The sequence below is a fragment of the Schistosoma haematobium genome, chromosome 2, assembly GCF_000699445.3.
Source record: "Schistosoma haematobium chromosome 2, whole genome shotgun sequence".
NCBI classification, from domain to species: domain Eukaryota; kingdom Metazoa; phylum Platyhelminthes; class Trematoda; order Strigeidida; family Schistosomatidae; genus Schistosoma; species Schistosoma haematobium.
Genome location: NC_067197.1, coordinates 17,539,244 through 17,668,502, shown reverse-complemented (window position 1 = coordinate 17,668,502; position 129,259 = coordinate 17,539,244). Strand labels below are relative to the sequence as shown.

Below are 129,259 nucleotides of genomic sequence, written 5' to 3'. Positions count from 1 at the left end.
TTACTCATGCGACTGTGGATATTGCCAAGTTAAACAATTTTCCACTGTTAGTGAACAGCGATCACGCTGTTTTGTCATTCACGTTTAGAGCTGGTGACATGATATACGATCAGGTTACACCCCGCCCAAATGTATGGAAAGCTAACATATTAGCCATTCAGGAGTGCGCTGCTCAGACAAATTGTTCAGTAGATACGACCTCATCAGTTGAAGAATCATGGTCTACATTTAAAGACAAGTTTAGTTCGGTTACGTCCTCGTTCACACCGTACCTGGTACCACGTAGACGTGCGGTGAAATTGGACCATAACCACACAATCCTCAAAGCTGAACACGAGACTACTCGGGTAATAATTATTCAATATTTAACGCGGAGAAATACCTAACTATGGATAGGGCGGGAAGAATGAATCGAATTATTTCGAGTTGATCGGATGGTATGGCTCGGTCATGCAGGCGTGGTCCCTGCTGAATGTTATCTTATATCTTTTATCTATATTAAATATATTGTTCTATCTCTAGCCTAAGTTTGTTATCCAACATGTATTGGTAATTGTTATAATATAGTGAGTTGATGTAGACGATGATGTGACATCCACGTAAGATTTTGTATATTAGGCAGTTATATCATGGCAAATCTACAATTATAAGATTAGATCTATTATTAGATCAGTACTAATATCAAAGTAGACCATAATTCTACATATTCTCCGAGCTTCGCCAAACCATGCGCGTATGTAATTTTGAGATCAGGATCGTTTTACCTCAAAAAATTACTCACAGTAATATTCGATAAGATCATATTCTTCTCAGTCACACTAGGGTCGAGTTTTTTTCTTAATATCAGACTTCGGTAGTGTATTATGTGACTCTTAATGTGATGTGTGCTACTTATACTGACACAAGTAGTATATGATGTCAGTCGTGAACAGAAGGTCTGGCAGCACAGAGACAAGAGGATCGAATGGTAATGAATGGAAACAGGATGCAATTTGTTTAAAAATTTAAGAACAATGAGGTCTGGGTCATTTTGAGACAGTTGATGGACATGTTGCAAATCGAGCATTTACTTTATGATTGTCAGATTCTATCAACAAGTCCTGTAATTTTGTGTTAATTACATTCGATTGTTCACCACTGGTGTTCGTGTTCACTACACTAATGGGAGTTCACCAATGATTTGCCAGTGAAGTGCATATTACCTACAGCTTTTTTAGTTTTATTTATTGTTCTGCATAATGCAGTCCATTTTTCATCACTCAGGACAGCTACACAGGGACCATTTGGAACGGTGACGGTTTTATCTGGGCTTTCAGTTTCCACTAGTGATGCATGATTACCAATGCCAATATCAAGTGGCACTTCACTCCTCGTTAGTTTTGACAGAGATTTCCCTTTCTTGTCAATCACAGCCGGGTGTCTGTCGCATTCCGTAACAGCACGTACTACACTGACACATTCTTCACTGTCAGTACTCGCGTTACTACAGCAACCACCATCGTTCTTCTTACGGGTAAAAGCTGATAAGCTCATAGCCTCCTGAATTGGTAACGTCTTATTTGCACAACAAAATATTCAAAGCCAGTGCGAGTTAGGCTCCGAGCACCTTTTGTATGAGGTGAGAATTTAACGGGTGAACATTTTATGGTACCACATTTTACACTCATTGCACTACATTCCTTCCTCCACAGTGAACAAACAGTTTGGTTGTCCACATTTGTGAGTACTACCAATCTTTTTATTCAGATTAAGGTGTAAAACACACTATGATCACAGTATGAACACAAGTGTCAGTCGATGAGTAAAAGGGTAACACAAGGCAAACTTAAGCATGATCTCAAACCTTAACTAAAATACATAAGTTAACGCAGACCGAGTACAAGTACAAAATGGTAAAATCAAGATGAAGATATATTCAGCCATAGTCACGAAATTATCTTAACTCGACCACCACTGAAAATCAGAAGGCACTGGATAAGAATTTCTTCCTAGTATGGGACTTCTTAAATTATTTATGATTTATCGATAATCATAATTTGCCGAATAAGAGGACCAACCTGTGCCAACTAAAAGCTTTCTAATTTTCAACTGCGTGTTATCGAACAAGAAATAGAAGTTAAGAGTCACAGCCTGGTAAAAATATTCTTTTGGCACGATCGTGAATAGCTGGAGTGACAGCTGTTATTTTGTATTTTAATAGCACAAGATTATTTGCGCTTTCATATATTTTCATGGTTATTCAGTATATATTCGTTTAAACGCGCTGTATATTCTCAAAAAACATTCTTCCCGATGGAGCACTTTTTCACTTCTATATTATATTTAGTATCGAAATAAAACCTTGTCGTTATGCTTAACTGTTACATGTCCATACCTGGTAATACTAGTACATCAAATAGTTTGAGTACGGCCATTGTCAACTTGAACTTTCTTCTTCAACAGCGGCTGCTTTTTCCATGCTTGTAAAGTTGGGAGAATCTGAAAATATCCTTAACAAATATCAGCATGTAAGTGATCAATAAATATCTCAGGGGCACACTACGTATAATAATTACATTCATTTACGTGGAAGTAGGAATAAAATTAGGAGTTGGAAATAATTATTGGTCACCTTTAAATGCACATTTGAATTTAAGGAGAGGGCCACAAGGAGTCGGTCGTTCTATGAAACCGTTAAAATAATTCCTAATGTATGAACAGGTAGGTCCTAGTACTTTGGTTGTCAATCGGTGATTTTAATTTCTTTACGGAACAGATTACTAGATTAGATATCACAAGATGATTCTTAATATGTGAGTTCTACAAGCTCCATGTTAAGAAGTGCATTAGGCAGAAGATTCTTCTCAATGAAATGAGGACTTATCTCCTGCACGCCAGAAGACATTCATGTAGGATAATGTGGTGGAATGTATAAAGAATTTGTTTCACAAAATATCATCATAAATGGCGTGAGCGATCTGAAATCTAGGCATACTAAAAGTAAGTATGTAATGAGATACAATTCAGATTAGTGCTCTCTCAATGAAGCATTTACTTTGCTAGGTCGCAATGAGTTGTCGGGTTTTATCTAGGAGACAGAATTTTAGCCCTATTTTTTCCGCCAACTAGCAAACTAAACTAGGTTGAAATTGTTCAAAACACAGAATGAATAAGGAAGTGTGAATGATTACCTCCTAGTTATTTTTTAAATATCCGTCTTTCCCATCGGTTACTAGCTCTGGTTAATAACCGACGAGGTGAAGACTATTTGAGAGGGACTGAGAATACCTTGTCGCCGAAAGTATAAAGAGAGTAAACAACTGTTTGACAGGAATCCTCAATAGATCGGTAGGGATGTCCTAGCCCGATTCCTTGTTTGTACATGATCAGTAGCAATTGGTAAGTGTTAAATATCAGCATAGAATAACACCTAAAGTCCCATAACTCAGACTAGTAGTTTCGACTTCGAGAAAGACATCTTTTTGCAAGTTAGTCCTGCTAATAACACAAATTTACTGGCCGTCAAATATCGTTGTAATTGTATTCAGACGGACCGTCGATTTTTGAATGAGGTCACGAGCCGACCAGCGTTATCCAACCACTGAAAATGTGGGAGCACTGATGTTATGCCCCGATAAGAATAATGTGTGGTAATTTTAGGGTTCCATCTGTGGACCAATACTACACTTATACTTTTACCGTATAATTGTCAATTAACTAAACTATTCTTATCGCTTAAATGTTCAAATATTTCAATGGCAGTCGACTGACTAATTTATCGATTATATGCTTAAAAAACTTCAATGACAATATCGATTACATATATATATACGTTTTGAATTGCGTTTGTTGTGACCGCTCGTTCTGGCTGTTTCGCATAATATACTTCTCATTCCAAGCTTGAACTTCTCCCTCTAGTAAGCGGGTCTGAGACGCATCAAATAGCTAGCTTGCTAGTGTTTGGTCACCGAGTCTTGTTTCTCGTTCGTACATTAAGGGAACTTGTGATAGCTTCAAACCTAGCAACTGAACGGCCGTATCATAATAATATAAGAATCCTCAGCAGTGTGAGTTCATGATTCTGCACGCAGTATTCGGACTCGGCGCCCTCGGTCTCGCTTGCCAACCATCAACCTCCAGAACACCGGACCGGCATTCAGTTGTGTAAGTGTTTAACCTCAACCAATTCATAATGTCGTGCGATCATCCTACATTGTCTTCGGTAAATGCTTCACACCTGATATATTATTGTGGACTGATTCGGGTCATGCATTGACACGGTTAGATGTCGGCTGAGTGGTCTAGAGGTTAAGCGTTCGCAAGCAAGCACGGAGGTCCTGGGTTTGAGTGATGTGATCAGGATTATTATTGCGGACTGTTGAGAAATTCCAGTGCCTTGAGGAACGTAAATGTTCGAATCCATAAACGACGTCCAACTTAACTGTATGTGACCATGCTCTCGACTGTTTTTACGTTCCGTAATAAAAATATGCAAAATAAGCTGGTCATTATGTATTAACTGTTTATTACCTTCGTATTTGCAGCAAAGCATAGAAGCAGATCAGTGGTGTCTGTAGAGTTTCTATAGCCAATGACAGTCTCAAATTTGGAAAAAAAAGAAGTTTGAGCATGGAGTCAGCAACCCGATTCCATAGAAGATAACTCTGCCAAAAATGCTGAGAGGAATAAATGAATTAAATCACTTACACTCTGCCCTCCGAGTTGAAGGATCATCATTCAGAAGAATTAAAACACCTCATAGTGAAAGCTGAGATGCTTCGAAAGTCACAAAGGTTGATGTCTCTTCTAACAACCAGAGCAACAGCTAAGATCGGTACATGAAATGTCTGGACAATATGGGAGACCGATAGGATCAATCAAATAGCTACGGAAATCAGGAGATACAACTTGGAGGTGCTCGGAATCAGTGAAACCCATTCGATCCAAGCTCGACAGAAAGAATTAGATTTGGGAGAGATGCTGTTGCGCTCTGGTTATGAAGAAGAAAACGCTCCACACACTCAGGGAGTTGCTTAGATGCTGTCCAATGAAGCACGGAAAACACTTATAGGATGAGAATCTCACGGATCCAGAGTCAGTCAGCTACAACGTAGGACCAGGCACATATATGCATCGATCCAAGTTGCCATACCTCATTAACACAACAAGGTGGACATTGGATTCATAGAAGTAGTTAATTCAGAGGTGGTAATATATAAAAGAAAGATTGCAGTAAGGATATAGTACAGGAAGAAAGAATTAGTTCGTATAAAGAAAGATATGAAGCAATTTTAATCTCTTAGTTTAAGGGAAGATAAAGAGTGTTATACACCGACGCCATTGTGATCGATTCTGAGCCATGTCACCGAGAGTCTCCAACCATTGGTTACGATAGTCACGCGGACCCCGACCAATTAGTCTGCAGCTCCCAACATGACTTAGACCAGAAGTTAGTGACTTCAAGCACTGATGCCACGTTTTGGTTTGGCCGCCCCTAACCATGGATCCAGAATCATCAAAGCATCCTTCAAAACAAAGGAGATCACAAAGAATCCTATCCAATGTCATGCACTCACCAATCATAGCAATGAAGACGATAAAGGCCAGCTTTACGAGAGGACGCAATCGGTCGTAGTGAAGTGTCCAGGAAAAGACTTGGTCATCCTGACGGGAGACCTAAACTCCAAGGTTGGAATGGACAACGCCGGGTGAGAAGATATCATCGGGCGACATGGACTGGGAGAAAAGAATGACAATCGCGAGAGATCTGCAGATTTACATGCATTCAACAAAATGGTTATGGGTGGTACTGTATTCCTCTTCCCCCCACAAACGCAAACACGAAGCTACATGGGTCTCACTGGATCACATTACAGAGAACGAGATCGACCAAATTTGCAATGCTAAAAACATTCAGAAGCTCAATGGAGGATGTGAGGACCAAGAGAGGAGCTGACATAGCAACTTCAGATCACGACCTGGTGTTTGTCAAGATGAAACTGAAGCTAGATAAGCACTAGACATGTGAATCAACAACCTCAAAAAGGCTGAATGCTGATTAATTCAATCGGTATAAGGAAAAGCCTTCAATAATGTGTTGTTGAACCGGATGAAAAATTCAGTAGATATCCAGCTTCGAAATCAACGAGCCGAATTCCGTAAGAATCGGTCGTTCACAGACCAAATCGCGATACTACGAACCATGGTTGAGCAATCAATTGAATTGAATTCGTCATTATACATCAACTTCTTTAACTATGAGAAAGCGTTTGAAAGAGTGGATAGGAGAACTTTACGGAATTTTCTTCGACACGATGATGCACCTGAAGAAGATCGTCAACATCATACGGAATTCATACGATGGATTACAGTGCAAAGTGGTGTATGTAGGATAGCTGACAGACGCATTCCAAGTAAGGACCGGAGTCAGACAAGAACGATTACTCTCTCCCTTTCTCTTTCTTCTGGTGGTTAATTGGATTATTAAGATGTCCACATCTCAAGGAAATCATGGAATACAATGGACAGGTTGGATGCAACTAGACGATTTGGACTTCGCAGATGACCTAGCTCTTCAATCCCATACACACCAAAAAAAGCATGTGGAGAAAGTCAGTGTAGCAGCAACCTACTACGACCATCATAAAAGAAGTTCAAGTATGTAGGATAGCTGACAGACGCATTCCAATTAAGAACCGGAGTCAGATAACGCAAGCATAACCTAGCTCATATATGACTCCATGACAGCAAGCGAACATCTTAATCGATTTGACAAAATTTCGTTTAAGTTCAAGCTTACTACTCCGAAAGACCTAAAACACTAAGAAATGACATTTACTTGTTTATTCACAAGTAGTTTATGATGTTGATCACCTATTTTCGAATGAAAAGCACAACAGACGTGCTTTACTTACTGTATCGTCACCCTAGATTGTCCAGTGACAATCATTCAGTAAAGTGATAATAGTTTGAGGTAACTCCAATAAAGTGGCTGAAAATTAGATTTAATGGTCTATCCGAATGAATTTCATACTGAAACACTTACTACAAGCACCGATATAATTTAATAATTTTGCCATCCAATGTTGATGAAAGTTTAGCTTCTAAGCTTGGCGTCAGTTCGAGGTTTGTAGACCAATATTACATACAACGACAGTACAACTTTATTCATCTTAAACTTCATGTCATCTGTTAATCTCAGTATTATCTTGAGATCAGCATACAAGACTGTTTTAGTGAGTATATTTCTGAAGGTGATGCAGTTAAACCTTAATCTATCAGGTGACTCTCAAAATAGAATTTTACACACAAGCACTTGATTTCAGTTTGCACTTATCAAGGAATCATCACTGGTAATTTTGTCATTTTACTATTTCGTACAGTTAATCGCCATAGAAGGAGCAGTAATAAACATTTGTTGCAAAATCCTGCTTTTTAATGTGTACATTGACTTCACTGTTCATTTCCAGCGGTCTCAATGAACACCATGATAACACAGGAATTCATGCAAGCGCCTGTAGGTGGCTTTCAAGGCATACCTAAGAAGCGGACTTTGCATTCTAAGGAACCGATATATATTTATAAGTGAGCGCTTATGTAGTCAATTCGATTTGCTTTGATAAACTTTCTTTGCCACTCCTAGTTGTTTCATTCAGTAGCTGGTCAAGACTCTTATGTGAGACATTTGTACGTTACTACCAGACTATAACACAGCATGTTATATGAATTTATAATACTCTGTTAGCAGTTCTGGGTTACTAATAATCGCAGTTTAATGTGTCTACTCAGCCTACGTTGTAGTCAAACTATTTAACCTCGCCCCCACGGGGCATTTACGGATGAAAGGTCGACTATCATGCTGCTTCAAAATTCTTTATGAACATAAGCAATCTTTTCTGCAAGATAGTACACTGGTGATAAATGTAAAAACTGCATATGGCATATGGTCCATATTGCAGGTATGTGTAAGATTTGTTCTATGTTTTCTGTGAATGTGTGCAAAAATCCTTTTATGTCATGTTTTGTGCGACTGTAATGCCGTCCTTTTGGTGCTGCTGGTCACCCATAGTTTTACATGTTGAAGAATACAGGCCAGTAGTTATAGTAGGTTTTTATTCAGATTGTGGAACAGACCAAATGTAATGCGAGATTATACTTCCAAGCACAAAACACTTGACATCCAATGTAGGATAACAGGAAATGTAATGACTAGGCAAAATAATGAAGTAGATGAACACTTGAGCAACAGTGTTTCGACATTAGCAGGATTTCTCCGGCCACCTCTCAACCATCCAACCCAAGGTGTTGCATATTCACTTGGATGTTCAGGTAGCTGATTTTCTGCCTCTATTTGTGAGTTGCTGATTTTGTTTTGCATGATCTTATAATCTTTTGGACTGTCCACAACCTTAGTCTTTGACTTTTCCCTCGCTATTAGATAGTATGTCGATGACCATTCTGATTTTGTTTCACTCAATTACTTTACCTCACTGGAAGACGATTATACTCGTGATTGTCATCGCTCGGTCCACTGAACTGATTATCGCTAATCAATTGATGCCAGGTTCCCTGTTTGTTAGAAACGCATATTTCTGTTGTAAACATACGCGATTTTATTTTCATCAGTAGCACTTGGGTAGTGAATTGTTGTGTTCCTAGCTGTCTGACTCAATGTATGTTCACTGTTACAGTAATATCAATCCAGATCTCTAAGAGTCCTGGACTTTGTAATACTACTACTAATAATAATATATTTCTGCATGAGCAGGTACACGCCATTTTTACAGGCATGATCTACAAATTACAACATTTGTCGGCTCACAGCATGCTTCTCAATTTATCAAGTTTATAGTTGTTATAAAGTAGACTCGTAGAGCGCTTGCTGTAAACTATGACATTGAGGAGACGCGTACGTTAAGTTTGTTCCACACGTCAGAAGTTCCATAGCTGTGCCCTCAGAGCAAGATTCCGAAGAAAGAAAAAATAGAAACAGAAGAGCAGCAAGGCACTTGGATATGAACGCCAAACGTTGTTTAACATTGTGTAGTAGAAGAGACAGAGGCATAATAAATTAGGTTAAATTCATATTATCTCTTGTTAGAGTGAAAAAAGTCAGCGGCTTCATATGAGAGAATGTAGTAATAAAGAACAATGAGTTGTGATGTGTAACAAGTTGGAGTAAGCTCACACGAAGGAAGAAAAGTCAAGGTTGGTACAAGGAAAGCGGTTTCCTAGAAGGGGTGTGCATATAGAGGGTGAAGTTTTAAGAATACTAATAACTATATCTTTCACTGTCTAATTTTTTTCTATCTTTTCTTTTTTGTCCATCCGATGCCAGCCACACAATTGTAGTGTAAAAGTCCGAGTTAGCATGTTATGGGTTGTCTTAGTAGAATAGCTAATCCAGCATAAAATTGGAAACATGAGTCTGAGTGGTGGGCGGAGGAAGACAATCTATATCACAGATTGACTGACTTATTCTCAATCATAAAGAGCCTGATACATACAAAATGTTCAGACCCTCAAACACTAGTGGATTGAAGTTATCGCCCTCACCATCAATGCTTGCTGGCCAGTAACTCCACCCCCCCTCCTATTGTGATGTTAGGTTCATTTAAGCTTATTTTGGATATATGTCATACCTCACACAATCCTCTGTGTTTCACATCATGCTGGAAAACAGTATAAGTACCATTTTACAAGCTTATCAGGCAGTTACAAGTTATGGACTGTGGGTAAGGCATCGTTACGGTGCTTTAATTGACTATAGTATTTAGTTTGCCAATGAGAGTATAAGCATTAAGAAGGGTATACTGTAGGATAGTTGTTTATTAAAGCAGGCGGAAAAGTATTGAGGTATATGAGTTGTAGATAAGGTAACGAGTGGGGAAATATTGGCGAGACTCTAATTTATGGACGAACCATGAACCAATCTTAAATGACCTTGACAAGTATTAGCCAATCAGAAGACAGTATAAAATAAAAATATATTATAAGAAGCTGATGGACTACAGTGGATATTCTTCTTTTACGTGATTTAAAAGCTTGGTAAGGTTTGATAAAGGTTCAGATGTTCTGAAATCATAATGCATACGATGTAGGAACTCGTCCATATGGCTCCATAATAGTCGTTCTCTAGAGCCGTGGTACGGTCTTAAAAATTCCTTCAATCTCGATCACATGGCTTCAATGTTGTTAGTATGAACGCCAGTGGTAGGGTCGACAAAATGGCGTTTATGTGCTATGACATAATGGACATACCCAAGTCTATTAAGGCATCTATGAGCTCCCCAATCATCCCTATATACCGTAGTGCCCGGCTGCACGTTTCCCTGTATAATTGGTATTATTGTGCTTGCTTGCCGGTTTCTAACCCTCTGAAAATGCCCCTTTTGCGTTTATCGATCATAAATTCCAAGTACCTGTCAAATATATTTACGGAAGTGCTACTTACCCAATCTTCTTTCATACTACGTCTCCTGTTGTATTTTCGCCTTCTCACTACTTTTCATCTATTTCCACAATACTTTCTACTCCTCCGAATGATTGTAGACGTGTCATTTTCAGTGCACATATATCACGACAATACTCATACCACTGGACGGCTGACGTTTCAGTAACATCTGCGAATGCCGCAGCTAGTGTTACTTGTGCCTTTATTATCCAATTCGTAATTATTATCATGATTTGCCTCAGTTTCAGTCGTGATCGAGCGAACAAAGTCCTCGTTCGAGCAGACTTTTTCCTCCAACATAAAAAACGACGAAACACAATCTCATCACGATAGTCTGCACGTTTTACTGCAGTCATTTGATAACCGCAGTCACAGGTACAGGAACTTCTTAGTAGTCTCATCTCTTTTAGCCGCTCAATAATCACCTCTTCTCTAAAATCCGCTGTAAACCGATCGTATGTGAGCATCAGGTGTTGAACTTGGCTCTGTGATCTTGAGATTCCTCAGACGCTCCTGACTGGCTCGTCCATAAGTTAGAGTCTCACCGTGTTTCATTATGATTCCGTACTAGGAACTCATTTTTTCTTAATTCACTTAAACAATCTTCTACAACAGGTCTCGTCAGACGTATTACTGATGGAGAAGTATGCAACAAAGAGGATAATCTAGCACTTAGGAGGGCCTGACTCGACCTCAAAGTTGAACAGAAAACAACGGACGTGCCTTTTAACACTTCGAAGTGTAATTTAGTTCACCTGAAACATGTTGCAGACTACGAATACATCATAGGTAACTACTCATTAGAGGTATCTCATGCTGAAAAAGATTTAGGAGTATTTGTACCCTGTGATCTTAAGTTTGACGCTAACTGAAACAAAGATACCATTCGAGCGCACTTTGGACTGTCTAAGTTGAAAAGCAGCTAGACTGTAGAATTTTCCATCTAACTTTCAGCAGTTTTATTCGACCCTTTTTAGAGTATCGAAATATAGTGTTTTCTCCTTCACTTCAAAAGAACAAAGACACACTGGAAAGTATCCAACGGAGAGCCACGAAATCAATTTGGGACTTCAAACTCGAGTCTTACCAAGAACGCCTCCAATCACTGGAGCTTTATTAATTAGACAACAGACGTCTTAGGAGTGACATTCCAATGACTTACAACATCCTCAACACTCATATGCATCCCACTAAACACTTACTTAAGCTTAGTTCCAACACAAACTCCAGTGGGAATACCCAGAAACTTTAGAAACTGAAAAGCAGGACGGACTACAGGCACAAGTACTCTATAAGAGTAGTCAGATGCTGGAGTTCGCTGCCGTCTGAGCTAGTACAAATGACATCTCACGAGTCCTTTTAGAAAAAACTTGACATATTCTCAAGAACTAAGAACAGTATCCTGCTATAATTTGTTAATTTCCCCTTACATTTATCGTTAAACCTACCAGGGTTATTACCTGTGTGCACCGGTGATCGATTGCCACTAGAAACGGAAGCCCGTTATGCGAAAGCTTCTATTCCATCCAGAACCAAATGAGGCTATCTATTCACTTACACGTGAGCATTCGGTTATATCACCTTTCTTTTAAACGCAGCCACACTAACTGCACATTGGCTGTACAAATCCTTGTCATTTAATTTAAGGATTTTAACCCCAAATAAATGGCCCATATCGGAGGGGTACGAGCATTTGTATCACTACTCATTAATTTTATTAGTATTATCTAAATTGTATGACTGGACTTAATTATTACTTGGCAGATCAGAGTAAACTTTGTCTTCAAAATTAGCACGAGACATAAGTCTGAGGACTATCGGCTCGTTAGCTTAACCGCGGTAATTTTTTCGAGATTCTAAAGAAGATTTTTTGCAAGCACTTGTCTAAGTATCTGAAAAAACGCTACACCAACAGGAAGAACTATGGATTCAGAAAAGGATACTCATGCATCACAAACTTATTACTAGATCAAGGAGTTGGTTTGCACTAAAAGCCAAAGGCTACACATAGATGGGTCATAGATAGATTTTAGTAAGATTTTCGACAAAGTTCCACGTCAACACGCAGGTATTTAAGTTTAAGAATGTTACAACTTGGGGCGACTTATTTATAAAGACAAAGGATCTTCTTGTCAAACATCGAAGAAGAATACGGGTGAACACCAAATAGTCTAGTTAAGAAACTGTACTTGGTGAAGTTCTCCATATTATAGTCTTCAGGTGTGTTATTCCTCCTGTTTGTAAATGATCTTCGTGTTCTTCCATCATTGTTTTTGTTATATAAGGATACGTGGAACTACAGAAGACAAGTGTGGCAGTTTACATTTCAAATTATATGAATATTTTAAAATTTTTCAGTTGCCGATACATTTTTACAAGCGCATTGTGCTGCATATTTGTCACCAAGGTACAGATTTATACATGGTGAATAACCTTGAAGTACCTACTGTCTAGACATATACTGATCGAAGAGTCATCGTAAGCCAAGGCTTGAAAGATACAGTACACCGCTGTTTAACAATTGTTAAAAATTTGAGAGCTCGTTTCAAAAAGGGCAGTGATTTTTGTACTTGTTGTGATTATACTTGCTTTGGGTAATTATTGCACCAAAAAGCATTCTTGATCTACTTTAACTAAAAGTACTTTGGTTAAAGTTTGATATTTTTTGCTAAATTTTGTCCTGAGTACCTTTTTTTACTCCTGACTAACACTTGTGTTCACATTGTGATCATTTTGTGTTTTTAAACCTTTTAAATCGAATTACAATGGTTGGTAAGACGCACAAATGTGGGCAACCAAATTGTTTGTTCCCCGTGGAGGAGGGAATGCAATGTGCTACACAAATACTTGCAGCCTTCTAAATAAAATGGCGGAGCTGAAGTCAGTGGTGGATAAAGAAAAACCGGACGTTATCGCTGTCTCGGAAACTTGGTTAACGTCAGGAGTATTAGATCGTGAAACCCAGTTTCATAACCAGTAGGGCTGATAGATTAAACCGTAGGGGAGGCGGGGTTATTCTGTATACGAAAAGTACCCTAACCATAAGATTAGCTGAGACAGTAGCACATGTTTCAGGGACATGTGAACTGGTGAGATGTAAGTTGAAATGCCGACGGCAAGATATTGAATTAGTTGTAGTATATCGCAGTCCAGAATGTGTAGCAGATCATTTTATCCCAAGTAAACTCAAGTCCTGGTGTAACAACGGTAAAAGTCTTGTAGTAGGCGACTTTAATGCACCACATATGAACTGGGTTAACTTAGAAGTAGGGTCATCCATATCGTCGTTCGACTCCAAACTGTTAGAAACCTCGATTGGACTAGCATTATTCCAACACATTGGAGATTCCACAAGATACGACTTAAGAAACTCTTCCTTTCTTTTAGATTTAGTCTTCACACACGGTGATGACGTTGGTAAAATGGTCTTTCTCCCACCACTTGGGAGAAGTGACCATGCAGTCATCTTATTCAAATTCATGGCTGAGATTGCCTGTCAAACAGTTGCACCGGCCCGTCCCAACATATGGACGACAGATATGCAGGCAATTAACTCCGCAGCATCGGCTGAAAACTGGGAAATTGACTCAAATGCATCAGTACAAGAGGCATGGACTCTATTCAGGCAGTTATACAATCGGGTAACTCAACCACACATACCCTGGACTGTCCCAAAGAAAAAGAAGCATGGCCATCCCTGGATAGGCCTGGATATTCGACGTTTACTAAGACAAAAGAAGAAATGCTGGGATGTTGCCATCCGCCTTGGCACAGCAGGTACGATGGAACGCTACAGATCTATAAGAAACGAGTGTATAACGGAAATTCGGGAAGCTGAAAGAAAATATGAAATGCAGTTGGCACAATCTGCACTCAAGCAGCCCAAGAGAATATTCTCGTACATAAACTATAGAACAAGGATGTATCACTGGATTCCCAACCTAATTAAAGTAGGAAGTGGATCTGAAATGATAGAGGAAGATCAAGAAAAAGCAGAGGCTGTGGCTGACTATTTTGGGGCAGTTTTCACTCAGGAACCTCCTCTAGAGACAGAACCAGACCCAAATATAGAGTCAACAAACCAGTTGCTCACCGTGGACTTCGACCAAAACGATGTACTTAAGGCTCTTAGCACTCTAAACATGGAGAAGTCAACAGGACCAGGTGAACTACACCCCAAAATCTTGAGACATATTGCCCAATATATCGCAGCCCCACTGACTGTGATATTCAATATGTCACTTGACCAATTTGTGTTACCTATGGACTGGAAGGACGCAATCGTCACTCCCATACATAAAACAGGTCTACGACAAGTTCCATCGAATTACAGACCCGTAAGCCTCACCAGTGTGGTAATTAAAATACTGGAAAGAATAATCAAACGGACCATAACGGCATTTATGGAAACCAATAACTTGCTGAACATGGCACAACATGGTTTTAGAAAAGGTCTATCTTGTACAACGAACCTCCTTATAGCTAGGGAGTTCTGGATTAATGCGCTAGACAACAGAAACTCAGTGGATGTTTACTAAATAGATTTCAGTAAGTCTTTTGACAAGGTGCCAACTAATAGACTGCTATTGAAGTTGGCAAACCTTGGTATTGACGGACCTCTTTTAAAATGGATTAAGGATTTCCTAGTAGGTCGTAGGCAAAAAGTAAGAATAAATTCCAAGTGCTCCATCTGGAGACCAGTACTTAGCGGGGTACCTCAAGGTTCCGTCCTAGGTCCTTTACTTTTTATAATGTATGCTACTGATCTTCCAAGTATAGTGCGATCTCCAATGTTATTATGCGCTGACGATGTAAAAATTTGGCGAGTAATAACTGGAGACAAAGACGCATTTACTCTTCAGGCAGACTTAAATAATATGATAAACTGGTCTAAAGAGTGGCTGATGCCTATCAGCGCGGAAAAGTGTGTCTACATGCACTTGGGGGATTCAAAGGTTAATAAGTACAACATAGGGGATGTGCCATTACCCGTAGTCCGATCTCATAAGGATCTAGGGGTGACAGTGAGTAATGGTCTTAAGACGACGGCTCATTGCCGGGAGGTCGCAGCTAAGGGGTTTCGAACCCTCTGGGCTTTAAAACGGACATTCACTAAGTTAGATACTACCAAGTTCACCACAGTATACACATCATTAGTGAGAACTAAGCTAGAGAAATGCGTTCAGGCTGTAAGCCCCTGTTTAAAAGGTGACTCGGACATACTAGAAAAAGTACAGAGGGCAGCTATCCGAGCAATTTCAGAACTCCGGGGTTTATCATACAAAGAGCGGCTTGAAAATCTGGACCTCTTTACTCTGTCCTATCGCAGAGTGAGGGGAGATCTAATATTGATGTACGGAATACTGAGAAATGATTTCGGACCTAACTTATTCTCTCTCTTTCTTCTCACTAGATTGGGACACCTTAGAGGACGTAGCAGGCGAGTAGAAAAGCCAAGAACGAACAAAATACCCGTGGCATACAGGTTTTCACACCGAGTCATCAATACTTGGAACCTGCTGCCTGAAGCAGTGGTGTCCGTACCTTCAATTGACTCTTTCAAAAGAAGACTGGACACTCACAGAAGCATACTAGAAAAGGAATGACATAGGCCGTAGGCCTTCTGTCCTTACTACATAAACCTGAATCTGAATCTTTCCGACCAATCAGGAGAGGCCTCGACCACCTAGATGCTTAAACCACTTTGACTCGATGTACAGTGTTTATTTGTCATAAGTCTGTGTGTTATGCACACGCAACTCACCGTCGCCAAAAATAATGCAGTAATTTGTTACAAAGGGTCCAAAGAATCCCCACCCGGCCGGTTTCTGGAATCTCATATCTGACGCATGACTAGAGACTGTCTAAAATAAACCTCTTTCCCCTGTCATACAAAAAGACCAGATGTAATACATTCACTTTTAAGATTAGTTTTGAATCGCAAATGACCTAGTATTTGACTTTATCTAAAGTTGAACGTTTATATGGGCATTCCTGAAACACCCACAAGTTTAGCAAAAGCTACATTCTAACTAACTGCTGACTTCCCCATCAAATCATTAACGAAATGAATATGTATATATATTTGAGTTTTATAATGCGATATTAATCCTTGGCAGACCATACTTGTTACCACTTTAAGTAACAGGGTTTTGTTTGTTTGTATTTGATTAGAGTTGTAAATGCACGCGGACATCTTTTAAATACATCACGGGATATATGTTGGTCATTATTTTCCTGCAAGACTCTAAATAATCTAGTTTTAGGTAATCAATCAGTTCCGCTTGATTAACTGCTTCTTCATACATTTTCGAGTCAGTTTAAAAATAAAAACGAAGGGATTCGTCAAACGACGTTAATAACGACTTCACACACCCATACACGGGTTAGGGTTACCCATATGCACCCATGGGTGCATATAAGGTTTGTCATTAAAGTGTACTTATACGTACTACAAAGACAACATGTCTTTGGGGGTTTTGATTTCAATTTGGTAAGAACAGGAGCCCGAATGGATTGTGTTGTCCCTGTCGTTGGAGTCTCGGTTGACTTCTTTTGGATGGGTCAACTGATGGAGCTTCAGTTGCTTGTTGAGGAAGAGTCTCATGGTTTAGATTTTTTGATAGTAAAGGCAGTAGTCAACTGACTAGTAATTAGTGCTGGATTTGTGGACGTTTATGGGACGTCTCCCTCAATTTTCTGTTCCAGAGGACTAAAATTGTGGCGTTTCACGTGTCAAGTCAGTATTAAGCAGTTTGATGACAATGAGTTAGTAATCTCGTCCTTGTATATAACAAATTAATAGGTTTAGTTTAACCGGTTTCACTGTACGTAAGCATAGAGGTTCCAGTAATTGACTTAGTTGCAGTTCCTTGATCCTTTCTTAACAATTTAGTCATCTCACATTACTAGTATGTAAGACACGAGTAACTTGTCATGTAATTGTGGTGCTTTTTAGGAAGTCATATTTTCATCTAGGTACTCCACCTTACTAATAATCTTTTTATGGCCATGAAAGTACATTGGCTATAGGTACGGGACGATATTTCTAAAATTTATGCCTTGTACCTGTCTGTAAGACAGGACTTACTATGGGACCACTCCAGTCATTCGGTAATCTACTCTGGATTGAAGATAGATTAAAACATACTTAAAGGACTTGTGTTGAAGTGTGCCAGTTGCTTAGTACCTTTCAATACATTTCATCCGATTCCATGAATCTTCTTACTAGTTTAATTGGTGTACAAATGAGGTCGAATTCTTCGCTATTCACAACCTTCAGAGCGTGTGTGGCAGGATATATTTATTTTATTTATTTGAACATAAATATTAGTACAAAGGGGCACCGGATACATATGCGCCACACAATAATAATGAAAATGGGAAGAGAAAAAAGGTGAGGAGCGTGGAGAAAGAACAATAACGGACAGATCAGTGTAAGGTAGTGTAAGAGTAATAAAAATAATAATAATAGAATTAATGGGGAAAACGGAAAAGCACAATCAGAAGAAATCTTCCAGTTAAGGAAGAAACAACCATTTTTTATGAAGAAAGTAAGAGGTTACAGCAGGATCGCCACTGGCTTCTATTCTGAGCCATATCTGATAACGTCTCTAGCCACTGTTGCACCATCTCTCGGACCCCAGCCAGGGAATCGTGAAAGACCGATAGGAGCCAGCCCGTTGCAGCTTTCTTTCATACCCCGACACAATGTCATACACTGACCACCTCTCCGCTTTTCCCAACCAGTCCCAGTGTTGGAAAATAATGAACGACGAGGAATTCTCTGGGACGACATTCGGATAACATGTCCAAGCCACCGAAGTCGGTGTTTCAAGATGGTGGCACCAATTGAGTTATCATCTCTGTGCCCGAACACACGATGCTAAACCTCTGCATTACTGACATGGTGTTGCCACTGGATGTCAGCAATCCTTCGGAGACAGCGATGATCGAACACAGACAGTCGTCTAACGTCCTCAACTCGGAGAGACCAGGTTTCACAAGCATAAAGCAAGACTGCTCTCACCGACGCGTTGTAGATCCGACCTTTTACAGCCAGACTAACATCACGAAGGCGCCAAAGGTGGCCCAGATTGGCATAAGCCGCTCTGGCTTTCACTATTCGTGCATTGATCTCATCACTCACACCCCCACCAGCACTTATGCAGCTACCCAGATACACGAACTTTTCGACTACTTCCATCTGCTCACCATCCAGGGTGAGTACAGGATTGGAATCCTGCCAGTCTTGTAGAAGTACTTTGCACTTCGAAGGTGCAAGCACATACCATACCTACGGACACTGATTGCCAACTGATTAAGTGCGGATTGCATGGCTTGGGCATTGTCGCACAGTAAGACAATATCATCCGCATACTTAAGGTCGAGAAGTCTTTCTCCAGGCAACAGAACAGTTAACTAGTGGTAAAATTCATATCGAGAGGTGTTTCTATTTTATGTTCGTTGCTAAAATTGTCCGATAGTACGTGAAATTTCCTATAGTTGCCTTTAGCTAGTTCTGTTATAGTTTCACCTCTATAAACTGCTATTATACGACCCCGTTCATCTGGCTTATGGAAGAAGTTAAGCGTTTTAGGTATTTTCTGGAGTTCCTAACAATATTTTGTTTGTAATCCTAAACGTGCGTAGGTCTAAGGCACGAATATTTCTAGCTTTCTGATATTCAGACCTAGTCTCGTCAGAACCCAGTAATCTTCCATATCCTTTCATTTCTACTGAAAATGCTATGAGCTTCTTTGTGAAACCATGATGGGGAGTTTCTTGGTTGCATTAACATTTAAGTACGATTTCCCAAAGATCTGAGACATTTTTTACAAGGAATCGAGGTTTAGTACCTCAACCTACTGAGAACTCTCCATGATTCCCTGTATATTTCATTGGTGAAAATGTTTTGGTCCTAATAGTTCGTACGCATTAAAGGCCCTAATATACAGCGTTAAATACAGATGCGAAAAGTCATGCTGTTTTCTGGATTTTTTGCTAGCGATTTTAGTTTCATAACAAAGTTTTCAATGAAAGATAGGCTTCGTCGATCAGTAAAATTTGGGGGACCTTATAATAAATTATTTGATAGTAGGCCTCTCAGCGATAACGAGGAAAATGGCTGATGAAAACTGAGCTATTGAGGTGTTTTACATACTTGACGTTCGTATTGAAGACTGTGACTTTGATGTTTGTTGACAGACAGTTGTTTTGAGTTCCATATGTTCATCAACTGTAGGAATGCTGTCCTAGCTTTGTCAATTTTTGCCTTTACGTCTGCATCAGATCCTCCTTGTTTATTGATGTTGCACAGGTATGGCTTTTAGTACACTGCTACTAATTAAATAGGAGGCAGTTATATTTCATACTGATTTGTTTCTCTGCTAACAGTAATGACTCAGGCGAATCTAATTATTTACTATTCACTTAGTTGTTTTGAAAAGTAATGAAAACCACAAAATAGTTTCTTTTGCTCCTGTGTTGTATCACTGTAATTTAGTTGTTAGGAGTTCAGTCTTTCCTCACCAGAAAATGCTTGTCCCTTTCTGTTTTAGTTCCATTATGACTCTCTCTTTACGCTGCTCTGTTGTGATTGAAGAGTTAGCTTCTGACAAGTGTACCGTAAAACGTCGCACAGCACTTCGTGAATCGCAAATTTCAGCAGTTAGAGATGAATTACAGCAAATTCTCATACGTATCACTCCTATGAACAATTCAGGCTGCAAAAAGATGGTGAAGAAAAGCATGGGTTATCCAGTCATTGAATTAGATCTTTACAAAAACTTTTTATCACAAGGCAAAGCCACTATATGTTTACCGGTTCATTCTGTAAGAATAATGATTAGTAACTGTCCACCAGATAAACTTCGTTTTTTCCTCGCGACTCTTCGTACCAAATTAAAGACACAAAAGACTCACGTTTTGAAAAGACCAGTACCACCGGATGCTCCTCCTACATCTATTTCACTTCTAGAAGAATTAAGTCCACTACCCCTTCCAAAGAAAATCAACTCTCACCCAAAAGTCATAGAACCATTTTCTTGTGACATGTCTGTCATAAACTTTCAAGATGGTAGGTATAATGATTTTATACTAATGTTAACTGATTTATAGTGAAGATCAGAACGAATTCCAGTTTTCCTGAGACCGTTCAAAATATCTAAATAATAATATCTTTTTTAAACGAATGCCTGCATCTTCTCTGTAGTTGATTTATATGTCCAACATTCGTCACCAAATATTTTATGGTCATTCATGACTTTTGTTAGTTAAACTCTGGAATTTCATCCTTCTGTGTTTTAAGAGGACTACTCCATCAATAAAATTCATATCCTGTTGGGGTGTGCAATCTCAATTTACAATTTATAGGGATAAAAGCAGTTTCAATTAGGTTTAAATACTATTACAGTAAATTATTCTGTGTAAACACTATTTGTAAGATTTCAATACATCTTTACTCAACAAATATTGTTATATCCGAACGAAGAATAAGTGAATGGTAATTGCTAGAAATTATTTATGGACTATTATTACATATGTCCTTATTGGATAATTATTAAGTAACGAGATTTTATATATATTCGTATTCCTTTTATCATAAGCTTTCATTTAACTTGTTAACTGTTATTATATGATTTACTATTCTTAAGTTATTCTCAGTCTATTTGTTACATCTTACACTCACAGCCACTTTTGGTTTGATGGAGTCTGATTTGCTTATTTATAAACAACGTATGTCTGGAATTTATGGTTCATACAGTGAAAGCTGAGGTTGTGTTCTGGACTCAATGAACCGTGCTAGGCGAGAATAACTAGTAAGGACTCAGAGTTGACTCTAGCCTGCTCGTTCTGTTTTGATGTGACATTGGTTTGTGTTCTGATTAGCAATGTAGTCACGTAATAATTAACAAGGCAAGAGGACGTAACAATATAGGAACAAATCCTGGTAAAATGAAAGTAGACACCAACCATATTAACTATTGTAGAACAATACAAAACCGGTAAATGAGTTGACGCGATTGCCTACTGTATGCAGAAGGGGAAATAAAGTTAATATGGACAGCCAATTATTATCACCAGTCGCCATAATAAGAATCTAACTCGGCGCTCAATACGTGGATGTTTACTGAGTTACATTGGTTGCGTAATTAATTACATCGAAACGGCTTAGGTCGTCTAAATGTGCTTATAGTATTTTGACTCTTTGTATATTCAGAAGACAAAAGATAGCTAAACCATTTTTTAACGTCATAGCAGCAGCAATGACGTGTATCAATTGTTTACTGTAAATTCGATAAATCCTGATTTCAAACTTCTAGGCACAATGCTTCAATTTATCACTCTATCATACACTTTTTTATAGAAGTTTCAAATACCTGTTCACCAAGATGTGGATCCTTACACCCGACTCCTCTTGTTTCCACTCCCGTACGAAAGGTCGCAGCAAAAAGTCGTGGAGACACTAATCGGTCATTTGGTCATATCTTTGACTCACGGGAATCTGATATTTCAAGTCAAAAAGGTCACGACGAACAAATGACAGTCATAAATTTCGTAAAGCAAGGGTGCAATGTTTTCTGTACTGGTGGCGCTGGGACAGGAAAATCTCATCTTATTCGTCGTGTAGTTGGTAAGTAACCTATATATATATATATAGTTTAAAAATTACAATATCTTATCAAGATGATTATATATAAAAAACATCCGAATACATGTGTCTTTTGATGATTCTTTGTGGAAGATTTCTTAAAATATGTATCGGTTACTCTTCATAGCATCTGTCACATTGCTTAATAGCTTTTGATCAGTTATTTGAAGCCACTTTTGCTTTACACTTCAACCATTTATTTTATTCGTCAGTGTACCCAAAGTGTTATGAAGGTCAAGACTTCTTTGTATATTGTCATTAGTTGCATCTATGTTTGACGGCTGTTGCAATTGTGTGAGAAACTGCTTATAGTCAGCGTGTTAGATTGTATGTGTTCCCATGGGTGGCAATTTTCTTCATGGGTCTTGGTATATTTGTTCTGCATAATCCTGTTGTAAGATGGGTTAAACTTTTTCTGATTGAATTTATGGGACCATAATCAATCCCAAGTAATGTATACGACGGAATGTTTTCCGGATGTAAAAATAAAGTATCAATTTAAAATATGTGCTCTTAGTTTGTACGTGGTAACGGTAAAGCTTTCTGGTGATATTCAAAGTTAATATATTTATAAATGACCGTTTTACTACTCATTATAAATAGTAGTATAACATTGTAAGGATAATTATCATCTACTGAAGTGATTTTCACGAATTAAAGACAATCAATACTTAAAAAAACATTGTCATCATATATATATATATATATATATATATATATATATAGTTGTGAAGTTTTTTACGTGAGACTACCGTAGCAGATTTCTGTTCCAACTGTTTATCAAGAAGTTGTGTTTCTTAAATATGCAGGTCTACTTCCACCGGAGCATACTGCTGTAACAGCTAGTACAGGGTCAGCTGCTAATATTATTGGTGGATTGACAGTACACGCGTTTTCTGGATTAGGAGGTTTACTTGAGTCAGATCTAAAAATGGATAAAGATAACATTTTGGTTTGGATGGAGATTTTGCGTACTCGTTTAAAATTCCGTCCAGATATAGTAACTCGCTGGCAAAAACTGCAATATCTTGTCATTGATGAAATTAGCATGTTAAGTAGCAGACTGTTTACACGTTTAGAACTTATAGCCACTGAGTGTCGCCGTTCAATGAACAAAATTTCTGAACAAAAAGCTTTCGGTGGCATCCAGTTGGTTATCTTCGGCGACTTTTTTCAACTTCCACCTGTTGTTCATCCATCTGAGGTAGGTTATAATAAACCCAAAATTTACAAATGTATACGGTTTACTTTTATTTTGCATTCATACAGTGTGACAGGCTGAACAGTGTGTTTCTTTTTTATTTTTAATGGCAAGTATGGAAACTTGTGTTAACGTATGTTTACGCTAGATCGATGCTTTCGATAATGGACTGAGGTTTTAATCGTCAAATTTCTCCAACTATTACATTAAAGACGTATTACAACCGTAACTCAAAACGTTTTCCATTTAGCCGTTTTTATGGTCTTATTTACTTGGGCCGGTTAGCCATCATGGAGGAACGCAGGCCACCCACCGGCATCCTCAGTTGAACTCTATCGTGAGGAGTCCTTTCCAGTTGCTATTCGTTGACTTGATATCTGCTTCCGAATCCCGACACAATGTGTTCCTTGGTCTTCCTCTTCTCACTTCCAGTTACGGATTCCAGGCTAGCTCCCGCCTCGTGGTTCAGTTTACTGTCGATACCAGGAAAAGTTTTCAACAAAGTGTTGTTGAACCGGATGAAAAATTCAGTAGATATCCAGCTTCGAAATCAACGAGCCGAATTCCGTAAGAATCGGTCGTTCACAGACCAAATCGCGATACTACGAACCATGGTTGAGCAATCAATTGAATTGAATTCGTCATTATACATCAACTTCTTTAACTATGAGAAAGCGTTTGAAAGAGTGGATAGGAGAACTTTACGGAATTTTCTTCGACACGATGATGCACCTGAAGAAGATCGTCAACATCATACGGAATTCATACGATGGATTACAGTGCAAAGTGGTGTATGTAGGATAGCTGACAGACGCATTCCAAGTAAGGACCGGAGTCAGACAAGAACGATTACTCTCTCCCTTTCTCTTTCTTCTGGTGGTTAATTGGATTATTAAGATGTCCACATCTCAAGGAAATCATGGAATACAATGGACAGGTTGGATGCAACTAGACGATTTGGACTTCGCAGATGACCTAGCTCTTCAATCCCATACACACCAAAAAAAGCATGTGGAGAAAGTCAGTGTAGCAGCAACCTACTACGACCATCATAAAAAAAGTTCAAGTATTTATAACAATTGTCTACACAAGATACCCAATATCTGTTGGCCGGATACCATCAGCGACATCTTACTGTGAGAGAAAACAAACAAGCTTCCAGGTAGAGGTAGTTAGAAAAAGACGCCAGAGGTGGATCGGACATATTAAGGAAATCACAAAACTGCATCACGACTTACTTAATAACCTAATTACCTACTCCTGTTCCTTCTCGTGGAGGAGCATTGGCCTCCCACCTGGATTCTCAATCGAAATTTGTCCTGTGCAATCCTTTCCTGTTGTTCTTCCTTTATTTACTTTTGTGCAGAGCTTCGATGTGGATCCATTCTTTATTGTGATGTTGCTTGCGGCCCAACACCCCTGACACGTTGAAGTTAGTACTTCCCTGATCATCTTTCACTTGTCCTCCATAGCAGTTTCTTCTTCATCCAGATCTTGTAAGGCTTGGAACCTGTTGTTGAGAGCTATATTGAATTTGTTTAGTTTGCCGCTATCTCGAAGGAAGGCTTTGTTGGACCTTTGTAATACAGTTTCTCCAGCTGTCTAGTGCTTGTCTAGCTTCAGTTTCATCTTGACAAACACCAGGTCGTGATCTGAAGTTGCTATGTCAGCTCCTCTCTTGGTCCTCACATCCTTCATTGAGCTTCTGAATGTTTTTAGCGATGCAAATATGGTCGATCTCGTTCTCTGTAATGTGATCCAGTGAGACCCATGTAGCTTCGTGTTCGCGTTTGTGGGGGGAAGAGGAATACAGTACCACCCATAACCATTTTGTTGAATGCATGTAAATCTGCAGATCTCTCGCGATTGTCATTCTTTTCTCCCAGTCCATGTCGCCCGATGATATCTTCTCACCCGGCGTTGTCCATTCCAACCTTGGAGTTTAGGTCTCCCGTCAGGATGACCAAGTCTTTTCCTGGACACTTCACTACGACCGATTGCGTCCTCTCGTAAAGCTGGCCTTTATCGTCTTCATTGCTATGATTGGTGAGTGCATGACATTGGATAGGATTCTTTGTGATCTCCTTTGTTTTGAAGGATGCTTTGATGATTCTGGATCCATGGTTAGGGGCGGCCAAACCAAAACGTGGCATCAGTGCTTGAAGTCACTAACTTCTGGTCTAAGTCATGTTGGGAGCTGCAGACTAATTGGTCGGGGTCCGCGTGACTATCGTAACCAATGGTTGGAGACTCTCGGTGACATGGCTCAGAATCGATCACAATGGCGTCGGTGTATAACACTCTTTATCTTCCCTTAAACTAAGAGATTAAAATTGCTTCATATCTTTCTTTATACGAACTAATTCTTTCTTCCTGTACTATATCCTTACTGCAATCTTTCTTTTATATATTACCACCTCTGAATTAACTACTTCTATGAATCCAATGTCCACCTTGTTGTGTTAATGAGGTATGGCAACTTGGATCGATGCATATATGTGCCTGGTCCTACGTTGTAGCTGACTGACTCTGGATCCGTGAGATTCTCATCCTATAAGTGTTTTCCGTGCTTCATTGGACAGCATCTAAGCAACTCCCTGAGTGTGTGGAGCGTTTTCTTCTTCATAACCAGAGCGCAACAGCATCTCTCCCAAATCTAATTCTTTCTGTCGAGCTTGGATCGAATGGGTTTCACTGATTCCGAGCACCTCCAAGTTGTATCTCCTGATTTCCGTAGCTATTTGATTGATCCTATCGGTCTCCCATATTGTCCAGACATTTCATGTACCGATCTTAGCTGTTGCTCTGGTTGTTAGAAGAGACATCAACCTTTGTGACTTTCGAAGCATCTCAGCTTTCACTATGAGGTGTTTTAATTCTTCTGAATGATGATCCTTCAACTCGGCGGGTAGAGTTCAAGTGGTATAATTTATTATTTATATTTCACTAACCAGCTATTGTGTAATAATAATTTGAAAGCGTGCTCGTCAAATTAATTTCATTGAAGCAACTTTAAAACGAAATCTGAAGAATATTATATAAGTATCAAATACTTCTATCATCTGGAGGTTTTCGTCATGTAACTTCTTGTGTTATGTAGGCATTGTGAAACCGTTCTAGACGCCTTAAATTTCATTGATAAAAATATGTAGTTATCTTGATGATATCAACCGTTTTATGTTTTCTCAATCGGAGATTATTCCATACACTTTTGAAGTCACTTATCATCTTTGACTATGGGACTTTGTTACATGATGAACTTTGTTCTGGATGACCAACAGGGTTATATCGAAAAAAAAATATCTAGTTCGACTTCAAAATTTCTGTCTGGAAAGTGCCAACTCCACATAAAATACTCTTGGATTGATGTGCACTTAAGATAAGAACGCTGATTTTATGTAATGTTAACAATCAGTGTTCGGGAATCGGCTTAACCTATTGTAAATATTATTGAGTTAGTGTTAAATACTGGTTTTATTTGTTCACTGGTTTCGGTAACTGTAGATTGTACATCGGCATTTTTAACTGTTCCAGGAATTTAATTATTTTAAGAACTTCGTAGATAGGACTGAGTCATTTGTTAATATCCTACGGCGTACTTTTCAAATACTCCATAGATTTTTAGTTGTTAGGTGTTTATGTGTTAATCAACTGTTATCACGTTGTGACGTGAAATAACTAGTCATTACGTACAACTTACAAAAAATCCCCTATTAAGAAACTATGTTAACAGCGTTCTTTTCAGTACTTGTTGGATTGTAAATTTCTCTGCGAAGTTAAGTAGTTTTAAGTTGTCTATTATTAGTTCATCTAGTATACGTCAGTTGTATTTCTTATTGTAGTATCCTTTTAAATTCCTTATCACAATACACACAACACTTGAACAATCATTAGAAAAATGTTAATTTATTTTAAGAGCTTTTGATAAATAGTCAACTTGACGTTAACTGGTATTCGTCAGGAATTTCAGCCTTATCGTAATTTAATTTAATGATTGACATATACTATAGAGGGAATGTATACATCGTCTATCCTATTGTACTACGCTGTCTGCCATAGTAGGTTGGAAAAACGTTAGTGGTGATTAGACTGATACTTAATAATAGTCCGTTAGGTTATTGACTGCTAGTTTCAGCTGCCTGGAAATTTCCGTGCCTTTTATCATGCTGATTTCCACTTCTATCTCATCAACGTGAAGTGTAACAACATAGATGTGTTAACATTCATGCCAGGTTTTATGTTTATGACGAACTAACTGATAGACTAGATAATATAAATGAAATGGTTTCCAGATATCCGGTGTATTTATTATTATGTCCTCTAATATCAGTCGAATTATATGCTTGTCACCAACTTTTATCAGTAAGATGTTCAATGTTTTAAAACTGAGAATGTATAACCACTAGCAATTTGTATCCCTTAATATTAACTCTGTTAAGAAAAGACAAATTGAATTAACCATTGTTTTTAAATTGATCCTGATTGATTTCACTTCGAATCCGGCAAATTATGACTTAGTGTTACACCATATTGACTTTCCTATTTAACGGAATCCAACGAGCACTAAGGCTATATTCATTATATTTCCTCAAATTTTACTCCATGTAATTGGTTGTTTTATTATCTTTTTTAATACTGTAGTCTCATAATAAATTTGCATTCCAATCATCTTCTTGGGCTAAATGTCGTTTTCGAGTTATTGAACTTACTCACTCTTGGCGACAGTCCAATGATCCGAAGTTGGCTCATTTACTATCAGTAATTCGTGAAGGTCAGTGTCCACAGTGGGCTGTGGAAAGATTGCGATCTCGTTTGGTTTCTGAACTGGTTAACGATCAAAATAAACCCAAAATTATAGCAACACGTTTATGTACTCATCGCGCAGACGCTGATGCCTGGAATCAACGCAAGTTAAGTGAACTGCCAGGTCGGTTAAATAATTTTCATTGGATCGTATAATTTCAGAATTTTATATAGTTGTTATTACTTTGTAGCTAGTACGCAAGCCAAAACGCATGCAACACAAAAGAATAATATCATTACTCTTTGGTGAACCCTGTTTTTTGATGGAATGTAGTGTAAATATTGTTATTGGACTACTCCCACTGACACTGGAATTTATCTTTTGATTCAGTTTGTAGTAAGTAATCGTGCAAGAAAAACGTTAGCAGATTTTCCAGCTTTGACATAAATTATGTGTCTGTCTATTTTACTTATTAGTTATTTAAACAATATCTAAAGAAATTTAACCATTCATACATAGATTGGCTCCTAGGTCAATCCATAAGCGCTATGCAAATTCAACCATTCACTCCTCCCTGCTCATAGTCTGGTCAGTTGACTAGTGTGTCTGAGATATAATATTCCCAACCACTACGTATTTCGGATTTTTTGCTTCCATACTGTTAATAATTCTTGGTGGTGTTTTAATCATCGATTTACTCGAAATAAGTACACAACCTCCAACAAAATGAGGCTAATAAAACGTATTTTCGCATCCACTACGAACACCCCTCTACCCACTTTGTTTCAAGACTGACATTAAAACGAATGTGGTTTCTTTTTATCCGCAACTTTTAGTTTTTTTCGGTATGACTATAAATATTAAAAAAGTGATTGGTTGAAGTGTTATTAAATTATAAGCTCGATATGCCAGTGGTCGACTCCATGAGTCGATCTAAGCTAAACTACCAATGAAAACCTGGGAGCACTGGACAGCTGTTTCGTCCTAGTATAGTACTCCTCAGGTGAAGACGGCTATCCACTCCAGACAATGAATGAGTGGTTGCTCATTTATTCATGGATCAATTGAAGTTAGACGTTAACACCGTTGGATGCCGGCTCAATGGTCTGGAAGTTAAGTGTTCGCACGCGAAACCGTAGGCCCTGGGCTGGAGTCTCACGTGCGGGATCGTGGATGCGCGCTGCTGAGGAGTTCCGTAATAGCACAAAACGGCTGTTCAGTGCCTTTGGGTTTTCAGTGGTTGTCTAGCTTAGATCGACTGAACTGTTAAAATTACTACAATCTCCACAAACCCCTATCCTGGTAATATGCTCAATATTTCAAGGTGCACACTTTTTTAGCCTAAATATACAAAGATAGCATGCTGGGAAAAAAATCTCTGGGCGCAATCACATTCGACCGTGAATCTAGACTATTGATACAGTGATTATTGTAATCACTGCACAAATTATTGACTTGTATATCTGTCTTAAACTAATAATGGATGATACTTTTTTTGATTATTAATATTACTGAACGACAGGTTTAAGGATTGCAAAGGAGAAAGATGTGCAAAAATGTATATTAGTGGGGCTCGATGTGAATGATACGTTTAAACCCTAGTTGTTTTAATGTTATTCCTGTTTTGAACAGCTTGCTAGCATTAAATGCTCAAAGCCTAATCTACACTAACCTTTTATTAAGTTACAGCAGTTCGAACTAATTAGGGCTTTGAGACTCGTTTTCAGTTTTAATTTAAAACTTTGGAAGATATATCGACTAAGAGTTTTTGCGTTGAACGTAAGGTGTTATTGCTAACAAAACAAAATATATGGAAATAGGAATTAACATTAAATTCTATTCATCAGTTTTACGAATTAGTTAAATTTGAATAAACTGAACATAAAATATGTTAAATAGAAAAACAACAAAAACAGACAGTTATTGGATAAATTCAGAAGTAGATCTTGTTCGATAGAAAAACAATGTGGTAAAATTCAAAGAATTGTTAGAGAACACCTTTTAATGTTGACATTATGCATTTGAGAATCCGGACTCCAGAAATTCCAATATATGCACATTAAATGTATTCTAAACCAAAAGTACTTTCTAATACACTCCAGAGGTTTTACCTAGCTGATGTAAATGAATATATTTTTATATGTTATATCAAATCAGTTAGTGTTAGTATAACGTTAATCGTCACAGTTTTCATGAAATCTATTTACGAATTTTCTTATTTTCCTGTTCACTCATTCAAATAGGTTCATTTAAAGTTTATCGATCTCAAGACAGGGGAGTTGGGAAAGGTATTTCAACCACAATAGATTCATCTTGCCCAGCTCCTTCTGTACTGAATTTAAAAGTTGGTGCTCAAGTAAGAACATGTTTATTTATCGCAGTTTATTTCATTCTGTATTATGTTGTGCATACCATTTAGAAAGTTTTGAATCAGTGATATATGCGCACACGTAAAAATATGCGTCAGGGTTGAATACAAATTTTCATTCTTATGAACATTATGTCGTTAAGTGAATTCTACAAACGCTCAAAGTTTGACACTTTTAAACTTGCTTTACATCCCTCACACTTTTAACAACCAAAAAGCAGTAAAAGTACAATTCAGAATTAGATCTAAATTTATACTTGTTATATTGTTGAAAATTGCATGAATCGGTTTATTCTTTTAACAGCATGTTGTAAATATAAAACTTTAGGTAATGCTACTAAGAAACTTGGATACCAGCCGTGGACTTGTCAACGGAGCACGAGGCGTAATAGAGAAGATAAACAACGATAATGGTCTTCCTGAAGTTAGATTTTATTCTGCAAAAGCGAATGGAACTAATGGTATCTTACATGTCGTACAAATGGAAAAGTGGACTATTCGTGGGGTTGATGCAGAAGAAATCGCGAGTCGACGTCAATTACCACTAACTCTGGCTTGGGCGATATCCATCCATAAAAGTCAGGGGATAACATTGGAATATGCGGAATTAGCTCTGTCAAAGGTTCGTATTTTGCAATAGTGTGACGGACTAAAAAGTTTTATTTTCATAATAAATAATTTAGTTCAAAGTAGTTGGGGTCCATGTTTGCAGAATACGTACGTTCTCAACCGATTAACTCACAATCGTTTGTTTCCAGCATTGTCGTTACCTTAAAACTCTCAACAGAGTATCTTCTGTTACTAGTGATAATGAAATTAACACTTTGCAATTAAAAAGTAATGAACAAAAAACAAATGATTTGATAAGTCATAGTAGTTATACCAGGATAGCGAATAAAAAAATCATTATTCACTAATCAATTTCAGACACAAGGTAGCTCAAACCAATATTAACCATTAACGCGAGCAACGTTTCAATTCCTAAACAATTTTGTTAACGGTTCAATGTTCAGATTCAATAAATAATAAAAAAAAGTGATGCTGAACCAATAATTAAAAATAATAGTAATAATGATGCGAAGGTTTGTAAAATGAAACAACAAAGACAATAATATTTCGTTAAGTTATATGTAAATTAATCAAATCAGGTTATTCTAAAAATTGAGATAACTATTGATTTATTAACCTTGAAGTTGGCTGAGGCAAAAGGAGTTGAACATATTTCTTTTGCACACATAGTTCTTTTTTTGTCGGTAAGAATACTTTTGTAATTAAAATTGTTGTTCTTATACTAATAATTGCTAATGTGGCTATGCAACTGTAGAACCTAAAGAGAATTTATTAAAAAGAATATTCTTTGTTTAATATATCAGCGTTTCCTTTAATCAAATAATTTCACATTTAAATATTTTTTGGTTGAATGGTAGTAGAATACTCATGACCATAACTTAATGAAGTATAATTAGGTACATAGGTCTCATCGGATCACATTACAGAAAACCAGATCGATCATTTCTGTATCACTAGAAAATTCAGAAACTCAATGAAGGATGTGAGGACCAAGAGAGGAGCTGACATAGCAACTTCAGATCACGACCTGGTGTTTGTCAAGATGAAACTGAAGCTAGACAAGCACTAGACAGCTGGAGAAACTGTATTACAAAGGTCCAACAAAGCCTTCCTTCGAGATAGCGGCAAACTAAACAAATTCAATATAGCTCTCAACAACAGGTTCCAAGCCTTACAAGATCTGGATGAAGAAGAAACTGCTATGGAGGACAAGTGAAAGATGATCAGGGAAGTACTAACTTCAACGTGTCAGGGGTGTTGGGCCGCAAGCAGCACCACCATAAGGAAGTTTAGAGGGGCGCTGGAAACGCTGGTAAACATTTCATCCAATCAGTGTTAAAAAAGAAGCTTTACAGAAACATTCGAAAAGTGAGGGGTCACGTGTCACATTCCTAATTGATTAATTACCAATGATGCTAATATATTTGCTATAGTTTCGAGAACTTCTAGAACCCCTTGATTTTTTGTACATTAACCAACTTTTGAGTAAAACGCTCTCTTCACACTTCGAGCTTTTTTCTCTTGTGTTCAAGTTACCATGTAAATTTAGCCTAAGATAATTAGAAGCGTCTAGGAAACGGATACAAGCATCCAGTTAGAAAGATTATCTTATTCGTTATGTTATTGTCAATTATGAACAATCAGTTGTGGTATGTCGACTTATTTCACCGTTGTAGTTATTGATTTTGTTGTTGTTGTTGTTATTCTGTCTGTAAAAATTTCAACTATCATTTCCGCTCCAAATATGTTAGTATGTTGAATACCTTCTTATTTTTGAATTCTATGGATTCTTATGTCGCTTTGTTTATTCCAGGTATTTGAATGTGGACAAGCCTATGTAGCTCTTAGTCGGTGTCGTAATTTAAATGGCCTATACTTACTCGATTGGCGCCCTGAAGTGATTCGTGCAGATCCTAATGTGATAAAATTTTATGCCAAAATTAGAGAGACCAATAATGAGATTAAAAACAAGATTATATGATAATATTTTTACAATTTTCTTTATACATTTTTTCAAAAAGAAACTATCCTCATAAATCGACGCATTTTAATTATTTTTATGTGAATGAAATGAATATTTACAAATGAATAAATTTTAGATAAAGTTATTCGAATCTTATCTAATTTCGATAACTAAACTGATTACAGTATATAATAATGAGCGTCGACTTATTCATCACTGGACACAAAAAATATTTACTGGGAAATATTTACATGGGAAATATGATAACGAATATGACTAATATATTCAGAATGATGACTCTTGAATGATCTGAGAATCACTACTTTAAGATCAATTGGTCGATATTTCTTAACTTTCATCAGTAAACGAGCGGTTTCTCTTTCAAATATTTTACTAATTATGTTTTTACTTACGCCTGTTACATAGAGAAGCATAGGCTACCGACTACCTTTCTCTATCCAACTCTATCTTGGGCAGTCCATTCCAGTTGCTATTGATCTTTTCACGTCTGCTTCCAGTTCTCGACGCAGTGTGTTCTTTGGTTCGTAGTGTCGCGATTTGTTCTGTGAACGACCGATCCTTACGGAATCCGGCTCGTTGATCTCGAAGCTCGATATCTACTGAATTTTTCATCCCGTTCAACAACACTTTGTTGAAAACTTTTCCTGGTACCGATAGTAGTGTAATGCCCCTGTAGCTATCACACTTGCTCAAATCTCCTTTATTTGATATCTTGATAAGATGCCCCTAAATGCCCTGGTATGGTCGAGAGTGGGGTGGGCCCCTACCTCCCTCTCGAAATGCTCTCACACGGCCACGCGTATACAGCCTCTGCCAGGGAAGTCCTACTCACTGCCTTCTCGCACTACAGGTGTTGTTTACGAAAATGAGAGGACGAAAAGCGAATGTCCGGCGCTTTAACCGGATCCCAAACTAATGGTGCACATGGGTCCCAGTATCCTGCGGGAAGAGATGGCGTATGAACCAATTGTTGGTCACCTGCCACCATGGGACTGCGTCTCCTTACGATGCTCCACTGCCTTGTGGATCAGACCTTCAGGTCGAAGGCTCCGGGTGTGGTCCCCTAAGAAAACCGCCTGCTTCGGTTTCGGCACCCAGGGAGTCTCACAGCCCACGCACAAATATGAGGAAATATCGATATTTATGGAAAATACTTGTCTTGCTTCGATTAACAATCAAGCGATTCACTATTATTATTATTTACGTCATTTATCCACTCTTTTATCCCCAATCTGTGTATCCTTATTTTTCGACTTATACAGCAACTCGCCTATGGTGGAAACTCGGTTCTATTTAAACGCTCTCGAGTCACTGTCCGGTTGAAAATTGTTTGCTACCACCAAATACGAATACTGAAGCAGTTTTTCTGAAACCACGTGCACCATTCAAACTGGCTGCCTTCAACGTTCGCACAATTATGCAGGTCGGACAACGAATAGGGCTGTATATGTCTTTGGAAATTCTTAATATCGATGTCTGCTGTCTATCCGAGATCCGTATTCAAGACTCTGGTGAAGTACTACAAATTCGCTCTCCATCTGTCGCTTCGAAAAGCTTGTTTTACGTGCGCTTATCCGGGGACCCTGTGGCATCTTCGTCTGGTCTCGCTGGCGTTGGTGTTGCACTAAGCGCTAGAGCTGAGGCAGCACTAGTCGGTTGGATCCACATTAACAGTCGGTTATGTGCTGTTAGATTAGAAAGTTCCATCAAAGCGAGAAGAAATCGGCGTGAGAAACGATGTCTTTTCGTCATCTCCGCCTATGCCCCGACAGATTGCAGCCCGGATGCAATCAAGAATGAATTCTACCACCAGTTATCTGTTCTTCTCCAGAAAGTGCGTTCGACAGATATTGTAGTGCTAGCCGGAGACTCGAATGCTCAGGTCGGGCGTCTAGGCACAGAAGAGAGTCGTTTAGGTGGCCGATGGGGACTCGTTGGTCGCAGGTCAGATAACGGGGACCGTCTACTGCAACTATGCACAGACCACAACCTGTTTCTGGCTAGCACTAACTTCCGGCACAGTCATCGCCGATGTGCCACCTGGCGTCCTCCCTCTGCATCTCAAGCCTGGACTCAGATTGGTCACATCGCGATCAGCTACTGCTGGCGTGGTTGTGTACAAGACTGCCGCTCCTTTTGGAGTACCTATCTGGACTTTGACCATGCCCTGGTCTGCGCCAATCTTACCTTACTTCTCAGTGGCCAACGAAGTGACCGCCAACAACGGATTGATGTTAGCAAGCTGGTTGCAACTCCTGTTGCTAGTAAGTATCGAACCGAGCTAGTTTCTAGGCTAGCTACCATTCCACCGAAAAGTATAAATGAGCATTGGTTGCAATTGTATGACGCGATGAAAATGGCGGGTACAGTCAGTTGTGGGCTTGCGAAACGTCCCGCTTATAAGCACTGGGTTTCTTCTGGTTCCTTACAACTCATTGAAGCCCGTCGGTCTACTCCGGGCGGCCGTGACTTTGACCACAAACGAAGGATGTTACGTGGTGAAATTGGGCACAGCTTGCGTAAGAACCGAGAAGTTTGATGGTCGATGAGTGCTAATGAGCTGGAAGCAGCAGCTGCATCTGGTAACTACCGGAAGCTCTTCCAACTCATCCGAGCCACTGGCAGCAAGAAGTCTGGTGTGAGTGAAACAATCCTAAAGGCCCTATATACAAACACCTCAAGCAGAGTGAGGGCATACAACCAGTGGGGTCAGACAGATTTGCCCAATCTCACCATTCCTCTTTGATTTTGCCATCAGTGACATTCTGGAAACAGCTCTGATGGATGTAAGTAATGGTGGTGTGGATCCGTCGCCTGGAGAAAGACTTCTCGACCTTGAGTATGCGGATGATATTGTCTTACTGTGCGATAGTGCCCAAGGCATGCAATCCGCACTTAATCAGTTGGCAATCAGTGTCCGTAGGTATGGTATGTGCTTGCACCTTCGAAGTGCAAAGTACTTCTACAAGACTGGCAGGATTCCAATCCTGTACTCACCCTGGATGGTGAGCAGATGGAAGTAGTCGAAAAGTTCGTGTATCTGGGTAGCTGCATAAGTGCTGGTGGGGGTGTGAGTGATGAGATCAATGCACGAATAGTGAAAGCCAGAGCGGCTTATGCCAATCTGGGCCACCTTTGGCGCCTTCGTGATGTTAGTCTGGCTGTAAAAGGTCGGATCTACAACGCGTCGGTGAGAGCAGTCTTGCTCTATGCTTGTGAAACCTGGCCTCTCCGAGTTGAGGACGTTAGACGACTGTCTGTGTTCGATCATCGCTGTCTCCGAAGGATTGCTGACATTCAGTGGCAACACCATGTCAGTAATGCAGAGGTTTAGCATCGTGTGTTCGGGCACAGAGATGATAATTCAATTGGTGCCACCATCTTGAAACACCGACTTCGGTGGCTTGGACATGTTACCCGAATGTCGTCCCAGAGAATTCCTCGTCGTTCATTATTTTCCAACACTGGGACTGGTTGGGAAAAGCGGAGAGGTGGTCAGTGTATGACATTGTGTCGGGGTGTGAAAGAAAGCTGCAACGGGCTGGCTCCTATCGGTTTTTCACGATTCCCTGGCTGGGGTCCGAGAGATGGTGCAACAGTGGCTAGAGACGTTATCAGATATGGCTCAGAATAGAAGCCAGTGGCGATCCTGCTGTGACCTCTTACTTTCTTCATAAAAAAAATGGTTGTTTCTTCCTTAACTGGAAGATTTCTTCTGATTGTGCCTTTCCGTTTCCCCCATTATTACTTTTATTACTATTACACTACCTTATACTGATCTGTCCGTTATTGTTCTTTTTTCTCTTCGAATTCTCATTATTTTGTTTGGCGCATATATATCTGGTGCCCTCTTGTACCAACATTTATGTGTTATAATAAATAAACTTGGTGAGATATATTTATTTCCAGTTTGTCTGTGACACTTGTTCTTCTTCTTGTTTTGTTGTGACTGACTGACTTGTTCTTCCTCCCAAATCTTCCTGAATAGAACGTGTAGCATGTTTACTGTTACTTCTTTGTGTGACTTTAGTGCTTCGGCTGGTATATTGTCAGGTCCTGTTGCTTTCCAACTCTTGATTTATCTGATGTCCATGCTGATTTCTTCGATCGTTGGTGGAGTGACATCTGTAGGAATGTCTAAGTGTCTTGCTTCGATGTCCGGGCGGGTCTATTCAAAAGTTAAAATTATGTGTTGGACCTTTGTAATACAGTTTCTCCAGCTGTCCACTGATGATCTGAAATTGCTATATACGGTCGCTCCCATCAATAATTGTATATGTCAGGATTTAATGAATATAATTATTTCTACCATTATTTTAAGTTGTTAAAATGTTGATGCTTTCTACAAAATCATATAACGAGGTCTAAGAGACTGGGAATTAAACTCCAATTTAATTCATCCATTTGAATTGAAACAACAGTAAGATTGATTAGATCGAGTGTCCACTGAAAACATTGCATCATACCTGTAGACAGTAATGAGATGCTCCTTGAAATCATAATTTCTCTGTATAATTGTTAGTGGTGGGGATTGATTATTGAGCACAAGTCAATGAGTTTTTCTGTTTGTTGACCCAACTGGCATTCATTCATGTGTTACTGTAAGATGACTGGACACAGAAACCAACAAACAAGTTTTACTGTATATAAAAGATATATCAGAAATTACAACCGGATTGTTGGAGCCTTTGGGAATAGGTGTAGTACACAAACCAACAAAATAATACTCCTGGAGTTCTAGAGAGAAGCCGTAACCCGTGGAGTTCAACCAGGTCTGTTGTGAGATATCAACTCACTGAAGACAATGGTGTACGGTGGCGCAACTTCGTGGATTGGTTGGAGTTAGACATTAACACCGTTGTATACCGGCTTAGTGGTCTAGTGGTTAACTGATCGCGCGCGGAACCAGTAGGTCCTGGGTTCGAATCCCGCAGGGGGCGAGGTCGTGGGTGCGCACTGCTGAGGGGTCCCATAATAGAACGGAACGGCCGCCCCGTGCTCCCAGGTTTTCCACGGTGGTCTAGCTTCAATTGACTCATGATTTTAACCAGTGAAATTTCTAAAATCTCCACAAAACCCCTCTAAAAATAACCTCAATCAATCCTATGCAAACCAGAGGACGAAATGACAAAAGAAAAATTGAACATCATCTACAAAATAAATTGTTGCAAATGCGAAAAACACTACATCGAACCAAGTGGACGTCCCCTTTACCTTCATCTGCAAGAACAACGATTAGCAGTCAAACGCCATGACTCATATGAGCAAATGTGGACACATTCGACTGAAAAAAATGTTGAGATCTTGGATAAAGGCAATCCTAAAAACAACGGAATTTTTGAAACTTAGGTCAACCAGCAGTCAATAAACACAGTGAAATCGACCCAATTCACCAACCAATCAGAAAAATCATGGACAAATGTAGGACTAAGAATCAAATCAACTGGAGATACAATCAAAATAAGGAAGTAAACGATGACAGGTTCAAAATCAACAATAGCCAATCAAGGTTGAGATCTACACATGACAAGCTGTGAGCCATGTGTGGAGAACTTCAAACATTTCTTTTCTATCTGAAGTTTTTGTTGATGTCGTTCAGAACTACGATGAAAGCGCCACGACTAAACCATCCATTTCAGACAACAAATCTCCACCAAAAAGTAGTTATTTAGTATCAATGAACTAGTTCAAACATAATTATTGGAAGGTGCAATTGATGGTCATCACAGTTCATTATCTACGGTTAAACTACAAAATACATTATGGTTAGGACTTCATAAATGGATAATAAGGTCGAAAAATGTGATGTTGCTTGCTGTTCATTCTGTAAGAATGAACGTTTGTTTCATGCATATATGGCATATATCAAACTCTTTTTACATTACTGTTGATCATTGCAAAGGTATCTCACGAGTCCTTCCTGACCTCAAACATGTTTTGGCAGAAAATTGTCTTGCCAGTTTGGTTGTATCAAGTCAATAATTAAAATGACTCAGGGAAGTATTATATTCATCTAATAATCCAGAACCTTAGAGAGTGAAATGTCATGAGCAACTCGACAAGTAATCATACATGGTGATTGCCTTGAAACACATCATAACACGATTGGTGTAATTCCACAAACGGAACAGACTAAATCTATCTAGGCAAGCATACTTTGGACTGTCAAACGATAAGAATAGGTTAGAAGAGCAGAGATATTTGAATAATCAATACTATCCTACTCTACATACATAAGAAATCAGTAATAGACACCAAATCGTTATTATTTCCAGACTAAACAAGACAGTGTTTGACATAGTACGACATGTATACTATACATAATAAGGCAAAATGTTATATAGAAGAGGTGAAATGTCGCCTACAAATTTGATTAGAAAAAAACACTGGATTAAACTAACAATGAAAACAGATTATCTCAATTACTGTATAATCATAGAAGTCAACTGACAAAAATAATAAAGACAGTTTATCAGTGTGTCGTAGTATATTCACTAGTGGAAGTTTTAAAATTGGATAAAATGAAATTCCTTCTTATATCATCTAAAATAATTTCGAATGAAAAAAGTAGGTAGTACAATGGAAACTATCAAATAAATGTTTGTCTTATGTGTTTGTGTGTGTATGTGATACAGCTTGCAAGTGTAAATGGTGTATAAGAAATCTGCTAAGAGAGAAACCTAATTTACTGCATAAATAGTGTGAAAAAAAACCCATAAGGATAAAGAAATGATAATGATTTCTCTCGAAAAATTAAGGCATCAGTGTATCATATAACAAAAGGTGATTGTATATATCCATATGTACAAATAGGGAGACTGGAGGATGGTGTAATACTGCCGATCATCATATTTTAAAGATACAGATAAGAAACAAAATAATACTAATTGGAAATTGTTTATAGAAGTGAATAGTGAAAATGATATGGTTGATTGTTTAAAAAAAGTATACCCATGAGCATACGTTCGCTATGTATAAAAAAATTAACATGGTAATAATAATAAGGCATAAACAAGGGAAAAACGAATTCATCAAGTTTCTTTATTTCATCATAAGTCAGTATCTCGTGAAACTCCACTTAAACGAACATAAGGAGAAGTACCTCTGAAATTTCTGTTCATCATCAACATACCAGAATAATTACTTTTATTACTGTGGACACTATTCACTGGACTTCTCGCAGATGTTTGTGTTGTATTCACAGATTTTTTCAACGTCGGTGTAGTAGAAGTACCTGTTCTAGTGGTAGTCGATGATGAATCCGAATCTTGCAGTTGTACATATTCTGATTTCGGCAATAAAACTGGTTGAAAATAAAGATTTTTTTGAACATATGCTGTAGGAACATAACCAATTTCATGTATCCGCTGTTTACGACATACATGAAGCCAATCAGTAGTATCTTCCGTTGGATCAGTTGCCAAAATATAAAATTGCTCATCAGCCTCAAATGCTAAGTAACACGATTCAAAACCATCGCCTAGTAATCAATTTATTCGAAAAAAAGTAAATATGAAACAGATTAGTTTATTATTAACACATTTATATAATATGTTTATTTGAATACAATGTCGCAGTGAATGGCGCGTTCGGCCATCAGTGGTATTTATTTTATTTATTTGAACACAAATATTGGTACAAAGGGGCACCAAATACATATGCACCACACAAAAATATCATTTAATTTGTGTGAGGGATGTGATACTGCTCGGGTGTCCAGACCGACGCAAGTGGTTTTCTTAAGGGACCACACCCAAAGGCCTTTGATCTAAAGGTCTAGTCCACAAGGCAGTGGATCAATGTCAGGAGAAGCAGTTTCATGGTAGCCGGTGATCGACGATTGGTTCATACGTCATTTGTCTCTTCAGGATCCTGGAGCCCATGTGCACTATTGGTTTGGAATCAGGGTTTTCCAACTACCCTAGGTGAACTCTCAATATCAACCAACCAGGTTAAAGCACCGGATATTTCGCTTTTCTTCCTCTCAATTTCGTAAACAACAACCCCGTCTCGAGTAAGCAGTGAGAAGGACTTTCCTGGCAGTGGTTGTATACACGTGGTCATGTGAGAGCATTTCGAGAGGAAGAGCTAACTCTCACCACCCTCGGCTGTACCAGGGTATTGGGAGAAGTGAATGGAGCTGGCTGGTGGGAGTGAACCTGTCTACATCAATCCAGAGAGGGCCGCAAACCACTTCAATCAAAACCATCCACAATATGCACGGCATCAAGATTATCAGTAGCGACTCCCTCCTTACTCATTTATGCCCCCCAAACGCCCTGGTACGACGGAGGATGGGAGAGTCCGCTCTCCCTCTCAAAATGTTCTCCTATGGTCACGTGTGTACAGCGACCGCCAGGGAAGTCTTGCTCACTGCTTACTCGAGGCGGGGGTGTTGTTTACGAAATTGAAAGGAAGAAAAGCGAATGTCCAGCGATTTAATCAGGTTGATGGATACGGAGAGTTGGAAAACTCTGGTTCCAAACCAATAGTGCACACGGGCTCCAGGATTTTAAGAGAACAAACGAGGTATGGATTCATTCTTGGAGACCGACCATCATGGGTCTACATCTCCTAACATCGCTCAACTGCCTTTTGGTTCATACATCGAGGTCAAAGGCTCAAGGAGTGGCCCCCTAAAGAAACCACCTGATTTGGTCTTGGCACCAAGGCAATAACCAAGTCCTCACACAAACTTTGTGTTTCGTATATCTATTTTGATGCTCTTTTGTACCAATGTTCATGTGTTTGAGTAAATAAAATATTGGATACAGTACTTCAATATTGTCACATTAAAAATTATATTGCAACACACCTACACTTTTTTAAATACCATTATGCGAAGAAAATTCATTGGAAATTGATGAACAGTAACATCATGATTATCTTTCAAGCAAATACTAGTGTAAGTATATGGATAATTTTAAGATTCCTTAATATTGAGGGTTATATAAAATACTGTAAGACATCAAAGTGTCAGTTATAGAGTGATCAATTGAGAACTTTTTCTGTATACTGATCTATAGATCAACTGATATAATTAGTATCGTGAGTGATACAGCTTATTGAAGTAGTCTTGGTTATTTCACCAGCAAGAATCTTATTGAGCTGAGATATAGATTTTCGAAGCCTATGAATTACATGCGATTAAACATCTAAAATTCCACTACTATACCATAAGCCTTTATCCGACCAAAAACTTGGAGGAAAACAGGATATACGGCTCAGGACCTTCTTCAAGTTTAGTTCAACTAACAGTAGGCGTGACTTTCAATATATCCTGGTGCGAGGCCTGTTTATCTACGCGAGGGGTAACAGGTTTAAGTGACGTTCAATAATCTTTAAAAAAACAAACAAAGTGATGATTCATAAGACGGACCAATCAAACGACAAATGAACATAAATAATGTTGAGTTTAAAAATGTAGCAAAAGCGCTGATCAATCAGACAAATTTCGTGCATTTCACGGCTTCTGTGGGATACGGAGCGAAAATAAATCAATATTTTTCTGACCGATAGATCTCATCGATTCAGATTGAGACAAACAAGTTTCGAAGAAAAAGCAGTGTGACAGAACAAGGTGATGTACACATGCCTTTATTCACAAAAAAGATGGTGACTAATTAACACTTGTTAATAGTTAGCTATCAAGCCTTTAGTTTATGATTTCATAAATATGGGAATTTTAATGTATAAATCCTTGATTCTCAATAAACTTTAATGAGTATACTGTATAGTATATGCTCATTGTTACTGATACACGTTGAACTAACCGTTTAATTGTACTAACAACAACAGTAGCATAATAGTTTAAACTTCATACACAAAACGCGTTACACAACATAAGGTTGTCTATCTACCAAGAACAGCAGAAATTCACAAATATACATTTTAACAACAAACGGACAATTTCCGAGATTATAACAAAATGTATCGTAAAATATCAAGGCCAATTAAGCATAAATGGTTTGTAATTGGGACGGTTTATATTTCAATACATCAAGTGCAAAAATAAGCGTTTTATTTGTACCAAGACAAATAAACAGAAAACTGAAATTTTTCAAATAAAATGGTAATTTTCTATATAGCCATAAAGTTTTTTTCATGTATGAAGAATGCAGGCGCTCGAGTGGCATACATACAATGTTTATAACAAGGAAACATTGTAAAGTAAGGGCGAAAATGCTTATAGTCAAATCGTGGCGGTGGAATTACAAAGAAAGCACGTTTATCACGTATATAATCAATACTATTATTATTATTACTCAGTATATTTAATAAAAATCAGGTCGAAATTTATTCGTCGTTTCAATCGAATTTTAACATGATTTCTAATTGTTCAACAGTAAGTATTAAAAATAAGTTTAATTACTTATTGTCACTCATCGAACTTATGTAACCTGAACGAGAAAATTAAGGTTTTAAACAATAGTATTATCAGTCAAATTCTGAGTTTAGTATAACCGTTTCTTCATATTAAGTTGTTTATTTAAAATTAAATTAAAAACAAACTTATTGGCCTGCTTGAACATCTGAGCTACCTGTCCCTGTCATCTACATATTTCAACAATTTATCTAATTTTCTTTGTTTTAATACATCATTATGGCTATTAATCGCATAACCTATTCAAGTGCGTTTCTGAAAAGTGTAAATCATTTCGTTGTACAAGTTACAAAAGGCTCAATCAGAGATATCGTTGTTACTGGCACTATGCAGAGAAAAGAATGTACATTATTTAGATGTCGATTGATTCGACTTTTTATTTTATTTATTTTAACACATAGATACTGGTACAAGAAGGCACCAAATACATATGCACCACACAAATCTCATTTGATATATGAGAGGGCTGTGATAATGCCCGGTGTCTTTGGAAAGTCTTCATATCGATGTCTGCTGTCTATCCGAGATCCGTATTCAAGACTCTGGTGAAGTACTACAAATTCGCTCTCCATCTGTCGCTTCGAAAAGCTTGTTTTACGTGCGCTTATCCGGGGACCCTGTGGCATCTTCGTCTGGTGTTGCTGGCGTTGGTGTTGCACTAAGCGCTAGAGCTGAGGCAGCTTTAGTCGATTGGATCCCCATTAACAGTCGGTTATGTGCTGTTAGATTAGAAAGTTCCATCAAAGCGAGAAGAAACCGGCGTGAGAAACGATGTCTTTTCGTCATCTCCGCCTATGCCCCGACAGATTGCAGCCCGGATGCAATCAAGAATGAATTCTACCACCAGTTATCTGTTCTTCTCCAGAAAGTGCGTTCGACAGATATTGTAGTACTAGCCGGAGACTCGAATGCTCAGGTCGGGCGTCTAGGCACAGAAGAGAGTCGTTTAGGTGGCCGATGGGGACTCGTTGGTCGCAGGTCAGATAACGGGGACCGTCTACTGCAACTATGCACAGACCACAACCTGTTTCTGGCTAGCACTAACTTCCGGCACAGTCATCGCCGATGTGCCACCTGGCGTCCTCCCTCTGCATCTCAAGCCTGGACTCAGATTGGTCACATCGCGATCAGCTACTGCTGGCGTGGTTGTGTACAAGACTGCCGCTCCTTTTGGAGTACCTATCTGGACTTTGACCATGCCCTGGTCTGCGCCAATCTTACCTTACTTCTCAGTGGCCAACGAAGTGACCGCCAACAACGGATTGATGTTAGCAAGCTGGTTGCAACTTCTGTTGCTAGTAAGTATCGAACCGAGCTAGTTTCTAGGCTAGCTACCATCCCACCGAAAAGTATAAATGAGCATTGGTTGCAATTGTATGACGCGATGAAAATGGCGGGTACAGTCAGTTGTGGGCTTGCGAAACGTCCCGCTTATAAGCACTGGGTTTCTTCTGGTTCCTTACAACTCATTGAAGCCCGTCGGTCTACTCCGGGTGACCGTGAGTTTGACCGCAAACGAAGGTTGTTACGTAGTGAAATTGGGCACAGCTTGCGTAAGGACCGAGAAGCCCGGTGGTCGAAGCGTGCTAATGAGCTGGAAGCAGCAGCTGCATCCGGTAACTACCGGAAGCTCTTCCAACTCATCCGAGCCACTGGCAGCAAGAAGTCTGGTGTGAGTGAAACAATCTGCGAGGATGATGGGATGCCAATCATTAACATCCATCGACGTCTTGGACGATGGGCAGAATTTTTCGAAGGGCAGTTCAACTGGCCTGCTGCTCTGGTAACATCGGTCGAACTGTCCTGCCTTCCATGGCCGGTGACGACTGATCCACCAAATGAGGCGGAAATCCGCAAGGAACTTCCAACCCTTTTTAAAGATGGTGGTGACTTTCTGGCTAAGAAACTGACGACGTTTACAAAAACCTGGGAGCTAAAGAGTGTACCAGCATCATGGAATCAGTCGATAGTTGTCCCTATCTTTTAAAAGGGTTCACATCGTCTCTGTAACAACTATCGGGGGATAAGTCTACTTCCGATTGCGTCCAAACTACCGGCTTCCGTCAAACTTCGTAGATTGCTCAAAACCCCAGAAAGATTGACTCGTGAGGAGCAGGCTGGGTTTCGTTCTGGTCGAGGATGTATTGATCATATCTTCACCCTCCGCCAAATGTTAGAACACCGTCATACTTATCAAAGGCCAACAATCGTAGTGTTTCTTGACATCAGGGCTGCCTTCGATTCGTTGGACAGGACTGTTCTCTGGGATTGTCTATTGAAGAAGGGTGTGCCTAAGAAGTTTATTAACATCCTAAAAGCCCTATATACAAACACAGGTAGAGTGAGGGCATACAACCACCTTTCTCCACTGTTCTATTCGAGCAGTGGGGTTAGACAGATTTGCCCAATCTCACCATTCCTCTTTGATTTTGCCATCAGTGACATTCTGGAAACAGCTCTGATGGATGTAAGTAATGGTGGTGTGGATCCGTCGCCTGGAGAAAGACTTCTCGACCTTGAGTATGCGGATGATATTGTCTTACTGTGCGATAGTGCCCAAGGCATGCAATCCGCACTTAATCAGTTGGCAATCAGTGTCCGTAGGTATGGTATGTGTTTGCACCTTCGAAGTGCAAAGTACTTCTACAAGACTGGCAGGATTCCAATCCTGTACTCACCCTGGATGGTGAGCAGATGGAAGTAGTCGAAAAGTTCGTGTATCTAGGTAGCTGCATATGTGCTGGTGGGGGTGTGAGTGATGAGATCAATGCACGAATAGTGAAAGCCAGAGCGGCTTATGCCAATCTGGGCCACCTTTGGCGCCTTCGTGATGTTAGTCTGGCTGTAAAAGGTCGGATCTACAACGCGTCGGTGAGAGCAGTCTTGCTCTATGCTTGTGAAACCTGGCCTCTCCGAGTTGAGGACGTTAGACGACTGTCTGTGTTCGATCATCGCTGTCTCCGAAGGATTGCTGACATTCAGTGGCAACACCATGTCAGTAATGCAGAGGTTTAGCATCGTGTGTTCGGGCACAGAGATGATAATTCAATTGGTGCCACCATCTTGAAACACCGACTTCGGTGGCTTGGACATGTTATCCGAATGTCGTCCCAGAGAATTCCTCGTCGTTCATTATTTGCCGACTCTGGGACTGGTTGGGAAAAGCGGAGAGGTGGTCAGTGCATGACATGGTGTCGTGGCATGAAAGAAAGCTGCAAAGGACTGGCTTGTGTTGGTCCTTCACGACTCCCTGGTTGGGGTCTGAGAGATAGTGCTACACAGTGGCTAGAGACGTTATCAGATATGGCTCAGAATAGAAGCCAGTGGCGATCCTGCTGTAACCTTCTTTTACTTTCTTCATAAAAAGTGGTTATGTCTCCCTTACCTGAAAGATTTCTTCTGAATTTACCTTTCCGTTCCCTCATTTCTACCATACTACTTTACACCAATCTCCTCGTTATTGTTCTCTTTTTTTTGCGCTCCTTAGTTTTTTTTCTATTTCTTTTCGAATTCTCATTGCTTTGTGTGGCGCATATATATTGGGGCTCTCTTGTACCAATATTCATGTGTTCAAATAATAATAATAATACATGACCACGTGTATACAACCACTGCCAGGAAAGTCCTACTCACTGCTTACTCGAGACGGGGTTGTTGTTTACGAAATTGAGAGGAAGAAAAGCGAAATATCCGGTGCTTTAACCTGGTTGGTTGATATTGAGAGTTCACCTAGGGTAGTTGGAAAACCCTGATTCCAAACCAATAGTGCACATGGGCTCTAGGATCATAAGGAAACAAATGTTGATCACCGGCTACCATGAGACTGCATCTCCTGACGTCGATCCACTGCCTTGTAGATTAGACCTCTAGGTAAAAGGCTCAGGGAGTAGCCCCCTACGGAGTCGACCTGGTGCGACGTTGGGGTCCGGGCAGTCTTCCAGCCCTTAGAAGAATCGGATGGTTTGTGCTGCGCATATATATTTGGAGCCTCTCTGTACCAATGTTTATGTGTTTAAATAAATAAATGGATATTTGTTAAAGGACATATATAGCTACACTATGGCAACTGTTATTAGCAAATAAAAACATTTTCTTCTACAGTCACCCCTATATTTACGATCAGTAACAAGAGTCCAACAATGGTGAACCTTTTACTAATAAGCCAATTAATATGTTTGAATTTATCTCCAATTACTTTTCAACATTAAAACACACTATTCAACTATTCTTCATCAACACATACCTTGATAAATTCTATTTGATCAAACGTACGCTTAGTTTTATAACAAAATAATTAATATATTTCCAGTCATAGTTAAAGGCTCCATTTGTTCACTAAATCTTTAGTAACGATATTATACAAATATACATGCAAAAGGTACATATCACACTTGAACTCATTTCACGTCAAACAAAAAATTAGATTTGCATAAAAATAAACAAGTGTTTAGTGTAAACTAATTTTAGGCTTTATATACCTACAATACAAACCATTCAGTCAGTTAACGTAGGACTTAACACATACGTGAATCGGTCAACGCTGCCATATTAGAAAAGCCAGGTGAAATTAACAAGATTAATTGCAAGTGAATCGCAATAAAAGAAGGATTGAACACTGAAAATAATGACTACGATTATAACGCAAACTCTAACCAGATAGTATTCACCTTTTGAAATGATGTCACCTATTGGTTTGACCCCTAGCTAACTTCCAATCCACTTCTACATCGTACGTCAAGGTAGGTTATGGTTTGATATAAGTGGCATATGTCCCAGACACGTTATTCGATGAAAACTCACTGCCTAACTAACCGATATGAAAAATTGATCGAAACAATGCTAACGAAAAAGTACATTTCTATTGGATAGTGTAATAAGAAAACAAAGATTATCGGACAAATGGAAAGTAAGAGGAAACAAAGAAAGTAAGAAAAATAATGTTCAAGACAATTTGAAATTTACTACGCTGGATAATAAATTAATATTACCAGGGTAGGTTTACGGTGAGAACAAACTGTTTTTGAGTTAACAAAGGGAGTTTGAACTTTTGTATGGCCGAGGCTTCAATAAACTCTTGTATACGCCCTTTAACACTTTTGTACACCACCACAAAAGCCATGTTAGGATTAATCTTATGACCTGTTTCAATTATATGTTTGAGAATGGAGGACCATGGATGTTTATCATCTACTGTTATCGGGTTATTTAACTGTATTTACTTTTTCAATCATATAGGTGCATGTTCAAACACCCTAATTTGCAAATCACGATTACTCTCTCTCTCCACATGTGTGGCCACACACATACATGTAAACTGATGAGTATAGTAGGATGTGATATAACTGTTCAGTGTAAAATCTAGACGGCATGAAACTGATCAATTTCAGTCCTAAACATCAATAGGAAGATTCAAGCAACCAATAACAAATGAATTAAAGAGACCAATTGTTTCGCATTTTCTATTGGATTGAATGTAATATAAACCATGACTAAAATATGTTTCTATTCAATCAATTACAAAATTCTAATATTATAAATACAAAATTCATTCTAATTTCAATTACATGTTATTCACTTGTAATTGAAGTACTTTATGCATCAAAATACATTTGTCACTCTTCTTCTTTGGTTAGTACTATACATAAAATTGAATCACTATGTACAAATAGTGAATTCATCAAACCACTTGAAGATAAATAGTAATGATACAGTAATTAATCCATTACAAAAGCATTTTATTTAATCAACCAATTTAATGATGCTGCTCTAAACATATTCACACAAATAATATACATTGTAAGGTGATGTTATACATATTATTTAATGAAAATCCTTTTCTTATATTCTACGAAAAAATCAATAATGACAGGTATTATTGATCTGTTGGAATTATGAGTGAAGTTTTAAGAACAAGTTTTCCGCATTCTTTCATATATTGTATAATTGAATTAAGGATAATAGAATGATTATTTGAGTTTTACTTATGACGATTCAATGAATGAGTCATTGAGTCCTAATGTAAACAAATAATAGTAGTACAATCTGGCATTTTATGGATTGAAGTTGATCTAGTTACATTTTGATCCATCTAGATCTACATATGCCCAACTGTGAAAAATAATTTTTTACAAGTGAAATCTCTTCACTCTTTCAAACTCATGTTGACTTTCTGAGTGCATTTTTTTAAATGAACTATTCATAAAATAGGTATCATTACCAAGGTTTGATTTGATAATTTCGAATAAATTGAGCATTGGGTTGATTGTTATAAGTAAAAAATAATATATTTGTAATATCCCAATGAGTAGAAAATTAGATTTTCTGACGTTTCGTGACTTAGTTTAAGTCACTTCTTCAGAGAATAATATAAACTTGTTCAGACCTGTTTTTGATTGATCAAATATTATTCTTGCATTGTTCCGTTGTACTATTTAAACTTGGATTAATTTTAATTTGGTTTTTTATTCTCTGAAGAGGTGGCTTACACTAAGTCACGAAATGTCAGAAAATCTAATTTTCTACTCATTGGGATATTACAAATATATTATTTTTTATTTATTCATAAAATATTTTATATTGTCAATATATTATTCACAAGCGAAAAACTGGAAATGAGATGCAAAGTTGAGAAGTCGGATGATAATTAATCCTGAATTTTACGTCCTAGAGATGTGACGATTCTAGAATCTAACAATGTCAACTTTACAAAGGAATCAGGCTTTCCGATGTTAAAATTTCAGTGGATTAGAATAGGTTTTATGAATCTTAGTCGTCTATAACGGACATCAATGAATGATTTGTGTAGCTTAAGAAGAGAATAATATTCTTCCATAAATTAACTGGGCTTCAAGGCTGCTAAACGCAGGTCTACTCCGACCGACTATGAAACAACTGGCTGTGGGTTTGAACAGTATCGAGGTTCATACTCAGACTATCAGATGATAAGCAAGAACTATAAAATCTGATACAGGAAAATCAATGGAAAAATATGAGAGACATGTCATACTAATGTAGTGTAAGTGAATATCTACAAATTCATCAGTCGACTAATATCCTACATTACTGACTAGATGATTACATCATGGCTCAAAGGAGTATAAAAATGACTACTAACACAATTTTGAAAATATAAATGAAAATTTGAAAAACGATATAAAGTAGAATCTCCATCTCGTTACCTGTAAATGGATACAAGGCATTGCAATCACCAATAGCAACGATCTGTGATTCTTTTGACTGTCTATTACTATTATTATTATCATCTTGTTTGTGATAAGAACTAGAGGATATTGAACAAGTGGAATCAATATTATCGACTATGTCTTCAGTTACTTGTTGTTCGTGTTTGAAGTGATGACGTAATGACTGGTCCTGTTGTTGACACTTTTGTAGTTGTGAGTACCAAAGTCCTTGCTGTTCATGTTTTTTTAAGAGATTTTTATTATGATTATATAAAACTTGATCAGAATTTTTTAATTCGAAATGATTATAAGATGAATTCATTTGAGAATAGATTGTGTTATTATTGTGATTAGACTTTAAATTAATATGGTGAGAATCTCCATTTATTGTTGAACATTTACTATTATCATCATTATTATTAATTGTAGATCTATTAGTGAATGAATTTTGTTTTAAAGTAAGCATTTGACCATTCAATGGTTCAGGTAGTTGACTGCGTGATGAGGTTAACGTTGACTGTGAAGATGATTCAACTGGAGTTACAATAGAACCAGTTTCTGGTTCAGCTAAAGGAGCAGTAAATAATTTATCCTGTTTTAATAATTGTTTAGAGGAACCACCATTTTCCATTGACTTTCCTGATGTAGTAAGATAATAAAGAGGGATGGAAGACCTTTCATGACCAGACGATAAGCCTTTCGCTTGAGAGTCAGAACGAGAATGAAGAGATGGTGAAGGAGTATGAGTTGTTGTTGTTGTTATCGTTGTAACAGGAAGAACAGCAGCAACCGCACCACAGCTGGGAGCATCAGGAGATTGACATGACGATGCCACAGACTGAGGTACTCCATTTAGGACAGATGTTGATGCATAGGCTACATTATCACTGTCAGTGGTTGAATGAATTCTAAATTGTCGTATATAAGTGTTATTATTGATAGTTATTTTGTCATTTCCATGACCATTATTTCCTAATTCAGAATTCGAGTCAGAGAAATCACTAGGATCTGTAATAGCATTGTCCCTTAACCTATTAATACTACCAGTAATTCTAGAATTATGAGTTGCTCTCCTTTTCGAGTCAAACAGACTAGATAGAAAAAGTAAATTAAAAAAAAACAGAACTACAGAAATTTTGAAAGCTGATGTTAGCTGAACTCATCAAATCAAATAGAAACCAATCACATAAACCATAAATCTTAACAGATTCTATGAGTAACTTTTAATATTAAAGATTTGATATGAACTTAAGCCTCCTTGAAACGCTAACACTAAATGAATTATTATCACTGTGCCTGAATACACATTTCCGAATCTCAACACTATTATTGTAGAGTTGGCAACAAATAACAGCAGTCCTTCAGAGATAACGATGACCAGAGACGGATAGTTGTTGAATAGCCTCAACTTGGAGAAAGGGGTTTCATAAGCCATGAACTGAATGGCTCTCACCGACATCTAATACACCCAACCTTTTACAGTCAAACAAACATCACGAATGTTCTAAATATAGCCCAAATTAGCATAAACCGCTCTGGCTTTAAATATGTGGAAGTTGATTTGATTTATCATGTAACCACCAGCACTAACACTGTGGTGCGTGCTACTTATATTGATGTAAGTAGTATATCACGCGAGTTAAAACGTAATATCCGGCAGCAGAAGATGAGGTGAAGATCAAGAAAGCAAGAGCGAGAACACAATGGAATTTGTAAGAAAACGCATATACAATGGAATGGGAGACAATGGATTAGTGTTTGCAACGGAAACAGTCCAGTTTGATATGATGCATTGATATTTTGCAAATTGACGATTGACTTTATGGTATTCAGATTTTATTGAAATAGTCTGTAATTTTCGTGCTAAATACAATTAGTTACCTTCACCTGTGTTCACCTTCACAACACTACTACTGGAATACTCAAACTTTCTGACTTCTTCAAAAGGCTCACTAGCAAGAGAAACTGGAGATAAAGGATTATGTCAATCTTGTAGAAGTACATTGCATTTAGAAGGTACAAATTACATGCTATACTAACGGATACTACTAATTGTTAATTGATCAATTGCAAATTCTAATGTATGAATCACCGCACATTAAGACAATGATATCCGTATACCCAATATCTAAAAGTCTTTTTCCAGGTAGCCGACTATAATAGTCAGGTGATGATGATCCGGATTCTGTTTCGGATGTTAAATAGTGAGTTTAGAAATCAAGATAATCAACTAGTCTTTTTGAAGTAATTAACAGACACGTTATAATGAACTTTATAAATCATTATCATTCTCTGTGAAACAGAACGAGGTATACTTTGCAATTGTTCAATATGTATTCAGTTTTAGAAACTGAATAAAAGTATATAGCTGTGTCTATCATGCTGTTGGGGATGTTAGATTCCCAGAACTCACTTGGTAAATGCCTTAATTTTGTAGTTTTATTTTGGAAATTTAAATTACCTTGTTTTCGCGCCAAAAGCGCTTTTTTCACCTTCATGTCGTATTTCCCACTCGGAAGAATCTTTAACGCTATTGGTCCGTTGTGTATTTTTAGTATGCTATTTTTGCAACGCTTCCCAAAGACAGTTTTATGCTGTATAAATACGTTTGTGTCTGTTATTATTCACTCGTGCTTTTGGCTTACGGAATATACTTTCCCGTTCCAAGCTTGGACTTCTTCCTCTAGTTAGCGGGGCTGGGACGCATCAAATAGCTAGCTTATTGGTCTACGGTCACAAGTCTTTGCTCCGGACGCATACTAAGTGAACCAGTAACAGCTTCAAACCTAGCACATGCAGTAGGCATGACATGGTTAAAAGCACTTTTCAACAATTATTATACTTTTATCTCAGGAATTGATTTCAATTAGATAACCAATGAAAACGGGAAAGCATCAGATAGCTGTTTAGTCCTAGTATGAGACACCTATGTAGTCCGCATCCACAACTTACCAGAGAACGAACCCAGGACCTACGGTTTCGTGTCGCGCGCTTAACCACGAGATCACTGAGGTGCTATCCAATGGTGTACATGTCTAATTTTAATTAGCAATATAATGCAACCATTAATAATTATTAACCAATTTACAAATTGATTTAGACCATTTAGCCAAACTACATTTTTAAGACAAACAAAATCGTGCGGATCATCATGATAATTGGACCGTTTTGTTCAGTTAAATACTGAAAAATCGGTTTCTAACCTACACTACCAACCATGTTTGTTAAAATACACAGCGCAATTTGAAATAAACCCTAATTTAATAGCAAAACATCGTAAAACTCTTTCTCATATTTCAATAATGTCATAGAGTATAACACTGATACGCAAGTGCATACGTATTAATTATAAACACATGGTGGGGGAGATTTCACTTTTCGAAAAGCCATATTATCGATCTCAACTAGGCGATGAAATATGACACTTTGTTTAGACAAAAAACTCATTTTGTCATTCAATCAGTGAGTTTCGCGTAGTCAGTGACATAACTGTTCTGATGATTACCAATTGTAAGTGTAAATACTAAAAGGGCTGAATAATTTAACTTAACCGACGCAAGAGTTGTTTTAACATCAGTACTTGAATGTATATTTACAACTAGGTAATAATATATAGATTTATGTAATCGGCTGATAGACAATTTTCCGTGTACGTTCAAGGACCTATAGTGCATTAAAGCTACCTCCACCACACAAGATGAAGCATGGCTGAAACAAGTTATTTAAAACCAGTTAGATTGAGCATCAGGAATTAATGATATGAGCAAATTAACAATTTGTTTACTTCAGCCATTTGAGCAGTTTTATCGGTCAATCACGCATTTGTAACAACGCTAATCTATTTTGATATCAGATGGTTAGAGCTAAACCATATTACTGCTTAGACGTAGGATTTCGTACTAGTTGGCATTTGTTAGTCAAATCTGTTCAAGTCTATACTTGTTCAGTAAACACAACGGAGAACTTCGCATCTTCGGATTGAGATTTCGCCACTTATTTTATTCGGAAATACATATATCATTCTTTATTCTACACTATATTAATAACTAATCAATCGTGCTTTCATTTGTTCTTTTTCTATTGTGGATTTGAAGAAATAAAAATTAACTGTAGTAATTAATAATGTTGTTTCTTTAGTCCAATGAGAAATATAAGTGAATACAATTTGTTTAAGAAAAACTAACTCATTATATTTTAGAGATTTATCGAAAGTGCACTAATGTGAAGAGAAAAACAGAAAATGACCATTCCTACAAAATCGTTAACAGATTTATTCTCTCAGTAAATTATTGTTGGTAATAATAGTATTAACTTTGTGCGCCTTCCTGTGTATGTGTGTGTGTGTCCATTTAAGGTGTACCAGCTGCAATAGTAAGATTTATCTGCTTACAGAGAATATTGAAATAACTAATCTATCAGTGTGTTCTGCCAACTCCGTACTTTCGATTTACTGGAACTCTTTACTTCATCCGACAATTGTAGCAACTTCTAAGTCACGTTTCACAACACACTACTTACAAATAATCTTGTGAGTAGCGTCCACTACAACCAAACCAGGTCTGACAACGAAATGTCGAAATGATTGATTAGGCTCCATTGGTTCTTAGATTCGGTGATTCAATTTATTACTTTACTTTTTAAAGATCATGTAATAATCTGGTCAATATATATATATATATATATATATATATCATATTATCTTCAACAAATTAGTACAATGAAAAAAGGATAACTAAACTGTACACTTATCACTTGTCCAACACACAAAATATATAATTCGAAGTAAATGATTAACATTCAAATAGAAACGAGAGTACTCAAAGAAAAACTTTTTGAACACAAACAAAAAAATATTATTTACCACGTGACTTGATTATTTGCTTTCTGATGTTTGGTTCGAGCTGGTTCGCATAAATCCGCTACTGTTTTTAAATTCACAACGCTCTAAGACATAAAAGCGGAAGCAAGAAATAAGAACACGAGTTAAAATTTATGCTAAAATATAATTAGCTGTTGAATATACAGTAGATAATTTACATCATAAACTGATGTCAACTGGAGAAATGCTAGAACTGAAGGAAGTAAATGATAGCCACTTCATTCAAATTGAGCACTTTCCAGAAAGACATATTTACAACTTTATACAAGATTGAACTTACATTATCTTAAGTACCATGACAAGCAAATCATGATAGTTAAATACTATAAATAGCAGTAACCTTGTGTGCACTCATTATATTTGTCTACCAAATAGTAGACGTGTATGTTTAATATATGAAAAAATAACCAGGACACATAAACCATGAGAAGAATTATCAACAATCATGATTGTAATCAAACTACATTTGCTTGTGTATCTGTGCTTAATAATGATGGAAACAAACAAACAAGCAAAATTTAGACAGATAACAAACTACGCACAAAACACTAAGCCATAAACACGGATATGAAGATTATTAAAGAGTAAAAAATCAAAGATGTATAATGCGTATGTGATAGAAGGCATGGAAATGTGAAACATTCAGTGGTCGGAAAATGAGGTGAAATAAAAAAAGAGATGAAACCCGCCAAACAATGAACACAGAAACACATCTAATATGAACAATACCAGATCTCCGGTACTCTGTGAAGTTCTAATATCCAATGGACTCTTGATACAGATTCTCTCATCATTATAATTATCATTGTTGTTGTAATCAGTTGTTCGCTGATGACGAGAGGAAAATTTCTTACGAAAACTATGAATCCGACGTGTTTTATGTTGATACTGACGTGAACTTCTACGCCATGGAACAACAGGTTCAAAAAATGGATTCGACCAACCTGATACAACACCATCTCCATCAGAATTAGCTTCACAATTTACATTCAATGAATTGTGCTGATGATATAGATTAATTTTATGATTTATACAGTTTTGATGTAGCAAAGACAACCCAAAACGAGTGTATAATAAAAATAAAATAGAGGAAAAATATAAAAGAAATTAGATTAATTGTTCACGTATTGGCTTGTAAATATTAGTTATAATTTGATTATGTCATTATTGGTTAGTTACATAGACTGATAACCAAAGGGAGGGAGCAGATCTTCACATAGGATATAATCAATGATAACTCCAACAAATGTGAACAGCAATAAGCGAAAACATCTAACTAACCGATATCCTAACGTTCAAATGAACGGCTAATTGTCAAATTACAACATAGAGTAAGCAGTGTAAAAGATAGATACATGATGATCACAAGTTCTAATAAAATAACGTCAAAACATTTCGACGAGTGGAACGTTGAAGCAACTACATAATTTTCGAGTCGGAAACCCAGTATGACATAGCACTCTAATACCATATTTCTTCCTATGAGTATCGATTGATTTGACAGCAAAATAACTGTCACAACAGAAGAAAATGGTATTCTTGTGTAGATAGATGATCGATTCTCATGAGCTGATGTGAATCATGACAAAGCAGAGATTGCATCCTTTGACATAAAGCTCTCACATGATGTAAAGATATCAGAAGATAGAACGCATTTATACACAAAACATCGAATAAAAAATACACGTAATGTTAAAGTTACTTAAAATACAATTGACTACATGGTGTTAGTTTCCTAAATCCAATACCGCCTAGGAAATTGAAATCTAACTATCAGACTTAATTCTCGCTTATCATATCAATAATCAACTCAAGCTTTAACAAAACTTTCCCATAATCCCATATTTAAACACTATCTTGTTCACAAAAACCATTCAACCACAGATCATTAGATAACTCTAATCAATTTATGAAAACATTGACGGATGATTTGAGACATATATTATGTTCCAAGCTTCCTTGTCAGGATTTTTGAGAGAGTAGTAATGTATGATTGGAGATCATAGGTAACATAGTTCGAAATTAACGTTACGGTAGCATCTTACAATGTATTCCTTTTTATTTAAATTTTACACTTTGTCATACACATTTTAGTTAGAAACTAATGTATTATTTCAAATAACTTTAAATTCATAATGGTGTGGACCTGTTAAATTTTACTAAACTCCCATTGAATTTTTATACGCGGTTTTCTTCCTTATTAATTGATGTATGATTAGTCTCATTATTTTATTTTAATATTTTCTTGCTGTGCTGACTTGATTAAAGCAATCAAAAGTCGGTATGTACTACGTTGTCGGTTGTATTTATACTATTTTGTTGCAGGTTGGAACTCTTCTCTTCCTACTCTGACATAAGCAGTAAGTTGCTACCACAGATACCTTTAAAAAAACGTGTTAATTCGAAATATGTACACGAACATCGACTTTCAAATGTTCTAACAGATAATGTGAGATTTTTATATATTTTCTATGTCTGCCACCTACCAATTAGGTCATATTATACTACTAATAATATTACTAACAGTAATAATGACAACGGATAAAAAACAGTGAATTAAACAAGAAACGATATTAACGAATAAATAAAAATTAATGGCAATAACAGTAAGAAGACAGTAAGCAAAAAACGTAACTAGTTTTTTACATGAACTTTAACCACACCTAATCATGAGAAAAGATGTAATTAATGGGATTAAGAATAATTTATAGTAAGGGTGACACTAGCAGGTGCAAACAAGACATTCTTTATCTATAAATAAAAAGCATGGATCGGCTGTTTATTGTATCAAGCGATTATTTATATGAAAATTTATAAGGAATTATCCGACTGTAACTTCTACTCTAATATGGTAATCAGCCATGCCTAAGTGTGAGTAATTGGTAAGTGACAAATCGACCCACATCTTTAGAATCACTTGATATTATCTTGTCCACGTTTAAATCTTTCCTCTCTTCCTAATATTCCATCTATCCTTACTAGCAATCCTTTTCTGATGGTTTCATCTTCATCCGCATGAAGTGTTGTTTGTAATCTCCGGAAAATGAGCACCAAACCTTATCACAAATCTAACAATATACTTTACTAATTAGGGCTCCAGAATCCCGTTCTATTGAAATATGTTGCATCTCTAAAACTGTCTTTTATTCATTCGTCTAATCCCACTTAGTCAGTAACAGAAATCGGCAAGATTTACCCTTCGCAAATCTGGGGATTTGACTTCTACTTCTCAAAGCGTCGTTGTCGTAGGTAAAGTATTAATTTCCAAAGTACAACAGGCTCCCTTGGATTAGATCCCGATAAACAGCTGCTTATGTGCTGTCCCAACAAATGGTATGGTAGGAACCTAACAAAATAGAGACTTAGTTTCTCTTTACGCTCTCATTGACTGGAGTTCCGATAGAAAAGTGTTTTACAGAAGGCTTTTAACCCCACTGTTCAAAAAGCTAAACCTTCAGACATAGTAAGTGTAATCCTGAAGTACAAAGATCTTTGCATGACGACTGTTGGTAGAAACCAAAGATTTTAATGTGATGTATATGGAAATCTCTTCACATAAAAAGGCGATTCGGTTAGAAGCTATTAGTAGAAAGCGGCAATTTCAGTGCAATAAGTTTAGAAAATACTTCACTCGAAAATAGCGGTTCAAATATAAAGTCTAAAGTAATCGTTTATAAATAATTAACGGTAATTTAAAAACGAAAAAAAATAAGGCAACAGTAAGTAAGAAGCCAAGGATAAAACAATATCAAAATACCGTACATCAAATATTTGGTAGATATACATTGAAAATATATATGCTAATTCACCGAACAATAGCTTTCAAAGTTTCTCACTACTCTTTATTCAACCAACTATAGCAACAAGTGACCAGGTTTTTTAAATACTCTTGTGGACATGCAAACCAAAAGAAGTGATGCGCAAATATTTGGGACATAGATATAGGAAGTCGTTTTTATTAAAATAATCCCAATGCAAAAAGATTCCAAATGGGCATCATAAAAATAAAAACAAATACGTTAACTAGTTAACAACCCTCAATTATTACTCTACCGGTTAATGAAGTCAGTTGAAAAAAATGGATTCTGAAATGTACTAGAGATTATAACACGAGCCAATAAATAGAGAAAACGACATTACATGTAGCATATTGGGTTCTGGATACTCCTTTGCCTAATATATCAACATTTATGAACGTGATACAAGCAACTGATATAAAATGGTATCATTATTATAAGATGTAAATATGACAAATGAAAGAGTGCAAACAAGAAAAGGTAAGCAATTTATATTCTAAGTAAAGAGGGTTTTCGGAAAACAAGATACGAATCCGAGCAAATGTCACATTCATAAAGTCGAGAACATGAAAGCGTCGACACATCCTAACAGTCAGAAGAATATTGGATGGGTTGTATGTGACTAGCAGCGGAATTCAGTGTGCTTTGTCCTATTTGAGACTCGTCAGTTGGATGTACCTGCATCCCGGAGTTTATATTCACTACGAGACTCGAAACCGGTGCTGTATGCTTCAAGCTCCATCGCGTTATCCACTTAGCTACTAAGTCCAGATGGACACTCGTACAACGGGTATGAGATTTAATTCAACTTGACGAGTCCCAAATAGGAAAACATGCGCGCATTCTGTCTATTCTATATCAAATTGTGTCATAATGGCTCTATCGAAGCGGTACAGGATGTCCATATATCCCAACTAAGATATCAGATTTTAGTCAAAAATACCAACGGAATAATCTAAACCATTTCAAATTAAATCAGATTTTAAAATGGTTTATGGGTGATCTATAGATATAAGGATGTGTCTATATATATCCCAATTAGGATGGTTAGGTGGCAGAAAGAAAAGTTACTTTTCGTTCCATAGGAAAAAGACGTTTTAAGAAATACATCTACCACTCAATAAACTAGTAATGAGCATATGATTATTATTTAGTTTTAAGGTTTGTGGAGATTTTTTTTAATTTCAAAGGTGGTTTTTTTAAACCGCTGAGAAGTGCCCAAGTTTTTTACTTTTTTTAAATAAATGAGTTCTGATTTGCAAAAAAAGCCTTTAGAAAATTTTATCTAAGTCATATTACCCCACTGACCTGTGCTATTATCGAACTGATTGTTTTTGCTTCTAGTTTGCTATTTTCGTTGTATCCTAAAGGGATAATTGCTGGTATATAGGCAGAGATGTTCTACTGTAATTTCGACTTTGAATATCAATCTAATCTTGAGTTTCTGACCTATGTCTTTAATCGAGTAGTGGATTATTGTTGGAGTGTTACGTATTATGCATCCAGTCTATCTAGTTTGCGCAGACGATGTTCCGTACTAGAAGACTATTCCAACCTATCGTAATTCAGAATAACCGTAAGGTATCTCAAAACAGGACGGTAACAGACTAATATCAGCAGAAGAATAACTAAAAAATGTCCTCAAACTGAATCATCACTAGCAAACTATGTAACTAAATAACTGATTACTACTGATTAGCATCACATTTTCAAAGCAAATTTATTGATATAAATCTTACGAACATGTAATTTCCCCTTATTCATGGGAAAATAAGTCGTTAAGCATCGTGAAAAAAACCCAGGCTAGGCTAAAAAAAAATGCAACACATACACGCACATTTTTAAATCGTTGAAGATCACAGTCTCTTTCAAAAAAAGGAATTAGATCAATCAATCAATGGAAAGTAGGGGTGAAAAGAATCAGAGACATGCACATCTTACTGGACACAAATATAAGTATAAGTAGATTAGAAAGCCGATTATTAAGCAAAACATTTAACGGTTGCACCAGAAGGCGTTACGATTAGAAAATAATAAATATATTCTCATGTATGTAGAATAAGAATATGCAAGCTGCAAACAATACAAATGGATATTTTATTGCACCTCTCTATTTCGGTCAGTTGGTAAATTATAGATAATAATAATAAGAAGAAAAACACGTTAGATGAGTTATTTAAATTAACGTGTTTAAACAAGCCAATTTATTACTAAAAATAAACCGACCGATCATCTGTGGTACGCACGATTTATCAGTCTGTTGAAATTGTCACTATAATGAATGTTTAATGTTAAAAATATTTACTTCTTTGTTTTTTCAAGCAAATTGACTGAGAGAATTAGGGCATATTATAAAATCAAGTTTTATTCCACACTGTATTAAGGTCAAATTGTGTGAATAACAAAATATTGACCATCTAAAACAATACAGATAAAATCACTCACATCTCTACTGTAAACAGTGCAGTTAGTCTTGAAACAAGTTAAGTAACTTAGAAAAAGAATTGCAAGGTACTGCATTCTATGTAGGTTGTTAGTTATATAATAACATAATGGATATTCACAAAAATATTCAGCCTAAGGAAACAAAAAAAGATATGTTGCCAAAGGGTGTAAAGCAAAACCAATTTTAGCATGTTTGCTGAATCATAAGCTAACTTATGTAGATATAACAAATTGACTATTTAAGATGCGATTATACGTCATAGACCACTGGGGAAAGAAACCGGATTTCATATGTTATTCGCAATCTAATCACCTTAGTCATTATTTACCACCATATCATAGTTTCACTAAACATAATCATTATTTAATAAATTTCAAAGATGAACACAGTTATGGTGACTGCGAGATGTGACCTGAAATTCCAAATGAGAACAAATAACATCATAAAAATCTGTGTATCAATCCGACCACATTGATCTAAGCAACAGAATATACGGTACACTTGTAACCAGTATAAAAAGAACCATGCAAACAATCTGATTCGGACTCTTGATAATAAAACTGCAAATACCATATATTTATTGTGTGGTATAAAAACAGCAATACATTTCATTTTTAAAATCTAAGTGCGTTTGTGAAGAAGTGAACATAAAAGCTTTAGTGATGTAACTGAATGATTATTACTTCTGTGGTATACAGACGTTTACAAACAAACTTGAATATAGGTAGCTAAAGTGCTGTAAAGCATTTCATTTAAACATTTGCAGCACGTAAACTTATAAAAAGACTTGAAGACAATGTTCAGATAAGGAATAATTAGGAATGATATGGATGAACTCGTGAGATGAATAATACCGTGAAATAATAGACTATTTAGATGCCTGAAAATCGGATATAATGTAATCCTAACATTGAAGAAGCAATTATGAATGCTGAAATCGTAAAAACCAAGCACATGTTTTACCTCAATAAACAAGTCTTACGTTAGATTGTGTATGCTTATTGGTTAATCAGTATCATGGTAATCTTAAGGTCACAAAACCTAACTATATGATATAGGCCTGACCATGATGTATGTTATAATTAAAGAGAATGAAACGAAATGTAATAGTTATGTTGATATTCTACAAACCTAATAAGCCTTATTTCGTTAAGAGAGGTGTAGGCAAGATATCGATAAAACTATTGGCTAAGATCACCGCTTCTCTTAAGTTGTTTCCTAATACAGAGATATTCAAATATAAAGACAGTTCAGTGGATAATAGGCCCAGATCGTCACAAATGTTCTTACACTATTCCTGTTGAAAGCAACAAGTTCCTGAAATCGATAAAGGGGTAACACGTAAAGAAAAATAAAACAAAATTACATGTATGAGCTTTTTTTACAAATGAAAATCTCAACATCAAACAGTGAATAGGTAAAGATGTTAATTGCATATCTTCGCTATGTTTATATGAACACATTAAATAGTGATGAATTTTGCCAAGTTTACAGAAGACCAATTCCATCCTTAACCTTTAGTAAAACAAAAATCGATATCTTCATTCATATGATTAACGCGTCATAAACGGAATTATGTAATTCATATAAAATTAAACTTAGAGTGTATACTTATGGCGAATACAGACATAACAGCCATTTCAATATTTGAAAACCGAATGAGTTGGTTGAACTAAGATTGAAAAATAGATATAACAAACGAAAATGTTGATCAATGAGTGTGTGAAATATTAAATATCACAAGTACTTCATACAGCAGTGAGATAGACACGGAGTTAATACTGTTTAGAATAACAGCGAGAGATTAACAAACAAATCATCTACCTCGCTAAGAGAACATAATATTATCACTATCACCAAAGGAATTACAATAGAGATTTACAAATTCCACATGGCTGTTGAATAGTTGGACGCAACCAATAGGTAAGTATATTAGTCAGCTCGTCGAGCATAATCACCAAAACAGATTCATCAGACCACATTTAAAAAAAACGTTATCTTAAAAATACGAACTTACTTTAGTGAACTGGAATAATTTATGATTATATGATTGAGGCTGTTTCATTGTCATCGTCGTGATTCAAGTAAGCACATGTTCAGGGCAAAAACTCTTATTCAATGATATGCATGAAATACACACACAAGACTATTTCATCAGATGAAGAATCTTACAAAAAATCATCCTCGATAAATTAAACACATCACCATAATTGTCGTATGCAAACTACTAAGACTAGATAACTAGTTTTCTAAGTCTATTTCAACTATATTGAGAACGTAATGAGTCAAATCTATCTACCGATTACGTTAGTGATCTAGGTATTTGGATTAATTGTGAATTTGGTGATGACATCATTAGAATTAATATATCTAATTTATCTGTGCTATGGGTGTTTCGCTCTTAAGTACGATTTAAATAATAGTACGGCAATAAAGTATTAACATTTTATATTTCATTTATCGCAATTATTGATCATAATTATTATTAAACTACATTAGTTTAATTCTCATAAGTAGAAACACATTAAATAATAACAACGTAATGAAAAGCAAATTAACCCAAGGTTTCAATCCATTGTTTTCTCACTGTACACTTAAGTTATTCTTCCCTATTTTGATCAGATAAAAATCGATAAGCAAACGAAACGACATGAATATTCAATCATAGATACAGTAAATTAAAAAAGTGACAAAAATACCTGTACCATATGAGTCTTAATGACTCAAAATAAATTGCCACCACCCAACATTTGCCAGTAAGTAGTAGTACAACCGCCTACAAGAACAAGTCAACTTGATAAAAGTAAATCTTAATTGAAATTTACGTTTACTATTATTTTACAAATAACTATGCATTCCTCTTCGCTTAATTTGTCATCATTCAGTATTGACTAACTTTCAGTAATTTAGTGCTAGCTGATGATGTGTTAATCGATTTAATTCATTGTGCAACACCTTAACTAAGAATTACAGGTTTACATACTCGGCTTTCAGCTACACTATGTGAATGCCGATGGCACTATTACTACTACTATCACTACCCAGCTACCCAAACCGAGTTAGGTATGGAGGGGTTTGAACCTGGAATGTACTAGTACAATGCTGAATATTTTGACCACTAAGTAACCGGCGTCACAGAACTAGACAGCACTGAGTATCTGTTTCTTCCTGGCATGTGACTACTCCTAAGCAGTAATGTGTGCACACAAACGAATCAGAGATCGAACCCAGGGCCTTCAGTTTTCACAGAGAGAAGTTCAACCGTCAAACTAGTGAGTTGTTTAATTCACAACTTTGAATGTGTACATATAAATGCATTCATTTATAACAAAAAAACTAGAAGAAAAACAATACCAATAGCATTAATGATATAATTACAACAATAATATCGATATTATCAAACGGGATAACAACTATGAAGATGTAGAAGACTTTCATCGTGTTTATTTTTCTTCTTTCCTTTCTCTATTTGCATATTTTCAAATTTACTTTCAGGGTTAAAATTAACAGATCATAAATAAATAAAAAAAATCCTTTACAAGACATAAATACCAAGTAAATTAAATCGAAGTTTATTTATAGGATCATTGAACATTTAAAACAGAAAAAACGCTATTAAATACTGAGAGAGAGGGAAGTGGGAGGACAAGAAAAACAACAACAAGAGTTAACCACAGGATGAATTATGAGACAAGTTTGTCAATACCACTAAGTGAAATAGTAAATTAATTCATTATTTAATGACAATCAATAAACGACAGACAGTTTAGACAAAGAAAAATCACACAAAAAGGAAGTACAAATAATTATATATGTATTATTATATTATGTAGTAAATTATAAAAGTATTTATGTACTTTTCCAAGGACTTGGAAAACCAATCTTTCAATACAACTAAGAGGAATTATCAGTAAAATATTATTGTGTGAAAAATTGCTATGTGATCATATCATTTACTATGTATGAGTCTATGTATTCGACGTTGAGCTACTGTTTGTGTGACAGCCATTGATACTACGTAGTTGCCCAAATCGAAGGCAGTCGAACAGGGTTTTAATTCAAAGCCCAACGGCTGAAACCCGAATATCTTAGATGCTTTGGAGCATATAATGATTTTAATGAAGTGCAACTATATCTTGATGACCGTAAAGTTTGGTCGGCAATGGGTTAGGAACCCATCATATCTATTACAGTTTGGATCACATGATAGAATCGTCAAAAAGGTTTTGTACTTAGCTGGTAATTTCCATTAACAATCTTACCATTAAAAAAGAATGAATTACTTAGAACAGGGTGAAATCGAATAACTTAATGCTTGGTATGTACTTTATCGGAATTATTTCCCTTTAAGGAGGTAGTTTGTATTAGGTTGATATCATATGGAAAAACAATGAAAATTAAGCAGTATTGGACATTGGTTCGTTCTAATTTAGAATTTTTCAGAATATTTCCTCATCATGAGAGCTGAAGACGTAGATGTTTTAGCTTTTTTAATAAAATTGAGGTATGCATTGCTGAAAAAGCTAATAACTAAAATGAAACTATTATTCATAGCGTCCTATTTTTGACTTGTCCACCAGTCAACAAAAACAAAAACAAACTATTTTTTGATTCAAAACAATCTTTTTACAGAATAGGAGCTCTGAATATTTTTCCGTTCATTTAAAGGATGAGTGTTGCATACAAGAGAATAATTTAGATTGAAAATTTCATTTGAATCCTCAACTTTCATTTTATTTACTTTTTTCATCCGTTAATTTGGGATGCGCTACAGTGGTGTGTTCATAAAAGATAAATGTGAATAGTTTCAAATAACAGAAAATGAAATCTCCAGTGGAAATTATACTCTTGTATGGCACTAAAAAAAAACGGGAAGATGTTCAAAAAAGCTAGACATTACGCTTTCATTGAACATTGAAGTAGGATGATTATACCTACACCTTACAAAATAATTAAGTTCAATTACTATACATATATGCAGGATGCAGTTTTGTAGTCCGTTAATCTGACTCATCGATCGATGAACGTATATGCTATAAACATAAATCTCCCATTTAACTCCGTATATTACCTAGACTAACCCCCTTCGTGTGATGTGGTAATAAGAAGTTAAATACGGATAGCGTTGGATAAATTTACTACAAACACTCGTTTATCCAGACAGACATTTAGAACGATAAGCTGGAGAACGAAGCGATGTGCAGATGGCATGTGTGCTAACTCGATCTGACCAAAAGTGATTAGATATTTTAGTCAGACAAAAATAAGCTACAGACATGTAATGGGTAGGATAAGCAATGCACAAACATGTCTTCATATAAAAATTCAAGGTTAACAAGCGAATGATTAACAAGACCAAAATGTGGATCAAGAAAATGAATATATCGACCTGTCCGGAAACTAGAATGACGCATGTGGGCTTGACATGAAATAGACACTACGGCAGAAAAAAACGAAGATGACATATCCCATCTTTCATCGGATGCCGTACCGACATGAACATACACAATTTAAACCGTCACCTATATAAAGACTGATTTATGATATGCATTCAATGTCAAATGAACAAGCGATGTACTTAATTATGGTGATTAACAAATGTTTGAAATAATTTCCATGTATGGCAAACACCATGTACAGTACTAATGAAATTAAAGTGCTTTTTGTTCTAATTTTCATCCACCCTATCCCTTCAAATGAGGTAAAACCTAGATCCATAGCATATTGCATTAAATATGAGAGTTCAGCTGTTCAGTTGGAATTTGTAAGAATTGAATAAATAACTTCTGAAAAGCTGAAACAGACAATTGTCATTCAACCACAGACACATGGCAAATCTAACAAAAATAAATTCAAAGATATAAAAATAAGCATAGTTCAACGATGGAATTTTTTGCCATAGACGTAAGTGACTATTTTATTGTGAGAGTTGATTGGTTTCATCAGTGCTAAAAAAACAGAGATGAATGATGTCATCATTACAGGTGATTTATTATTAGGATAATAAATAAGTTATTCTTAATTTAGACGAAAAGGTAAAAGAAAGTCAAATGAAGACAATGAGTTAGAATAAGAAATAGAAAGAAAACTGCTAAACCTCCTAGACTTGAGAGGGAGTTCAAGCACTGCAGTTTTAACTATGAAATCTCAATACATCGAGGTATAATGATACAAATGTGTCACTTATCAGCTAGATGATTAAAAGAGAAGAGGCTTTGTGAAACTATATTTCACCAGTGTAACTACGCCTGGGAAACAGAATATTTCACTTTGAAAAATAATACTCTACGTCAAGTGGATTTTTAGGAAAAGGATTTATATACTGAAGAATATTTAATTACTACAAGTGAACTGAATAATGTAGGCGTTAGTCAAGAAAAATAAAGCACAGGTTGACATCAAATTCACGAAGGAATATGAACGTGATAATCAACACTTAAATTACAATAGTTTTCTCCTGTTAGTTACAAATATTCAGTCAAAACCCTATTTAATAGGGCTCGAATGTCATGTTCAACAAACAATACACAGGAAGAATTGGCATAGTACATGTGCCTTAAACATGTATGTTCAAAGAAATTTATTATGAAGTACGGAAAAACGATAACGTAAATTCCAAAACAAACATCTACTAACGGAAAACCTTCCTTCATTCGTCTTGGATTCAAAGGTGAGGAGGTTTCAGGCATGATTGATAACAGGGTCAAGACAGCGCAAAAGATAAGCTTCCTGAAGCCCAACTAATTATGGTGTATTGCATCAAATTTTCCTTAAATCAATCAAAAGTGAATCAATACCATTCTGAAGTCAACTCTAAATGTTTTCGGAACATATTTTCAGTATGTTGTGTCTAAAAGGAAGTGAACTCTTCACAAGTGCGACTAATAAACATCTAATGCATGGTAAACACAACGTGGATGTCTAAAAAGGGATTCAAAAGAATTAACAGACAACGTACATCAATTTTACTCCGTCTCACAGAGGTCACTGTCATCAATTGCTTTCGACATGACCTTTGCATACAGAAAAATGTGGTAGACCTACCATTGCCGAGATAGTTAAATTATTTTAAAGATTGTCAGATTCACTATTTCTTCATTATGGTTTATAACATGAAGCAAAAAATATCTCACTAATATTCACACAAGACGTTAACATTTATGTTATGCTACATAGGTGTCTTGATTATTGGTCATTCGGCAGCAATCTGTTCATATTCATTGTCACTTTATTACCATTTATAACTTCATTATGCCTTTTTATGATTTCATTTTCAACATATAGATCCAAATGGATCGTGACTATTATGTTAAATATGTTGTTTCTTCTTGTTTCTCAAGTTGTTTAGAACCAAACTTAATTGATTATGGTATGTAATAAAACATATTTATGATACCACTAATGTAAATATAAGCCGTTCGTAGGTGATGAGCAGCCTTAAAACGAATTCATTTTATTCTGTAAATATTATACTTCTCGCTTGACTTTAGAATAAATCAGTTTACGTTTAGGAAAAAAACACAAAACATAGTTGTAAGTCTAAATATGAGTGTTGCTAGATCTCACTAATCGAGTATAGATCCATGCACTTGAACTTTGAAATACAAATGTTACACAACGGGATTACATACAAGATTAGGTTGTTAATGTTTCAAAAATCTTATACGCATTATTTCCCGATTAAGTGATCCACTTAGTTGTAGGATTAAGTGGCAAAATCTCAAGGTAAAGAATAACATTGAAAACAATAATCAACCCATTTATAATCCTAGTATCAAATGGCTTTACGAAAATACTAGAATACAACCCTTATTTCACTTACATCTATACAAAAAATAATTCGGATTGATGTAATACTTATCTATCACATTAAATTAAATAATAAATATGAATCTGAAACATTTACTGGATGGATCAATATTATTTTCAATGAACGAATAAGATAAATCAAAGTACGTTAATTATTCGAATCACAGACGTACAGAATTTGTTTCCGAACTGCAAGACAATTGTATGATTCGAGAGATATTGTATGTATCTATCAATAATAATCTTAAAATATCCGTTATCAATTACTGAAGAAAGGTTCTTGCAGAAGAAGTGAATAGAAAATACACATTGAGACAAAAACAACTAATATTATATATATAATCGGTAATCTTACCCTACTACGTCGTGAAAAAATTCTCCGCAAAAACCCTGCACCATTTATAGGCATAGAAGGATTGCGTAGATTTGACGCACTATAATTATCACTAACACTTGGACGACGGCTACAGTTACTACCAACGCCTACTCCACCATTGTGTAAACCATTAGTTGATGTTGTTGAAGCATAAGATGCAGAGTATATGGAAGCGGATTCACCATAGATTGAGTCTCCAATGGAAGTGGAAGATGATGGTACATAATTATTATTATCATTATTATTGTTACCACCACATTGTTTACTCGATTCCAATGCTGCGTTATCTGCTGCCCATACGGAACAGTGAAAATTCGATGGAAGAACAACACTACCCGATGAATAAATTGGTTCACTTGAATTAGTTCTTTGTGGTTTTGCATATGTTGACTGTTTAACGGTTGATGGTATAGTACTATTATTCACTGCAGATGAATATAGATCCACAAAAGCAATATCCCCAGGCGGTGGATTATTACTTTGTAAATATTCTATAATTTCTTTAGAATCCTAGTTTGCATTAAAAATAAAATTAAGTACATGACCAAACTTTAAGATACAAATATTAATATTATTACTATCACTAATACTGTTATTATTGTTGTGAACGTAGTGAGCGTTCATCAATTCGACTTTGTGTTAGACAACTACAAAAAACAAAGAACAGAAAAATAACTAAATTAACCAGACAAAAGAGAATCCGATCATAAGTGATCTGAATGTCAGAAGATTCAAATCTCCTAGTGTTCTTCCGCTAGACAACTGCAATTTATGCTTAAAGACCTTATGTGATATTGGTCTAAAATCGATTGCAGAGGTGTAAATACATTTATTTTCTAGCTTCCCGCAAATCTTGAACTTAGTATTACACCATATATAATTGATTCTGTCTAGTCATGGGACTTCCTAAGCTTGTAATTTAAGTTGTGTGTGTGAGCAGCCAAAAAGAATGTGTGGATTGCCCAAACAATCAAAAGTCAAATGCCCATTAATTTTTTAACTGGTTTTGTAAATGCATATGATCCATAAGTGCTACTTTTATCAGTCAACTTTACTTTTTTGCTATCCTGTAAGGGAATCATAGTACCCGAATGCAGAGTGAAACTGATATTAATCACCGGACATCAAACGGTGGAGCTGAAAATAACCGAGAGGAACAACTATCCATCTTCAATTTTCTCGACTGATAACAAATCACCACTCGGAAAACAATAAAAACACAGGAACACTATATTGTACGATTATTCGGAGAAATTCATCTCACTTCACTGTTTTCAGATAAATGTACCTTCAAGAAAGAAAAATCTTTATCTTAAAGGGATAACAGGACTCCGTAGCTCAATGGATTCTGCGTTGAAATCTGAAACGAAAGGCAACAAATCATACATTCGAAAAAGCTTGTTACAAAAATGGCCATATCAAAGCAATCCTGTCAGGATGGATACTTACTTGATCTGAATTAAGATGTGTACACACTGATTTGAATTCATCGCATACATTGTTCATACGATCAATTGCCACTCGTAACCGTTCATATAATATATTGATTAAAGATTGGGTACGTGCATATCTTTCAACTTCTAAACTTTTGCCAACTTGTGCCCATGATGGTAAACAACGAAAGTAATAATCTTGACGGTATAAATTAAATTGGTTCAAAGCAGCAGAATAATCTTTTCGTGCTCTCTCAAAATCAATCTCTTTCAATCGTGCATAATTTAAAGCCTACACACATAAATAAAAACAAGGTATGAAAAATTGAATTTATTCAGTAAACCACTGTAATACAAGCCTAAAAACTGGAATTAACAGTGAAAAAAGGACTGCAGTTTATGCAAACAAATAAACAATTTGGATTATTGTTGAGACTTTGGAATAATTCATTTGTCTCATTCTGTATCTATGTTAGGCTTTGCTTTTTTTAGTTCAGACAATGCAATTAGGTCCAACATACCTTAAAATGTGGATTGAAGAAATTACTGGCCAAAATAAAACAGCATTAGTATTGACCTCTAATTATAGACACTGATAATTTAAAACACATTCTTAAAGTTTACCTTGAAAAGATTTCAGCGAAAAGTATTAATCTATGAAGCTAAATACCACAATCAAGTTGTAGTATTAATGATCGTAAGATTTTTACCACATGTAATATAACCATAATGACTGGTAGATCTTATAATTAAACCCCGACATAATTTAAGGGAGAAACTTACTATGGAACAGATGAAGTGATTTATGCGGTAATTTGCCTAATTTGAAAATATGTATTATCATCAACCGATATCAACTAGGTAAGTAATATAAACCACACAGAGTACTGAACAGCTATACATTTTATAGTGGTGCGTACCATTGATGAACCCCTAACTAAGACGAATATCAACTTATGGTGTAAATTATCTTAACAAAGGCTGATTAGTAAATCAATCATAATCAACACATCCTGATACAAATGTGCACAATCCCTGATTGTCATATCACATAAGCACAGAAAAATGAAATTAATAATAATAATAACAAAATAGTCCAGTATCAATGATCTTGAAAACAGATTTTCAAAAAATATGGATTTCAGGGATAAAAAGTGAAAAAATAACATTGCAATCCAAAACTTAGGCGAAGATGGAGAGTGAATGCAGTTGTGTCATTGTGAACGATTTTAAGTAGTGTTACCTAATACCTCTATCCACTGATTGACGTTATCAAGCAAATTTGCAGGTAACTTGTTATTTTTAAGATAAAGTATATGAGTTGAATCATAGCTAGATTGTTTTGCATTAAATTTTAACCACTAGACTACAGATTTGTACCAGATTCTACTAATTCTTTATTTTCATTTATTTATGTTTATTCATTGATCATAAGGTTTTCTCTCTTCCATTTCGCAATATTGTGATTTTAATTTGTGTGACATAGTGTTGAAGAACTGAACGCCGTTTTTTGAATTCTGGATAGATGGATAGTATCACTAAGTTCGCACATATAACGTGTAAACAAGAGCTGACTACATGAATCCATGTACTTAGTAGCTAAATTACTTTTGCTATTATGAATTTTTTTTTCTATGGACATTGGTTATGAAACAGATAACACAATGTTTGTACTGTAAACGCCCGATCATGTAAGCGTCGGTCCCCTAACTACTAACCAGGACATCAGAAAAATAGACTGATGTGCCGAAGTACCTTTTATGAAACTTAGAAAAACACGTGATCAAGCAAACCAGACAGAAGAAAGCGATGCACCAATTCAAGAAATCTCAGACTGAACAAAATAAAGTCATTTGCGGTGCAATCCAGATGAACAGGTTGATATTTAATTAATTGTAATTTACGAGCGGTAAGAAATATATCAACAGTTAAGGAATTAAATGAAAGCTTAATGTTAGGATAAGCCAAAAAATACCGTAAACCGATCATTTAATACATACGACATATACATAAAGTCATTACTCGGAGAATCGCTTTCAACATTTCGAGTTTCTTATTGTATTCGTTCATTTCTAACGTTTTATTCTCATAATACCTGCACAGAAGACAGATCTATGCATCAAACATTATAGCACTTTCTATTCTTTTCAATAATAAAACTTTTCAACAGGCAGCATAGAAAATGTTAGTAGAAAATGACAATAACTACTAACATATTCTTTGGACTCTTGAGATTAACTAGAATTTCAGGAAAAGTTTGTGGATATTTTCCTGTTAAATTAATGAGAAATTAAATTATAGAAGCACGATAATTAGTTTTGTTAAAAATGTGACAAATTCCATAAACATATTATTTGATGGTTCGACAAGATTATGTAGATGTAAGATTATTATTATTATCAATACTCAGTTTATTCAGCAACTTGTACTTCATTGAATCTTGTTGATAACTTGACAAATCAGAGTAGTTAGTAAGAATATGGTAGGTGGCTAATCAGTTTCCAAAATTCAATTGCCTTAAAACAATGTAGAAACATAGTGATCTAGTAAAAAATCATGGAATATAAAAACACGTGTTCAAGGAGCTGATATACCGACTGAGACTGGTTATTTCGGCCTTAAATATTAACAATGGAAAAGTGTAAGTCCTTAAAAATAATAAAATCTGGAAGCGATCATTATAGTCCAAGCAGGTAATCTTTAAGCAAAACATCAGAACTATACAGTGGCGATGATAAAAAGGTTAGATAAACATTAAACAGGTACAGAACAATTGAATAAATAGTTTTAAAACATTCATCATTCTGTAGTCTGTTTTTCCCTGACTCTATTTCAATCAAGACTAAGAATGGAGAGACAAATAACTTGCAACCAATTGAAGTAACCCTGTCAAAAATCTCATCAACCTGATAATTTTTTGCCTAAAAGTTTACGTATTGGATCAACAGTGGTACATAACATGTTTCAATATAAGTACGAATGCTTTGATTACTTGTGAGTATTGGAATTTAAGCAAAAACTTAATATTTACAGATAACTAGTTTGTGAATGAGGCTCGTACTGATACTGACACTGATGAACAATGACCTTAAAACTGTGAAATCTACGAAGAAATCTAATTAAAAAGGTAAAACTAATTTTATTGATATTGTACGGAATCATGTTGTAGCATCAATAAAGTCGAATAATATTGAATAATGGTACCTAACTATAGTTATGTAAACAGAATTCAAGTAAATGAATTAATCAAACATTAGCACCATGAATAATCTCGCATAACCACTATCCTTTGCTTTGCCAATTATTCATCAAAACGAATAGCTGACTAATCATCTTGACGAAAGCAGGTATACTAGTTTTACAACATCCACAGACGTATACATACATATATTTATGAATCATTAAAATGTTAGTGGTATAATTAGGGTAGCTAGCAACCACCACAAAAGGTAACAAAAATAAATAAAGATTCATGATTTTAGATTAGTCATAGGAATTATGGTATTGATCATAATTATTCGTGTATACATATTCATATTGATGTGTGCTTTTACGATTATGTAATACACCGATGGCAATAGGTATACAGCATCAAACCAACAAGATGAAAGAGAATATAAGTCAGTGTTCTTCATGAATTCGATATTCACTTAAAACCAATAGGTATGGGATAATTATAGACTCGCGCATAATTGGAACACCCATTTATCAACACAAATAATAATAATAATAATAATAATAATAATAATAATAATAATAATAATAATAACCATTACTACTACCAATAGAAATGATAGTAATCATACATTCAGTTGACCTTATACAATGTTTTGTATTTTCACGCCATAATTGCTCCACCATACACATAATCACACCCATATTTTCCAATGATTAATAAATGTGGTCAATGTAAATAAGAAAAGGGAAAATTGATAATGAATAATTCACTCGAGTTTATTACTATCAAGAAAGATTTGCATTGAGGTATCATATATACATACATATACGTTATTAACCAGGGTACCGATTCAAAGAGTTTAAATTCATTTCTTTGAGGTTCATTTGGTCAATACCATTAGTTCATAAGTTTTAATTTGGTTACCGAAATGTATTTCATTTTACAATCTATATAGAAGTTTTTTTGCATTTAAACGGATTATTTATGGATTAGTCCTATGAGGTCAATTGTGCATAGGTACATTTTTACATTATTTATGGGACAAAGGTATAAAAGAATTTGTCTCAATAAATCATCGTTGTGCTCAAGCCGCTATACAACATGCGAAAGCTACGGCTCGTCTATGGCTAGAAATTTTTGCAGTACGAAAGTGGTTTAGATCAGTCACTATACTTTACTTACGATATTTATTTACTGAGTTCGAAGGACTTTATATTTTGATTTCCAATTATAGAACACAATTTACTTCGTCACAGTCTAACGATCACATCGTCCAGTTAAAAACTTTCCAGTCATCTCGTACAAATAATTTAGATGTACTGAATCCTAAGGACAAGTTGAAAGGGACATCTGAGTTGGTGGAAAAGTGATGGAAAAACCCGAGAGGTTAGACAGTAGATAATTTAGTACATCTCCGTAGTTTGTAGTGTTGGTTGCTATGTTAAGCACACATAGCTTATTCTGGCTTCCAGACAAGCCGATTTATTCATTCTTCTTAAATCACATTTGACCTTGTTAATTATTCGCTTATCAACCTTGACTGTTTTTATATGAGCGTATGTGTGTACATTTCTTATCATATTCATCACATGTCTGTAACTTATTTTCGTGTGACTATAAATATCGATTAACGCTTAATCAAATTGAGTTGGCTTAAATGCCTTCTCCACCGCGCGTCATTTCGCTTCGCTTCTCCGATAGTTTGCCTGGACCAACGATTGTATGAAATATATATAATCGAAATCCATTCTCGTATTTGATTTATTTAATTCCGTTATCCACTAACGTGATTTAAGTCGATGATTATATACGAGGATTGGCGACATGTATATTTCGATGACAACCATTCATACGATCTAAGTGTAGTTAGATATAGGGCCACTAAAAGTTTATACTATTAAAAACCTAAATGGACTCCTGAATTTATAACAAATACACACAGCAATGTAATAATATAGTCAGTTAAATGTAATGTAGAACCAGGCACACGTGTACATCAGTTTAAGTTGCCGTACCTCATTAGCACAACGAGGTGAAATTGTTAGAACGAATCCCAGGAAAGTAGAGGTAATAACAGGATTAATAGTACTAGAAAAGACCATACATCAAGGGTGAAACGTGAGAAAATGTAAGTCAGCGAAATATTAGAAAAGAAATCATAAGGAATTTAAAAACTTAGGATCTAAGGTAAGGCAAAGAAAGTAAATGCTCCTGAGCTATTCCAAAAGATTTTGAGCCATGTCATTTAAAGTCTCTAACCATTAGTTACAATGATTACGCGGATTATAAAGTTAGTTTGTATTTAACTACATGGCTTAGTCCGACAGTGAGCGATGATTGGAACTAAGTCAACTGATAAACATATAAATCAACACTGTGAAAAGAACAATCATAACAAGTCCGTTATTACCAGACAACTTCATATAGAAATAACCTGAGACATTTAACAGACCCTACTACCTGTTGGGGAGATCCAGTAAACTCCTCGAAAAAAGCCACGAAAGGCTCTGAAAACACTGAAAAACATCTTATCCAATCAGCGTTCACTAGAAGTTTTGCCAGAAACATCAAGAAAGTTAAAAGTCACATGTCGAGTTTCTGATTGGATGATTACCGTACTGCTACTATGTTTAGTAGCATTCCAGAATTTTCGGGAAACCCAAAGACATCTAAAACACTATAAAAACCCTCTATTTTCTGTACAAAACGAACCTTTGAAGTAGTGTTCCTTACACACTTCGCGCCTTTCCTCTCATGTTCAAGTCTCTGTGTAGTTTTAGTCTGGGGGTTACTACAAGAGCTTAGGGAATTAACCTAGCGTTCAATTAGCAAGACTTATCACTACCACCGTAGATTTCGTCAAGCCAGCTGTCTAGAGCACGTAATTGTATGAATATATTACAGATTAACACATACGCAGAACCTTATGTATAGGATTTTCAAGGTTAGGTGGCGTAACGTAGGCTTGGTGAGGCAATTCATTTTATTAGCTAATTATCATTTCATTGACCTTAAATAAAATATTTGGTTGCTACTTATTTATGAAGTATGTACAAAAACGGTTCATTGTGTTATCCATACAATCTTCACTTCCAATCTATGATCCCTTCAATGAATCATTCACATAATGCTCTTGATTATTCAGTTGGACAAATTTAGACTATGGTTACATGAGTGTATCAAACTCAAGTACATTCAATGAACAGCTTTCATACAGTCGTATAGATTTACCCCTAACCTCATTGGGAATGCAACAAAATTTCAACTGCCTTTCGAAAGATATATGAGTGGATACAAACCAGTCAGCAATGTTTATTAGGTATCCCAAAAATGTATAAGCTCTGGACAACTTTATCAACAGGTAAACAAATTTAGTTTGGCGGATCTAAAAATAAACTATTCACTGACCAAAACAATGTTAGCAGTTGTGCAATAAATCATTAATTCAAGTCGTCACAAAAAAAATGAGAACATAAACAAATTGGAAATATAGTCTCCAATACATTTTATTAAGTTCAAAAATAGTGCTCTTGAAGTATATCACTTAGAGCTCACAGCAGCGAAGTCTAACTACTGCGTATAAGTCAATTAATCCATTTGTAGAAAAGGGATAGCCAGTATTTTAGATATGTCAATTTCTATCACATAGAAAGCGAAGCATAACTGCCTACAAAATATTTTCTATTTGTAGCAGTTAAGACACAAACACAAACAAAATCTTATTAACATCATTTACATCATTTCTTTGAAAACCCTGTGCCCAAAGTAGGAAATAGGCAAATTCAACTCAAATATAAACCTTTAAAACAATAAAAATTAATAAGTTCATTACTAACCTTTTCGACATCAAATTGTGAATGACTCTGATCAGCGTTGATGCGTTCATAGTCTTCTTTAGCCTTGATCATATCACGATATTTATCTCGATATCGTTTAATTTCATCATCGATAATACGTGTTTGAGATTTTAGTTCATTTGATAATTTTGATCTATAAGAAACGCATAATTATTATGAATACTATTGTTTTCTGAGTGCTTTGTGGTGGTTAGATCATGTCTCAGGCCAACACTGCCTTGCGAGTTTTATTTATTTGAACACATAAATATTGGTACAAAGAGGCACCAAATACATATGCACCACACAAAATTTCATTTAATTTGCGTGAGGGCCGTAATACTGTCCGGTTGTCCAGACCGAAGCACGTGGTTTTTTTAAGGGTCCACACAAAAAGCCTTTGATTTAAAGGTCTAATCCACAAGGCAGTGGGTCAACGTCAGGAGATGCAGTTTCATGGTAGCCGGTGATCGACAATTGGTTCATACGCCATTTGTTCCTTAAGGATCCTGGAGCCCTTGTCCACCACTGGTTTGGGATCAGGGTTTTCCAACTCCCCCCGGGTGGACCCTCTGTATCCTCCAATTTCGTAAGCAACATCCCCGCTGCGAGTAAGCAGTGAATAGGACTTTCCTGGCAGTGGCTGTATATGCGTGGCCATGTAAGAGCATTTCGAGGAGAGCGGACTTTTCACACCCTCGACCATGCCAGGGAAATTGGGGTCAATGCTAACCAAAGTATACTGAATAAATCGGAGTCATCGATGATACGAGATCATTGATACTTCTGAGCGCTAAGCGAACGGGAACTACTTATTATATTCTTCTCGGTCCACTAACTAGAGACAGAATCAAAAATCTGTCCAGATTTGTTAATAGAGCTCATTGTATACTACTTTCATCTACTTACTTTTTTATCCATATAACTACTGTTTTTATTAGATTCACCTTCCTTCGTCCATGTTTTGACAACTTCACTCACTGGTGTGGCATATAGTATTTTGGTGCATATTTGTACAAACGCTTATATTTCAAATAAATAAATGATACAAATGAATTTATATGTCTACAGACTTTATTGCAGTGATTAGCTGTCGAAGAATTTCACATCGATTTCATACAGATAGCCATCGTCGTGAATAGATTATACTAAATTGACACGAAAACTGATATGATGAGCAATGTCTTAATTAACTAGAGGACGGGTGACATGTGAAATCGATTTTCTCCGACTATTTATAGAATATAATCACATTTTAAGAAAAAAAATATTCAACATTGGTTTCAACTAAGTATCTTTGTTCAGTAAGACATTAGTTTCATTTCATTTTTACATGTATTCAGTATATTATTCCTGAATCACTTTTATCATGAATTTCCATCAGTATAACAAGTCAAATAAATGGATATCACGCTGAATTATTTGCTTACTAATTAATACAATGAAAGTTGCCTCGCATTAATACGAAATCTAGCCAAGCAAAAACCGCATTCCACCATTATTTAATCTTAAACTTTCCTTGCTAACAATCACTACGCTACATTGGGAATCGACTGAAGTTGAAAATGTAAACTACTTGATTTCCAGATACCATGAAGACTATGGGTTTTGAATTCGATCCTGTTTAAGAGAAATTAGTATTATCTACTGAGATATTCCGGGCGAAAATGAGTTGTTCAGCGTTCACTGTTTCAGTAGATACAAGTGTGCCCCCAGATGCCCTGGTACGGTTGGGGGTGTGGAGAGTCCGCTCTCCTCGAAATGCTCTTACATGGCCACGCATATACAGCCACTGCCAGGAAAGTCCTATTCACTGCTTACTCGCAGCGGGGATGTTGCTTACGAAATTGGAGGATACAGAGGGTCCACCCGGGGGGAGTTGGAAAACCCTGATCCCAAACCAGTGGTGGACAAGGGCTCCAGGATCCTTAAGGAACAAATGGCGTATGAACCAATTGTCGATCACCGGCTACCATGAAACTGCATCTCCTGACGTTGACCCACTGCCTTGTGGATTAGACCTTTAAATCAAAGGCTTTTTGTGTGGACCCTTAAAAAACCACGTGCTTCGGTCTGGACAACCGGACAGTATTACGGCCCTCACGCAAATTAAATGAAATTTTGTGTGGTGCATATGTATTTGGTGCCTCTTTGTACCAATATTTATGTGTTCAAATAAATAAATAAATAACTAGTGACGCAAGTTATTTTTATATTACTACTAGTGTTAACATTGTCATTATTATCGATCACAAAATAAAACAAAATAGTAAAACAACAAAATGAATGTATCTAACCTTTCATTTTTCCATCGTTTCAATTGTCTTCTTTCATCTTCAATAATCGATTTACCTTCGCTACCAGCGTGTATTTCGAAGGAGCATGAAATTAAGTTTTCAGCATCTACGATATGCTGAACAATTTGAACAAGTTCATTAAAAAATGAAACATAGCTATTAGAAACACCAAAATATTTCTGTGCATCAGACAAATGTTTTTCACATAATCGCCTGGACAACAGAAAAACAAAAATTTAACATGGTATGCATAGACAAGTTTACTTTTGTGCAATAAATGCTTCCTTTTGTAGCTTGGCAAAATCGACCAGAAATTTGTATAATCTTTCATGAAGATTTATACCAATATCATGATATTTGATATAGTTAGTAGCTTGATCCTACAAAAATCAAATGAGGAAAAAACCGAACCATAATTTGTAAACAAAACTACTAAAGAATTAGTTCAGTTTAAAGAAAAGTAACTAAGCAAATATTATTCAAGTTAGATTGGGTTATGGAAATCCAAGTTTATTTTAAAGGGGACTTATCTGTTGTCATAAACTGATGGAGGGACTATTAAAATCAGAGCATTCTGAAAAACTGTTTCTTCCTAGTTTTCGAGCTAAGAAGAAATGAATATTTACGATCTTACACTGGATCAAATTCATGATACATAAGTCTAGCGGTGAACATGATATGTTGGTCCACTAAAAAGGTCCAGTACAGTTGCTTCGTCTAATATATAAGACAAAAACGACCTTAAGCACAACAGAAAAAAGTAAGGTATGAGAGTAAAGTTATTTTTCTAATATCACTGTCAATTTCTTAGATCAAATTTGTTTTATGATTTCAAATAACTGTAGACTATTTTTAACAATACCTTTGCTACATTTTCTGTTCTATTAACTACTAATGCTCTCGATCATCGCGCACAATCCTAACCAATATGTATTTCAACTATCGCTGGGCTGGTGTTATTAGCCCACAAAGAATCTATACCAATCTTTACATTTTGTATCTCACAAACAAAATTGGTTGCCAGACTGACTTTTTACAGTACAACTGTTATCGACAAGTTAACATGAGATAGAGAAGACACCTTCGATTTATTATCCTGAAAAAATTCGATTTTTTGTTTCTGCACGACTATGTACGTAATACTTTGATCTACAAATTGAAGCTAAGTTGGTGGGGATTCTCAATGTCACTTTAACGCCGCTCAAAGGTCGTCCATAAATTATTATTCATTTATTTTTTATTTTAACACATAGATATTGGTACAAGAAGGCACCAAATACATGTGCGCCACACAAATCTCATTCGATATGTGTGAGGGCTGTGATGCTGCCCGGGTGCCCACACAGAAGCAGGTGGTTTTCTTAGGGAGCCACTCCCCTAGCCTTTGACCTGAAGGTCTGATCCACAAGGCAGTGGAGCATCATAAGGAGATGCAGTCCCATGATAGCCAGTGACCAAAAATTGGTTCATACGCCATTTGTTCCCTCAGGATACTGGAGCCCATGTGCACCATCGGTTTGGGATCGGGTTAGAGCGCCGGACATTCGCTTTTCGTCCTCTCATTTTCGTAATCAACACCCCCGCCACGAGAAGGCAGTGAGTAGGAATTCCCTGGCAGAGGCTATATACGCGTGGTCATGTGAGAGCATTTCGAGAGGGAGAGCGGACTCTTCCCACTCTCGGCCGTACCAGGGCATTTGGTCTCACCCAAACACATGCACGTCTTCTAAACATTCATGGCTTTAGAAAGAAAGGGTCGCCACATGGTTTATAATAGCATTCGGATGTTAAGAGCTTATTCTTGTTGGCAGTGTGGTACAATAAATTCTAGAATCTTACTTCGGAACCTCTAAACATAAGTACTAATATCATAGCAGTAAATTGGAATTGGTTTTGAAAGCAGGAGGCAATCAACATAGGAAAGGTGAGAAACGTGTCCATGAGTACGAGAAATCTGTTTGTTACTGGCATATTAGTAAGTATTAGTCCTCGTATATCAGAATTAAAAACGTCCATATCTTGCAAAGCATTGTACGGCCAGTGAAATGTCACTAAACCCTAGTCAAATCATCCGGCAGTTGAATTACTGAATATCGAACCGATCATCGATCCCTGTCAAAGTCAAGGACAACCAACCCGCATCAGTTAATCGTATGCCATGGACTGAACCATGAGGCAGTGGTCTTACTTTCGCTTGTATCTACTTTAGCTAATATGCCCCCAAATGCTTTGGTACGGCCGAGAGTGGGAAGAGTCCGCTCTCCCTCTCGAAATGCTCTCACATGACCACGCGTATATAGCCTCTGCCAGGGAATTCCTACTCACTGCCTTCTCGTGGCGGGGGTGTTGATTACGAAAATGAGAGGACGAAAAGCGAATGTCCGGCGCTCTAACCGGATTCCAAACCAATGTTACACATGGGCTCCAGTATCCTGAGGGAACAAATGGCGTATGAAACGATTGTTAGTCACCGGCTATCATGGGACTGCATCTCCTTATGATGCTCCACTGCCTTGTGGATCAGACCTTCAGGTCAAAGGCTAGGGAGTGGCTCCCTAAGAAAACCACCTGCTTCTGTGTGGGCACACGGGCAGCATCACAGCCCTCACACATATCGAATGAGATTTGTGTGGCGCACATGTATTTGGTGCCTCTTTGTACCAATATCTGTGTTGAAATATATAATAAAATAGCTAATATATTTCTGTAATAACGTCCTTTGTGTTGTACAGTCTTTAAATCATCTATAGTACCTCGATACGTCTATGGGGCAATCCACGTAAGGTGCTGACAGCGAGGTGTGACTTCGACGTTAGCTGGTTCGTCACACCATCCCCATCTTATTTTAGTAGACCCCTAATCATTCGACATAGATCATCTACGCTGGTGATTTACAGTATTTTAAGTAAAAAAACCAGCGTTGAACAACGATAGGACGGGAAAATCGAGGTCAATTATACCTAACTACTCTAATGGCGATGGAAGCAGTAGTTTTACTGTACAGGAAACAAAACTATTTCTGGTAATCTGGATGCATAGAGCAAGGTGTAACTCTAAGGACCGATCTGTACCAAATTTACTGGTAACATAATTTATGGATGACCTTTGAGCGACGCTAGTGATCTTGGGAGAAATTGTCTACTCAGTAAGTTCGAAATTGTTCAATAAATACGCGCGTAGTTTTAGGGATGAGACTGATTCATAGACAACCTTTGAGCAACATAGAAGTGACCTTGAGTGTCTACCTACTTACTAGGGCTAACTGAGGGTTGTGAAGCAGTTTGGAAAATAAGGATCAGGATTTACAACAGATAGTTCGGGCTAGGAATCAGACTACGGTTTTTCAACACGAACTGACAATAGCTAAAATGCCAAGACGCTATTTGGACGAATGAGTGAGTGGATTTCGTGCCAAGATTCAAGACCTGTTGTCCTAAGTCTGATTTGTTCGTCCAAAAATTACAGTCCCGCCGAATTATGGTTAGAGTTTCAAGTTAGATGATATGGTTGAGGATTAAGGTACGAGTTTTCGCCACAAACCGACACTAGATATGATCACAGAATGCTGTTTGCCCAGACGAAAGAACGCATGTTAATATTAGAGCAATATGAATCCTACTACAAGTCATTTCTTCTTTACTATACAACAAGAATACAAACCAAGTGGGGCTCATGGTCGAACGAAAACCTAAAAGGGCTCTCCAGTACCGTTAAACTGGGTCGTGGGAACTTATTTCGTTGTCTGAGATCTTTCCGTAAGTTCGTTTGCTAAAAATTCTCCGCATGTCTTCCCAGCTCCTATGACCTCCAAGACAATTTCAGAGTCACTGCCTTCAACATTCACTCACATGGATTGTCTAACAACGTCGTATTTAAAAATTATTAAATGCCGAATCGAACGAATTAAAAAACGTTACAGAACAAAAACACTTACCCAAATACTAACCCATGAGGACATTTGGACCATTTTGCGAACATCAATGCATCCCTGGGTAACGCACAATGCAATTTGCCACCAAGACTAATGGTTCAAATGGTTCAAATAGTTGTGGACGGAATAGAAGAAGCTTTCGCTTAACAGGCTTCCGTGTCTAGTAGCAGGGGATCACCAAATCCTCCAGGCAGGAACCTAGGTATGTTAACAATAAAAGAGGAAAAGATATTAGTAAATCATAGTGTGATACCATCCTTAGTCCTTAAGAATAGATCAAGTTGCCTCTTAAAGGACTCCTGGGAAGTCGCTTGGACTAGCTCGGCCGGCAGCGAAATCCAGCATTTGACAACTCTTAAGGAGTGGAAGTTGTGTTTACAGTCCGTTCTGCTATGTTGTGTCTCCAGTTTCTGGGTGTTACCCCTTTGGTTAGTGTTGGAACTAAGCTTAAGTAGGTGTTTAAGAGGATGTCCAGAAGTGTTAAGGATACTGTAAGCCATTAGAAGGTCACCTCTAAGACGTCTATACTCTAATGGGTAAAGGTTAAGTGAATATAGGCGCTCTTCGTAAGGTTTAAATTTGAGTCCTCGAACTGATTTCGTGGCTCGTCGTTGGATACGCTTCAGGGTGTCCTTATCCTTTTGGAGTGAGGAGAAATACTATGTTTCCGTACTCTAAATGGGGACGGATAAAACTATTGAAAATTATATAGAAAGTTCTTCCGTCAAACTGTCCAAAAATGCGTTTCAATGTTACCAGTGCAAGATTTGCTCGGAAGGCATTTTTGTCACAGTTAGCGTAAGACTTCAAATCGTAGGGGACCAAGACTCCTAAATCTTTTTCGACTTGGGATACTACTAGAGAGGAGTTTCCTAAGTTATAACTGTAGTCTGTGACATGTCGCAGATGGACTACTTTACACTTTGAAGTGTTAAAGGTAAGTCCGTTATCGTCTGCCAAACTTTGAAGTCGAGTCAGATCCTCCTGAAGTGCCTGTAGATGGTCTTGGTTGCGCATCTCTCTCCAAAGTTTCACGTCGTCGGCAAAAAGTAATAAGTCTGGCGTTACCTGTTGAGGAAGAACATTTATGTAGATCAAGAAGAGAAGAGGCCCTAGTACTGAGCCCTGGGGGACCCCACTAGGACATTCCATAGCCTGAGATAAAGTGAAATTAACCCTGACCTTAAATGTCGATTTTTCAGGTATGAAGTGAGCCAATCGATTAGAGGTGGTTTGATACCTAATCGTTTGAGCTTATTGATAAAACATGTATGGTTAACCTTATCAAAAGCTTTTGAGAAATCTAGGTAGATGATATCAACCTTCCCCTTGTGATCAAGGATGCTTGTCCATCTGTCCACCCCAGTCAGCAGGTTGGTAATACAAGAGTAACCCTTCCTGAAACCATGCTGTTGGAGTGAGGAGAAATTTAAGGACAGTAAATAGTCATTTATACCATCGCATATTAGGGACTCCATGATTTTTGAGGGTGTGGAGAGAAGAGCCACCGGTCGGTAACTTGAAGGTTCACTGCGTTGACCTCCTTTGAAAATCGGTGTGATGTGAGCCAGCCTCCAATTTTCCGGTAGTTTTCCTCGACTTAGCGAGTGTGAGATCATCACGCTTAGCGGCGTTGCCAAGATTGAGGCTGCTTCCCTCAGTATGGCGGAATGGACCATGTCCGGGCCAGGAGAAGTGTCTAATCTTAAGTGCTGCAGTTTCCGGAACACCAAGTCAGCGCTTAGGTTCACTTCGGAAAGTCCTGTGGAGTTGCAAACGAAACTGTCATCAGTAAAGTTAACGTCGGTCGGTTGAAATGTCTGGGAGTAATGTTCAGCCAGAAGGTTAGCGGCGTCGCCATCGTTGTTGGTCGGGCCGTTAAGGCCTACCAGTTGGGAAACTCCAGTTTTGGCTCGACGAAGAGAGGCTGCATAAGGGAATAAGCTTTTAGGATTAGAGATAAATTTGTCCATAAGCTTTGTCTGGTACTGAAGCCTATCTTCTCTTATAGCCTTCGTGCATATGTTCCTTATATGTTTGTATTGCCTGCACGCTCCATTGTTGTCAGTTCGTTTGTATTCCGCCCAACAGTGCCATAACGCGAAGTGAAGTGTGATGAGTGATTCAAAAATTTTTTTCATTGTGGTAATGGAATAAAATAAGCTAGCTTAAAATTCAGAAGAAGTAGAGAAATTTGTTTAAGCTAGTCCTAGTGACTTCCCAGGAGTTCTTTAGTAGAAAATTTGACTTATTCATAAGGACTAAGGATAATATCTTACTATGATTTGCCAATTTCTTTTTCCTCGATTATTGTTAGTATACCTAGGTTCCTGCCTGAAAGTATTGGTGATCCACTGCTACTGGGCACGAAAGCCCGTTAAGCAAAAGCTTCTTCTATTCCGTCCACAACCGTTTGAACCATTTGAAATGTGATAGATTAAAAATGCTAAAACCTGATATATTCTCTTCTGGTATGTCTAACAATCCGTATACCTTCAGCCTAAAGATATTAAGGTTTATAACTAGTTTGAATTTGGCAAAACGTATAGTGGTCCCCCTATTTTTGAATAGCGTCCAGCAGTTCTAGTTTTGACGTTATTTAACACATTAGTCAAACACTTGATTTTACGACCTTTCCTGTGTATCTGGATTAAGATCTCAGTTAGGCATGTTTGTTGCCATTGCAACGGTAAATAACTCAATAAAATGAATCGTCCTGTAAGCCTTCTACAATGATGCTGACATCATTAGGTTTATTGGACACACCATAACTGGAAGTGTTTGATCATACATCTACAGTACATAATGAATAAATATTCCGTGCTAAAAATCCCTGCCAACAACTAGACAACTTAGATTGAACCCTCCAAATAAAACTGTCACTAAAAAGATGTTTCTAGACCACGAGAACCAGATATTCCTGGTTAGTGTTGGTACCACAACAAATGCAGTAGGTCTGCTAGGTATTGCAGGAAATCCTGCAGTTTTCTCGACCTTAAACCTCCCCATGTATACAAACGACTATCTACAAGATATGGTCATCAACAGTCAGGTGGGAAATGGAAAACCGACGACTATATTTATTGAGAGTTGTGTTTATCTTAAGGTGGGTTTACGCATATCCATACCCATTTCAGTTGTGACAAATGTTTCAATCATTGGTATAGATCTGCTGTAATACAACAATCTACTAATCAACACAAGCAAATGGAGGTTATTATATGAAAATTTTAAATTGTCTATTCGCTGAATTTCATTTTACGGTTGTGGGTTATGCCCAGTCATGTTTAGAAATATAATAGATACGTATTTGTAACAGGTTCATGACCAGTACCCGGGAATACACAAAACAAGACTGAAACTTCCTTAGGTATGGAGTAATGTTATACACCATATCACGACTACATACCACCTGTATTTTTAAAAACGTGACACGTAGCTCCAGAAAACCTAAGGTTGTTCAAAAATGAATTTTATCACATGATAAACTTCTAGGTTATTCGGTCCCTATGTATCTCCCTTGCACACAATCCCCAGAAAGGATAGCAACGATTAGTGTACAACTGATGATTATTGGCGAGAGAATAAAAAACAGCTCCCTATCTTTGCATGCTGTCAGATATTGACGATCTAAAAGCTACCTTCAAAGTTACAACTGTTTTCCCAAACATTGGTCTGTTTAAAGCATATAAACAAGTTCTCATGGCTGCTGACGGCAGTCGAAAAGTGACTATCACATATCCCTTTAAGCTCTAAAAACTTTCAAGAATAACTTTCGGTTTAAGAACTTCTACGCAAACTTTTCAAGGATTCATCGATGACGTCTTTAGAGGTCACAACTTCGTGGATGTGTATGTTGATGGCCGCTTGATCGCAATTCCGGACGTAAAATCTCATCTCTAGCACACGGATTGCAGAAACACATCATTTCTGTAAACATTCAGAAATTTCAAATCAGAGCCGACTATCAATATTTTCTCGAACACACTAATGATGTTCAATGCATCAGCCCTCTGCGAAGCAAAGCGGAGGGCATTCTGGATTACCCGGAACTGATGTCAACCAAGCTGTTACTTACGTTCATCGACATGATAAGTTTGCGTCCATCAAGCGAAAACATGTCACCTTTCTTTCTAGCTCGTGTTCAGACTAGTATTCTACACGACAGTCTCTACAACTAGATTACATTTGCACTCCACTTCAGATATACAACATATTTCTGGGGCAAGCGATCTAGTCGCAATCTTCTTGATTCGTATAACTTTCTAAAGAGTTTGAATGAAATCATGCTTCTTAAACTCACCCAGCTTCAAAAAGAGGAAACCGATCTTCAGGACGAGTTATTTTCGATTACCCTTGAATTACAGATAGGGATTGTTCAATTATGCCCAAACATTATCTGCGCAGTATATCTGACACGTTGCACAAACTTACCCACCTGGGTGTTCGCGCAGTCATCAAGCTTACGCCAGAAAGTTTCTTCTGGTCTGATGTGAATGAAGACGGGAAAATTTGGCTAAGCTGTGTAAGCTACCGGAATCTAAAGTGATTGAACACAATAAATGTCCGTGGACTAATTCAAAACTTCCTATGCTTGTTTCAACCATTTTCATCTGGAGTTGGTAGGACCTTTACTAGAATAAAATGGATACTCTTATCTATTAACTTCCGTAAACCGTTTCACTCGATGGTGAGAAGTAGTACTCATCTTGCACATTACTGCTGAAACAGTGTCCCGCACCTTCGTCGAACGGTGGGTAGCAAACTTTGGCGGCCCCTCAACTATCACTAAAGACCGTGGAAGCCAGTTCAAATCTAGAATATTCCGTTGTCTGACCACAACATTAGGAATCACACGACTTCGAAAAACCACCTACCAACCACATGCAATCGGGTCGGTAGAACGATTTCACCGACAGCTAAAAGCTTCCATTGTTGAATTATGGTCTACTATGATATTAGTACTGCTCCAATAATAGACCTAATCCTAAAATTGCACATTCGTCATGATGTAACTGCCTAATCTACAAGATCTTACGTGGAAGTCATATCATTATCCACACTGACTCAACGTTTCGTAACAATTACCAATATATGGTGGAGAACCTGTAGTGGCATTGGACTATAACCACACAATCTTCAAAGCTGAACACAACACTACTCGGAAAATAGATATTCAATATTTAACACGGAGAAATACCTAACGATGGAAAAGGCGGGAACAATGAATGGAATGAACTGGAGTTGATCGGATGGCATGACTCGGCCATGCAGGCGTGGTCTCTGCTGAATGTTACCTTATATCTTCTATTCATATTAAATATATTGTTCTTTCTTTAGCCTAACCTTGTTCTACATAATGTATTGGTAATTGATACGATACAGTGAGTTGGTGTAGTCGATGGTGTGACTTCCACGTAAGATCTTATAGATTAGGCAGTTATATCATGACAAATCTACAAATTTAGGATTAGGTCTATTATTAGAGCAGCAGTAATATCATAGTAGACCATAATTCTACATTGGTGAGCCCAACTAAAGAAACGCAGCCTATTATTGCTAATCCTTAGATCCACCTTAACCTTCTCAATCGATTCTTATTTGTGTAAATCCATTATTCTAATAGTCCTCTGATTAATGGTCACATATATTATCGTAATGTTATATCTATTAGTTCTTATAACTTACTAGCTCAATCGATAATAAAAGTTGATCATCTATATCAACTAATTAGCTTTGATTGTTCGTTAACAAGCTTTAATAGCATTTACATGCTTCAGCAACATAGACTTGTTTAAACATCAAGCTCTAGCAAATATGACCTGTCAATAGCGTAAATATACATTGACTAACAATGCAATCAAGGATTGAATAGTTATCTAAATCTAATTCTTAGTGTTCCTTATCTTAACACCTCATCCTGTTTTAAACTATGCACTATCCTGTAATATCTTTTCTTCCGACCACTGCCTGCCTAATTTCATATTCTCGAGTTCCATTGCCAAACAACAAGGATGACACTTCTCCAAAAACATACGATGGCTCGTTCAATAACAACCACACAATTATCTGGATTCATTCGATTGTTCTGATCCGAGCGACTGGAAAAAACCTCAACAGCATCAAGCACCCTGGAAGTGATTGCCATACTGCATGTTTTATTCTGGATACTTTTGGATCATTACTACTCCTTACAAATGGCGTTATATATGTCGTACACTGAATAATCTAATTTTCAAGAATAACCCAGGCGAGTTCAGTTATTTTACTTAATGATTTTTTTATACTTAACATGTATATGTTTTCCAGTTGCTCTTGCCATATATTTGTAAGTGTCCGTAGGCTAAATGCGGTTCATAACGCATCATATTCCTGCCTGAAGTTTCACAAGCAGTCTTAACTTTAAAATTATTTTCTGGTCATGTTCATTATTTTTAAATCGTCATATACGTCAACAACCTGCTTGTTAACCTGGCCCATGCATACGTTACACTATATCTTTATGTTTTCTAAATTTAGGAATCATCTGAATCGCCTTTAACATTTATCAATAAACCCATCATAGTCGTTGTTGCTAATCGTATTTGGGTTTATGGATTGGTTTGTCATATTAGCAGCCTAAAATGCGAACATAGTTTAGATAATAAGATGAAAAATTTAGGTACTATCAACTGCACTAGTAAAATAACTAAATCCCCAGGTAGCTGTTGGCTAAACAAACGTTTCAAATCAAAACTCCGTAGCCTACTAGAATTAACACTAAACGAATCTTTCTGAATTAAAATTTATAATTAAATTAGGCGTCTCGGATTTTTTAACGTTATAAATTTCTGATAATTTCGAATCGCCTAAGGCAACAATATCTATTTTCCCACTGACTAATCCTCAATCAACACTATAACTAGTTAAATTTAATAGTTTCAGGATATCGTCATAAAACATTGTCATGACTTGACAATCACGTAATACGATTGATAAAATTAATGAAACTATTAACAAAATCGGCCAGCAAATTGACTTACAATTATCACTAGTGTTGTTTTCTTGGTATCTTCATTCGCTACAGATGATTACAGTATGTTTCTCTATCAGTTTCTCATTCAGTAAATATCTCAAAACCTTGTCAGTCTAATTGATGGTTTAGCGACACAATCATGCATGCAAATAATCAGTATAAGCAGTAGAGCAAATCTCCTGCAAACTGAAAACATCAATGTCGAATTTACTGCAACACTGACTAAGGTTCAAGCCATCATCATAGACATGAGTTAGGAGTGTACTCCCCCTGGTTACAACTTATGTTCTCCCTGATAATCACATGAGCATCACTCACTATTAATCATCTTGTAAAAAATTATTTAGCTAAATACATCTTGCAGCACCACATCACTTCGTAATATGACACAGGCCTAACTGATTTTAATAACTTATAACCACTATATCTCAATTAAATCGTATTCCGCCTTATTATAAACTGCATACTTACAACTAACTTGTATGCACAATCAGCCAGCAAGTATAAATATAAATAAATAGTCTGCCGCAGATCAGAACATTGAGTCCAGAGCATGTCTCTTACGAACACACTCATGTTTAACGATTTGTTCCTAGCTATCTGTCCAAAATTCATATAATTATCACTCATGTATTTAAATTTTATTTTGATAACCATTCATGTGTATTAGTAGTATTACTAAATTCTATCACGGTCAAGCAAAAGTGAGGCTGAGGAAATCTCCCCGTAACTAAATAAACCGTATCAAACTAACTGGAACACTAGTTGGAATTCTTCTCCACGGTAATACTTTTGTTCCTTCAGTTAGCCTACTAACACAGATGCAATTGGAAACCAATTCATATGGACAACTTACCGGCATAATCGTTATCTGATTTCATAATTTAAACCAAAACTAATAACAATATTAACATTTCTACAATATTCATTATTTTAATATTTCTAAACACAAAATAATTACTACCTATAAGTTAAGTTATTAACACGCATCGTTTTATTATTATTATTATTGTAATCCCATTTTTTATAGTTCAAATAATCTTCAACCAAATTTTCATTTTAAGCGTGTTAATCATGAAAGCAGATATTTTAAAACTATTACATGTATTTCCCGACCAGATGCTGCCGCCTTCTTTTTGATTTACCTTTCAGCTTATCAATATCCGGAGGATCCTTATTATCCTTGGTAACCTCCGGCGCGTGACGATCCCATCCAATTTGGTATCGAACCAACATCACGTTGATTCTGGTGGGAGAGTAGTGTAGTGGCATTGGACCATAACCACACAATCTTCAAAGCTGAACACAACACTACTCGGAAAATAGATATTCAATATTTAACACGGAGAAATACCTAACGATGGAAAAGGCGGGAACAATGAATGGAATGAACTGGAGTTGATCGGATGGCATGACTCGGCCATGCAGGCGTGGTCTCTGCTGAATGTTACCTTATATCTTCTATTCATATTAAATATATTGTTCTTTCTTTAGCCTAACCTTGTTCTACATAATGTATTGGTAATTGATACGATACAGTGAGTTGGTGTAGTCGATGGTGTGACTTCCACGTAAGATCTTATAGATTAGGCAGTTATATCATGACAAATCTACAAATTTAGGATTAGGTCTATTATTAGAGCAGCATTAATATCATAGTAGACCATAATTCTACAAACCCATGCAGGCTGGAGATAGAACAATATATTTAATATGAGTAGAATCAAGTTGCACAGAGCGATCACGCCTGCGAGGCTGAGCCATGCCATCCGACCAATTTAATTAATTCGACTCATTCTTCCCGCCTTCTCCATCATTGGTTTCTTCCCCGAGTTAAATGTTGACTATCTAGTTCCCCAATCGTCTCGTGTTCAGCTTTGAAGATCATGTGGTCAGGGCCCAAAGCCACTACGCCCTATCAGCTGCAAACGTTTCACAGTGGACCGAAGCTCTTCCAGTCGTCTTACTTAGTATTCGCAGTGCAGTGAAGGCTAACAGTGGAAACACTGCAGCTCAACTCGTTTTGAACATGTTCTTCTTCATATGGTAGGATATCAAATTCATGTTAACACTTACCTTTTAACATATGTGGACCATAGCAGTAGCTGTAGGATTTTTTTGAAGGCTTTGTATGTGAAGACCTATCCACGTATACGCTTATAATTTTTCCACCTTGATTCCGTTACATATGCATTCGGTTGATCTTTTGATTAGCAATAATATATCGTGTTAACAACAGTCTTACTAATTCCGTCAAATCGAAAATCCTGGAAACGGCTGAAGCAATTGCTATTCGGAATAAAAAGCAGGAGCTTTGCATTAAAAAGATGACGATATATAAATACGAAGGGACCGGACAACACTGGTCCCTAGATATGTTACGACGAATAACATGATCATAGATAAGATCATGTAAACCGCAGGAAGATGATAGGATATTGTAGTGGCTAACCCAAAATCTTTCAAAACTTACCTTATTTTTTCAATCAAAATTACCTTTGGTAACATGGGTCCCTCCAGTTATGCGAAAGATGACCGTAAACAGTTGTTACGCAGCCTGGAATGAAAGCCACGCTATGGTGAAAATTATCTTTCTTTAGAAAAATTTAAACATAGTTTGAATGAACTTCAGGGACCAACGACAGTGCAAATATCAGAAGTCCATGAGACATGTAATGATTACATGGATCAGCCGCATACAGGAAATCATAGTGAACGTTATACGTTGTTTTAAAGTTTAAAATCCACGCTAAGAGAAGTCGACAAGTTTTCGTCCTCCTAAAATCTGTATAAATATCTAACAATGTGGGACAATGTAGGTCGAAGCATCTTTGAGTTTGGTCTATTTAATATCGTTTAGGGAAACCAACTTTGGTAAAGCGATAACATTTTTAAATCCACACTATTCTAACCCACAGTATGTCGATTTAATAGTCTATTGGAAGAGATTTCGTGCTGAACTATCAAAGGAATACTTAATACAGACAATAACTCAAAACAAGTGACCCATCATTTACACCTACAGTAGAAAACCAACATGCTAGACTAGCTGTTTACTGTTACCATGTATATTATTATTTCAAATAGGTTTTGACAACTGGTTCTCTCTGTAATCTTGACCTTGATCGTTTTCGATTTCAAAACATCTTGGTTTGGTATTTTGGAAATTTCGTTATCGGATCTTAAAAACTGAAGATTTGTTGTAATGTATTATAATTATTTTTGGAATAATATATTTTGGTTGATTGCTCGCAATTGACGAACAAATTTTGGTACCTGGATTAAGATTTTGGTACTTGTCAGTTGGTCAGTATATTAGGGGTGTACCAATCTGCCGCACTTCGAAAACAGACCAGGGTAGAATTTGGACATGAAATCAAAGATTGTACATTAAAGCAATGGAATGTGAAACTTATGAGCATGTCGTCGGCTCATAGTCAGTTGACAATGTGATAAACATTAGAACAACAATTGATCTGAGGATCAGATTAATGGTAAATTTTCTTCAGATAACATACTTACATTTACTACAGAAAGTGGTTAACTTCAGTCTTAATCTGTTAGGAGAATTTTAAAAAATACTTTAACATGAAGCTAGACTTCAGGTTTCCCTCATTGCTTTACAGCTCAAAAGCCGATAAAATGACAGCAACAAATTCTATGTGGTTCAAAGCAATATATACTTTGATAAATCTGGACAGTGCAATAGTAGACGAAGATGAACCCATTAACCATACCAGCGAAGATGACAAAATGAATGTTAAAATCGGGTGCAGTCCATCGCAAAGAAGTATTCAACAGAATACCTAACCATCCTGATTAGGTAAACTGGTTATCAAGATTGCTATGATGCTAATATACCACATAATTATCATAATCTTCGTATTCTAATTAAACAATCCAAATTTTGTATGAGACAGTTGTTAGATCCAAACTATTTTGGCCTGAAGAATAGCTATCTAGGTGGGTAAGATACGCGCCCTTGCCCGGTTGAAACTAAAACAAAGTGATTGGGTAAAATGACGGTTTTAAAAAAATATGACTATCTAGCTATTCAACCAATAATTGTTCAATTAATCAAATTAATTACAACAAATAAATGTTATTCTATCCTGTTTGAATAGACTACGCACAGATTCGTTCAAAAGATAATATTTGGTTGCCTTATAATACAGAGTGTTTCCAATTCTAGAAGAGTGCTTCAATTCGTAATCAGAAATGCACGATTCCAGTTAGTACAAGCAACACAATCAAAATGAGGGACAAACCAATATAGCTGACGCCAAGACTAAGTATCAACTAAAATAAACATAAATTCAGTTCAAGAAGAAACATGAAAACTTAGTGAAGGTGTAAGAAAAATAAAAAATAAAATACAAATATTACCAACTCAAATGGAATCAAAAAGACTAACAAAATGTAAAACTAAAGGAATCAATAGGAACAAACTGCAAGTGTATACATGTAGGGATTTTCACACACAAAACATTCAAAATGGATCTTATGACGATTGACGAAATAATGGCAAAGAGAGGATTGAATAGCAGTACAAAATAAGTCAATCCAGTCGCAAAATATTCAGAGATGCTGTAGGATCTCAGTTGTTTTCATATATAGATTCCATAACTGTCAAACACAAATTCTTTTCATCGATATGGCTAAATTGAGTAAATCGTGCCACTGACATAACTATATTTATGAATAGATGTAGTTATTACAAGACAGAGAACAATAAGAAAAACATTGAACTGTATTGCAAAATATTCAGTTGGTACCACCATTCCCTCTTTACAAACGAATTCAACAAGAATAGTGTCTTTAATCCAGTATAAACATAAATTAAACAACGTGGGAAGCAAGTAGTGCTGGTCGAACTTGTTCGAGTACATAAGCTTTCACCGTTCAGTACAGTGAATAGGACATATAATGAGGTAAACAAATAATGCACTTATAGTACAATTGAATGTTTCGTGTTATATATTTCAAGTTGCTGTAATAGTATCGTAAAGTTCCATATTGTTTGTGCTGCAAATCAGAGTGGCAAACAACCTTGTACTATATCTTTTAACGCAGCCATTCTAAAGTATTTTTCATGGACAACTGCGTGGGTAAGTTTGAGACCGCCTGATTTTGAATATGAATGACCGCTTTATACCCGGGGTTGGCTGTGTCAATCTTGGCGTCCAGTTCCTTAATCAGAATGGTCAAGTCTTTTCCTACACAGTACTATACAATGGGTAAAACCTGCTCTTAACATTGATTTATTTCATCTTCACTGGCACAACTGATGGGTTAATCGCACCGGATGACTTTATATATGGCCCCTCTTCTCTCGTTTCGAAAGATGCCGTCATGTTTCTGGATCCGTGCGACTTTCATCCTATTTACTTACTTACTTACACCTGTTACTCCTCGTGAAGGAGCATAGGTCGCTCACCAGCATTCTCCATCCAACCCTGTCCTGGGCAATCCTTTCCAGCTCCTTCCAGTTGTAATTCATCCTTTTCATATCTGCTTCTATTATCCGACGTAATGTGTTTTTTGGCCTTCCTCTTTTCCGCTTCCCTTCAGGATTCCAAGTTAGAGCTTGCCTCGTGATGCAGTTTGACGATTTGCGTAATGTATGTCCTATCCATTTCCATCGTCTTTTCCTAATTTCCTCTTCAGCTGGAAGTTGGTTTGTTCTCTCCCACACAAGGCTATTGCTGATGGTATCCGGCCAATGGATGTTGAGTATCTTGCGTAGACAGCTATTTATAAATACTTGTACTTTCTTGATTGTGGTTGTTGTAGTTCTCCAAGTTTCAGCTCCATACAGTAGAATTGCCTTGCCATTCGTATTGAAGATTCTCACTTTGATATTGGTTGAAAGTTGTTTTGAGTTCCATATGTTCTTCAATTGTAGGAATGCGGCCCTTGCTTTGCCAATCCTCGCCTTTACGTCTGCATCTGAACCTCCATGTCTATCGACGATGCTTCCCAGATATGTGAAGGATTCTACATCTTCCAGAGTTTCGCCATCAAGGGTGATTGGATTGCTGTTCTCCGCTTTGAATTTGAGGACCTTGGTTTTCCCTTTGTGTATGCTGAGGCCTACTGATGCAGAGACTGCTGCTACATTGGCTGTCTTTATCTGAATCTGTTCACGTGTACGTGATAGGAGGGCTAGGTCATCTGCGAAGTCCAGATCGTCTAATTGGTTCTGAGCTGTCCATTGTATTCCGTGTTTTCCTTCAGATGTCGAGGTCTTCATAATCCAGTCGACCACCAGAAGAAAGAGGAAGGGAGAGAGTAAACAGCCTTGTCTGACTCCGGTCCTTACTTGGAATGCATCTGTCAGCTGTCCTCCATGCACTACTTTGCACTGTAGTCCGTCATATGAGTTCCGGATAATATTGACAATCTTCTCAGGAACTCCGTAGTGTCGAAGAAGTTTCCATAATGTCCTCCTATCTACACTGTCGAATGCCTTTTCATAATCAATGAAGTTGATGTATAGTGACGAGTTCCACTCAACTGATTGTTCGACGATGATCCGTAGTGTTGCAATTTGGTCTGTGCACGACCGATCCTTTCGGAATCCAGCTTGTTGGTCTCGAAGTTGGGCATCTACTGCATCCTTCATCCGGTTCAGCAACACCCTGTTGAAGACTTTCCCTGGTATTGACAGTAGTGTAATGCCTCTGTAGTTTTCACATTTGCTCAGATCTCCTTTCTTTGGAATCTTGATGAGGTGTCCTTCTTTCCAGTCCATCGGCACTTGTTCCTCCTCCCAAATCTTTTTGAATAGAGGGTAAAGCATGCTTGTGGTTACTTCGACGTCTGATTTCAGTGCTTCAGCTGGTATGTTGTCGGGTCCTGCTGCTTTCCCGTTCTTGATTTGTCTGACGGCCATTCTAATTTCTTCCGTCGTTGGTGGGTTGACATCTATAGGAAGATCTGTGTGTGCTGCTTCGATGTTCGGTGGATTCATTGGAGCCGGCCTATTCAGGAGTTCCTCGAAGTATTCTACCCATCTGTTTCGCTGTTGTTGAATTTCAGTGATTGGCTTGCCTTCTTTGTCTTTGACCGGCCTCTCTGGTTTACTGTATTTCCCTGATAGTTTCTTCGTTGTATCGTAGAGCTGTTTCATATTTCCTTCTCTAGCAGCTTTTTCTGCCGTCGTTGCTAATTCTTCCACGTATTTCTTCCTGTCGGCTCTAATGCTCCTCTTCACTTGCTTGTTTGCTTCTATGTATTCAGCTTGTGCTTGGACTTTCTCTGCTCGTGTTCGGCTGTTGTTAATTGCTGTCTTCTTGTTCTTCCTTTCTTTGATCTTGTCCAGTGTTTCTATAGAGATCCATTCCTTATGATGGTGTTTCTTTAGGCCCAGAACCTCTTGACACGTTGAAGTCAATGTTTCTTTGATGCCTTTCCAGTTGTCCTCCATGGTGGTTTCTTCTTCCTTCAGTAGATCTTGAAAGGCTTGGAATCTGTTGTTGAGAGCTATCTTGAAATCATTGAGTTTGTCAGTATCTCGAAGGAAGGCTGTATTGAACCTTTGTATTGCTGTTTGTCCAGTTGTCCAGTTCTTTTTTAGCTTCAGTTTTAAATTGGCTACAACTAGGTGGTGATCTGAAGCTACGTCAGCTCTTCTCCTGGTTCTCACATCTTCCATTGTCCTTCGGAATTTTTTTTTTGATGCAAATATGGTCTATTTGGTTCTCTGTAGTGTGGTCCGGTGAGATCCATGTAGCCTTGTGTATACGTTTGTGTGGAAATATTGTGCCTCCTATGACTAATTTTTTGAATGCACACAAATTTGCAAATCTTTCTCCATTTTCGTTCCTCTCTCCCAGTCCATGTCGTCCCATAATATCTTCATATCCAGTGTTGTCTATTCCGACCTTGGCATTTAGATCTCCCATCAGAATGGTGAGGTCCTTTCTTGAGCATTTCTCTATGATTGACTGCAGCCGCTCGTAGAATTGATCTTTAATGTCGTCGTTGCTATCATTGGTGGGTGCATAACATTGGATAATATTCATTAAAATCCCCTCCTTCTTTGTTTTGAATGATGCTTTGATGATTCTGGATCCGTGGGATTCCCATCCTACAAGTGCATTTCGTGATACTTTGGACAGCATTAGAGCAACTCCCTGTGTGTGTGGAGCATTTTCCTCTTCGTGACCGGAGTATAGCAGCATCTCTCCCGTAGCTAGCCTTTTCTGTCCAGCTTGAGTCCAGTGGGTTTCGCTGATTCCCAGTACTGCCAAGTTGTATCTCCTCATTTCCGTTGCTATTTGGCTGGTCTTCCCGGTTTCCCACATTGTTCTAACGTTCCATGTACCTATAAAAATTTTTGCTCTGGTTGTTAGAAGGGGCATCGGCCTCGTGGCTTCCGAAGGAATTCGGCTTTCACCATGAAGCGTCATAATTCTTCTAAATGAAGACCTTCTAACTCTCAGGGCAGAGTTAAAATGGTTTGAATTATTTTTTCTGGTAAGCGTTTTTTTAGCGAGTTAGTTTTCTACGGGATGGGGACGCTAACCCCATGCCCAACCCTCCTCCTTTACCCGGGCTTGGGACCGGCAGCAACTCTAGAAGAGCTACAGGCGGAGTTACTTTCATCCTATGAGCGCACTTAATGATTTAGCAAAAGCATCATTGAAAACGCATGCGTGAGAGAGGCATTTCGTTAGTTGTGGACAGAATACAAGATCAGCTTTATTAAAGTTTGTTCGTTTTGTTTTAATTGTGATCTGGTGCCGTGTAGCACCTCCTGCTCGCTGGTATTTTAATAATCTACTTGCTCTAACACATTTATCGTGAATTCATGCGGCTTTTTGTTTGTGCTCGAAATTACTTACTTACGCCTGTTACTCCTCGTGAAGGAACATAAGCCGCTCACCAGCATTCGCCATCCAACCCTGTCCTGGGCAATCCTTTCCACCTCCTTCCAATTGTTATTCATCCTTTCTATATCTGCTTCTATTTCCCGATGTAATGTGTTTTTTGGCCTTCCTCTTTTCCGCCTTCCTACAGGATTCCAAGTTCAGGCTTGTCTCGTGATGCAGTTTGACAATTCGCGTAGTGTATGTCCTATCCATTTCCATCGTCTTTTCCTAATTTCCTCTTCAGCTCGAAGCTGGTTTGTTCTCTCCCACAAAACGCTGTTGCTGATGGTATCCGGCCAATGGATGTTGAGTATCTTGCGTAGACAGTTATTTATAAATACTTGCACCTTCTTGATGATGGTTGTTGTAGTTCTCCAAGTTTCAGCTCCATACAGTAGAACTGCCTTGCCATTCGTATTGAAGATTCTCACTTTGATATTGGTTGAAAGTTGTTTTGAGTTCCATATGTTCTTCAACTGCAGGAATGCTGTAATTGCTTTGCCAATCCTCACCTTTGCGTCTGCATCTGAACCTCCTTGTTCATCGATTATGCTCCGCAGGTATGTGAAGGATTCTACATCTTCCAGAGTTTCGCCATCAAGAGTGGTTGGATTGCAGTTCTCCGTGTTGTATTTGAGGACTTTGGTTTTCCCCTTGTGTATGTTGAGGCCTACTGATGCAGAGACGGCTGCTACACTGACTGTCTTTATCTGCATTTGTTCATGTGTATACAATAGGAAGGCTAGGTCATCTTCGAAGTCCAAATCGTCTAATTGATTCTGAGCCGTCCATTGTATGTATATCGAATCGAGATTGTTATTATACAGAAAATGTGTCTTGCCCATTCTTGAATATGGTATTTTAGTTTGCAGTAATTGCAGACATAATGACCTGATTAAAATTGAAGGCGTTCAAAGAAAGTTCACCAAAGCTGTTCTGGGGTATTCCGATAACAAAGATTATCACCAAAGATGTCAACAGCTCAACTTAGAACCTCTTTGGATCAGACGTATCAAATTAAATCTTGTCTTTATCTACAGGCTTATTGACGGTATTTCCTACTCTTCCGTATCCACCCCTTCATACCTTATGATATCATCCCACAATCTACGCAATAAGGAGAATATTCTAGCGATTCCAAGAACCAACACAAACTTATGTCAGAATTTTTTCCTTATTCGCTACTCAACCATGTGGAACAGACTGCCAGTGAACCTCCGTTGCAGTGAAACTACAACCCGGTTCAAAAGTCTCCTTGATGATTTTCCTTCCGAAAGTGGATTATTTCACCTATTGAATATCAATGTATTCAACAATGCACGACCGATCCTTGCGGAATCCAGCTTGTTGATCTCGAAGTAGGGCATCTACTGCGTCTTTCATCCAAATCAGCAACACTCTGTTAAAGACGTTCCCTAGTATTGACAGTAGTGTAATGGCTCTGTAGTTTTCACATTTGCTCAGGTCTCTTTCCTTTGGAATCTTGACGAGGTGTCCTCCTTTCCAGTCCATCGGCACTTGTTCCCCCTCACAAATCTTTTTGAATAGAAGGCGAAGCATGTTTGTAGTTACTTCGATGTCCGACTTCAGTGTTTCAGCTGGTATGTCGTCGGATCATGCTGTTTTCTCTCTCTTGATTTGTCTGATGGTCATTCTATTTTCTTCCGTTGTTGGTGGATCGAAATCAATAGTAAGATCTAGGTGTACTGCTTCGATGTATGGTGGATTAATTGGAGCCGGCCTATTCAGAATTTCCTCAAATTACTCTACCCATCTGTTTTGCTGTTGTTGAATTTCAGTGATCGGCCTGCCCTCTTTGTCCTTGACTGGTCTCTCTGGTTTACTATATTTCTTCGTTGTATTGTAAAGCTGTTTCATATTTCCTTCTCTTGCAGCTTTTTCTGCCGTCGTTGCTAGTTCTTCCACGTATTTCTGCTTGACGGCTTCTATTTACTCAGCTTGTGCTTGGACTTTCTCTGCTCGTGTTTGGTTGCCGTTAATTGCTGTCTTCTTGTTCTTCCTTTCTTTGATCTTGTCCAGTGTTTCTATAGCGATCCATTCCATATGATGATGTTTCTTGAGGCCCAGAACTTTCTGACACCTTGAGGTTAAATGCTTCTTTGATACTTTTTCAGTTGTCATCCATAGTAGTTTCTTCTTCTTACAGTAGATCCTGTAAGGCTAAGAACCTGTTGTTGAGAGATATCTTGAATTCATTGAGTTTGTCAGTATCTCGAAGGAAGGTTGTATTGTACATCTGTTTGTCCAGTTGTCCAGTTCTTCTTTAGGTGGTGATCTGAAGCTATGTCAGCTCCCCTCCTGGTTCCCACATCTTCCATTGTCCTTCGGAATTTCTTATTGATTCAAACATGATCTATCTGGTTTTCTGTAGTGTGTTCCGGTGAGATCCATGTAGCCTCGTGTATACGTTGGTGTGGAAATACTGTGCCGCCTATGACCAATTTGTTGAATGCACACAGATTTTCAAACTTTACCCATCTCCGTTTCTCTCTCCTAGTCCATGTTGTCCCATGATATCTTCATATCCGGTGTAGTCTGTTCCGACTTTGGCATTTAGATCTCCCATCAGAATGGTGAGGTCCTTTCTTGGGCATTTCTCTATGATTGACTGCAGCCCCTCACAGAATTGATCTTTAATATCGTCGTTGCTGTAATTGTTGGGTGCATAACATTAGATAATATTAATCGTGATCCCCTCCTTCTTTTTTTAAATGATGCTTTGATGATTCTGGATCAGTGAGATTCCCATCCTGCAAGTACATTTCGTGATACTTTGGACAGCATTAAAGCAACTCCTTGAGTGTGTGGAGGATTTTCCTCTTCGTGGCCGGAGTATAGCAGCATCTCTCCCGTATTTAGCCTGTGTTGTCCAGTTTGGGTCCAATGGGTTTCGCTTATTCCGAGTACTACCAAGTTGTATCTCCTCATTTCCGTTGCTATTCAACTGGTCTTCCCGGTCTCCCACATTGTCCGAACGTTCCATGTACCTATAAAAATTGTTGCCCTGGTTGTTAGAAGGAGCATCAGCCTCGTGGCTTCCGAAGAAACTCGGCTTTCACAATGAGGCGTCATAATTCTTCTAAATGAAGACCTTCTAACTCTCAGGGCAGAGTTTAAGTGGTTTGAATTATTTTCTCTGGTTAGTTTTTTTTAGCGTGTAAATCACCAACGTAGACGATCTATGTCGAAATGATCGGAGGCCTACTCCAGTTACACGGGAATGGTGTGACAAGCTAGCTAACGTCTAAGTCACACCTCGTGGTTAGCACCTTACGTGGACTACCCCATTGACGATCGAGATACCATAGATGCTTTGAAGACTGTACAACACAGAGGACGTTATTACAGAAATATATCAGTTAAAGTAGATACAAGCGAAAGTAAGACCACCGCCGCATGTGCCAGTCCATGGTATACGATTAACTGATGCGGGTTGGTTGTCCTTGACCTCGACGTGGATTGATAATTTGTTCGATAATCAATGACCCAACTGCAGGATTATTTGACTAGGATTCAGTTGAATTTCACTGGCCCTACAAGAGACTTAGTTTTCTACGAGATGGGGTCCCTAACGCTATGCCCATCCTTCCTCCTTTACCCGAGCTTGGGACCGGTAATAACTCTAGAAGAGCTACAGACAGAGTTGTTGTAAAAGCTAGTGCCACATAAGTTCAGAAGAATCTCGAATTTTAACGTGAGGTTTAACCGCTCTTACGTACTAAGACCGTTTGACTTCCTAAAAGAGATCTGATTGAGTTAAAATAGTATTTCTGTCAACTTTTATCATGGCAAGGTATATCTTTTTGCTGTGGTATTGCTACAGACAATCAACGAACCACAAGCATCAGATTAAGACATTTGCGGTGTTTTTATGAACTAATGATTCCTTTGTACTGGATATGACTGATTTTAAATTCCAAATATGATACATTTGTTTGTGCTCACTTAGTTCTGTTTGGTGCAAATTGTGTTATTTCGAAGATTCCTTGTTAATACAATAATTCGAATACTTCTAGTCGTCACACTTGCGTGGTGATGAAGTCTGTGATAGATTAATTTAATATAAATTCAAATTTCGATGCATTTGAGGATTACATGAAAAGTTTCGAAATCTGGTCTATGACTATAAAGATGTTGATGGTAATAATATTGTGGCTCGTTTCCTTATATTCATCGGAAAACAAACCTGAAGCTTGTTAGTAATGTTGGAATTTTCAGATAAGCGTATTTCACTTCCTTGTGCAACTCTTAAGGAACCACTACTAGATCATGTAAATTGTGCAAATTTAGAGTGCTGTAACAGAGGAATATTTCATAAAACTATTCATCAGGATGTCAGGAATTCCACTTTATTACCAAGTCATCACAATCCAATGCGTACTCAAAGTTATGTAGATGATTCATCCCGATCAACCAACAAAGGAAAAGTAAAGGCGAACAAAGAGGAAACGCGCCAAAATTTTTGCTTTTTCGCCTGTCCCTGGGAAATAATGCGGATTTCCCCTTTTTTGTCGCTCTGTTGGGAAAATGTTCTACCTTTCGCCTAAATATCCGCCGATGCAGGACACGAAGATGGACACATGTTTGGTCAGTGTTTGTCCTGTGGCAAATTTCACTTATATAATCCATGTGTAGTTCGAAATTCTAAATGCTCTCAATGTGGCAAGATTGAACACATTCAGTCAGATTGTATTATTACTGTCTATTTCGTTGCAAGTAATGCTAGACTTTGTAATTCCGATTCTTCTGATTTGAATGTTCCAAATCAGTCATACTGTAATCAGATTCATGGCATTATTTTACCAGATATGCATTGTTCTCATGATTCTTGGATTTCTAATGAAATTATTTACAGATATGTGGAAAATATGTTGAGTTCATTAAATCCTGATCAGATCTCTGATGTTGTGGAATCAGATGTTGGACCTTCTCACAACCAGTGTTTTTCAAGTACAATTCTTAGTCAGTGGTATGACGAATCAGAGGAAATGGTAAGCCGGTCAGAGAACCGATTCGCCCAGATATGAAGTTCGCACAGGCAGAAAATTCAGATCGAGTCCAAAATTATCCTAATGAGATTGAGGTGGATGCATATTTTCCATCGGTTTGTTTTGCAGGTGAATCAAGCCCATATGAATCACATATGTTTATTACACATGTCAATGCATATTTACCTGATAACCGGGACAACGACGTCGTATATCCTAACGTGAAAAGCAGAAGGAATATGTATCATAATTATTGTGCAAGTTAACGTCGAATTATATATCAGTGTGTATCACCGAATACTCACATATAAAAATCGTAGTGTGAGATGTGAGAAAACAATACAAATTAGCAACGTCAAATTGTTCATGATATCGCGACACAAGAGCCCTACACAATGTCGTAGGGTAGGATATTGTTGGAAAGTCTGTGGTTCGACTTCTAGGTATTAGTGATTTCAGTACACAAACGATATATCGATCAGATACAATACCAAGAACCAGGCTAGTCAGTTTCGGTTTAAGTTGTGAATTATAATACTGATGAGTATATTACAGATAATATAGAGTTTGTATCCAAAGCACAGTATGACATACAATGAACTTAAGGGGAAGACGTACAATGGATTACATAGACTTAGATTCCAATTTAAGCTTTGGTGGATGACTTGTTCGTATGAACTAATGATTTCTTTGTAATTCATGACTGCTTGATATTGGATTTCAAATACAATACGCTCGTCCGTGCTCATATAGTTCTTCTTGGTTAAGTTGTGTTATTTCGAAGATTTCTTGTTAATACAACAATTCGAATACTTCTAATTACCACAACAGTCTTAGTATAGAAACTAGAGTCAGATAGTTCAACCCACTATAAAGTCACGGATCGTCGTAACAGTCAGCATACTTCCAGTGGAAGCATATTTGAAACTAAGGCAATTGCCATATAATACCGGGGTTAAAATCTTCAACATAAACATTGAGATAGTACTTTGAATAGCGTTGAGTTTGAGAGCTACTTCCGCTATCACCAAATAGGTACAGGCAGTCATAAAAACTAATGGTCAGTGATAGTTATCATCAACTCACTCTGGCAGAGGAGAAATCACCTTCCAGTTCAGGAGGAGCCTCAAGAAAAGCACAGGAAATAGATTGGAAACACTCTAAGGAAACCAACAAAGAACATTACAAGGCAGGTCATGGCTAGGAATCCCAAAGGTGAAAGAAAAAATGATAGACCGAATTATACGAAGCGTCTAAATGTGAAACCAGGTGTGGATAACCGAAATAGGATTTGGTAAGAAGTTCAAAGGACAGCCTGGAAACTTGGAGAACCCTAGTTGGTGACCTTTGATATGTAAAGGAGCAACAGAGTTGGGAACGTAATGCTGTGTAAAGAGTGTAGAACAAAGCTCTATCAACCTCTGTGAAAGCCCACCACAGACACATGACCGTCCTAAAATGTGTGATGGCCACCCAGTAGACCTAGAAAGTATTGTCTTGTAAAACCACCCAGCATAATCACTCAAATTCTTGTATTGAGATCGGATGGTCTATGGCCTGTGTTAATCCTTTCCGATAAGCTTCCGAGAGTGTCAAGTCTACTCCTGAATGAATCAAGAATAGGAGAGAGCTCCATCTCTTCGAGTGATATGTCCCAAGAATTGATGACACGGTGCAAAAAATTATATGTTTCTTATCGGAGTGGATTTTGTAGTAATTTTAAAGTTCGAGTTCACGAGTCGATTCAAGTTAGACCACCATCGCAAACCTGAAAGCACTGAACGACCGATTGGTCCTAGTATGAGACTTTTCGGCAGTGCAGATCAACGATCCTTTATGCAGGAGTCGAACCTAGGACCCTCAGTCTAGTGCGCGAACACTTAACCTCTAGACCACTAAGCCGGTGTCCAACGGTGTTGTTGCTCAATTTTAATCGATTTGTGAACTTGCGTAAGCCCCCATTTATTGCCTGAGGTTGAGATATTTCCCTAACTGGATCAGAGAGGACTCCAAGGGTCACGGCTTTTTACTAGGAATTAATTGAGCAACTAGTCACGGGTGCGTTTGTTTTTCTTGGCTTTGTGCTCACCTGCTATGTGCTCCGAGTTATCCCGTTCTGATAGGAAAAGAAGAGGGAACACATAAGGTCCGAACTCAACCCTTGGTATTCTATACATAAAAATCAAATCACCTGTGAATTTTCGGTAGGACACAGTGAAGAGCCACTCTTCATATGATAAACTACGGAGTTCTGGAATTGCACGGGTAGCTGTCCTCTGTAATTTGTTCAAGATATCCGAATCGCATTACAAACTGAATACGGTTTTCAAGTTTAGACCTAAGTGAGTGTATAATTTAGTGAACACATTTGTATCTGTCTTGGTAAATGTCCCCCCTGAAGCCCTGCGACAGAGCCTTGTGGAACTCCATCCAGTACTAACTACTTGGAGGAGCATTTGGAATTCATCTTTACTTTCTTTATACGACCTTGGCAGAAGTCCAGAAATAATACATTTTCCGGGTTCTAGAATAGTCTATGTTTGGCACCCTACTAAATGTTTTGCTGAAGTCGACGTAGACAGTATCCAATGATTTTCTTTATCTAGATCCTCCGGCCATTGCTATCATGCTATAGAGAGGTTTACTGTAAGAGATAAACCTATCCTGCACGCATTCTTTGCCGTCTGAAAAGTTGTTGGTATCTACAAATATCACCATGGCATTTTGATTATAATTTCCAGTATTTAAACCATAGCACTGGTGAGGGTGACGCGTCTTTTGTCCGAAGAGTGATGTTTAAACCCTCTTTTACTAACTGTTATGACAACAAATCCTTCCAGTTCATAGTTAACCGACCTTGATAGTGACCTCAAAGAATTCGCAGTTAGTGCAGGAGCAATGGATTGTGAAACATGTATCTAGATTCCATGGTGAAGTTCAGTCAGCCATGTTGAGTTTCATGAGTCTAAAGTGCGAGGGCCTTTCAAATGGTTCAAATGGTTCAAATGGTTGTGGACGGAATAGAAGAAGCTTTCGCTTAACAGGCTTCCGTGTCTAGTAGCAGGGGATCACCAAATCCTCCAGGCAGGAACCTAGGTATGTTAACAATAAAAAAGGAAAAGAAATTGGTAAATCATAATGTGATGCTGTCCTTGGTCCTTAAGAATAGGTCAAGTTGCCTCTTGAAGGACTCCTGGGAAGTCGCTTGGACTAGCTCGGCCGGCAGCGAATTCCAGCTTTTGACAACTCTTAAGGAGTAGAAGTTGTGTCTACATTCCGTCTTGCTATGTTGTGTTTCCAGTTTCTGGGTGTTACCCCTTAGATTATTATTCGAACTAAGCTTAAGTAGGTGTTTAAGAGGATGTCCAGAAGTGTTAAGAATACTATAAGCCATTAGTAAATCACCTCTAAGACGCCTATATTCTAGTGGGTAAACGTCTAGTGAACGGAGGCGTTCTTCGTAAGGCTTAGATTTGAGTCCTCGAACTGATTTCGTGGCTCGCCGTTGGATACGCTCCAAAGTGACCTTGTCCTTATGGAGTGAGGGGGAGTACTATGTTTCCGTACTCTAAATGGGGACGGATGAAACTATTGAAGATTGTATGGAAAGTTCGTCCGTCAAACTGTCCAAAAATGCGCTTCAACGTTACCAGTGCAAGGTTTGCTCGGAAGGCATTTTTGTCACAGTTAGCGTAAGACTTTAAGTCATGGGGCACCAGGACTCCTAAATCTTTTTCGACTTGGGATACTACTAGAGAGGAGTTTCCTAAGTTGTAACTGTAGTTTGCGACATGTCGCAGATGGACTACTTTACACTTTGAAGTGTTAAAGGTAAGTCCGTTATCGTCTGCCAAACTTTGAAGTCGAGTCAGATCCTCCTGAAGTGCCTGTATATCGTCTTGGTTGCGTATCTCTCTCCAAAGTTTCACGTCGTCGGCAAAAAGTAGTAAGTCTGACGTTACCTGTTGAGGAAGATCATTTATGTAGATCAAGAAGAGAAGAGGCCCTAGTACTGAGCCCTGGGGGACCCCACTAGGACATTCCATAGCCTGAGATAAAGTGAAATTAACCCTAACCTTAAAGTGTCGATTTTTAGGTATGAAGTAAGCCAATCGATTAGAGGTGGTTTGATACCTAGTCGTTTGAGCTTGTTGATAAGACACAAGTGGTTAACCTTATCAAAAGCTTTTGAGAAATCAAGGTAAATGACATCAACCTTTCCCTTGCAATCGAGGATGCTTGTCCATCTGTCCACCGCAGTCAGCAGGTTGGTTATACAAGAGTAACCCTTCCTGAAACCATGCTGTTGGAGTGAGGAGAAATTTAAGGACAGTAGATAGTCATTTAAACCGTCGCATATCAGGGACTCCATGAGTTTTGAAGGTAATGACAGAAGAGCCACCGGCCGATAACTTGAAGGTTCATTGCGTCGACCACCTTTGAAAATTGGTGTGATGTGAGCCAACTTCCAGTTTTCCGGTAATTTGCCTCGGCTAAGCGAGTGTGAAAACATCACGCTAAGCGGCGTTGCCAGGATTGAGGCTGCCTCCTCAGTATGGCAGGATGAACCATATCCGGGCCAGGAGAAGTGTCAAGTCTTAAGTTCTGCAATTTCCGGAACACCAAGTCAGCGCTTAGGTCCACTTCAGAAAGTCCTGTGGAGTTGGAGATGAGACTGTCGTCAATAAAGTTGATGTCAGCCGGTTGAAATGTTTGAGAGTAATGGGCCGCCAGAAGGTTAGCGGCGTCGCCATCGTTGTTGGTCGGGCCGTTAAGACCTAGCAGTTGAGAAACTCCTGTTTTGGCTTGATGAAGAGAGGCTGCATAACGGAATAGGCCTCTAGGGTTAGAGGCGAATTTGTCCATAAGCTTTGTTTGGTATTGAAGCCTGTCTTCTCTTATAGCCTTCGTGCATGTGTTCCTGATATGTTTGTATTGCCTATACGCTCCATCGTTATTAGTTCGTTTGTATTCCGCCCAACAGTGCCGTTTGCGGCTTAGGAGGCGAAGGGTACGGTTCTTGATTACTGTAGGTGGCTTGAAGCTTTTGGGAACCGTTTGAGGAACTGAATGGTCTGTAGCACATAAGAGCGTGTGCAGTAAGAAGTCCCAATGACCATCCACATCGATTTGAGGGTGAACATCCCAAACCACCTGTTGTAGATAGTCATGTAGAGCTGGCACATTCAGCCGTTTAAAATTCCAACGCAAATTATTGTTGGGATACCTTAGCTTAGTTTTGATGACAAAACTGAAGGCTATGACGGCATGATCGCTTTTTCCCAGAGGAGCCAGGATTGAGAGGTTGTCGACTAGGAATTCTTCGTTAGTGAATACACAGTCTAAGCGCGATGGTGTCTGACTGTTTCTCCAACGAGTTGCCGATCTCACATTTTCATATAAGCCCAAGTCATCGATGAGGTTGAAGAACCGAGCTTCAATTGAGTTGTCGCCTCCAGTGTACGTGTGTTCCGCGAAGTTGACTCTAGGGAGATTAAAGTCCCCTAGAATCAGGATGTGTGTGAAACCGAGACGGATAGAGCGGGATAGTCCTTCCAGCATACGACTATCGTACTCGGTGTCGGCAGTTGGCTTCCTGTAAATGACTCCGACTAGACACCTCGAAGTACTAGACAATCTTACAGAGCACCATATGGATTCCTCAAGATTGTTAAACTCGAGGGTGTGAACCTGGTGCACCTCCAAGCAAGAGTTTATGTATATGGCTACTCCGCCCCCAATTCCTGTTTTTCTGTCGTTGCGGAACAAAGTCATCCCAGGCAATGCTAACTCTTGGTCCGAGAACTGAGAAGATATCCATGTTTCAGATATTCCTATCAGATGGGCCTTATTAGCGTTGCTTAGTTCACGTAGTTCATCCAGTTTGTTTGGTAGACTCGCGGCGTTCATATATAAGCAGTTTATGCTTTCAATTTGGAACGCGTGAGCTTCGTCCTGTTTTTCTGTATGAACCTTATGTGAATGGACAGGTAGCCCACCTATGTGAGGTTTGCCGAGGTGGTAGGCCCTGTCCTTTACACGTTTTTTTTGTCGTTTAGATAGTCCACAAGTGGAATGGTCAGCTCCAACTTGTCTTTGTTCTTGGTCCTAACTTCGTATGGCCTATCCGGGTGCATGTGGATTCCAGGTGGCAATCGACGTCTATTAGCACGAAATGCTTCCAGAACTGCAGCCGCCATGTGGGAAGATGGGAAGGTTATCTTCATTAGACGGGGTCTAAGATCACCGTCCTTCTTGGCTAGTCTCGTCACATGCTGAGTCAGTATGTGTTTGAGCCTCAAGGACTGTTTGATGAATTTCCATTCCCTGATGTCAGAATTTGATTGAGTAGGGTCTGCATTTTCCGGTATACCTTGGACAATTATGTTTCTTCCGCGGAAAAACTTCTCACGAGATTCTTTAGGGACGTTTCGTATGATACTGCGCTCAGAGTACGGTATGTCGGGCAGTATTCTTACGTTACCATCTGATTTCAGCAAGTGGCTTGCTAGCAAGACGTCCTCTACGTCGGTAGCAGCCTTAAGTGTTACTCGGAGAAGCCTCGGGTGATTTAGATGCTTAAAATCCTTTCCTCGAGTGAGCCGGGTGACCGTCAAAGGCTCTATTCTAGGAAGTTCGAGCTTCTTGTTCAATTCACCCCAGAGCATCCTGTCGTTTTTGTCCTGCAGACTGAGAGGAAGATCAGGCTTGTCAACGAGGTTCATGATAATGAGAGAATCGTCACGAACTGTTGTTAATTTACCAGGTTTCACGATGGGTTCAGGTTTAGTAACTTGTTGTTTGGAGGTCAGTGTGCGTTTATGAATCATGGGCTCTTTATTGACCGGACGAACAGTCTTGGGGGTAGACTGTGCGACTAAATTACCAGTTATTTTCCGTGCAGCAACTCTTGGGTTGCTCGGCTTAGGCGGTGATGCCTGGTTCTTTTGGGCTCTCTTAACGTGGGTCGAATCACATGCAGGGTTTTTGGCAACCCCTGTTGTGTTCGGGGACCCTGAGCTGGGAGACCCGAGTTTGCCTAGAGAGTTCAGTACCGTCGACGTAATGATGGTACTGAGCCTCGACACGTCGTCGTTAGTGTGGATGGATGCTCCATCGATGGAATACCTATCGATATCCCTGTTTTTGAGTCCGTTGCACTCTCTTGTTTGTATATCAGTTTTTTTACTATCGTATTCCAAGTTAACTGACAACTTGTTCCGAAGACTTGTCAGTAGGACAATGATGTTACTCAGCAAGACTACGGAGTCTGTGTTGCACGTGACACACACCCACTTTTGCTCTGACTTGCTGAGTCTGTTGTAAGCAGTTGCTGTCAGATCTGTGCATGCTTCGTGGAACCAACCTTTGCAGTTGTCGCACTGCATGCCAGTTGTGACAGCAAAACGGCATCCCGGACGTTTGCATGAGTTTTTCATGACGGTGTTGAAGCAAATTATGTTATAGATGCTTGCAAGAGCCTAGGACCTTTTAAAAAAACACTAAAAACCACACTGAAAACGGACAAAAATGGACAAAACGAGTGATATAAACTGAAACTAGTCTATACGTGAAAAACAAAAAAAAAACCGAATAGTAAGCTGAGGCAAAACCACAGGTAACTATTAAATATAGTGAAACTCAAAAAAAAAGTAATCTACCGAACGTATAGCTCAGGATAGATTCTTTAGAACTGAAATGGTACTTTTGTTGCGTAAGAATACAGCAAAAGTTTGATAAATGCAAATCACGTTAGGACTAAACTTCCCGTTCGAAAAGCGCGGTCGGTTTATATAATTTTATCTCACTAATTTTAATAATGCAAAATTAAGTGTTGAAGATATTTAATATGTCGTATCGATCGAGGTTCACAAGGAGAGACTGCTTCTCTGACTTCAGATTCAGGGCTAATATTTTGTCTAGAAGATGGTCATGAGTGAAAACTGTCCTGGAATTGTCTACTACGACCTCTGCATTGTCCTGGTCTTCCTCCATTGACTGGGACCCACACCATACTGTAATTGCGTTGAGGAATCACTGGTGCGTCCTTATTCTGTAACTTATGTACAAGAACAGTCTCTTTGGCTGCCTGTTCTCGGATTGTGCCAACCTATTTCCACATTTTTACTGAACTACCTGGGTTGTACTTCACTTATTTCTGACCGACCTGAAACGTTTCATCGTATTTGCTGTGCCAAGGCTGATGACAGCGCTCCAAAGCCTTTTTTCATCCTAATGATCGTCGGACCTCATGGTCGATCTATAAATGAGAGTGATTCTTCTCTAGGACTGTCAGGATGCAAATAATTGAGTTACATGACTGCAATGATGAGATCACGTCTCTCCTACCGATGAGATCATGTTATTTAATTTTAAAATCTGCCTGACTGCAAATGACTATTCTCATATCACCAGTTCCTGATGCATGGATTATTAAATCCCTTGAGAGCAACCTTTGTTTTAACCATCTAATTCGGAAGTTCCAGAAGTTAGTATATAAATTCGTCGGCTGTTTGCATAGTCTTCATTACTGTATTCCAAAAATATTTGGGGAATGCAAATATTCGTGAAGACGTTGACTGGTAAGACGATTACGTTGGAGGTTGAGCCTAGTGATACTATTGAGAATGTGAAAGCTAAAATTCAAGACAAAGAAGGTATTCCTCCTGACCAACAACGTTTGATATTCGCTGGTAAGCAGTTGGAAGATGGACGTACTCTGTCTGACTACAACATCCAGAAAGAGTCGACTCTGCATCTTGTCCTTCGTCTACGTGGTGGAATGCAAATCTTTGTGAAGACGTTGACTGGTAAGACGATTACGTTGGAGGTTGAGCCTAGTGATACTATTGAGAATGTGAAAGCTAAAATTCAAGACAAAGAAGGTATTCCTCCTGACCAACAACGTTTGATATTCGCTGGTAAGCAGTTGGAAGATGGACGTACTCTGTCTGACTACAACATCCAGAAAGAGTCAACCTTACATCTTGTTCTGCGCCTACGTGGAGGCATGTGATTTCTGTTAAAGTAAAATTGAAAAATAAATTTTAGTTTGATTTTATTTCTAAACGTAGTTCTGTTTTCGCGAGCTGCGAATGATGTTGGTCTGTTGTGTTGTACTAAGTAGTGCGTTTTAACAGTGTGATACGGTCGATGGATATTCGAGCTTGGTTAGATTTCAGCTAAGTCATTCATGGTTTAATAATGTAGGACGAGTTGTTTGGACACAATGTGTTTGATGACATAGGCATTAGGAGTTGTATGGTATTGAGTAAGGATACGCGTTATTGACATGGTGTTGCCACTGGATGTCAGCAATCCTTCGGAGACAGCAATGATCGAACACAGAGAGTCGTCTAACGTCCTCAACGGACAATAAGTATCTTGTGTAGAAAATTGCTTACAAATACCTGTACCCTTTTGATGGTGGTTGTAATAGTTCTCGGAGCCTAAGCTCTGTACAGTAGAACTGTCTTGACGTTCGTTTTGAAGATTCTGACTTTGATATTGGTTTATAGACAGTTGTTTTGAGTCCCATATGTTTTTCAAATGTAGGAATGCTGTCCTTGCTTTGTCAATCCTCGCCTTTACATCTGCATCAGGTCCTCCTTGTTCACCGATGATGCTCCCCAGGTACGTGAAAGACCACATCTTCCAAAGTTTCTGCATCAAGTGTAATTGGATTGGTGTTCTCCATGTTGCATTTGAGGATCATGATTTTTCCCTTGTGTATGTTGAGGTCTACTGCTTCAGAGGCTGCTGCTACACTGGCTGTCTTGATATGTATTTGTTGATGTGTACGGTATTGAAAGGCCAGGTCATCTGCGAAGTCCGAACCGTCTAGTTGCATCCAGCCTATCCATTGTATTCCGTGGTTTCCTTGAGATGTGGACATCTCGATAATCCAATTAACCACAAGAAGAAATAGAAAGGAGGAGAGAATAGAGAGCCTTGTTTGACTCCGGTCCTTACTTGGAATGCGTCTGTCAGCTGTTCTACATGCACCACTTTGCACTGTAGTCCGTCGTATGAATTCCGTATGATGTTGACGATGTTCTTAGGTACTCATTCCATAGTGCCGAAGAAGTTTCCATAAAGTCCTCCTGCATACACTGCCGAATACTTTCTCGTAGTCAAGGAAGTTGATGTATAGTGACGAGTTCCATTTAATCGATTGCTAAACAATGATCCTGGTGTCGCGATTTGGTCTGTGCACGACCGATCCCTACTAAATCAGGTCTGTTGGTCTTGAAGCTGAACGTTTACTGAACTTTCCATCCAGTCCAATAACACTTTTTTGAAACTTTTCCTGGTACGGATAGTAGTGTGATGCCCCTGTAGCTCTCACACTTGCTCAGATCTTTTGTGATATCTTGATGAAATATCCTTCTTTCTAGTCTATCTGCGGCACTTGTTCTTCCCCCGAGATCTTCCTGAATAGAACGTGGACTATGTTTGAAGTTACTTCTATGTCTGACTGCAGTAGCAGCAGACAACTGTTAAGACTTGTCAAGGACACAGGTATTATGAATCCAACTTTTAGCGAAACTATCTCGGGAAAAGATGGACATATCATTCACTCTCAATCCAGGAGATTGGATCGATGGGCGGAACACTTTAGGGATCATTTCAACTGGCCTTCAGCCACACTTCGGTTCCCCTCAATCTACATTAGACCTGAATGGCATGTTGATGTAGGTCCTCCAACACTTAACGAAGTTGAAAAAGCTATAGGAAATCTGAAGCGAGGGAGAGCAGCAGTCCCTGACAGGTTTACCTCTGAGGTTTTTAAGGATGGCAGTCCAGTATTGGCAGTGAGATTGACTAAGGTCTTAGGTAGAATCTGGGAACTGGACGTAATCCCGTCTGATTGGTCTCAATCACTGATTGTGTCAGTCTATAAGAAGGCACAAAAGTCCTCTTGTAACAGTCACAGAGGGATCAGTCTGACTAATGCAGTGTATAAAATATTAGCTTTAATAATACTTCGACGCCTAACTAAAGCTCGTGCAGAGCAGACTAGAGAAAACCAGGCTAGTTTCCGACTTGGACGTGGCTGTATAGACCAGATAATCCCAATTCGTCAGGTCCTAGAACATAGACGAACATTCAGACGTTCCACAATAGTAGTATTTTTCGACTTAAGGCGACGTTTGACTCTGTTACTCCGACAAGCGATGTTTTATGGTGTAGGAGTAGGATGGAAGAAAGCGAGGGGCGACCAGACCAAAACATGTCACAAATACGTGAATTGAACTAAACATCGGTTTTCAGTAATAAATATTATAGGTTGAAGGTTGATTTGGCTGTAGCAATTCTTACACTAAGTATTTCTGTTAAGCTTTAGTTTCTTCTCAAAAGGTCCATTGAGGAAACTGATATGACTTGTCCGGATAGAGGATCTTGTCGATGACCACTGAGAAAATAGAATCCTATCTTGAGTGTGTTTAATTGTGAGTCTTTTTATCTTTTGTGAAGGCATCGAGGATGGTTAGTCTTCAAGCTAACAAGAAGGTAGACATGTCAGCACATAACTGATCGTTAAGGGTACGAAATTCCAATGTAACCTGGCCGCACATTTGATTATAAGGTAGAGAATTTAAGTGTTGTAATTTCTTATGATGCGAGAAACTGGTCAGGACATTTACTGTGTTATTACTTACTTGTCAGACACGCTCGAGAGTGTCAGTATCTTTAAAAAGACATGGATTAGCTGCGTGGATGCAGTATTTTAGGTGAAGTGTCAGGTGAATGGGGTATGAAATCTGAAATATATTTTCGTCAAGGAATCTAAAGATTTTGCGAAGTGACCATACTACGCAGCACCATTTAGCAGCTGTTGCATTGTAGTGTGAGGTCTTTTTCAAGTCACGACTTAAAGTTTCTAGGTGTTCTTAATCTTGTGAGAGTGGCGTTCCATTTGTCATGTAATTCTGGTCGTTGTTGTTGTTGTTGTGGCTGATGTGCACTCGGTCACTTTCTGATATTGGTCTTCCAATCCAAACTTTGCGAGCACCTAGCTCATTCATTTGAACCAGCTTACTCTCGAGCTTAGTATTATCACTACTTATTATTCTCCAGACTTTTATATCATCTAGAAAGTATACTGCGGTCATCCCACTGAACACATTTGATCACGGAACTGAATTAACATCGTATGGATTATTCAGATCGACAAGATCCTCTATCCGGACAAGTCATATCAGTTTCCTCAATGGACCTTTTGAGAAGAAACTAAAGCTTAACAGAAATACTTAGTGTAAGAATTGCTACAGCCAAATCAACCTTCAACCTATAATATTTATTACTGAAAACTGATGTTTAATTAAACTGACAACACTAAATCGATTTCCCAAATGTAGTCTGAGTAAAAGGAAGCTAAAAATGCTTCCAAGCTACCCACAATATTCTTTGTATAAATACAACGTCAAATAAAAGTGTTGTTTCAGTTCCTAGATTATACACTATACTCAGGCATAGTAATAAAGGTAAACGCCATATTAATTACTTTAAGGGAGAGAAATAACTTGGTTATGCGCTGTGGATTCGAAATATTATAAACCTGATGGGTAAACAATTCTTAGTTTTACTCTGAATGCATGGTGTAGTATCAATGTACCAAGTATGTTTTTGGTTGTGTAACTGATATGAGGTTGTCGTATGGAAAAGACCTTTCGGACGTTAGCCCAACTAGCTTTGAAGTCTAGCTTATGAAGATTATTTATTCTTGCTTATGATCAGGCACCTCAATCTGTTTTTGATCAGTATTACGTTTAAAAAACCAAGATTGTCTGCTAACCATCCAGATGGATTTGTTACGAAAATTAGGTTGTTAATAGGTATTAACTAAAGCGATTTCAAGCAAATTTACTGATGTATACCGTAAATGTGACATTTACTGAAGCATATCTCGCTAGATGGTATAATCCTTTTAGTAACTATCAACATAACGATGGATTGTTAGTTAAAACATCCCACTTTCAACTAATAGGTTTTGGGTGCAAGACCGCTCCATACTTAAGTTTGGATAACCGAGTATTATCAATGAATCTCAAACATTGACTGGGAGTGCACTTACATATAATGAGAGCCAAGATCTTTAGGTCTGCAGAAGAACACCATAGTGTCAGACCACTTTAGTCCATTTCTTATAAACCACAATCCTCATCTACTGCTACCATTGATTTTTCATCTCAACGTGGATCTGATTAGATTCACATGTCATAAATATTTACTAGGATTCCAGGAAATGCATGGCAGTCACCAATTGAAGCAAGATGATAATCCAGACAACTTTTGCTGTAGCTCTCTTAGGGTTTATGCCAGTCCCAAGCCCGAACAATGGAGAAGGGTTGGACATGGAATCAACAACCCCACTACATAGAAAACAACCTTGCTAAAAGCACACTAACCAGAATGAACAGTTTAAGCCATTTGAGATCTTCCCTGGGAGTTGGAGGATCTTCATTCAGAAGGATTATGACGCCTCATGGTGAGAGTCGAGATTCTTTGGAAGTAACGAGGCCGATGCCCCTTCTAACAACCAGAGCAACAGCTAAGATCGGTACATGAAATGTCTGGACAATATGGGAGACCGATAGGATCAATCAAATAGCTACGGAAATCAGGAGATACAACTTGGAGGTGCTCGGAATCAGTGAAACGCATTCGATCCAAGCTCGACAGGAAGGATTAGATTCGCGAGAGATGCTGTTGTACTTTGATCATGAAGAAGAAAACGCTCCACACACTCAGGAAGTTGCTGAGATGCTGTCCAATGAAGCATGGAAAACACTTATAGGATGTGAATCTCGTGGATCCAGAATCATCAAAGCATCCTTCAAAACAAAGGAGATCACAAAGAGTCCTATCCAATGTCATGCACTCACCAACTATATCAATGAAGATGATAAAGGCCAGTTTTACGAAAGGACGCAATCGGTTGTAGTGAAGTGTACAGGAACGGACTTGACCATCCTGACGGGAGACCTAAACTCCAAGGTTGGAATGAACAACGCCAGGTGAGAAGATATCATCGGGCGACATGGACTGGGAGAAAAGAATGACAATCGCGAGAGATCTGCAGATTCACATGCATTCAACAAAATGGTTATGGGTGGTAGTGTATTCCTCTCCCCCACAAACGCGTACACAAAGCCACATGGGTCTCACTGGATCACATTACAGAGAACGAGATCGGCTATATTTGCATCACTAAGATACATTCAGAAGGTCAATGGAAGACGTGAGAACGAAGAAACAGATAACCACCTGATTGTCAAGAGGAAAGTGAATGTAGACAGATAAAGTTTTCCATATAGGTAACATTAAGTACTGAACGACTTATTTAGCCAATGGATATATAAACCTTGTCTTTTAGAAACTACCTTGCCGATGAACTATATCAGTGTCGTCGTCTTTTCGTATTTATGATTTTTAGTTCGAAAGGTTCAATAAGGTACAGGAAAGTTAATTTGTCCTAGTTTCAAACTCCTCACCAAGTTTTACAACAGTTACCATACTTTTAATTCATTGAGTCATAATCTTTGTGTATTCATTAATATACACTGCGAAAATGTTTCGGATGTGGGTGACGCCGTTGTCATACAATCTCTTGTATTTCAGTCGATGGTCGTTCGTGAATAAAATTATCATGCTGAAGATCTTCTAGCAACAGAGATAGAGATGTACTATAGAATTGGCTATTGAAAGTGATGAATGAGTATAATTGGTGGTATTGATTGTCTGCACATGATGTTATTATGATGAGACATGAAGAGGAGATTACAAAACACGTGAAGTGATTTTCGTAGGAATCAGTTTGGTTATCCCTCATTTGTAGATGTTAAAAGTTTGATTTATGGTATTTTCATATTATCTGAGTTGTAGGCTTTTACTAACTCCCACTAACCGTTGTGATATTTCTCACCTCAATACGTTCCAGTTAATTAGCCATAAATCTGTTATTTGTTGCAAATTTCCAGTGTGTATATCTTTGCAGGTTTATTGTTTTTGATTTTCTGTAGTCTAGCATTTTATGTTTTGTCACGTGAGTTCTTGACTTCGAATAACAAGGTGTTTGGGTGATCTTTCTGGTATTCTGATTAATGAATTGTGTGAATACTGTTTGAGTCTATCAGTCGTTAGCGCTCACAGTAACTTCGTCGGTGGAATCAGTGTTATTAGCCTAGGTGGGAATATCAACAAATATCTGTGTGGAAACTGATCAATCTATGATTTTGATGTGTAGGCCGTTGAGGTACTTATGGTTTACTGCAGAGTTTGATAAGAATATGTCCAAGGCTGGTTACGAATGAGACTTAAAGGTTTTGAACAAGCTGTATAAATGGATGGTTTTCGATCAAACCTACTTTGAACCCAGTTTTGAATGACAATGGTTGTGAAGGTCTAGTCTTATCACATTAATACTTGAGTAGATAAGTTTAGTTTTGTTACCTGACCTCAGCATTGAGCAAATGTTGGAACAGAGACTGTTGATAACTGCGTTGACGTCATTTATTTTTTATGTCATAATCACATCTCAGACAATAATCGGCGTTTGTGTCTAAGGCAGTATATGAGACTGTTTTTCGAAGCCTAAAATGTTTACAAAATGTATGATTCATCTCACTGATATTAACATCGAACCGGGCAAATTTGGAAAAAAACGACAGTATTGTGGAAAATCTGGAAATTTCAGTTACTGAGTTGGAAACTATGGTTTACCGAATGTTCACTTTCCACTCATGATTTTCAAATGTAACAATAGTTATTATTAAAAAAATAAGCGAAAGTCATGTGGTATAACTATGATATTTGTGGGAATGTTTAATAAATAAGCTGAAAAATATTTCTATGCATGTGATTGTTAAAATCAAGACGACAACAGATTATGACTAATATAACTGATTTATTTGATTTTTCGTAATTTGAGAAAAACATGCTCTGTCGAAATATTTTAGCACATGTGGTCCAACAAAGATAGGAGTTTTTGAAAAAAAGACAACAGCAATAATTCATATGATGACGCCTAATATGCACTTTTCTTGATGCAAAACGATATGATTCCATGTTAATGTGATACAAATTATATGTTAGGTTTGAAATGGCAATCGTATACAAGAGTCGATTGCGTCACAAGTGAGATGGTAGCATATCTTGGATATAGGTGTAGTCGAAAAGCGAATGTCCGGCGCTTTAACCGGATTTCAAACCAATGGTGCACATGGGTTCCAGTAACCCGCGGGGACAAATGGCGTATGAACCAATCGTTGGTCACTGGCTACCATGGGACTTCATCTCCTTACGATGCCTCACTGCCTTGTGGGTTGGACCTTTAGGTCAAAGGCTCGGGGTGTGGCCCACTAAGATAACCACGTGTTTCGGTCTGGGCACCCGGGCAGTATCGCAGCCCACACGCAAATGATTCAAATGATTATTATTAGTAGTATTATCATTATTCTTAGTAGTAGTATTATTTTTATCATTATCATTATTCGCCACATAATTCACCCTCTTTTATACTTATACAGCGGCTCGTCTTTGGTGGAAATTCGACTGTATCTAAACGTTCTCAAGTCACTGTCCGGTTGAAAATTGTATGTTACCACTGAATATGAGTACTGAGTCAGTTTTTCTGAAACCACGTGCACCATTCAAACTGGCTGCCTTCAACGTTCTCACACTTATGCAGATTGGACAACAGATAGGGACGGCTATATCTCTGGAAAGTCTTAATATCGATGTCTGCTGTCTATCCGAGACCCGTATTTAAGACTCTGGTGAAGTACTACAAGATTGCTCTCCATCTGTCGCTTCGAAAAGCTTGTTTTACGTGCGCTTATCCGTGGACCCTGTGGCATCTTCGTCTGGTGTTGCTGGCGTTGGTGTTGCACTAAGCGCTAGAGCTGAGGCAGCTTTAGTCGATTGGATCCCCATTAACAGTCGGTTATGTGCTGTTAGATTAGAAAGTTCCATCAAAGCGAGAAGAAACCGGCGTGAGAAACGATGTCTTTTCGTCATCTCCGCCTATGCCCCGACAGATTGCAGCCCGGATGCAATCAAGAATGAATTCTACCACCAGTTATCTGTTCTTCTCCAGAAAGTGCGTTCGACAGATATTGTAGTACTAGCCGGAGACTCGAATGCTCAGGTCGGGCGTCTAGGCACAGAAGAGAGTCGTTTAGGTGGCCGATGGGGACTCGTTGGTCGCAGGTCAGATAACGGGGACCGTCTACTGCAACTATGCACAGACCACAACCTGTTTCTGGCTAGCACTAACTTCCGGCACAGTCATCGCCGATGTGCCACCTGGCGTCCTCCCTCTGCATCTCAAGCCTGGACTCAGATTGATCACATCGCGATCAGCTATCGCTGGCGTGATTGTGTACAAGACTGCCGCTCCTTTTGGAGTACCTATCTGGACTTTGACCATGCCCTGGTCTGCGCCAATCTTACCTTACTTTTCAGTGGCCAACGAAATGACCGCAACCAAAGGATTGATGTCAGCAAGTTGGTTGCAACTTCTGTTGCTAGTAAGTATCGAACCGAGCTAGTTTCTAGGCTAGCTACTATCCCACCGAAAAGTATAAATGAGCATTGGTTACAATTGTATGACGCCATGAAAATTGCGGGTACAGTCAGTTGTGGGTTCGCGAAACGTCCCGCTTATAAGCACTGGGTTTCTTCTGGTTCCTTACAACTCATTGAAGCCCGTCGGTCTACTCCGGGTGACTGTGAGTTTGACCACAAACAAAGGATGTTACGTAGTGAAATTGGGCACAGCTTGCGTAAGGACCGAGAAGCCCGGTGGTCGAAGCGTGCTAATGAGCTGGAAGCAGCAGCTGCATCCGGTAACTACCGGAAGCTCTTCCAACTCATCCGAGCCACTGGCAGCAAGAAGTCTGGTGTAAGCGAAACAATCTGCGAGGATGATGGGATGCCAATCACTAACATCCATCGACGTCTTGGACGATGGACAGAATTTTTCGAAGGGCAGTTCAACTGGCCTACTGCTCCGGTAACATCGGTCGAACTGTCCTGCCTTCCATGGCCGGTGACGACTGATCCATCAAATGAGGCGAAAGTCCGCAAGGAACTCCAACTCTTGAAGCGTTACAAATCACCTGGCCAAGATGATTTACCTCCGGCTCTTTTTAAACATAGTGGTGACTTTCTGGCTAAGAAACTGACGACGTTTACAAAAATCTGGGAGCTAAAGAGTGTACCAGCATCATGGAATCAGTCGATAGTTGTCCCTATCTTTTAAAAAGGTTCACATCGTCTCTGTAACAACTATCGGGGGATAAGTCTACTTCCGATTGCGTTCAAACTGTCGGCTTCCGTCAAACTTCGTAGATTGCTCAAAACCCGAGAAAGATTGACTCGCGAGGAGCAGGCTGTTTCGTTCTGGTCGAGGATGTATTGATCATATCTTCACACTCCGTCAAATGTTAGAATACCGTCATATTTATCAAAGGCCAACAATCGTAGTGTTTCATGACATTAGGGCTGCCTTCGATTCGTTGGACAGGACTGTTCTCTGGGATTGTCTATTGAAGAAGGGTGTGCCTAAGAAGTTTATTAACATCCTAAAAGCCCTATATACAAACACCTCAAGCAGAGTGAGGGCATACAACCACCTTTCTCCATTGTTCTATTCGAGCAGTGGGGTTAGACAGGGTTGCCCAATCTCACCATTCCTCTTTGATTTTGCCATCAGTGACATTCTGGAAACAGCTCTGATGGATGTAAGTAATGGTGGTGTGGATCCGTCGCCTGGAGAAAGACTTCTCGACCTTGAGTATGCGGATGATATTGTCTTACTGTGCGATAGTGCCCAAGGCATGCAATCCGCACTTAATCAGTTGGCGATCAGTGTCCGTAGGTATGGTATGTGCTTGCACCTTCGAAGTGCAAAGTACTTCTACAAGACTGGCAGGATTCTAATCATGTTCTCACCCTGGATGGTGAGCAGATAGACGTAGTCGAGAAGTTCGTGTATCTAGGTAGCAGCATAAGTGCTGGTGGGGGTGTGAGTGATGAGATCAATGCACGAATAGTGAAAGCCAGAGCGGCTTATGCCAATCTGGGCCATCTTTGGCGCCTTCGTGATGTTAGTCTGGCTGTAAAAGGTCGGAACTACAACGTGTCGGTGAGAGCAGTTTTGCTCTATGCTTGTGAAACCTGGCCTCTCCGAGTTGAAGATGTTGAAGACTCTCTGTGTTCGATCATTGCTGTCTCCGAAGGATTGCTGACATCCAGTGGCAACACCATGTCAGTAATGCAGAGGTTCGGCACCGTGTGTTCGGGCACAGAGATGATAATGCAATCGATGTCACCATCTTGAAACACTGACTTCAGTGGCTTGGACATGTTCTCCGAATGTCGTCCCAGAGAATTCCACGTCGTGCATTATTTGCCGACTCTGGGACTGTTTGGAAAAAGCGGAGAGTTGGTCAGTGCATGACATGGTGTCGTGGCATGAAAGGAAACAGCAAAGGACTGGCTTCTGTTGGTCCTTCACGACTCCCTGGTTGGGGTCTGAGTCAGTCAGTCAGTCAGCTACAACGTAGGACCAGACACATATATGCATCGGTCCAGGTTGCCATACCGCATCAGCACAGCAAGATGAAGGTGGTAATATATAGGAGAAAGATTGCATATAAGGATATAGTACAGGAAGAAAGAATTAGTTAGTAGGAGGAAAGATATGAAGCGATTTTAATCTCTTAGTTTAAGGGATGACAGGGAGTGTATACACCTACGCCATTGTGATCGATTCTGAGCCATGTCACCAAGAGTCTCCAACCATTGGTTACGATAGTCACGCGGATCCCAACCAAGTAGTCTGCATCTACCAACATGGCTCAGACTAGAAGTTAGTGACTTCAAGCACTGATGCCACGTTTTGGTTTGGCCGCCCCTAACTTTCTTTCAACCACCTCCAGCACCGGTTAGCATTGCACGTCGTGGTAATCGGTGTTTAGGCATACGTAACACGTGGCCCAACTATCTCAGTCGATGAAGATTTACAACCTCATCAACTGATTTACCATCATTCCCTAATACCCTGCGTCGAACCTCACTATTACTTACCCGGTGATCCCAACAGACGCCAGCGATATTTCTAAGGCATCTGTGGTCAAATACTAGTAGCTTACGAGTGTCTTCTACTCTTAAAGACCATGTTTTGCTGCCGTAAAGTAAAACTGAACGGACTGCCGCGCAGTATACTCGTCCTTTTATTGATAGACGGATATCTCGCCTTCGCCATAGGTGACGTAAGTTGGCAAAAGCCAAACGAGCTTTTCGAATCCGTGCTGAGATTTCGTCAGACACCAACCCATTAGGGCTGATCAGACTTCCAACATAAGTGAAGTTGTCAACGCGTTCGACTACTTCACTACCTATCCTTAGTTCAGGTGTTAACGCAGACCAGTCCTGAAGCAACAACTTGCATTTAGAGGGAGAGAAGGGCATTCCAAACATTCTGGTATTGTTGCTTAGTGCTACCAAAAGACTCTGCATTTTGTCAGCGTCTTCACCAAACAGGACTATGTCATCTGCGTATTCTAAGTCGATAAGTGGACTTCCTGGAAGGAGATCAATACCCGAGAATTCAGTTGACGAGAATGCTATTTCCATCGATAGGTCTATGATGAAGTTAAACAGAAATGGAGAAAGTGGACAGCCTTGACGGACACCACTTGAGGTTGCAAAAGTAGATGACAGTTCGCCATAAGCTCTGACTCGACTGGTAGTGTTCGAGTAAAGAGCCTTTACAAGGTTTATGTACTTCTGGGGTACGCCTTTCAATGACAGACACTGCCACAGAATCTCGCGGTCTACCGAGTCAAATGCTGCTTTTAAGTCAAGAAAGACCACCATTGTCGGACGCCGATAAGTATGCCTGTGTTCTAGAACCTGACGAATGGTGAATATGTGGTCGATGCAGCCACGACTAGTTCTGAAGCCAGCCTGATTTTCTCGTGTTTGCAGTTCACGAGTCTTAGTTAGGCGTCTGATAATTATCCAGGCTAGTATTTTAGATATTATATTAGTTAAACTAATCCCTCTATGGTTGTCACAAGATGATTTTAACCCTCTTATATATTGGGACGATAAGTGATTGTGACCAGTCAGACGGGATAACGTCTAAATCCCAGATCTTTGCTAAAATATTAGTCAACCTAATCGCTAAAATTGGACCACCATCCTTAAAGACCTCTGGAGCCAATCCGTCTGGACCAGCTGTCCTTCCTCGTTTCAGATTAACTATAGCCTTTTCAACTTCTGCTAGAGTTGGGGGACCTGCTTCAATGTTCCATTTACACTGTCTGGGAATGGAGGGTAGTTGTAGAGTAGCTGGAGGCCAGCTGAACTGTTCTCTAAAATGTTCCGCCTATCGTTCTAAACGTCCGGACTGAGAGCAGATGAGAGTATCGTCTTTTTCCGAAATAATCTCACTTACACTTGACTTATTAGTTCCAGTTTCTTTTATTAGTCTGTAAAGCTGTCTTGTGTTCCCTATAGTCGCCGCCTTTTCCATCTCTTTTGCTTTCGTTGCCCACCACTGCTCACGGTCGTTTCTTGGACTTTTTCTTAACCTAGATCTGATTTGTCGTTGCTCTTCATCGTGTTCAGAGCCTGATGGGACGAGTTTGCGAGAATCCATCAGTGTGATAGACTTTGAAGAAATCCACTGGTTCTTTGTAACTCTGTGGTTTAAGTCACTAATAGATTTCATTGCTGTTTCCACAGCTGTTTGTATATCTTTCCAAGCAACATCTGGGTCAGCCTCGTTTTTAGAACTACCTAAGTGTGACCTCAGTTGTTCCTGGAACCTACATTTGGTTTTCTCGTTACTCAACTCGGTTCTAATGGGTCTTTTTAATGTGGCGTTTTTGCGTTCAGTGAGGCGCGAGTAGATGCGTGCCCATATTAGGGCATGGTCGGAGTCCAAGCAGGTACTCCAGAATGAGCGACAATCCTCTACCGACCCTCTCCAACGATGACTGATGGCAATATGGTCTATTTGAGTCCATCGTTGGTTTGTCTGAGCATAGTTGCAGCAGACGATCACCATTATCTGTTCGCTGTGCCGGTGTGCTAAAATACCCACCTAAATGCCTTTCTATTTGGTTTAAACTACCTATCTGAGCATTAAAGTCACCCCCTAAGAGTACTATGTCAGAACGTTTAGCTTTCTGAAGGAGTTCAGATAGCTTTCTGTAAAATTCATCTTTCACTTCATCTGAGCTGCAGTCGGTGGGAGCGTAGGCAGAAACGACAAAAAGGCAACGACGTGTGTCCCTATCCTTCCGAGTTCTTACGGAGCCGTTTAGCCGAACAGCACATAAACGACTGTTGACAGGGATCCACTCTAACAGCGCTTGTTCCGCCCTCATGCTTAGTGCTATTTCTACTCCTGGCCATCGGGTCACCAGATACACGGAGGGTGTATCTCGTTGGCTCTCCGTTTTGCCGAGGTGAGGTCAAGTGAATGACCACACTGGGATCCTGTATGCGTGTTTCGGAGACACAGCATACATCAATGGTACGAGATTCTAGGGTTCTAGCCAAGGAAGCCTGCTGACCGATTTGACATAGGGTGCGTACATTGAAGGCTCCAATGTGTAGTGTGGAGCGATGTTTCAGTAGACCTGGGACAGTGTTTTGCGCACTAGAATCGTTGGCTATGGTGACACTTGAGGGGGAACCCGAAAAAGGAAGTTTGGGGGTGAAAGTCGATGTAGGAGCAATAATAGGAAGTGAAGACGGAGGTTGATTATGAATACAGTGGTCTTGAGTGCTGCTAGAGGTACGAGGGCGGTTATCACTTCCCGCTTGCCCACACCGTGGAAGGGTTGTTCTGGAGGTACCTGAAAAGGAAATTGGGTTAGAGGTGGTCTTAGTGACGTGGGAGCGTGACCGCAGTGCCCAAGGGACAACTGCTTGAGGTCGGTCACACACGACCTTTTTATGGGTGATTTTTGTGTTAGCTCCGTACTTGTCGAGACCTTACCGCCGGAGACGGATATCCGTGGGATAAGGCGAGGTGTGCATTTTTAGGGTCGAGCTTTCTAATCCCACCCCTCCTTGTGGGAAGGCAGCATCGCTGTCATGCTGGTTGTCTGAAGGAAACACCTTACTGCTGTCACACCTCTGTACAGTCAGCAGTACGACTTCGATTTTGGACCTTGGGTTTGTTGCTTTTAGTCTTACCGCTCTTCAACCGACCTTTCTGACGTGGTGGGACCTTGAGGAACAGTTGTTCCAGTCAGTATAGCTCGGTTGCTTCATCATGATAGGCAAGCCCGACCACCACGTCAAGGTAGCAACAACGGTCGGTCGGCCTCGTAACCATTAACATACGGTTTCTTCCAATACAAGATGATATAATCAATTGAAAATTGTAAATCTCACAGGAACCAACATTAAATTCAATGAGCGCTAACAATGCGATGACGTCGAAAGTAATATTATTCATTGTAAATTGCCAACCAACTCACTTTGTACAGATTTCAATAACTGATAAACTGGACTCGTGTTTGGCACATAATCAATTGGAGTACGATTCTCTTTATCTAGAGAAGTCGGAGATGCACCAAATTCTAACAGTAAATAAGTTATGTCAACGTCATTCAATTTCGCTGCCATATGCAAGGGAGTTGTCAATCGTACTCCACGATTCGGGTCTGCACCTTTAGAAAGTAGAAAGTAGAGATGGTGCTACACAGTGGCTAGAGACGTTATCAGATATAGCTCAGAATAGAAGCCAATGGCGATCCTGCTGTAACCTTCTTTTACTTTCTTCATAGAAAGTGGTTGTGTCTCCCTTAACTGAAAGATTTCTTCT

General features: G+C 38.1%; 3 protein-coding genes across 7 annotated transcripts; 2 read left to right on the top strand and 1 right to left on the bottom strand.

Annotated features, from left to right (window-relative positions):
• Window positions 1–16,619: 16,619 nt before the first annotated feature.
• Window positions 16,620–34,002, top strand: PIF1_1 (DNA helicase). 3 transcript variants are annotated; one of them, XM_051214488.1, is made up of 8 exons: window positions 16,620–16,698; window positions 19,993–20,510; window positions 21,801–22,067; window positions 22,895–23,289; window positions 27,928–28,213; window positions 30,274–30,386; window positions 30,727–31,020; window positions 32,782–34,002. In XM_051214488.1, the coding sequence occupies exons 2-8, from the start codon at window positions 20,000–20,002 to the stop codon at window positions 32,947–32,949; spliced, it is 2,034 nt and encodes a 677-aa protein (XP_051067670.1). In that variant the 5' UTR covers window positions 16,620–16,698; window positions 19,993–19,999; the 3' UTR covers window positions 32,950–34,002. The 3 variants fall into 3 exon arrangements, with proteins under 3 accessions (XP_051067670.1, XP_051067669.1, XP_051067671.1); XM_051214487.1 differs by having other exon boundaries at window positions 27,928–31,020; XM_051214489.1 differs by lacking the exons at window positions 21,801–22,067; window positions 22,895–23,289; window positions 27,928–28,213; ... (1 more) ...; window positions 30,727–31,020; window positions 32,782–34,002 and adding an exon at window positions 21,125–21,689.
• Window positions 34,003–36,265: 2,263 nt separating this feature from the next.
• TRIP10_1 (Cdc42-interacting protein 4) lies at window positions 36,266–84,535 on the bottom strand (the record flags this gene model as incomplete). Of its 2 annotated transcripts, XM_012938846.3 has the most annotated exons (9): window positions 36,266–40,432; window positions 50,515–51,608; window positions 55,379–55,461; window positions 69,804–70,334; window positions 71,274–71,549; window positions 78,272–78,425; window positions 80,569–80,781; window positions 80,833–80,948; window positions 84,503–84,535. In XM_012938846.3, the coding sequence occupies 9 exons, from the start codon at window positions 84,533–84,535 to the stop codon at window positions 40,002–40,004; spliced, it is 2,931 nt and encodes a 976-aa protein (XP_012794300.2). In that variant the 3' UTR covers window positions 36,266–40,001. The 2 variants fall into 2 exon arrangements, with proteins under 2 accessions (XP_012794300.2, XP_051067668.1); XM_051214486.1 differs by lacking the exons at window positions 78,272–78,425; window positions 80,569–80,781; window positions 80,833–80,948; window positions 84,503–84,535 and having other exon boundaries at window positions 50,515–56,398; window positions 69,804–71,817.
• A 28,685-nt stretch (window positions 84,536–113,220) lies between these two features.
• Window positions 113,221–125,122, top strand: MS3_00006358 (uncharacterized protein). 2 transcript variants are annotated; one of them, XM_051214485.1, is made up of 2 exons: window positions 113,221–114,284; window positions 114,329–114,460. In XM_051214485.1, exons 1-2 carry the CDS (start codon window positions 113,954–113,956, stop codon window positions 114,352–114,354), a joined length of 357 nt encoding a protein of 118 aa, XP_051067667.1. In that variant the 5' UTR covers window positions 113,221–113,953; the 3' UTR covers window positions 114,355–114,460. The 2 variants fall into 2 exon arrangements, with proteins under 2 accessions (XP_051067667.1, XP_051067666.1); XM_051214484.1 differs by having other exon boundaries at window positions 113,221–125,122.
• The last annotated feature ends 4,137 nt before the right edge of the window (window positions 125,123–129,259 follow it).

Excerpts from the sequence above, each read along its gene's own strand:
- PIF1_1 (XM_051214488.1), top strand. The coding sequence starts at position 20,000 with ATGACTCTCTCTTTACGCTGCTCTGTTGTGATTGAAGAGTTAGCTTCT. Across the intron at positions 20,511-21,800 it reads TGTCATAAACTTTCAAGATG|AAGTTTCAAATACCTGTTCA; the intron begins GTAGGTATAATG and ends ACTTTTTTATAG. Across the intron at positions 23,290-27,927 it reads CTGTTGTTCATCCATCTGAG|TCTCATAATAAATTTGCATT; the intron begins GTAGGTTATAAT and ends TTAATACTGTAG.
- MS3_00006358 (XM_051214484.1), top strand. The coding sequence starts at position 115,851 with ATGTTTGAAGTTACTTCTATGTCTGACTGCAGTAGCAGCAGACAACTG.